Raw genomic sequence first — 134,916 nt, forward strand, 5'->3', positions numbered from 1 at the left:
TCTGGGTGAACAAATCCAAGAGACTTTTTTTTTTGGGGGGGGGGGCAGTCTTGGGCTTGAGCTCAGGGCCTGAGCACTGTCCTTGGATTTTTTTTCTCAAGGCTAGAGCTCTACCACTTGAGCCTCAGCACCACTTCTGGATTTTTCTAAGTATGTGGTACCAAGGAATAGAACTGGGGTCTTGGTGCATGCTAGGCAAGCACTCTACCACTAGGCCACACTCCCAGCCCGAGATACTTTTTTTTAAAACCTGCCACTCCTGGGGCTTGAACTCCAGGTCTGGCTGCTGTATCTGAGCTTTTTGTTGCTTAAGGCTATGGCTCTTTCACTTGAGCCACAGCTCTACCTTTGGCTTTTGGGTAAATGGAAGTATGAGTCTCAGGAACTTTCCTGCCCAGGATGGCTTTGAACTATAATCCTCAGAAATCAGCCTCCACAATAGATAGGATTACATGTGTGAGCTACCAGTACCTGGCCCCTGAGAGATTATTTCTTATTAGACAGCAAAAAGCTGGACCTGGAGGTGTGGCTCAAGTGGCAGGGCACCGTCTGTGAGTGAAAAATGCCAAGCAATAACATTAGGCCTGAGTTCAAGCCACAATACTAGCACCAAAAATAAATAAATAAAATTTAAATTAAATTAAAAAAGCTAAGGGTAGACAGGGAGTTTAGCCTAATGGTAGAGTGCTTGCCTAGCATGCACAAAGACCCAGGTTCGATTCCTCAGTACAACACACATAGAAAAAAGCCAGAAATGGTGCTGTGGCTCAAGTGGTAGAGCTGGAGCCTTGAGAAAGCCCAAGGACAGCGCCCAGGACCTGATTTCAAGGCCCAGGACTGGCAAAAATAAAAAACAAAAAAATAAAAAGCTAAGGGGCTAGGAGCATGGCCTAGCGGTAGAGTGCTCACTTACTATGCACAAAGCCGTGGGTTTGATTCCTCAGTACCACATATACAGAAAAAAACACGAGTGTTGCTGTGGCTCAAGTGGTAGAGCTCTGGCCTTGAGCAATGTCCAAGGACAGTGCCCAGGCTCTGAGTTCAAGGCCCAAGACTGGCAAAAAAAAAAAAAAGTCTAAAAAACAGGCACTGGGGGCTCACACCTGTAACCCTCATTCCTAAGAAGGCTGAGATCCAAGGACCATGGTTTGAAGCCAGCCTAGGGAAGGAAAAGGGTGTCTGTATTCAAACTCCATGACTGAAAGAAAAAAGTGCTAAAATTCAGCAGCAAACCTCTCCCTCCCCCCCCCACCCCTGCCCAGCAAAGATTCCCAATATGTAGCCGGTACTGGCACTAGAACTGAGGGGCATACCTGCTGTTTTATCCTTTCTGCACTAGAAAGAGGAAGCACAGGACAAAACCAAAGCCCACAGGGCGCCATGGGCCTGAGGGCTTGAGTGGGGCTGCCCCAGCCTACGAACAGGGAAGAGAAGCTCCTCCACGTTCTTCAGGAAGGCTTGGCTCCACGAGCAGAGGCGCTGAGGACCTGGACCGGCTGACGGCCCTATTCCTCCAGACCACAGACCCACACAAGTCCATCTCACTTTTAATTTAAAAAAATAGAGCATTTATTCCTTCAACGACCTGGATGTGATGCAGGGGCCGGGCCAGCTTGGATCTCCTGGCTGTGGTCCCCCTCCCTCGGCCTGTCTGCAGGCTCCAGCCACTTCTTCCCGTGGGTCGTGATGGGCTCCCAGGCAGGCGTGGGCTCTGGGCCCTGAGAGTCCTTGTCCTGAAACACAGGAGGGGCCCATTAGGGGCACCTGACCCCCAGGGCACACACAGATGGCCCCGCGAGCAGCGCTGACAGGCAGGAGCCACAGTGGCACCATACCATGTGGTGTGGTGTGGCAGCTCAAGGTGGGCTGCACAGAGGCTGGCTGCCCAAGTCCCAGCTACCCAGGCCAGACTGGCTTGTCTTCCAGCCTGCTGACCCAGAGCCCACTCTGCCTCCAGCAGGATACTCCAGGGCCACAAGGCATCTGCCACCCTGGCTGTGGGGACCAGCAGCCAAAGGAAGCAAATCCTGTTATAGCAGACGTGCGTGTGTGTGCGCGCGCGTGTGTGTGTGCGCGCGTGTGCGTGTGTGTGCGCGCGTGTGTGTGTGTGTGTGCGCGTGCGTCTGTGTGCGCGTGTGTGTGTGCGCGCGCGCGTGTGTGTGCGCGTGTCTGTGTGTGTGCGTGCGCGTGTGTGCGTGCGCGCGCGTGTGTGCGTGTGCGCGCGTGTGTGTGCGTGTGTCTGTGTCTGTCTGTGTGTCTGTGTGTGTGTGTGTGTGCGTGTGTGTGTGACGCTAACAGAGTGATCTCAGCATAGACAGAAGGCCAGGAGGCCCCCTTAGGAGGCAGGGTGTTTCTGTGCAGGAGAGACCCCAGTGAAGACAGGGAGTGAGTGCCCTGCTCGGGCCCAAGACCGAAGGCGCTGTGGAAGCCCCCTGACGCCCAGGATAGCATAAATGTCCCTGGAGGGTCCCCGTGGGTGTGGACTTGCCTGGGGCGTACTCACCTGCTGCTCAGGGGAGCCGCCTCCGCTTCCGGACATGCTGGGCGTGGCGGGTCCTGAGCACATTGACATCACCACAAGCATCCAACTGGGGAGAGGCAGAGGCCTTGCCAGGGCTTAGAGACCCCTGAAACAAAGACCCAGCCACAGTGGGTGGGAGAGAGCCATGAGGAGAGAGTCACAGTGACCCCCAACTCAAGCACTCCAAATGTGCCATTCTCTGTCCTTGTTGAGAACAGCCCTGTGGTATGGACTGAGACAGGGAGTAACTGTGCCAGGCCTTCCTGGGATTTCTGTGACATCTCTCCCGTGGGGCCCTCCAGGCCCCTTTTTTGGGCCAGTCCTGGGGCTTGAACTCAGGGCCTGAGCACTGTTCCTGGGCTTTGTCAAGGCTAGTGCTCTGCCATTTGAGCCACAGCACCACTTTCTGCCTTTTCTGTGTACGTGGTACCAAGCAATCAAACCCGGAGCTTCATGCATGCTAGGCGGGCACTCTACAGCTAGGCCACCCTCCTGGCCCTCTGTCTCGACCCCACAGCGCCCCCTCCAGGGCGGGAGGCTCCTGCCTCTGCAGCTCAAGGGCACCAGAGGTCAGATGCCTCAGGGGTGGAGGGAGGGAGGCACAGAACCTGAGCTCCCCATGTCTCATCTCACCCCTGTACAGGGCCTATACAGTCCCTATGGCTTGGCACAAAACCCAGGGAACAGCAGGGACACAGGCCCTGTACCTTTTCCGTTCTAAAGTTCACATTGCCATCCCAGCCCGGAGCACTCTTAGGGAGTACAAGAGATGCCTGGCCTCCACAGTGGTGCTGAGGCGGCAGCCTACCTCAGGGACGGCACTGGATGACACCTGAGCTCCTCTGACTCAGGTGTGCAGTGTGTGGGGCCCAGGCCCCTGCAGGAAGCTACCCTCTACCCACAACCCACCAGGGTGGCTTGGATGTAGAGGCCCCACTGCGGTGGGCTGGTGAGCTTCCTTCTCAAGAAACCCACAGGCAGCCCTGCTGCACAACTTCCCCACCCCAGCTCCCACTCCCAACCCACAGGCTGCGAGGCCCTGGGCAGCCCCCTGCAGCAGAAGTGGGCCTCCGTGCTCTCACCTGGGTGGGGCTCATGGCCACCGGGCCCACTGGAGCTTCACTGGCTGTGCAGTCTGACCACCCAGCCGTGTCCTCGTCACTCTCCAGGCCCATCCTTGTAGCTAGTGCTAGGGTGGTGGGGACACCACAGGGAGGCAGAGTGGCAAGGAATGCAGGGAGAGCGAATGCCGCCAGGAACCGTGTCTTCAACAAGAGGTAGGCTGGGCTGTCCTGGAGCTGCTTGCGCACCAGACCCAGTGAAGACTGCACAGCGCCAGGGTCCGGCTCTGCTCCGGGCCTGGCTGCCCCGCTGGCCAGCAGGGAGGCAGCCTTGAGCTCCAAGGCCTTCTTGTGGAGCAGGAGGCTGGATAGCACCCGCAAGTTGCACAGGGCGGGGGGCTGGTAGGGCAGCCTGCTCTCCAGCTGGGGCACATGGGCACCTCGCTGTCCCTTCAGCCACTTCTGCACGGCAGCCTCACTCTCCTGAGAGAGCAGGCCCAGGTCCACGGCCCCCTTCTCAGGCTCTCTGAGTTCCAGGGGCCCCGAGGAATTCCCTGGTGTCCCCCCTGGGTCACTCCTGGGGCCAGGGGCACTCTGGGTAGGCAGCTGGCTCAGCCCGGGGGGTTCTGCTTCCACGTGGCCAGCACTGGGCACTGATGATTCGCCGGCCCCCTGGGCCTCTCTAGGGGCACAGGGAGGATTCCTCTCTTCTGTTGAGCACTGTGATGGGAGGTGTGAGGGGGGCGGCGTCCTAGAGGAAGGGGCTGCCTCTACGTCTCTACTGGCTGGGGCCAGGCAAGGGGTCTCTGCAGGGGGCGGGGGCTGTGTTGCCAGTAGCCCTGCGGGGTCTGGGGTACCCACGGGCCTAGCCACGCCCACCACAGCTGGCACTGGCACAGGAAGCAGCCCTGGTGCTGTGAGCACCCAGGTGACTGGCAGGGGCAGGCTGGCTGCGACGGGAGACCCACTCTGGGGCGGCAGGCTGAGGGGCTGAGCAAGCAGCTGGGCAGGGCTAGGGGTAGTAGGGAAAAAAGGCAAGACTTTGGGCAGGCTCCGCTCCTGGGCCAAGGCAGGGGCCTGAGGTGGCGGCAGGCTGCTTGGAGGACAGCTCACATGGCCACGACTGGGGCCCAGGGCAGGGAGGCTGCAGGCAGCAGAGGCTACGGCCTGGAGTCCTGGGAACATAGGGGCAAGGGGCACAGCTTGCAGGCTAGCAGGCCTCGAATCCTTGGCCAAAGCCTGACAGGAGCCAGAAGGGCTTGCACTGGCCACCACAGGGGCGCCAGGTCCAGACAGTGCCGGGTTTGTAATGGTAAGGCACGTGGCTGGGGGGCCCTGGGTGGCTGGAGGCAGAGAAGGCTGCAGGACCACGGGTGAGGAAAGCAACAGCTGGGGCCGGAGAGCCACAGGGCCCCGGGCGGCCCTCTTGGCACGGGACTCCCGGAGACGCTTCTCCCGTAGCAGCTCAGACACGGTCTTGGGCTTGGGCCGGGGGCCACAGGGGGCTGGCACAGGCACTTGGGAGGAGGCAGATGCAGTATGGCAGGATCCCGGCCTTGTGTGCCCTATGCGGCTGGTGTCCTGTTCAGTGCTCTGAGGTGGCACATCTGGGAAGAGACAGACACCAACATCGTGGGTATGGGCAGCTGTTGAAGACAAGGCCCAGGTCCCTAGGTCTTACTTAAGGCCAAGAGGGCTCCAGCTACCTGTTTCCAGGTCTCCCACCACATGGACCTGAAATCCTGGGCTCTAATTCACAGAAAGGGTAGCCCATGTGCTGCAGCTTAAGACCAGCCCCTACCTCTCAAACATCTCAAACAAACCCTCACTGATCTCTGCTCACTGTGTGTCAAGGTACTGGGGCACGGGTCTACCAGGGGCTGCTAGCCAGACAGGCCTTCAGCTGGGCTGCCAACGTGGTGCTGGAGGCTGCACTCAAATGCACAGCAGGGCACCAGTGACCTTTCTCACCAAGTCAGAGAGACACATGGGGTGCTGGTACCTGGGGTGCTCCGGACACCGGAGGGTTCCTAAGGACAAAAAGGGAGTTAGTTGGTATAATGGTCCTGGTAGGCATCTCCTCAGTCTCCCCCACGTTTCTGGACAGAGCTCAGTGGTCGCTGCAGCTGTGGTCTCCCAGGACAGCCCACCCTCTAGATGCCTGCTCAGAGCTCACTGGTGAGCCGTATCGGGTCCATGGCTCCCAAGCACCAGAGTTGTACTTGATCCTAGATTAGTGACACCATTTCAATGTCCTCCAGCCAACAGGGCCCTGGGGTGAGGCTTCCTGTGGACTGAACACATGGTGCTCACAGCTGCCAGTCTGTGGAGGGCAGGTGTTACAGAGAACCCTGGGCTCCCAGCCCATGGCTGGCTCCATCCTGCCTGCACCTGCCTCAGATGCCTCCCTGGGGGGCCTGGGCAGGGCAGAGCTGGAGGCTGCTTTGAGGGATGGGCCCAAGTTTCCATGGGGCCTGAGAATGCCCCTTGCCAGTGGGGTGGACACTGTGAGGAGTGAGGGAGGCAGCACTCACCTGCCCGCCTCTTGCCTCCAGAAGACGTGGCAGTGGAGCCTGAGCACTGGGCTGGAGAGTCGTGAGTGGCCGGGCGTTCCTCTCTCCAACAACCTCCATACAGCCTGCAGTGTCAATCCGTAGCAGCTGAGGGACATGGGGTAAGGGTGTAAGAGCTGCCTTGCCCCTGCTCCAGCCCCACACAGCCACTCTACGATGGAGGTCATGATGATGTCACACCCCTGCAGCCCAGACCAGGAGCCGGCACCACCTCTGCCCATGACCCCAGGGCAACCTGGCCCTGGCTTCCACCGTGCTCCCACCCCCACCTGGGGCCGATACCGGCCCCTCCCCAGGGTCCACTGCACCCCACGGGGGTGGTGACTACCAGCGGGCCGCACGAAGCCTTCTACCGGAACGGGCTGGCAGCTCCAGTGGAGGGCTGGAGACGAGGCTCGGCTCACCTGGATGAACAGTGTGAACACCGGCGTGCTGGCCAGGCGTGCGCGCTCCACCTGCATCCTGATGCCATCGGCTGGGGACGGGACAGTGCGGACTGTAAAGCCCGCCCTGCAGCCTCAAGGCAGCTGCCAGGCAGGGGCAGGAGAAGTCCGCACAAGCCCTAGGCTGGCTCCTCGAGTGGGCAGCAGGGCCACTGCTTGGCACGGACACAGAGACTGTGTGTAGCCCATGTTCTCCTCCTCAAAACTTTGGGCACGGGCGCCTCCCCTCCCCGAGTCTCCCATGTGCTCCGCCCCGTCCCCCAAGATTCCTGGAAGTGGGCCCCACCACCATCCTGCCACAGGAGGCCCTCAAGCTCCCGGTCCTGCTCTCCCTGCCCCACCCCTAGATCCCCTGGGAGCCTGGGTAGTACCGTGAGTCTGCACCGCCCCGGACCTCCGGGAAGGCTGTGTGCAGGGCAGGGTGACGTCACCCACCCAGGGCGTCACGGCCAGCAGAAGCTTGCGGTCCAGAAGCCTCTGGTGTAAAGTGTGCCTTTGGCGCTGCTGCCACAGCCTCTTCAAGTGAGGCCCAGCCACGATGTGTCCAGGGCCAGGTCCTAGGGTTGAGTCAGGCAGGGCTGGCTGCTTCTGTCTTTCCTTCTGCAAGGAGAAAGGCTACCTAGACACTGGGACAGGCCAGGACCCCGAGGGTAATGCTTGTCCCATGCCCTGAAGGCCAGGAAGGGTCCTGAGGGCCCCTTAGTGCACGACGAGACACCCAGTGTGGCTCCAGGCAGCCTAAGCAACTCTCTGGCAGCATCTTCTGCACACATGGCCTGGAGGCAGGATAAGGGGAGGGCCTCCTGGGCCCTCTGTCTGAGCTGCCACCCCACCTACGCTCTAAAGAGGCTATGGGCACTGCTGGCTACCTGGGGACGTGTAGGGTCTTCGGGCAGGGCTTGCCCTTGAGGAAAGTGGCAGGCCACAAGGCCTGGCTTCTGGATGCTAACCGCTCCTTAGGCCCTTGGTAACTTTCTCTAGGCAAGACTACTGGTACACACAGAGGCAAGGGCCACACGAGCGTGCTGCTTGTCTACAGAGCTGCAGCTTTACTCTGCTGCCACCAAAAGACCACACTGCTGCTCCACATGGAGTTTTACCCACACCCAGTACCCCAACATTCTGAAGACAGGGAGGGGGACGGAGAGCGGGGAGGAGAGACACTGAGAACAAGGGAGTGATGGTGCTCAAAAAGAAATGTATGGGGCCGAGTGTGCAGCCTAGTGGTAGAGTGCTTGCCTAGCGTGCATGATGAAGCCCTGGGTTTGATTCCTCGGGACCACACACATAAAAAAAGCCGGAAGTGGTGCCATGGCTCAAGTGGTAGAGTGCCAGCTTTGAGAAAGCCCAAGGACAATGTGTAGGCCCTGAGTTCAAGCTCAGGACTAGCAAAAAAAAAAAGTTCTGGAACCGACTAGTTAAATAAAAATGAGACATCCATTAAATAAAATAAAACAACAACCTGAAGACTAGCCAGCCCAGACAAGAGGGTAGCACCCTGCAGAGGAGGACTCAGATACCCCTGCAGGCTGTGGACACATGGAGGACAGCTCCTTCCCTGCCCTCCTTCCTCCCGCCACCTGCAAAAAAAAATCTTAAAATGGTTGTGAATCTGAGCGCTGCTCAGCAATGTCCCAAAAAGAGCTCCTACTGACTTGACAGCAAAGGAGTTGGGGAACATGCCAGCTGCCAGCCTCAGGACAGCACACACAGCGACGTCCAGGCTGCCACACGGTACCCGGGCATGTGCACAGGAACCACCGCGTCTCCCGCTCCAGCATTCTGGAAGGCTCTGGGGACCCACCTTGCAGGCAGACTCCTCCTCGCTGGCTGGGTGAGTGCCTGGTGGGTGTGGGTACTGGGTGCCTCTTGGGATGGTGCCGTGTACCCTGGAAGACGCCCCCCCAGGAGCGGTGGCGGGAACTTTCTCAGGGCGTCCCGGGGCAGCCCCAGAGCTCTTGGGGAGGGAGGAGGAGGCATCTTCTCTTTGTGGCTGGCTGGCACTCGGCCGCCTCGCAGGAACCCATAGGTCAAGGTCTGGTACTGTGTACTGTCGAGGCAAAAGAACTCTGCCCCGCCCCTGGGGCTCTCCCAGCTCCACCTCCGAGTTCTCGCTGCTGTTGCCACTGCTGCTGCTGCTGGAGTAAGCCGTGTCCTCACTGCTGCTGCCACCACTGCTGCTGCTGCTGCTGGAGCTCCAGCGGACCCTGCGACGAGGCCGCCGCCGCCTCCGCTGCCGCCTGCGGAGACTCTGATTCCTCTGAGGGAAGGAAAAGGCCACGTGGAGGCCTCAGCTAAGCCAGGACAAAGGACAACAGGCTGACAGCCCAGCCTCAGAGAGAAGCCCAAACAGGACACTGGCAGGGGAGAAGGTGCTATATTCTGGAAGAAACCCCCACCTTTCCCTCCTGTTGCTGTCACTTCCCCCATCAGTCCCAATGGCTCCCACAGGATGGGCCGACTTCCAGAAAAGCTCCGAAAGGGAACAAACGTCTTACCCCAACCATGATTTTCCACTTGCTCAGACACTGGGAGCCGGACCGATGGGGAAGTTCAGAAGCAATTTTTGCCCAGTGACCTACAAAGGCGAAACCACAGGGAAACTGCCTCATGCTGCTACCTTAAACGACACAAGCTGATCAGCTGGGGAAGGGCCTGCAGCCTCCAGGAAGGCAGGGCCCGAGGCACAAGCTACCCCCCTTCATGCCCAACAAGAAACCAGGCCACAGGGGCTGGCGCACCTGCATCCTGGGATGACCAGCTCTCCAGGAAAGTGCTGGAAAGTACTACCAGGAAGGAAAACTTGCCCCCCAGTTCTTCATATGATCACCCAGACTTCAGAGGACACCTCCCATGGCCCATGCTTCTTGCAGCAGTGCCAGTGGGAGTAACGGCAACTCCTTGTACGATGCACAATCACACCACACTAGGTGTAGTCTAAGGAGGTGTTGCTAACATACACTATTTTATTTTTTGCCAGTCCTGGGCCTTGAACTCAGGCCCTGAGTGCTGTCCTTGGACTTTCTTAAGGTTAGAGCTCTTCCACTTGAGCCATAGCACCACTTCCATTTTTTTTTTTTAAAGTATGTGGTACCGAGGAATCGAACCTGGGTCTTTGTGTAAGCTAGGCAAGCACTCTACCACCAGGCTAAACTCCAGTCCACCCCCACTTTTTTTTTTTTTTTAAATAACTCAGGGACTAGCATGGCTCAAAGCTAGTGCTCCACCACTTCAGCCATAGCTCCACTTTTTTTTGGGGGGGGGGGGGGTTCGGGGGAGATCATGGAGCTTGAACTGGGCCTGGGCGCTGTCCCTGAGCTCTTCAGCTCTAGGCTACTACCCTACTCTGGAGCCAAGCCTCACTTCCCGTTTTCTAGAGGTTAATTGGAGATAAGCGCCTCAGGTCCTTTTGTGCACAGGCTGACTTTGAACTTTGATCCTCAGATCTCAGCCTCCTGAGTAGCTAGGATGACAGGCGTGAGCCATCAGCGCCCAGCACTTGTGGGCTTTTTGATGGTAAACTGGGAGACTTTCCTGTCTAGAGCAAGCTCTGAACTGCGATCCTCAGATCCCAGTATCCTGAACAGCTAGAATTATAAATGTGAGCCATCAGTGCCCAGCTTTACGCATCACTAATTTCGGCTCAGCAGCAAGGAGGAGGAAATGAGAAATGAAGCCTGTGAAGACAAGAGCTCCTCTCTGGAGCTGCAGTGTGGCTGCCCATGGTCACGAGCTGTGTGTGAGGAGAGGCCTTCCCTGCGCAGGCTCCTGCCAGAGAGGAGCACATCTGTATTTCCTACACAGGAGCGATATTAATTTGTGACGGGGCAGAGAGGTGAGGCTCAGTGGCACAGCACTTGTCTAGCATGCATGAGATCCCAGGTTCCATACAAAAAAACATAGTCAAAGGGCTCCTAATCTCGGAGGCCCACTGTCACCTGTCCCAGCCACCTCAGGACACAGCCTTGGGTGGGTACACACTCTGGGCCTCTAGAGTGGCTATAGGCCCTCAAAGGGACTAAAGCCAGGAGACACGGATGGGCAAACACTTCCATGACTCACCGACACCGTATTTTTCTATTAGTTCAATTAACTGTGCCTCTTCTTTTGCATTCCATCGTCCCTTCTTCAAGCTGAAGTGTAATCTTCTGAGATAGCTGAGAGCAACGTGGAAACAAAGGAGTGCTTTAGTCCCTTAGCTGCCCAATCATTTCTTAGGCATGACATCAAAGGCATAAGAAATGTAAATATAAAGATAAATGTCACCAAAACCGAATACTTTTGAGCTTCGAGGGCCCTTACCAAGAAAGACAATGGTTGAGCATGGCAGCTTCTAATGCAAGCCACACAAGAGGCAGAGACTGGAAGGGCTGTGGTTCAAGCCAGACTTGGCAAAATGTGAGCAAAATGCACATCTCAGCAAGTAAGCCAGGAGTAGTGGTACAAGCCCACAATCCCAGCAATGTACGAGACGGAAGGAAGAGTGCAGAGCCCAAGGCCAGCTTGAGGCAAAACCACAAGGTCCTACCTAAATATTAACCAAATAGGGCTGGAGACGTGGCTCAAGACCAAGTATGTATCTAGTTTCAGGCCTGGAATTCAAATCGTGGTACTAGAAAAAATTAAAAAAAAAAAAAAAAAAAAGAAGTCGGAAGATAAGATACAAACTGGGAGGCTGTTAGTAAGCTCTGAAAGGGGCCAGCAAAGAAACATATGAAAACTCTTTCACGTTAATATAAAGAGAACCCAGGTAAGGCAGCACACACAATAATCTTGGCACTCAGGGGCAGCCTGGCTTACAAAGGGAGACCCTGTCTCACCCTTCCCGCCAACAGAATAAACAAAAACAAAGATATGGACAAAGGATTTGAATGGACATCTTTCTGAAGGGGGGTGGATATATGTGTGTTTCTATGTATCCCTATCTATTTCCCAGCGGGCACAAGCACACACCCGAAGTTAGCTACCAGAGAAGCACAAATCAAAGATATGACCTGACACACACCAGGCAGGCCGTGACCACAAGCACAGAAGATAGTAAGTGTTGGAGTGGATGTGGAAAGTTCACAAATTGCCAGTGTGAGCTAAGCTACATAGAACGGGCAAGGCACTTTGCCAAAAGCCTGGCCGTTCCTCAAGGAGCAAAACAGAAGGGTTAGTGTTTGACCCAACAATCTCACTCCTAGGATACACCTGAGAAATCTAAAAGTTTATTCCATATAAAAAACTGTACAGTTGGGAGGGGTTGAGGGAAGAAAACATGAGAAGGGCTATCAACGTGCAGAGAAGGAATGTAAGTAACTGTAACCCCTCTACATTATTCTATTTAAAAAAAGTGCACATTTCCATTCACTTCATAGTATACACAAGTGCCATCTTTGTTACTCAGACTTTATTTCATATAATTTGAAGTTTAAGATTACATAAATTCACTCCAAATAAACTACTCCTTTAACTATTAAACACAAACAACTCCCCCCCCAAAATCTGTACAAGTAAGCTGGGGACCTGGCCCAAGTGTTAAAACACCCACTGAGCTAGTGTGAGGCCATGAGTTCAAAAACCAGTACCATCACCAAAATTAGAATTCCAAAACAAACACTTGACTCAAGTGTTCAGAATGTTCTCAAGGTTAACACAGAGTCACTCTGGCACTTCCTTTCTAGAGCTAAGTTAACATTCAAGTAAATACATTATTCTCTTCACTAGTGACACTGCTCTGAACATTCTTAGAAATCTTCTCCAGTTTTTTATCCCTTGACTGTTTGGGGTCATTCTATGCCTCCCCCGATTTGCTGTCCTAGTGCACACTGCACCGCACCAAAAGTCCTGAATGAATGATGGGGAGCATCTTTTCAGGGGGGCTGTGGCCATCTGGGACAAGTCTGCAGAAGGACTTTCTCAGACTTAACTGGGTGCTGTGCTGTGGATTGGGGTTTTTTCCTGAGGCGATCTAAAGGGTTTAAAATAATGAGCTGTCAAGAGACATGAGAAGCAGCCACTGCGATGTCACCTCTGGCCAAGTAATCCAAGCAGACACATCTTAACTGGGAAAAAAAGTTTCTCCTTCTCCCAATCTGCTCAGCCCTGATATAGGAAGCCCACGAACCACCCTCTCCTGGAACTGCACTTCCCTGAGTCACCCTCCTGGCCCTGGCTCCCGGACCCATTCCCGGAGGCCTCCCCACCTCCTGGGGCTGCAGGGCTCACCGGTCCCGACACTGGGCGTCGCTTCTGCCTGGCACCTCTTCTCGGATTTTAAACCAGTCTTGCTCCCCGTACTTGGCAACAGCTTGAAGCAGCTTCTGCAGGAAGGGACAAAACACTTGGGTACCTCTGAGGGTATGGATGTATCCCCTTACTCTGAAATTAGCCTGAGGGGACAGTTCCTTCTAGAATGAATGTCTTGTCATCATTGATGCATCATTAGTGTGTTGGTAATTAGGCCAATACTTAGGAGGGTAAAAGAAATGAAATGGAATCATACAACTAAACTGGATGTTAATAAGAGGGCGCAGGCAAGCAGCCACTTGGGACATGCCAGGCAAGCTTCGGGGGGTGCCCCCTGGGGCCCCACAGACTCACGGCATCTTCCTCGGGGGCCCAGAACCCTTTCTTCAGCTTTGGGTCCAGGCTCTTGGTCCAGCGGTATATCAGCTGCATGGAGTCCCTCCCTTCCATGTAGTAGACAACTGGGGGTGGAGGGGAAGGCGTGGGAGTCTGCACTGTAGTCTGTCCTGTGCAGAGGAAGGAGAGCCCCCTCCTTCTTCTCCGCCCACCCCCGGTTCCAGGTTCGTGGGGGCGGGGCGGGGAGCCCTGGCGGGGCCTCGTGCTCACTTCTGCGGTATGGGATGTGGCCCCCCACTCGCATCTCCTGGACCAGCTGGGTAAGCATGCGGTCCTCGTCCTCCGTCCACTCCTTGCGCTTCAGCGCTGGGTTGTGCTCCTGGAATTTCTGCAGGCACTGGAAGGCACTTCGGCTGGTCTTCCAAGGCCCGCGAAAGCACGTGAGTGTCATGGGCACGCGCCCAGCCCTGAGCCGCATGTGGAAAGGCTCTTTGGGCGCTCAGGGCAGGGGAGGGCTTGGGAGCTAAGGGCTCCGGCGGGGGAAGGCACATTGCCCCAAGATGGAAATACCAGACACGAGACACAGAGGTCTGAGAGGACCGACCACCAGGGAGAGGGCTCGACCATTTGTAGCTCACAACAGTTAACTAAGGTGTCATCCAGACCACATCTGTGCCCTCTTCAGCTCAACAAACGACAACAACAAAAAGGCCAAGGAAGAGACATTTTTTTTTCTTTGTCAGTCATGGGGCTTAAAGTCAGGGCATGGGTGCTGTCCCTGAGTTTTTTCGCTCAAAGCTAGGACTCTACCACTTTGAGCCATAGGTCCACTTTTGGTTTTCTGATGGTTAGAGGTAAGTCTGGGCTGGCTTTGAACCATGATCCTCAGATCTCAACTTCCTGAGTAGATAGGGTTATAGGCATGATCTCTACCAGCACCTAGCTAAATAATTCTTTTTTTTGGGGGGGGGGGTCATGGGGCTTGAACTCTGGGCCTGGGCACTGCCCCTGAGCTCTTCAGCTCAAGGCTACTCTACCGCCCTACCCCTGGGCCTGGGCACTATCCCTGAGCTTTTCAAGGCTATCATCCTACCCCTGGAGCCACAGCCCTACTACTCATTTTCTAGTGATTAACTGGAGATAAGAGTCTCACATTCTTTAGTGCCCTGGCTGGCTCTGAACCTCCATCCTCAGATCTCAGCCTCCTGAGTAGCTAGGATTACAGGCATGAGCTACTACACTTGGCTAGCTAAATAATTCTTTAGAAATATAACTTACCAAGTAAACAAAAATCATAAAGTTACATGTACCAAACTACACAGCAAATCTACCAAGAAGCCTGAGAACCCCAATATTCAGCATGGTGTGATAGGTCAAATCCAGAGATCAAAGGCCCAGAATAGAACAGAACCCACTTACTCTGCATTTACAGAGGTGTATAGGACTTTCCTCCAAAAGGAGAGGAGCTTCTATGAACACAGAGTGTTAGCAAGTTTAGTTTGCCATACCCATGTGCTCTGCCATAAGACAAATGAGAAGCTTTGTAAAAACAGAAATTTTAGAGAAAATGTTCAAAGTGCACAATTCAGTCAGTGCACGCTGAAGGAAGCAAAGACATCTAACTATAGGAAGATGAGAAAAACTTCCTGCCGGATGCAGCAGCTCACACCTAAAATCCCAGCTACTGAGGAGGCTGAGATCTGAGGATCAAGGTTCAAAGCCAGCCCAGGCACAAAAGGACCTGAGACTCTTTTATCTCCAATTAACCTCTAGAAAACGGGAAGTGGGACTTGGCTCCAGGGTACGGTGGTAGCCTTAAGCTGAAGAGCTCAGGGACATCGCCCAGGCCCAGTTCAAGCCCCATGACCTCGCCCAAAACAAACAAACAAACAAAAAACAAACAAAAAAACCTTAGAAGTTAGGTTCAAAGAAACAAAAACAGGACAAGCTAAGCGGTTCAAAGCCAGCCCGGGCACTAAAGAACATGAGACTCATCTCCAATTAAGCACTAGAAAATGGGAAGAGGGGCTGTGGCTCAAGGGGTAGGGTGGTAGCCTTGAGCTGAAGAGTTCAGGGACAGAAAAACTACCAATAAGCACAAAATCTAAGCAATGTCACTTACCCCTAGCTCCTCTGCAACCAGCTGCCATTCTAGGTGGCCGTGTTTGGCTGCAATGGCCCTCAGCTGCTGCACCTCCTCTGTGCTCCAGTCCTGCTTGTTGATGCTTGGGTGCTCAGAGCTCTGCCAGAACTTCCTGATCTCCTCTGCACTACGTCCTCCTTCAAACTGTAGCAGAGAGCCAAGAAATACAGCCTTCAGGTAACTTACCCCTGACCTTGGGGGTCACAGTGGGCTAGGCTGAAATACAGGGACAGTGTACTGCAGAAGGCAGGCCTGCCCTGACTCACGTTGATATTGGAAATCTTCTCCCAGTCGTGGCTGTCTAGCCTGTTCCCCAGCAAGACTTCTTCTGGAAGCTGGCTGGAGAAAGGGGCAGGAAGACAGTGTCACACCCAGCCGGCTTCCCCTTCCACCCTAGGGGAGGCCCCAGCTCACTTGATATCCTGGATCTCCTTCTCAGCTTCCCTGACTTGCTTCTCGAGGACCTGTGTCTCTGGCTCACTGGACACACGACTCTGCTTCTGGCGTAAGTACTCAAGCCTGTGAGGCAGAGCAGAAACAGAAGGGTTTTCTGAGCTCATGGCAGGCTTTGTCTATGGCACAGCCAGGAGTAGAGAGACTGCCGGAGTTTGCTTTCTCTTCAACTCTGGCTTTTCACCACAAAGGAAGCGATGGTACAGGCTCTGAGACAAGCTGTCTAGGACCAGAGAAGCTGCCATGCATTTGCAGGGCAGGGAGAGGCTCTCTAGTGCTCGTGTCTCAGAGCCTGGCCCACTCTGCTAAACCTAGGCACCCAATATGCAGATGCCTGCAAGATGCCTCTGCCCTTAGGCCTCTAGCTGCTGCTATAGCCACCAACTGCTTCCCAGACCCAAGGGCTGAGTCCTTGCTACATCCCCTGACCGTGCAGACACCCCTGCCACGTTATGGCCCAGCCCAGGCCTCTTGGTGCTCTAGGTGTGGTATGACAGATCCAGTCACGAGAACAGAGAAGCCACCACTTATTCGGCCCGAATCTGGAGTCTAATGGGCAGCAGCAGGGGACACCAGAGGAGGATTCCAGGACAAGCACCTTCTTCCTAGGGGAGCCAGAAGCCCAGAGAAGAGAAAGCGCCCGAGGTACAAAAGTAAATGCAGCGGTTCAACCACCTAGGGTCCCCTCTTATAGGGGAAGACAAAGTACGGACACAGGCAGAACAGCAGCAGAGCGAGGGGCTGGCCGGCTTCCTGCTTCTGAGAAGGCGGCTGACCTGTGTGCAGACTTACTTTAGCAACTTGGGCTGGAGCAGACGCTGCAGGCGGTCACTCACCACGGACTTCCTAAGCAGGGCTTTCTCCCAGTGCTTCCCTGGGGACAATGGTAAAGTCATGACACACTCACTGTCCACTGGACTGTCTCCATGCCCAGCACTAGTACAGCAGACAATGTGGGTGCGCCAAGGCCCCTCTGGAGGCAGGTGAGCAGCTAGCCGGGTCTCTCTCCAGCCAGTAACCCCACTAGAGGCCTGCCTATGCCTATGGCACGCCTTCTGAGCAGGCGGGAGACGGGAAGTGAGGGGTGGGCAGCCATCTTCACATCCTCAGCAGAGGCAGGGCCATGGGTCAGGCTTGCTGGGCGTGGAAGTTGGGAAGCCCACCCAGGCCTGCCAGGGCTCTTACACTTGGTCACCAGGAGTGCCTCGAAAGCCTTGATTCCTTGGGCAGCCTTCTCTCGAGTGTCTTCATTGGCAGGGGGGCCCTATTAAACAAGGTGACAGGATGTGGGACATGTGCTGTGCTCACCTCGAGGGAGCCCACCAGGACTCAGATCGCCCACCACATGCCAGGCCAGACCCCGATGGGTCCTGAACTGCCGCTACACAAACAGCCCTGGGCTGAGGGGACTCCACGCTCAGGGCACAGCGTGGCCTGAGCCACAGGCTTGCTGACAGTCTGCGCTGTCTCCAGCCCTGGTGTCCTACTCCCACATAAGGATCCGCTTGCCTGTCCAGAATAGGTCTTGGCTTTCCCTACGGAGGCTGGGAATGTATCCTGAAGAATTAAGAGACTGCAAGACCGCTCCCAAGCACGTGCAGAGCGCGGAGGCCTGCTGCTGAGAGCAAGCTGCGCACTCACCACTCCGGTGGCCTTGTCCTTGAAGTATGGCTTCATGAAGTGGCCTATGGACATGCTGGGCGGCAGGCTCTTGCCTTCCTTCACCCTGGAGCCTCTGGACCCGGCCAAGTCCCACACAATTTCCTCCTGGGGTCGAAGCAGTCTTGTGAGGGCGTGGGCAGGTTGCAGGGGAGTATCCCCACTCTGCGCCACCCCAGGAGCCTGGCTCAGGGTTCAATGCACACGGCCCTACCTGCTGCTCCCGGTTCTGGGCCAGCAACTGGCTGACTTCTGCCAGCTTCTCTCGAATGACCTCCTGGTAGACCATGTTGAGCTGCAGACAGGTCTCAGGGTCTTCCGGGAGCGTTTTATCCTTGGGGTCCTCCTCATCATTGCTGGCCTCACCCCACCTTTCCCCTTCCTGGTGAAGAACCAGAAATAGAGAAAATGGCCTATAAAGGCATTCCCCCTCCTCGAGGCCCAACCCATAGTCTGGTTCCTGGGCCACTGATACGGCACGGGCACATGAGTACCACATGTGGAAAGAAGTGACCCAGGGAGTGGAGAGAAAGCTCAGGCTTGGGAGTGAGTGGCAATTACCAAGACTGGTGCACCAGTGGTGTCCGAGTCTTCATTGGGCAGTGAATCTGTGAGAAATGCAAGCACATGATATTGAACAAAACCAGCACGAGGAATGGGAGTAGGGGCAGGAAGGGACTGTGGCAGGGAAAGGGGGAGCCTCCGTAATGGGTATCTCTGAAGGGCTGTCTAAGCACAAACAGATCCTGGGGGGTCTGGGCTCTAGTGACTGCTAGGAGAAGAGAGTTCACAAGCTCAAGGCCGATGACAGCAGAGGCAGGCTGCCTGTGCATAAACAATAGGTCCAGGGTCTAACTACCCGGAGTGGAGGACCAGTTCTCTAGGTGTGGGAAAATTAAAGGCCAGTCTGGGCCAAACTCAGGACCTGGCAACATGGGGTATGTCCCCAGAACAGAAGAAGGGAAACCCAAGGGCACACACAACTAATGGAGCCACGTCCTAAAGGCCACACACAGAAGCTTACCTGCTTCAGAGTCTGAGGAATCGAGACTTGATTCAGAGACTTCCAAGTGGATGCTGGATGAACTGGGATCCAAAATCCTCTCCAGCTCCTTGATCTCTTTTGTTATTTTCTCTCTTTCTGCATCTATATCCATGGTTTCTGCCTGTCTCACAATATGATGCCAACCTCCTTCAAATACAAATACACCAGCTATTTAGGACAACGGGAGCCTACTCCACAGCAGGCATGGAATTCCCTGGGAGACTACAACCCAGGCCCAGATGTGGAGAGCTTCAGTTTGTAATCTAATACTGTTTGGCATCTCAGTAACTCATGCTTGTTTTCTAGAAATGCTATTGACCAAGTCTGAGGAGGAAGGAAGCTGGGCAGAGCGAAAGAAAAGAGAATATTACAGAAAACAAGCATACAGGGCTAGTAATAAAGAAGAGAACCATCCTAAGCCCAATGTGGTGACACATCCCTGTAATCTCAGCATCTGATGAGAATCTGAGGCATCAGGATCCTAAGTCTCTGGCCAGCTTATGAGACTGTCTTTTAAGAAAAAAAGAAAGCTGGGTGCCTGGCTCACGCCTGTAATCTTCCCAACTTACGCTGAGATCAGAGGATCAAGGTTCAAAGCCAGTCCCAGCACTAAAGACTGTGAGACTCTTATCTCCAATTAACCACTAGAAAACCAGAAGTAGTGCTGTGGCTCAAAGGGGTAGGGTGGTATTCTTGAGCTGAAGAGCTCAGGGACAGTGCCCAAGCCAGGTTCAAGCCCAGCCCAGTGGCTCACACTGTAATCCTAGCTATGCAGGAGGCTGAGATCTAAGGATCAAGGTTCAAAGCCAGCCTGGGCACAAAAGGACCTGAGACTCTTATCTCCAATTAACCTCTAGAAAATGGAAATGGGACTTGGCTTAAGGGTAAGGTGGTAGCCTGGAGCTAAAGAGCTCAGGGACAATGCCCAGCCCAAGTTCAAGCCCGATGACCCACAAAAAAAAAAAAAAAAAAAAAAAAAAAAGAAAACAAGAGAAAAGAAAATCATCCGTGCCTATCTTGGTTTTGGGATCTCCCTGCAGTGACTGCCCCACACGGAAAGAAAACAAAGCAACCACCAGGGTGTACCCTTCTGCTGTAACAGGTGTGTACCACTCTTCATGCACACCGGGGATGCCTGCCAACCACTAAACAGAAAGCAGCTAACCAACCCCAGCTGGATCTGCACAACACCTGGGCCGCTCGTGGGCCCAGAGCTCAATTCAGCTACACGGAGAAGCCTTCTTTCGAAAGCCTGGCCTCTGCTCCCAGACTGCGCAAGTGAGCAAGGTCAGGGTCTCAAACGCAGACCCTGAAGCCGATCCACCAGCCCACCTTCCCCAGCACCCCAGGCTGCCTTTTTGCCGCGGCTCCCGGTGGAGTCTGGGAGGGGGTGGGCAGAGGCACTGGTGGTCCTGTGCCCGACACCCTGCCAACTAAGGAGGCTGGGCTGGAGGGCCACAGTTTGGAACCCGCCCTGGCGGGAAAGCCCACCACAAGGCCAAAGTGGAGCTGTGGTTCCAGGGGCAGAGCCTGGGCCCGGAGTTCAAACTCCAGGGCTGGCGCGAGCGAGGAGAGGGGGAGACCCGGAGGGGGGCGGAGGGGGGGCGGAGCGGACGGCGGGGGACCCCGGCGAGGCCCCGCCCCCGGCACTCGGCAGCGCTTCTCCAGGGCGACCACCCTTCCGGCCGCTCACCTGCGGGACGGTCTTCGCGCGAGGGGCGACCCTGCGGGCCGCCACGATCCGTCCCGTCGCCAGGCGACGCGGACACACTTCCGGCGGCCTCGGAAGCCGTCGCCGCCGCAGGAAGTCCCGCCTCCGAGCCGCGGGCGCGGGGCATGGTGGGAGGTCCCCGGGGCCGAGCGGGCGGGGCCCGGCCGCGTAGCTAGCGAGCGGGGCGGGCGTGCGTCGGGCGTGCGTCGTGCGTGCGGCGCGCCGGCCCCCCTGCAGACGCCCTGGAAGCCCCCGGCCGGGGAGCAGCCAGACCCTCCTCCTAGGACCCTTGCAGGCGCCCCCAGGCCCTTGGCTTAGGACCGGCGGGAACTGGAGAGATGAACGCAGGGTGCTCTCCCCGCTTCCTCCAGTTCCTATTTCATCCCAGCCAGGTGCCAAGGCCCGCATGGGACTCGAAACACGGGCACAGACTCGTAGGCTTTTACCCAGACCACTCAAACAGACCAGGCCCATTGCAGATGCCTGGCTGCGCAGCGCTCCACCAGCATCTGAGCCTCACTGCCCCTCTGGCGGCAGCTACCATGGTCGTAGGGAGATAGATCCCGGACAGGTGTGGCATCTGAGGACTGCTCTGGGGCTGCCTTTGTTCCAGGCCCAGCCAATGAGCGAGCGAGCACTAGACTAGCGACCTCACTTGCCTGTCTCTCTACTCCAGAAGAGTCTTTCCTGATACAGGCCTGGGGGCAGGTCTGCAGGAGATCCAGACTCTGTTCTGCTCTAAGGGGGGGTGGGGGGGGAGGCAGAGAATGGGATGCAGGATTCATTACAGTCCACACAGCAGCTACTGATAAAGCCCTGATTTACCTGTAGCCGGTCAGAATCTAGCAGTCTAAGCAATGTGTCTGAAAATGCAACCAACCCATTTCTAAGGACGTTCTCAAGTTAGAATCCCCTGTTCAACATTTCCAAAACACTCAGCTCTGTAGCTCACCCATTATGCTGACCATGTGTGGGTCCCCACAGTCAGCCTCTACTCACAAGGGCAAGGATCTGAAGGCCAAATAAGCCAGCAGGAGTTTATCAGTAATGTCAGAACATCCAAAAGACAGTCCTTGGTGTTAAAAGCAGCGAGGCACGCCAGGAGGGCCAATGCTGGCTGCAGCATTACAAAGGCCCACATGGCTCTCAAGCATGAAGAAACAGCCAAGCCAAAGTGAAAAGGCAATGTATGTGAACCTCAGGATTTATTTAACAGAAAGCTGTCAATCTGAACAGGAAGGGAAAGGAACTTTTAAAAACATAACATCGGTTAAGGAAATAGCCAAAAAGGCACAGATGGTTGTTGTGTCTTCCCCACTTGGGAAAGTGGTTACAGTATGGAGACCTGGTACCTCCTGGGAGGCCTGTATTTGCTCTAACTTCCTGAATTCTCATTGTACAAAATGGTCCACACCAAAACCTCTAGCCAAAATTAGCTTTCCCAAATTAAATATCTAATTTCATCCCTGAAAGCTCAGTGGTAAGACAGCTTCACGATGTGGAATGTCACGACCTTATAGTCCTCGTGGGACCTCTTGCTGGGGCTGCCCTGTGGAAGCTAATGGGAGCTGTCACTCAGGGGGCCCTGAGGAATCAATCACACCGACACAAGTCCCTATCCAGGCGGCTCATCTCTGCAATCACTTACAAAATCAAGGCTGGGCAGTGAGCTTCTCATACAGCTCATGTTCTGAGATGATAACACAAGCAGTTATTAGCTCAGTGCTGCTTTCATATTTAAAATTTAAAAACGGCAAAAATTTCAGTAGGTATTGCATCTATAAAACAGTGCAAATATCACCAAGAAGCACTGCACATAAACTGACAGGCGCTCCAGTTGCAGGTGACCAATGATACCTCTTTTAAGTCATGAAATCAACATCTCATGATAAACATTTTGGGTGAAGACTGCATAGTTAGGGGTGCAGATTCAGTTAGGGGTGCCGTGGTGATCTCAGCGCACACACCTGGGGGCTGGAAGCAGCTAATGGTTCTCAAGAGTTCTCCTCCCCATCTTTAATTTCAGAAATTCTGTCTATAGACTTAAGGATTTCAGCAACAAGATTCAATGTTTCTGCTCCAGAAACCAGCTGCCTAAAATGCAAAAACAGATATTAGGGGCAGTTACTGCAGTTGTTCAACAATAGAAGGAAGAAAGCAGAGAGATTCTGTACTTCCCTGGGCTCAACAGGAGAATGGCTCTATTACCTACCAGTGCTAGAGTCCTGGCCAGCACAGCCACTGTGCTGTGCTCAGCCCAGATGGAGGCATTTGACTCTCAAATTACAACAATGGGGATGTTCCTCACAAACAGAGGGCAAATGATCTTCCCCGAGGACATGTGTAGTACAGAACTCTTGATGTCTAGGGTAGCAGGGAGCTGTGGCCACCCATGACTAAAGCATGCTCAGCTTGATAAGTGAGATTTACTAACTATGTTTATGACATAGGATGCTTTCACCTTTCCATTGGTTTATCAGTATACACCATTACATCAAGCTTATATCATTATCGTCATCATCATCATCATCATCATTATCATCAATGACAGCAACTGATGGTGCCTCACTGCGCCCAGAAAGCTCACTGTGTAGAGTCTTCTATGAGTGCACCCAGTTCTCATAATAGGAGGGAAATTACACGATTATACCCTGTATTTAGAATTTTTGGTAGCTCATATCTAATCCTAGCTACTCTAGAAGCTGAGATTTAAGGATCACAGTTCAAAGCCAACCTGGGCAGGAAAGTCCCTGAGATACTTATCTCCAATGAACCACCAAAAAGCCCGAAGTGGAGCTATGGCTCTAACTATCAGAGTGTCAGCCTTGAATAAAAATGCTAAGGGACGTGCCTAGACCCTGAGTTCAAGCCGTACTATTGGCACAAGAAAAAGCTGCTTGGGGCCGTGAGTTTGGCCTAGTGGTAGAGTGCTTCCTTGGTACCACATACATAGAAAAAGCTACCTATGGCTTAGGTAGCAGAGTGCTAGCCTTGAGGAAAGCCCAAGGACAGTGCTCAGGCCCTGAGTTCAGGCCCCACAACTAGCCAAAAAAAAGAAAGAAAAAGCTGCCTGCTTGCCCACAGCATACCGTGGTGAGTGACAGGGCCAACCGCTGCACTCCCCCGATGGACTGCAGAGCCAGGTCCCAGCCAGACTAGCCCGCCAACGCTACCCATCCTATGACGCGGGCCCAGCCCGGCACTCACTTGATGGACGCGTGCGCACTGTTCATGACCACGCGGAGGTTCTGCAGGGCGACGTCCGTGTTCTGCTTCACCACTGTCAGGCTGGCACCCCGGCCTGACCGCAGGGCCTCGTTCTCCCGCTTGAAGTTGGCCATCTGTGCCTGCCACCGAGGAAGGAGGGGTCAGGAGTCGGCCCCGGGGGTAATCGGGGCTGGCACTGCCTCAGGCAGATGCTCTTGCCTAGCTGGGTATTCTCCTAAGGTAGGGCGTACATCTCACACACAAGCATGTACTTAACTCCAGATCAGACTTAGCACCAGCTCTAAGAAGTAGGGGGTTCTTGTAAGTGCATGCCCACCTGGACCCGAGGCAGGGATCCTTTTGTTTCAGGCCCACCCAGAAAGCTTGAGCCATCCTGATTTTAAACAGGCGCAGGGCAAACTCAATAGAAGGTCTTTAGCTTTTTTTTCTGGTGCTACTAGGGACTGAACCCAGGGCCTTGTGCATGCTAGGCAAGTGCTTTGCTCTAACACTGAACTATATCCCCAATTCTGTCCCATTTTAAAATTTTCTTTTGAGACAGATACCACATCGCCCAGACTAGTCCCAAACTTGGCCTCCCAAGATTACTGGCACGTGACTCCAGGCCAGGCTCCCATCCTTTTCTCTTTTTGTGGGTTGTTGGGTTTGAACTCAGGGTCTAGATACTCAACGCTCAACGCTAGCACTCAACTACTTTCAGCCACAGCACCACTGCTGGTGTTTTGGTGGTTAAATCTCATGGTCTTTCCTGCCAAGGCTGGTTTTGAAACGAGATCCTCAGATCTCAGCCTCCTGAGTAGCTAGGATTACAGGAATGAGCCACCAGTACCTTTCTGACATCTTTTTCTTGAATTCACATATACATGCCTTCATAGATGATAAAGAAACATTTGAGGTTTTGTTCTCTGATTACCTGGAGCAAGTTTATTTCTTGCTTTAGCTTCATGACATGATTTTCTGCCTTTACAGCTCGTTTCTGTTGCCCCCCCCCAAAAAAAGCACAAACAGTTATCACTGACAGCATAGTCTCAGTATAGGATTCTTATTATCCTGACATGAAGAGCAGACAGCTTCAGCTATCCTTCCCTGGCCCCCCACCCCAACCTCCAGTCAGAGCCTCCAGGTCACCCATCCCTAGCACCTAGACTGTGCCTCTGCTCACTGACAGCCTCAGAACCACCCACCCTAGCTAGGGTAGAGTACCCACAATACCAAGGGATGCAGTCTACCAGACAGCCACACACTGGACACACAAGTGCCCATGCTAGGTGTGCCCTGTCCGGCTGGCTAGCCCAGAGTACAGCCCCTCCTTACGGTCATCAGCTCCAGGTTCTGCTCTACTTGCTGGACCACCGACTCCAGGTCGTGGAAGTCACTCTCCTCCTTGATCATCTTTGCCTCCAACTTCCGCTCAAGTGTCCTCACCCTTGGTAGAGAAAAGGTCTGAGATGAGTTCGTGCAATCACTTTCAAGAACATTTTTTTTGTCATCGTGGGGCTTGAACTCTGGGCCTGGGTGCTGTCCCTGAGCTCTTCAGCTCAAGGCTAGCGCTCTACCCCTTGAACCACAGCCCCACTTCCAGTTTCCTGGTAGCTATTGGAGATAAGAGTCTCACAGACTTTCCTGCCCGGGCTGGCTTTGAACCGCCATTCTCAGATCTCAGCCTCCTGAGTAACTAGGTCTACAGGCGTGAGCCAATGCGTCTGGCTCAAGAACACTTCTAAAACTACTTGATTAGTGGATAAAAGACACTGAGAACCTATGGGGAGAGTTGAACCTCAAGCAGGGGTGAAGCAGCAGGGCCGCTGGGCCCTCAGCAGAAGGAATGGGGTTGTCTGGGGCTGCGGATCCCAGGAGTTGTGCTGAAACGTTTGGCACTAATGCTTAGAGACACTTTACACAGAGGATAAAAAGTATACTTGGTGTTAAAAGTTTACGGGGTAGCCTGGGTACTTTGAAACCAGGCTCCCTGAGTGACAGCAGAGTTAAGTTCACTCCTGACTAAAAGTTTACATACATTTCTGTTTGGCTTTCAGAGAAGCTCTGAACCTCATTCAGCTTTCTTCTTAGCTTAGAATTTTCATCCTTCAACTGCAGAGAAAGAAAATCCTGATTAAAAAGTCCAGTACGCCTCACTCAGGAGTACAGAACTGTGCCTCCCATTTTTCCAGTGGTGCGGGGGATGGGCCCCAGGGTCCTGTGCATGTGAGGAGAGCAATCTCCTTACTGAACCACACTCCAAGTAGAAATACCTTTCCCCAGGATTTGAACTGAGGGTCTCTCCTATTTTATTTTTTTGCCAGTCCTGGGCTTAGGCTCAGGGCCTGAGCACTGTTCTTGGGTGTTCTCGAGGCTAGAGCTCTACCACTTGAGCCACAGCACCACTTCTGGCTTTTTTCTTTTTTTTGCCAGTCCTAGAGACTGGACTCAGGGCCTGAACACTGTTCCTGGGCTTTCTCAAGGCTAGAGCTCTACTACTTGATCCAAAGCACCAGGTCCAGCTTTTTTCTAGGTATGTGGTACCGAGGAATCAAATCCAGGTCTCCGTGCATGCTAGGCAAGCACTGTACCACTAGGCCAAACTCCCGGCTCCCCACTTGGACCTTTTTATGCACTAGTTATATTTTTGGTAGCAGCTTGCTTTTTTGGGCGTGTGGGGCTGCCAGTCCTGGGCATTGTTCTTAGCTTTATCACTTCAAAGCTGGGGTGCTACCAGTTGAGCCACAGTTCCACTTCTAGCTTTTTGCTGGCTCACTGAAGATGAGAGCTTCAGAGGCTGTCAACTAGAATGCTCCTATCTCAGTGTTCTGAGGAGGATTACAGGTGTGAGTTATTGGTGCCCAGCAGGGCTTTTTTCTTTCTTTCTTTCTTGCCAGTACTGGAGCTTGAACTCAGGGCCTGAGCACTGTCCTTGGACTTGATCTCAAGGCTGGAGCTCTACCACTTGAGCCACATCACCACCTCCAGCTTTTTCTGTGTATGTGGTGCCGAGGAATCGAACCCAGGTCTTCGTGCATGCTAGCCAAGCACTCTACCAATAGGCCAAATTCTCGGCCTCGGCCTCACCCCCCCCCACTTCCCCTAATCCTGGGGCTTGAACTCGGGGCCTGGGCACTGTCTCTGAACTTGTTTTGTTCAAGGTTGTTAACACTGTACCATTTGAGCCACTTCTGGCCTTTTCTGTTTATGTTGTACTAAGGAATGGAACCCAGGGCTTCATGTATGCTAGGCAAGCACTCTACTACTAAACCACATTCCCAACCCCCAGGCTTGTATTTTTTTTTTGGGGGGGGGTAGGGGGTCCTAATGGGGCTTGAACTCTGCCTGGGCGCTATCCCTGAGCTCTTCAGCTCAAAGCTACCGCCCTATCTTTGAGCCAAGTCCCACTTCCCATTTTCTAGAGGTTAATTGGAGATAAGAGTCTCAGGTCCTTTTGTGCCCCTGGCTTTGAACCTTGATCCTCAGATCTCAGCCTGCAGAGTAGTCAGGATTACAGGAAGGCGTGAGCTACCGCACCAGCCAGGCTCGCATTTTTGAGTGGGGCCTACTACCAAGTGTCTCCTATATAACTACGGCAGGTACATACCGCCATGCCCGTGTAACTACGGCAGGTACATACCGCCATGCCCGTGTAACTACGGCAGGTACATACCTCCATGCCCGTGTAACTATGGCAGGTACATACCACCATGCTTGGTTTATTGACTGAGACAGAATATTGAAAACACTTTTTTCCTGACTGGCCATAAGCCCAGTTGCTACCTCCCAAGTAGCCAAGATTGTAAGTGTTAAGTCATCACACCTTACCAGAATGCATACACAGAAATACCCCAGGTCGATGAAATCAACACACTGCATTCTCAGGGAGGCTGACCTGTGGCCACAGACTCCAGTTCTTACAGCTTCATGTCTGGTGGGAGATCATCGCTGAAGAACTCTACTTCACTTAGAAGAACGAACCAAGTGTCTATGGCACTCCTCATACTCTTCCGATAACTGGAGCCACTGTGAGCCAGCCAGCCCCCAGCACGCTTCACTGAGCTTTACACCAAACCCAACCTGAGGAAGCCCTCCCCTTGGACGGACTGTTTTGGTTTTTTTCTGTCAGTTGTGGGGCTTGAGCCAGCCACAGCACCACTTCCAGTGGTTAACTGGAGATGAGTGTCAGGGACTTTCCTTCCCAGGCTTTTAGCTGCGATCCTCACATCTCAGCCTCCTGAAAACTAGGGTTAAAGGCCTGTGCCACCAGTGCCTAGCTTGTTTCACCTCCTTTTTCAGTGCTAGGGGTTGAACTCATGGCATCCTGAATGCTAAGAAAATGCTCGGGCACTGAGCCGCTCCTCCAGTGCACACCATCGGAAGACTCCTTGTCTGTGAAGCGGAGCCCAGCCCAGGACACCCAGGACACCCAGGAATCAGGACACGCCCCCAGTCTTCTCCAGGAGAGAGCTGCTCAGACCAGGGTTCCACACCACCGCCACACAGCCCTCACTTACTGCTTCATAACTTATCTGCAGTGTCCGTAGGTGTCTGTCTCCTAGGGACTCTCCATGGGCCGCAAAGTCTGTGTTAGGACTCCCTGCTGGAGATGCCGGAGAGACACGTGAGTCTGTGTCACTCAGGGTCCATGGGGGCATAGACTCAGGCCCAACCAATTCCGACGGGGTGGAAAAAAAGGACAGGTATGTGGCGCAAGGTGATGTGCTGGTGGTGGCCCTGGACGAGTGGGTCTGATCCACAGCAGATGGCATATAAGCCCCAGTCCACCCATCATCTTCATCTTCCTCTTCATCCAGGAGGTCCCCAGCCCCTGTTGGGTCTTCGAAAAATGGCTGCTGATATTCCAAGCCATACCCCATGGTCTGGGGGTTGGAGGAGCTGTGGTCCAGACCCAGTGTGTGCCTCGAGGTCTCCTAGAAACAATGGGGGGCAAATGCTGTGACCTGGAAGCCACCACCTACCCTTTTATCATGTTCGGCCTGGGACCAAAATAATTCCCATGTCATTTATCCAAAAGGGGCCAAAACAGCTGTACTGCTAAGCCTGCAGAGCTTCTCCACTGACAGGAAGAGCTGCCTGGCTTTGCTCCTCCCTCTCCCACTGAGTCCAAGCACTTCAAGTTAAAAGAGATGCCCTCTAAAAGCCATCAAATGCAGATCTTCAAAACATACCTTTGGGTAAGTTCTACTGTTGGCTGTGTCCTCTTTTGATAAGCCAAGGTTCTTGGTTTTCAGAAACTCCTTAAAGGAGAATGGGTTTGCCTCTTCAAGGTCTTCAAGTTTGTCATCTGAAATGGGCATCATGAAGACAGTTAAATGGAACGGCGCTTATCCCTTCCGGAACCCAGCATGTCCTTCCTTGGAAATGCCACCACCATTCATTTCACCATGATTCAAGAGACAAGGGAAAACAGCACTGCTTTGTAAGGGGGCAGAACATACATGGTCTGCACTCTTGCTGCTTCTCAGTCCCCAGTGGAACCCTTTGGGGATACCCCACCCTTTTCTTGGCAGTTCCTGGGTTTAAACATGAGGCTCATTAGACAAGTACTCCATGGCCTTAACCTTGTGGCGTGGTGATCTTTGAAATAAGGTCTCCTTTTTGGTCCAGGCTGGCCTAGACTGCCATCCTTGTGAAGTACTCCCTCTACAGCTAGGGTGACCCAGCTATGCCTCCTGTTTCCTGTGGTACAGGACCTCACTCGACTTGGTAACCACTCTACAACTGAGCTTCACTCCCAGACAATCCCTCAAGTTTGATCTTGTTACTAGGCTGAATGCACCATGAGCGGGAGCCTGGAATCCCCTCCGGTGCTGTGAAGATGGGGTTAACACAGGTTAACTCAGTGAACTCTCTCAACCTTTTTCTACACTAACTACATTTCTGTCCTCTGTCCTGCCTGCCAACCTGGGAAAAGTAGACTCTGATCCTGCTGGCTTGTCTGGCAGAGCGTCTTCCTTCCTGGAGCCAGCCCCATCTATGTGGGCTCCACCTGTGCTTAAGGTAGACCCCTCACAGGCTAGCGAACCAACCTCTGCAGGACACGACTGGCACCCAGGGGTGGAGGAAGGGAGAAAGAAAGGATCACTGAACTACTCTACCTCCAAAACGTGTGTCATGGGCTCCTGCTGGGCCTTGCTTAGTACATTTCCCCTTTGCATAGCCAAAATCTGTAAAGAGACATCATTACCCTCCTTGACCATAGAGGACATTAGACAACAGTAGTTTTCTGGGGGGAAACTGTGCAATCTCTGCAGTGATTCTCACTGAGGAACTTAAGAGACAAGCTCAGGGCTCCTGTCCAGGCAGTGACTGAGGCTGTGAAGAAGCCTCCAGTATGTGTGTGTGCACACTAGAGGGACACCCTGCTCTGTCTGGATGCCTGTGTGTGTGTGTGGTAGTGGGACACATCACGGGCCTGTCCGAGTGCTTGCTCCGGCACCAGCCCAGCCCCTGCTCTCTTCCCTACCCACCTGCGCCGGTGCTGGCGGAGTAGCTGCCTAGCTGGATGAGATGAGCTAGCTCTGTCTCGCCTGCTGCCAGACGCACGGGCAGCGCTCTCCAACTCCCGAGAGCTGGAGGTTCCCGGCCCTTCCCCGCACCCGGCGGCCCGGGGGCCTCCGAGCGCCCCGGGCAGCGACTTATCTGCGCTGGGGCCGGCTGTGGGGAGGGGCTCCCGGGCCTGACGAGAGCCGGGCGGCGCCGGGTCCTGCGCCCCGGCACGGCTCCGCGCGCGCCCCGGGCGGCCGGCGCCCCGACTCTCACCTGTGTCTCCCACGGAAGCCAGCACCGGGCTGGGCACATAGCACATAAACGTCGGCCGAATGCCGAAGAAGTGGGGGTGCAGGTCCCCGCCATGGGGGCGCTCACAGTCTAGCTGGGGGAGGCAAGACCGGCGCTCATAGAACGCAGGAGCTGAAAGCGACAACGAGAGCGGCTTCACCGCGGGCCGCCCGGGCCCGGCCGCCCGCCCCCCGCCGGCCCCGCGGGCCCTCACCGTCGGGAACCACGAGGCTCCGGGCCCGGGACAGCGGGGGCGCGCCCGGGCGGCGCGCGTAGCCCGACATCGCCACGCCCGCCTAGCCCGGCAGCGGCTCCATGGTCGGCCGCTGCGCCGTCGCCCGCCGCCGCTCCCAGCTGCTCGCCGCCGCTTCCGCCAGCGCACCGGAAGCGCGAGCGCAACGCCGCGGCCGGCGGGGGCGGGGCCCGCGGCGGAAGCGGAAGTGACGGCAGAAGAGCGGCGGCGCGGCCCGCGGCGGAAGCGGAAGTGACGGCAGAAGAGCGGCGGCGGCGGCGCGATGGCGACCGTGGTGTCGGCCGCTGCGCGGCTGCTGCGAGGCTCCGGAGCCCGGCGCCGGCGGCCGAGGTGAGCCGGGGCGCGCGCTCCGGGCGCCCTCCGGGCCTGTGCGGGTCTGGGGCCTCGGGCGGGGACGCGGCCGGGCTGGGCGGCCGCCCCCGGGGCGCTGGGCCACGCGCCGCCTCCGCTCCGGCGGGGTCCGCCCCGCGCCGGTCCCCCCCCCCCCCCCGGGCCTCGCCCCGCCCCGCCTGCGGCCTTCCCGCCTCCAGGGACGCCCGAGGCCCGGGGCTGTCGCGGCTGCCCCCCGCACAGCACGTGTTGGGGTGAAGTGAGGGGAAGGGCAGCTGCTCTCAGGACGGGGACAGGCGTCGTTTACTAGAGCGAGGTGCCGCTGGTGTGGAGAGTCACGGAGACCTCTGGGCGGAGTGACGGGGGCGGGAGGAGCCACTCAGAAAGGACAGACCAGGTAACCCGAGTGGGTGCCGAGCCAGGTGTCTCCCGGGACTGGCTGAAGACTCATTGTGACTGGGACAGTTGGAAGAAGGGCGGAGGCTGGATGTGGCCTCTGTTTCCACCACAGTGGCGGTGTGAAGCCTGGCATAGCGTTAGGAGGGCAGACTAGATTAGGTTCTTGCTAATAAGCGCCCCCACCCCCGGTTGCTGGTAGTTTTTGTTGTTTTTCTTTCTTTCTTTTTTTTTTTTTTGCCAGTCCTCGGGCATGAACTCGGGGCTTGAGCGCTGTCCTTGGATTTTTTTTCTATGTATGTAATACCTAGGAATTGAACCCAGGTCTTTATGCACATCGGGCAAGCACTTTACCACTAGGCCAAACTCCCGACCTCCATGGGACTTTTATTTCCCTTTAACCACCAAAGAGTTAAAATAGAGCCGTTGTTCAAGTGGTGCAATGATTTACAAAAAAAAAAACCCTCAAGTACAGCTGGACACTTTGGTCCACACCTGTAGTCCTAGCTACTCAGGAGGCTGAGATCTGAGGATCTCGGTTCAAAGCCAGCCTGGGCACTAAAGACCGTGAGACTCTTATCTCTGGTTAACCACTAGAAAATGGGAAGTATAGATGTGGCTTGAGGGGTAGGGTGTTATCCTTGAGCTGGAGAGCTCAGGGACAACACTCAGACCCAGAGTTCAGGCCACACTACTCCCCCCCCCCCCCAAAAAAAAGGGTGGGTGGCTCAAGGAGGGGCTAGAAGCATGGCCTAGTGGTAGACTGCTCACCTAGTATGCATAAAGCCCTGTTCAATTCCTTGGTACCACATATACATAAAAAGCTGGAAGTGGTGCTGTTGTGTCTCAAGTGGCAGAGCACTGTCTTTGAGCAAAAATTGTCCAAGGACAGGTCCTAGGCCCTGAGTGCTAGACCTAATACTGGCAAACAAACAACAACAACAACAACAAAGCTCAAGGACAGGGCCTAGGTCCTAAGCTTGTCCTAGTTATGTAACTGAGTCAGCATTTAGAGTGCTCAAAGCCTATAGAAGTAAGTCTTTCAGAAAGGGAGAAGTTGCTAGTACCAGGACTTGAACTCAGGGCCTGGGCGCAGTCCCCTTAGCTTTTTCAGTCAAAGTTGCCACTCTACCCCTTGAGTCACATTTCCACTTCAGATTTTTGATGGTTAATTGGAGCTAAGAATCTCACTTTTTTCTCCTGATTGCTTGTAACTATGACCCTCAGATCTCAGGCTTCTAAGTAACCAGGTTAGAGGCATGAACCACCAGGACCTAACTTGAGACATTGGCTTTTCATGCATCTCAGTAGTGGTCACAGGTATGGATGTTCTGTTTCACAGGTTTGGACTCCCTGCACACAGGCAGTTCAGTAGTGGAGGTGCCTACCCCAGCATCCCCCTCTCTTCTCCCTTACCTGGAATACCCAAGACGGTTTTTGCTACAGTTGATGGACAGGAAAAGTTTGAAACTAAAGTCACCACGCTGGATAATGGACTTCGGGTGGCTTCTCAGAATAAGTTTGGGCAATTTTGTACAGTTGGAAGTAAGTACACCAAGTGCATGGAGTGGTCTTCCTTGCTTTGATATGTTGTTCCTCAGGTCACTGTCGGTTGTAACGAGCATGTCAAGGATGAATTGTGCCCCGAGTGAAAGCTGGTTAAACAGTTAGGAAACAGCCCAGTTACGAAGCCGTGGTAATTTTTTTGGTGATTGGGCTGAGCAAACAGGCTCTCCTTCTTACCCTTCTTATCTTTTGTAATTCCAAAGGCTTTCACCATGTGTAGGATCCCTCGCTTGATTGGTACAGGCTGAGAGAGCAGAGCCCAGCCAGGGGGATGAACATATCCTCCCCTAATCATGTAGGCTGTAGCAGTCATGGTTTTGAGAGATTTTTCTAGATTAAATATGTTTTGATTGTCTTAACATAACCTATCAATTTTTTCCTTACCAGTTCTTATTAACTCAGGATCAAGATATGAAGCAAAATATCTTAATGGAATTGCTCATTTTCTGGAAAAATTGGCATTTTCGGTCAGTATCTAATTTGTAACTTCTGTGAGTATGCTCTTGGGTAGGTCCTTTTTGTTATTTGTTTGTTTGTTGGCCAGTCCTGAGATTTGAACTTGACCTGGGTGCTGTTTCAGAGCTTTTTGTGCTCATGGCTCGCTCTCTACCACTTGAGTCACAGCTTTTTTTTTTTTCTTTCTTTTTTTTCTTTTGTGGGCCATGGGGCTTGAACTCAGCCCAGCGCTGTCCCTGAGCTCTTTAGCTCAAGGCTACCACCCTACCCTTGAGCCAAGCCCCACTTCCTGCTTCCTACAGGTTAATTGGAGGAATTGGAGGTAAGAGTCTCAGGTCCTTTTGTGTTTGGGCTGGTTTTGAACCTTGATCCTCAGATCTCAGCCCCCTGAGTAGTTAGGATTACAGGCGTGAGCCACCTTGCCCAGCTCACTTGTTGCTTTTTCTTATACACAAGAGTCTTTTTTTTTTTTTGGTCAGTTGTAGGTCTTGAACCCTGCACCTGGGCACTGTCCTTGAGCTCTTCAGCTCAAGGCTGGTGCTCTATCCCTTGAGCCACAGCAGCACTTCCAGTTTTCTGGTGGTTAATTGGCGATAAGAATCTCACGGACTTTCTTTCGTGGTTGGGCCGGCTTTGAACTGCGAGTAGCTGGGATTATAGGTGTGAGCCACCACACCCAGCAAAGGTAACATTTGAAAACATATATATTTCAGTTACTCCAATTTGCTTATTTAAGCTTTCTTATTTTTTAGTCTACTGCTCGATATGGCAGCAAAGATGAGATTCTGCTTGCCCTGGAAAAGCATGGCGGTATCTGTGACTGTCAGACTTCCAGGTATGCCAGCTCCATGTACTCCACAATTCTGTGTCCCTGTGGAATTCTCCTCCCTTGAGGGCTGCAGAGATAGGTGGTGGCCTGAAAGGAGTGTTCGTGTGGAGAAGCACAGCCCCAGTGGACGCAGACTCTAATCGTTCTGCAAGTGTGTCCTCTCAAAGCAAGTAGAGATACGTGAGATCTGTGGGATCAGGTTTTAAAGCCAGCCCAGCACTAAATACTAAGAGACTTCTCTGCAGTTAACCACTAGAAAACTGGAAGTGGTGTTGTGGCTCTAGGGGTAGGGCAGTAGCCTTAAGCCCCACGATAGATAGAAAGAAAGAGAGAAGGAAGGAGAGAGGAAACGTGATACTGGGACAATTGGTGGAGGGATCTGGTGGACAAGGTGCAGTGGCAGTGCCCAGGCTGCGCCAGAAGCAGGGTAGACTGACTGACTGGGCTAGGGAGGGTGCCCTGTGTAGCCGGAGGACACGGAGGGTGGGGATGTCTGGTTTGTGCCTGTCAGATGCGGCCTTGGGAGATGGGAGGTCCCAGCATCTTGGAAACAGTGCCACAGCCAAGTGTGGTGATGATCCCCTGAGTCCCCAGACTTGCGAGGTTGAGGCAGGAGGGTCACAGTGCCAGGCCAGACTGGATCGCATAGGGAATCCCCTCTAGATAACCCTAAAGGAGCAGAAACGGTCATTTACTGCCATCTGAGTGCTAAAACACAATGGATACATCCCATGCCAAGAACTGAAGCTAAAGAATAGGGTGTGGAATGCTGGAGCTCAGCGAAGCACTTGCCCAGCGTGTGTCGGCTCCTAGATTCAAACCCCAGCCCTGGGAAAGGACGTGAGTCGTGGGGAAGGTCCTCAAGTGGCCCAGGTAAATTTTGATTGGCTGCAGCTCAGCCACGGGCTCTGCCTTGTCCTCACGTGGAACCATGCAGTGAGAGCTCCTCACAGAGCCGTGACGTGTGTCCTGCTGGGCTCACTCCCTTCTGTGACTTGGATTCGTTCAATCTGATGTCCTACCATTCCTGCTTCTTCCCTTCCTGCCTCGTTCAGCCTCGTGCTGTCCAGAGTGTTTATTAGACTGCAGGCTCCCTGGAAAGAGTGAGACTGGGAGGCCAGGAGCATTTCTCTAGCACCAGTTGTTTTTCCAGGGCCTAGGAAGCACAGTTGAAGGGCCTCTCCTGAAAGAGGGTGCTTGTGAAAATCTCGGAAGGGTTGGCTGGGTTTGTCTCCACAATGTTTTCCACACAGGAGCCTCATCTGTGGGTGGCCATAGCTCCTCCTGCTAGGGAGCTCATAGGAGGGAGACAGGAAGAAGATTGCTGGTTCTGACTCAAAATGGTGGAAAGTCCAAGCTAGGGCCTCAAAGCCTAGGCTGTCCTGTCCTGTGCGAGCTGGGGACCTGGCAGTGCTGACTTCTTTCTCATCTTTTGGGAGGTGGGGCAGGCTAAAATTCAGGGCCTGAGCAGTGTCCTTGGACCTTCTAAGGCTAGATCTCTACCACTTGAGCCACAGCCCTACGTCTGGCTTTATTCTGTGTATGTGGTACTGAGAAATGGAACCCAGGTCTTCATGAATGCTAGGCAAGTCCTCTACCACTAGGCCAAATTGCCGGCCCCTGACTTAATTCTCTTGCAGGGACACCACCATGTATGCAGTATCTGCTGACAGCAAAGGCTTAGACACTGTGGTTGGTTTGCTGGCCGACGTGGTTCTACACCCCCGCCTAACAGGTATGGCTCCAACCCCAGGATCACCCCGGCCAACGAAGAGCTGTAGTGCAAGGAAGAGCACCTGTCACAGGCGCTGTGCACTCGTGGGCCAGGGAGAGCAACTTCATTAAACGTAGTGCCGGGGCTCAGAAAGCTGCCTTGTGACATGCCCAGCGCTTGGATACCCTCTGTCCTGTGAGTGGGTTTACTTTGAGAGACAGACATTCCACGGCCTGCCTTTAAACACCTGACTGGCGTATTTCAGACGTTTCCACAGTGAACCACAATATCCTCCCTGCCTTGAGTGTGACTGGACTTTGGGTTTCCCGCTTGGAATGAGCTGTGGGGAAGGGCCACTGTGTGCCCAGCTGTCTGGCATGCGTTCTGTTTCACAGCAGCCTGGCCTCAGGCCCACGGCTGCAGTTCTCCCTTAAGGTCCTGGGGTACTCGAGGTAGCCAACCAGAAGAGGACACCCTGACCCAGCTTGTACCTATTTGCTGTCACCCTGTGGGGCGACCGGGATGGGGCGGAGTGAGTGGGAGGTGAAAGGCCAGGATTCCCCTCTTACACAGGAGCGTTTAGTAGTGGAAGTGACCCAGCTCCCACCGACAAAACCCAGCTTAGTGCCTGTGTTAGCGCCACCTTCTGTGTTGTGGCCAGCGTACCCCAAACCCCTGCCTGGCTTCTTGCAGATGAAGAAATTGAGATGACACGGATGGCTGTCCAGTTTGAGCTGGAGGACTTGAACATGCGGCCTGACCCTGAGCCACTTCTCACTGAGATGATCCACGAAGTAAGACAGTGTCCCCATGCAGGGTCTGCATCCTGGACAGGGAAGTCCCCGCTGCGCCAGCCAGTCCCCACACTGCCTTGTGGGGAGGGGGAGGTCCCTGTGCTGGCAGTGCACCCTGACTCGTGAACCTCTTACGTGTGTGGACTTTAGGGTTCCTCTTTTTTCCCCCCATTCCTGGAGCTTGAACTCAGGCCTGGACTTTGTCCCTGAGCTGCTTTTGCTCAAGGCTGGCACCTAAGTCAAAACATCACTTCTGGCTTTTTTTTATGTGGTACTGAAGAATAGAACCCAGGGCTTCATGCATTTCATGCATGCTAGGCAAGTGCCCTACCACTGAGCCACATTCCCAGCCCTAGGGTTTCTTTTTTTTTTTTTTTGAGGCAGGGAGGGGTCATTGGGCTTAAACTTGGCCTGAGCACTTTTCCTGAGCTCTTCAGCTCAAGGCTGCCTACCTACCCTTGAGCCAAGTCCCACTTCCCATTTTCTAAGGTTAATGGGAGGTAAGAGTCTCAGGTCCTTTTGTGCCCAGGCTGGCTTTGAACCTTTATCCTCAGATCTCAGCCTCCTGAGTAGCTAGGATTACAGACGTGAGCCACCGCTTCTGGCTCCATTTTTTTTTGTGTGTGTGTTTTTTTATAGAGTCATAGGTTTTTATGTGTATATAGTTATGTTTATATTTCCATTACCATGTCCATAGCATTGGGTATGCAGTTGTTGAGTCCTCGCTCTTGTACTGTTTGGATCTAATAGCTACATATTAAGGATACCATGCGCCTTTTGTTCCTTTAGTCTTGACTTGTCTCACTCAACATGATTCGCTCTAGATTCATCCACTTCCCTGCGAATGCCATTATTTTATCTTGTCTGTTGACTATGTAGAATTCCATTGTGTATATATACCATATTTTCTGTATACATTCATCTGCAGTAGAACATCTGGGTTGTTTCCATCGCCTGGCTATTGTGAATAGTACAGAGATGAACATGGCTGAGCAGGTGTCCTTATCATATCTTGGGTTATGATGTTCAAGGTAGATGCCTAGAAGTGGTATGGCGGGATCATAGGGAACTGGTTCCATTTTTTGTAAGTAACAAGATGCTTGCAGCCACAGGACTCTGTTTATATCTTTTTTTTTTTTTTTGGCCAGTCCTGGGCCTTGAACTCAGGGCCTAAGCACTGTCCTTGGATACATTTTTCTCAAGGCTAGCACTCTACCACTTAGCCACAGCACCACTTCTGTATTTTTCTGTGTATGTGGCACTGAGGAATTGAACCCAGGGCTTTGTGCATGCTAGGTGAGCCCTCTAACCACTAGGCCACGCTCCCTGGCCCCCTTTGTTTATATCCTTTGTGGATTTTTTTTTTTTTTTTTTTTTTTTTGCCAGTCCTGGGGTTTGAACTCTGGGCCTAGGCACTGTCCTTAATCTCCAGCTCAAGGATAGCTCTCTGCCACTTGAGCCACAGTACCACTTCTGATTTTCTGGTGGTTATTTGGAGATGAGTCTCATGGAGTTTCATACTTTTGTACTTAGGCTGGCTTTGAACCATAATCCTTACATCTCAGCTTCCTGAGTGGCTAGGATTGCAGGTGTGAGCCACTGGCTCTGTGCTGAATTTTTTTCTCTCTCTCTTTTTTTTTTCTTTCTTTTCTTTTTTATTTTTTTGTCGGTCATGGGGCTTGAACTCAGCCTGGGCGCTGTCTCTGAGCTCTTCAGTTCAAGGCTTCCCCTCACCCCATGAGCCTGAGTGCTGTCCCTGAGCTCTTCAGCTCAAGGCTACTGGCCTACCTTGAGCCAAGTCCCACTTCCCATTTTCTAGAGGTTAATTGGAGATAAGAGTCTCAGGTCCTTTTGTACCTGAGCACTGTCCTTGGACTTTCTCAAGGCTAGAGCTCTACCACTTGAGCCTCAGCACCACTTCCGGCTTTTTTCTATGTATGTGGTACCAAGGAATCGAACCCGGGTCTTCGTGCATGCTAGGCAAGCACTCTACCACTAGGCCAAACTCCCGGCCTTGAATTTTTATTCTTGAGAAATAGATTGCACTACTGTTATTCATTTTGTCAGTAGTGAGGTTTGAGCTCAAGAATTCCCAACGTTGGGCCTGGAGTGTGGCTTAGTGATAGAGTGCTTTCCTAGCATACACAAAGCCCTGGATTTGATTCCTCTGAACCCACAGAAAAAGCTAGAAGTGGTGTTGTGGCTCAAGTGGCAAAGCACTATACTTGAACAGAGAATGTCCGAGGACAGTGTCTGGGTCTTGAGTTCAATCCCAGGACTGGCAAAAAAAAAAAAAAAAAAAAAAATCCCAAAGTGCTATGGAGATGTTCTGTGACTTGAGTCATGTCTCCAGCCCTTTTCTATTTGTTTATTGATTTTTTTATTTAGTGGGGGTCCTGGGGCTTGAACTCTGGGCCTAGGTGCTGTTTCTGAGCTCTTCAGCTCCACTTCCCAGTTTTCTAGTGATTAATTGGAGATAAGAGTCTCCTGTTCTTTAGTGCCTGGGCTGGCTTTGAATCTTTATCCTAAGATCTCAGCTTCCTGAGTAGCTAGGACTATAGGTATGAGCCACCATGCCCATTTACTCTGTTTAATTTTGAGATAGGATTTCACAGGGGTTGGGGGCATGGCTCAGTTGAATACTAATACCCAGTGAGTGAAAACATTAGGTACTGAATTCAAATCCTGATCCCAGGACCTCCCCCCCCCCCAAAAAAAAATAGTATCTCACTTTTTATCTGGGCTGGCCTGGGCTGTGGGCCCCTATTTGTGCTTCCTGCCTGGGGTTCAGACATGCTCACTGTGCCATCTATTGGTTGAGATGGGTGTTGTGAACGTTGTGCTCAGGCTAACCTTAAACTGAAATCCTTTCATCTCTGCCTCCCATTTTTAGGCATACTCTTTTATTTTAGTGTGTGTGTGTGTGTGTGTCTGTGTCTGTGTCTGTGTCTCGGTGGTCATAGGGCTTGAACTCTGGGCCTGGGTGCTGTCCCTGAGCTCTTCAGCTCAAGGATCTCTCTACCACTTGAGCTGGGATTACAGGTGTGGGCCGACACCCAGCTTTTTGCATATTCTTAACAAGCACATCAAGCTGACATGAGAGATGGAGCTGGAGGCAGTGCCAGCTCTTTTAGGGAGACTCACAGTGTTCTTCATGTGGATGTGTCCCCTCTGCCCCTCTTCTCCTCCTCTCCCCCCTTCCCCTCCAGGCTGCCTATCGGGGGAACACAGTGGGCCTGCACCGTTTCTGCCCCACAGAAAACATAGCCAAGATTGGTCGAGAAGTGCTTCACTCCTATCTGAGGAACTACTATACCCCTGACCGCATGGTGCTGGCCGGAGTGGGTGTGGATCATGAGTACCTGGTGGGATGTGCCAGAAAGTACCTCCTGGAGGCCCAGCCTGCCTGGGGGACGGCCGAGGCTGTGGATGTGGACAGATCCGTGGCCCAGTATACTGGGGGGATTATCAAGGTAACCCTCGGGCCAGGCTATGCGCATACCCAGTGTGTGCTAGCATGTGCACACTCGTTCCCTTGACAGGCATCCCAGCTCTGTGCAGGTGCTATGTGACAGAACGGGTGGGGGGAGGCTGTTACCTTTTGTTTTTCCTTTGTCTGGTCCTGGGGCTTGAACTCAGGGCCTGGGTTCTTTCTTTAGCACAAGGCCTCTTGAGCCACAGTGCCTCTTTGGTTTTCTGGTAGTTAATTGGAGGTAAGAGTCTGAGCTGGGTTTGAACCACGATCCTAAGATCTCAGCTTCCTGAGTAGTTTGGGATTACAGGCGTGTAAACTGCCAGTGCCCAGCTCATCTTTACTTTTAAAAAGAAAGAAACTGGGCGGGGTGGCTCACGCCTGTAACCTCTAGAAAGTGGGAAGTGGGGCTTTGGCTCAAGGGTAGAGTAGTAGTCTTGAACTGAAGAGCTCAGGGACAGCGCCTGGCAGTTCAAGCCCCAAGGCCCCCCCCCCCCAAAAAAAAAAAAAAAAAAAACAAGAAACCAACAACAAAGAACTGAGTTTGGGCTGGGAATGTGGCCTAGTGGTAGAGTGCTCGCCTAGCACTCATGAAGCCCTGGGTTTGCTTCCTCAGTACCACGTACATAGAAAAAGCCAGAGTGGCCCTGTGCCTCAAGTGGTAGAGCGCTAGACTTGAACAAAAAGAAGCTCGGAACAGTGCCTTGGGGGTCCTGAGTTCAAGCCCTGGGTCTGGCAAGAAGAAAAACAAAACTGAGTTTGGCCGGAGTGCATGCGGGGCTGAGCCGTCCGCAGTGTCCATGATTTCGGCCGCCTCCCCCTCCTCCTCCTCCTCCTCCTCCTCCTCCTCCTCCTTCTTCTCCTCCTCGTGTGGCCTTGCAGGTGGAGCGGGACATGTCCAACGTCAGCCTGGGCCCCACTCCCATCCCTGAGCTCACACACGTCATGGTGGGCCTGGAGAGCTGCTCCTTCCTGGTGAGTGGGGGGGGCAGCAGGGCAGGGCAGTGGGCAAGGCCGCGGGTGACCTGCCCCCTGGTCCTCTCCTGCAGGAAGACGACTTCATCCCCTTTGCCGTGCTGAACATGCTCATGGGAGGGGGCGGCTCCTTCTCGGCTGGTGGACCTGGCAAGGGCATGTTCTCGCGTCTCTACCTCAACGTGCTCAACAGGTAGGTGCTGCCCTGGGCTGCTCCTGTCTTCAAAGTGCCCACGGCTCGTGCCCCGTCCTAGCTACTCAGGAAGCTGACATCCCAGGATCTCAGTTCAGAGCCAGCCTGGGTAGGAAAGGCCGTGAGACTCTTATCTCCAGTTAATCACAGAAAAAGCCCCAAGTGGTGCTGTGGCTCAAGTAGTAGAGCACTAGCCTTGAGCAAAAAGGCCCTCGGGGCCAGCACCTCAGCCCAGAGTTTGCACCCCAGGCCTGGTGGGGAGGGAGGGCGGAAGGGAGTGCATGTGAGCCGTGCCTTGTCCAGTGGCTCGTGGCCCACGCCCTCTCCACGCCCATCACAGGCACCACTGGATGTACAACGCAACCTCCTACCACCACAGCTATGAGGACACCGGCCTCCTGTGCATCCACGCCAGCGCCGACCCGAGACAGGTGAGGCCGTGCTGCCTCTCCTCCACCCGCCCGCAGGCCCACAGCCCCGCCAGGCTCTTCTCCATACTTGCTCTCCTCCACAGGTCCGAGAAATGGTGGAAATCATCACAAAGGAGTTTATTTTGATGGGTGGAGCTGTTGATGCAGTAAGTAAGACTTGGATCACAGCCCAGGGCCAAGGGGTGGTCCCGGGGTCATGGAGGGTGCTAGTCTGGTCCCCCAGTCCTAGCCTGAGGACACTGTGTCCTCACCACTGCCCACAGCAGTCAAGAATGATGGCATCATGGGTACCTTTTCCTGGCGGGAACATATATTTAGTATTTAGGTTTTATCTCGTGTGTGTGTGTGTGTGTGTGTGCGTGTGTGTGAGAGAGAGGGGGGGTGGTGGGGGGAGTTGGTTGAGGCTTGAACTCCGGGCCTGGGTGTTGTCCTCAGCTCTTCAGCTCAAGGCTACCACCCTACCCCTTGAGCCACATAAGCATGTGAGGGACTTTCATGTGTGGGCTGGCTTAGAACCAAGATCCTCAGATCTCAGCCTCCTGAGTAGGTAGGATGACAGGTGAGAGCCACCGTGCCCAGCTAGGTTTCATCTTTTTAAAAAAAACTTAATTGTTTGTGTTTGTTATCTTTATATAGTTGTACAAAGGGAGAATTCAAGGCAGTATGAATGCAGTTCATCTTGATGGGGTTTTGGTTTTTGTTTGGTCCTAGGGCTTGAACTCAGGACCTGGCTCAAGGATAGTGCTCTCCCACTTAGCTACAGCACCACCTCTGATTTTCTGGTGGTTAACTGGAGATAAGTGTCTCACAGACTTTCCTGCCTAGATTGGCTTTGAACTGCCATCCTCAGATCTGTCTTGTGAGTGGCTAGCATGACAGGTGTGGGCACCAGTACCCAGCTACTTTGCTTTTATTTTGATGCGTGGAAGGTCTGTCACATCAAGGGCCAGAACTGATTTTTTAAAAAAAAAAAGGAGGGGTGGGGCTGGGAGTTTGGCCTTGGCCTAGTACCACATACAGAGAAAAAGCCAGAAGTGGTGCTGAGGCTCACGTGGTAGAGCTCTAGTTTTGAGAAAGCCCAGGGACAGTGCTCAGGCCCTGAGCTCAAGCCCAGGACGTGTACCTGTGCTAGTGAGCACATACCTAGACACATGTGCAAGAGGCACGTTGTGGCCTCCACTGCCCTGTCACGCTCTGGGTGGATTTTCTTCTAAGTTTTCTGTAGGTATCACACACTCGCATTTTAGTCAGAAGAGAGATAAACCCACAGTGTGTGCATACTTGTCTGATTGCAAAGGTAGACGTGACCTGAGCAGAGGGAAGGCTGGTATCGTCAGGAAGGGCGGCGCATCTCCACTGGTGCCACTGTGCTTCAACTCCCGTGCCAAGGCTCTCAGGCCCGTGTTGTTCTCGGCCTTGAGGACCCACTGCTCCAGCCACAGCTGGCCAGAGGCCGGGTGTGTGCAGAGCGCTGCACGTGCTGGCTTCCCGGTGCTCTGGCGCTTTGCTGGCCGAGGATCTGCTCCTCTTCGTCTCCTGCCGGCTCTGCTGTGCCTTTCACTCTTGTACCACAGGTCAGGCGGGCAGCCGGGAGGCAGCGCTCCGTGCCCTCCCTCAGGGTGGCAAGTCCCTAAAGTACAGCCCCACCCACGGCAGCCGTGCCTGAGCCTTGGTCCCCGGAAGGCCTTGGTGCTGGACGTGTTTCTGCGAGTCCTCCAGCGAGTGCAGCTGTGGTGATGGCGGCGTGTGTCCTCAGGTGGAGCTGGAGCGGGCCAAGACGCAGCTGATGTCCATGCTCATGATGAACCTGGAGGCCAGGCCTGTGATCTTCGAGGACGTGGGCCGGCAGGTGCTGGCCACCCATGCCAGAAAGCTCCCCCACGAGCTGTGCGCTCTCATCCGTGAGTACGCGCTCACCAAGGCCGCGGGTGGGTTGGCCACCCGCCCCAGCCATCCTGGGTGCACACAGACGTTGGCCTTTGCCTGATGCGGTCTGGCTCTCCTGGCCAGGCAATGTGACAGCAGAGGACATCCAGAGAGTCACTGCCCAGATGCTGCGAGGGAAGCCCGCCGTGGCCGCGCTGGGAGACCTGACCGACCTGCCCACCTATGAGCACATCCAGTCTGCACTGTCCAGCAGAAATGGGCGTCTGCCCAGGACATACCGGCTCTTCCGGTAGCGGCCCCCCTCCCTCCTACCCCCGTTCCTGGCGACAGGAGAGTGCTGGAGAGCCGCTTCCCACGTCTTCAGTGTGCCCTCCGTGTAGGGAGGTCTGGCTCTATAAACGGCATGCACGGCAGGCTGGTTGAGCCTGAGAGAGCTGTGTGGTCTTCGTGTCCTTTCCCCCAGGGCAGGCGGGGAGGGGGGTAACAGCTTTGCTGCCACCCCACTGGGCCCTTGGAACTGGGCGTGGCATGACCCAAGGCATGGCTTGAGTGCCAGTGCTCAGGGCCCACTGCCAGCTTGTGCTGCACCGAGGAGCACATAGGCTCTGCCAGGAACATACCAGTGTCCCTGGCCCCAGCGGAGGGTGGGTTAGTGGCCACTCAGTCGCAGGCTGCATCCTGAGAGTCGCCCTGTGAAGTCCAGGCCCCACTCCTTCCTCCTCCATTATGAACGCATTGGGATTCAGGAAGTCATTGTGCTGCTTGCTCAGGGAGCGCATGGTGACACTGTAGCCTGCAGTCAGACACCCAGGTGGAGAGATGGCCCATGGGCCTCTGCCCGCCCCTGCAGGTCTTAAACACAGACTCCTGCAGAACTTAGCAGGAGCTTGGGCCGGGCTCGGGCTGGGGAAGCTAGAAGAGCCCCAGGGCAGTTCCCACCATGGGGGGGTGGGGTGGGGAGTGCAGTCTTCCTGCCTTCTGTTCTGAGTAGTGAGAAACCCAGATTTGCCAGGCACCATTGTTCACGTCTATAATCCCAGCTACTCCCGAAGCTGAGACGTGAGGATCGTGATTCAAAGCCAACCCAGGCGGGGAAGTCTGAGACTGATCTGTAGTTAACAATCAAAAAGCCAGTGCTATCCTTAAGCAATCTTATGGGAGTGTGTCTAGGCCCCGAATTCCAGGATTTGCACACAGCACACACACAAACTATCCAGAGTAGGGGGCAGACGGGTGCCTCCAGGAAGCCCAGCTCCAGCCATCCCCCCATTCCCCTGTCTGTCTTCACCTGCCACCTGTCTTGTTGCCCCCATGGGAAATGTCCAAGCAGACTACTGGGCCGAAATCAGTCTGGCCCCCTGTGGCTAGAGGAAAGGTCTAGCCTGAGACCTGCAGCAGGAACTGCTGGGCATCGTAGCAACCACTGGGAAGATCCTGGGGTTTCACTGCAGCTATGCAACACAACAGATGCCCTGGCAGATTAGTCAAGGCTGGAACCAGTTTCCCTGGGGTTCGTCTTCAACTGCTAGCCATCGCACTCTGGCCAGCTACACAGTCGTCTAGTATTGTGAAAACTGCTGTGAGGACGGGATTCCTGCAGTGATGGCTGTGCCGGCTAGCCCTGCTCGAGTGACTTGTTCTGCTTCTGTGTAGCCACGGCGCCGGCTGTGCTCTAGTCTGCACCTGTCTGCAACCCTGTCCAGGTTTCCAGGGTCCGCTCCTCTCGGCTTTCTCTTTGACACTGCAAAACGCCTGCCTGCCTGCCTGCCTCACGGGCTCTCCCTGTCCCCACCAGTATCCTGACAGCACTTCTGGGCCAAGCCACCAGCAGTCCAAAGGACTGAAGACCAGCTTTTATATTCAGACAGGAGCCAGGCTTATTAAAGTTTGTGTTCACATTACTAGACGGGCACTCTACCACGTGCCAGCAGTCCTTCTGTGTCGTGGGACTTGAGCTCTTGCTCAAGACTAGCACTCCACCACTATAAGCTGTAGCTTCACTTCTCGTAGTTTTCTGGTGGTTAATCGGAGATTTGAACCACGATCCTCAGGTCTCAGCCTCCCCGAGCAGCTGAGATCACAGGCTTGAGCCACCAGTTGGTTCCCAGCTTGGTTGTGACCCCCAAGTCTAGCCCAGGCTGGTGTCAGCGTGGTGAGTGCTGGGAGGCTTGGCCCCTGAACCATGCTGCCTAGCCAAGAGCCAAATTTAAAAAGACGCCTAGTTATATTTCATTTTTATTAACCTGGTACTTAACTGTTGCAGTTTGAAATGCTGTTGGTAATGTTGGTGTCAAGTTCAGTCACTTTTTTTCCCCCAGCCTTGGGCTTGAACTCGGGGCCTGATCCCTGTCCTTGGACTTTCTCAAGGCTGCCGCTCTGCCACTTGAGCCGCAGCACCACTTCTGGCTTTTTTCTATGTATGTGGTACTGAGGAATCAAACCCGGGTCTTTGTGCATGCGAGGCAAGCACTAGGCCAAACTCCAGGCCTTGCCACGTTTGACCTTGGTCTCATCAGATGTAATGACTCCCCAGAGATTCAGGCCAAATTAAGGTGTTCCAGCATCCCAAGGACGTGGCTCAGAAAAGCCTGTGTAATCCTGGCTACCCAGGAGGCTGAGATGTGAGGACTGAGGTTTGAGTCCAGCCTGAGCAGTGAAGTCCATGCCATTCCCATGCTTTTACCCACCTAAAATCCAAGTTGTGGTAAAGCCATTAGCCTTGTGCAAAAGCTCAGGAACCGCACCAGGGCCTAGAACCCAAGCCTTGTGATGGGAAAAGTCCTCCAAACACTACTCATTTCAAGCCCCTTCACCGTGAATCTGGAGCAGAGCGCCCCAGTAACCCCGTTGCTTTCAAGTTTACGTCTGCTTTAGAGGCTGATACTAATGAGCTACGTGGGGTTTGCTGCGTTGCGTGTCTTTCAGTAGGGGCCGCTCTAGCCTAAGGAAATAGCCTTTCCTGGCTGACGCTGCCCCTGGACTACTGGTTGGTGGTTGACAGCTTTGTGTCACAGGGGAAAAGGGCCTGCGTACAGACACTTCCAAGATTCAGTCTTTGGCCATGAAGAGTTTACAATTCAGTATATGCATTTATTTAAAAATATAAATATGGAAAAATAAATAATTTTAGAAGACTAGTGTGGCTGTCCCTAGATTTTAATACACTCAAGGCTACAAATTCAAAGGAGCAGTGGTGGCTTTTAGGCTCTGGGGGATAGGAAGCGTGGTGGAGCTGTCTGGCCTACAGCCTAAGCAACGAACAGCTGGTGCCCTTCTGTGGCAAGCCGTCTGCAATCCCTCCAGGTTTCTGAGAGCCGTGCTTGGCCCAGGGGAAGTTGGTGACGGTGACGCAGCCTAGAGCCCTGTGACGCAGCCTGGACGTGTCTGACTGGCCTCTGGTACCAGGTCCATGGCGGCTGGGGTCTGAGTCTCCAGAGAACCCCAGCCCCAACCGAGATGCCCGTGTGAAGATGCTCAGGGGAGACGGGCTAAGGCATGGGGCATGAGGCCAGGAAGCTGCTGTGCCCAGGGCTGGGTCCCCTCGGGCCAGAGGCCTGCCACACGCTCACAGGGAGACGCCACGGTATGGACAGCTCACCAGTTCCTTCCCCAGGCCTCCGTCCACTGCTGCCCGTCACTGCAGCTGCTTGGAGAGGAAGCAGGAAAGGAGGGCCCCAAAGGGGCGACTTTGGCCTCTGTAGCGACTTGTGGTCAAACGTTTGCCTGCGCTACTGTGACCCACCAGTCTCCAGTGGGCCATTTCAGGAAACGGTACAGATGGTGCTAGAGCTCTGGTTCTTCAGCGCTTGCTGTTTCTGCATCTCTTTAGAAATCCGTCTTTTAATTCCCATTAAGTACAGTTCTCGATCAAACTTGCCAGCAGCTAGTGGGATGCTGCGAAGGAGAAAGTGTCAGGAGAGTGCCCTTGACTGCCCTCCACCCCCCGGCAGGACGAGGGCCTTTCCTTGGAGAGGGCGCACAGCCCCGGGTCACAGGCGGCGTCTCTGCACGTGTCCTGTGGGCTGTGGGTCAGGAACTTCCCTGGGCTGCGGCTGCCCCAACCAGGAGGCCACCCACCTGAGCACAGACAAAAGCCACGGGGGCCCAAGCTCCAGTTGTAGGGAAGACACGGAAAGGGACTTACTTGTCTCGCCCTGGCCGCACTCTCACCCGGAACAGTGCATACACAGGGCGATGGTCAGACGTCTTGACCCCAGGGCAGGACGAATACTTTAAGGGACAAATGTCACCTTTGTGGCGGCTTCTGTACAAGACCCGGTCCTTAAGGAGACAGAGAAGCAGAAGCAGAGCTAGTGGTGCCTCCTGCCACCCAGCTCTCTGGCAGCCCTGGGGTTCCCTGCAGTCTCAGATGCCTTGGAGTAAGGCCAGGCCCAGGGCCCAGGCGAGCCCCGGTGAGCTGTGCCCAGCCCCGCAGCTCACAAGAGGCCTTGTCCCAAGCACACTTCTCCAGGCGGTCGTGGCCTTGAGGTGGCTCCCTGGCTGGATGTCACTGTCGCAGTGCGGGGCGTACCGTGTAGGAGGGGGTTCTCTGCTTGGACGTGCTGTCGTAAGTGTCCTTCCCAATGTCAAACTTGTAGGATGGGAGGAAGTGGATGTCGGGCTCCTGGAAGCCTTGGAAGATGGACCCTGCAAAGCACTGTGGGTCAGCGGAGCTCAGCTCAGCGAGCCCGCGCTCTCCAGCCTCACTCATGCCGCCCAGTCCCTCACCACCCACCTTTCTTCATCTCCTGGGTAAGCTGATCACGCTGCAGCAGTGCAGGCACGCCCACCTCCAGGTCCTGCTTCAGGACAGCCTCCACTGCCCCTCGTCCTCCACTCAGGCAGAAGTTGAAGTCCCCAAACCAGAACACCTCATCGAATCGGGTAGTGACATCCGCTGGGCACACAGGGAAGAGGCATTGGCGCTGCCCTCCCGAGCCCAGGCCATGCAGAGGGACTTCTGTGCTGCCCTCCCAGAGCCGCAGCCAGGCGGCAGGCGCCCAGCTCAGGCCTTGTGACTGAGCGGAGACCAATGCAGACCACCCAGCCTACCACCCAGGCACCAAACTGATCCTCCCCCTCACCCAACACCTGCCCGTCTCCTCCACCCAGCAGAGGAGCAGCGGGCCCAGGCAGCACGCGCAAGTCTCAGCGAGAAACTTCCTGCACGCCGCAGAGGTCGCAGCCTCACCTGCGCTGGAACGGTAGGGGTTGGTGTCTGGCACCGTCCTGGGCAGGGCCAGGGTCTGGATGGTCTTGGCATAGTCCATCAGCCTCTCAGCCACCTTCCCGTCTCCTGCTGCGGTGACAGAGGGTGGGGGTGAGGCCTGGCACCCGGCCTCCGACGAGTCCAGGGTGGAGCGGAGGCCGCCAGTCCCGGGGCAGCTGACTCACAGGTGAAGTGAGAGGTGATGAAGAGGAAGGAGGTGCCGAAGAAGGTGAAGCTGATGCCCAAGGCCCCCTTGGTTTTGATCTGAGACACAATCCTCGTGGTCACCGTGGAGCTCTCCACCTCTGCGGGGGACAGAGGGCGGCTGGGAGGCTGTGCGGCCACGGCCGGGAGGGAGAGTGCCCGGGCGTGCGCAAGGAACGCCCCCACACGTGGCTGATGGCGCCCTGGTGTCTTCCACTCACACCCATGCATGCGCGTGCACGCACACACACACACACACACATACACACACACGTGGTTGATGGAGCCCTGGTGTCTTCCACTCACACCCATGCATGCGCGTGCACGCACACACACACATGCACACACATACACACACACGTGGTTGATGGAGCCCTGGTGTCTTCCACTCACACACGCACACACACCCACACACACCCACACCCACACCCACACGTGGTTGATGGCGCCCATGCTTACCCGAGCAGAACCACATGAGGTCCCTTCGGATGAAGAGGGCCATGTACAGCACCCCGTGTGCCGCCGAGGACAGCAGCACATAGCGGGGGCCCAGCGTCTCCTGCAGCCGCGTCTCCCACTCTCGCCTGGGGGAGGAAGAAGGGCAGCTGGGGCACAAAGGGCCTCGGCCCCACGGCCCCACGGCCCCACGGCCCCACGGCCCCGGGAGCTACTGAAGGAAGCCCAGGGAGAGCACTGAGCGAGAGACACCGTCAGCTTGGGGGCAGCGCTGGGTCTGAATTCAGTCCCCGACCATCCTGGTTTTCGAAGGCCCAAACCACTGTCCAAGGAGGCTGGGGCTCACAGCCCGGTCCCTGCACCCCCAGCACCTCGTGAGAGCCCGACGGGGCTCAGCAGGGCCCACGCCTACCTGTCCGAGCACCCTTCCTGGACCCCAATGACGTAGAGGTCCTGGGTGTAGTCGGCCTCGCAGGGCAGCAGGAGCTCGTCCAGGCTTACCGGGAGCTCCTGCAGAGGAGACACGGGGGTCCCCAATGCCACCAGGCCCCTCCCCGGCCCGTGTGCGATGGAACAGCATCCACTCTGAAGCAGGGACTCGGCTGCCTCTCCTCCTCCCATGTGTCTCCTCCCCGCCCGTTCCCCGGCACAGATGCCATTGGGCTGCCCAGCTGCCCTTGCTCCCTCACGTGCGGGGCCCGCAGCAGCCTGGCTCCGGCAGCTCTCACCTTCTGGCCCTGCATGTTCCAGGTGGCCACGAAGAGGGCCATGTTCCGGTCCGGGAAGTACCTGGCCAGCTCGTCTGCCCCCAGCAGGGCCCCGCTGGCCAGGAGACTCCCCTCCAGATAGCTCCTGCAGAGGGAACACAGACCAAGGCCCGTGTGAGCGGTGGAGCGGGGCTGGCTCCAGGCTCTGGCCCTCAGAAATGCCCCCAGAAAGCCGGCGAGCCATCTCCCCTGGCGTTTCCTGAGCCAGACCAGACTCCTCCCCAGGCCAGGCCACCACTCCAGGGTCGGTTGGGACAGCACCAGCACGGCGGGTCACTCTTCTCAGCTGACTGGGGACCGAGGGCATCCCCGTGGCTCTGGAGATCGCACAGCGGCCCCATCCACCACAGGGCGTGGGTGCCACTCGGAAGCCATCCAGTTCTGTCATGTTGCTTGGCTCTGCAGCTATGGTTCAAGAGCCACAACAGACCCCATGGCAACGAGACATGCGCTGTGTGCCCAGAGAACTGCTTTACAGGCACTGAACTTGGAAGGGGATGGGATTTTAGCCATTTAAAATGGAACCTGCGCTGAGCTGGTTGCCTGTGGCCACACTTGCCGGGCCCCTATCAATCACTGCTGCCCTTTCCGAGCAGTGTCTCCTGCCCGCAGAGGGCTCAGGCAGCACAGCTCCGCTGCAGGTCCCTCTCCTCACGGTCCCTCCAGCAGGGCGGAGGCTCCACCATACAACCTGTCCAGCCTCTTCTCTCTAGAAGCCTTCCCTCCACAACTCTGTCCAAACCTCATCCTACTCTGCCTGGCCCGCGGGCGCTGCTGCACCAAGAGCCGTCACCGTGCACTGTGAGTAGCTGGTAACAGGATGAGGGGCCCGATCCAGGCTTTCCTAGGGCAAGCCTCGGGCAGCCCAGGCCAAGCCACCCTGCAGTGGCCTCGGCCAGACTGGTCTAGGCACTCTGGAGCTGACAGATGACAAAGGAGAACAGGCAAGGCGCAGTGGCTCACGTCTGCAGTGCCAGCTACTTGAGAGGCAGAGATGGGAGGGATGACTGAAGGCTGGAATTAATGAGAGCGTGTCTCAAGGAAGCAAGCTGGGGGTAATAGCACACACTATAAGCCATAGGAGGAAGGGGGCTGGTGAGGCAGATTTGTGTGTGGCTTAAGTGGAAGAGCAAAAAACTCTGACGTTCCAGTCTCAGTGCTGCTAAGGAAAGGATAAAAGCAGTATGTTGTGCCCCATGAGAATACCATAAAATCCAAATTTCCATTCTTAAGGCCTGGCAGACACCAGAGAGAGAAGTCTCTCTCTCTCTCTTTTTTAACCAGTCCTGGGGCTTGAACTCAGGGCCTGAGCACTGTTCTTGGACTTTCTCAAGGCTAGCACTCTACCACTTGAGCCTCAGCACCACTTCCAGCTTTTTTCTATGAATGTGGTACTGAGGAATCGAACCTGGGTCTTTGTGCATGCTAGGCAAGCACTCTACCACTAGGACAAACTCCCGACCCCTAGAAGATTCTTTTAAAGGGGACCCCTGTGTGACCTGTTTAACAGAGGTGGCAGATCCTGCCTAAATGGGCTCGTTCCAGTGTGGTGAGGGTTCACCTGCAAGGCTAACCACAGGCTATCTTCTCTGACCTCAGTGGGTAGACACTCAGAAGGTGGCTTTACTGGACAGAGTCTCCCCAGAGTGAGGGCTCCAGCACCTCTGGGTGAGGCCAGCCTGGAGTTTTGGGAGCCCTGGTTCAAAGTCTGGGGTGACACGGCCTCCAGCCAGGAGAGCTGCTCCAGGAATGCAGGGCAGTATGGCTGCCCTCTTCACTCTGGACTTCTGCCCAGAGCTGGACCTGCTGGGCCTGGCAGGATGGCTTTGGGAGGTGAGGGCAGTTGCACTGCACAGGCCCTCACCAAGACTGGACTTGGAGAGGAGGTTGGGTGTGTGGACAGGCTCTGGCCTCAGGAAAAAGGCTCCTGTCAGGTGAGCTCATCAGGCTGGGAACACGGGGGCCTGGGCATCCTCAGGGCGGGACCTGGCCCACAGCTGGTGAGACCAGAAGGAGCCGTGGAGCGGGGCGACAGCCAGCTGCACACTGGACGCGGGGCAGCTACATCTCCTCATGCTCAGAGGCTCCCTAGAATGTCCCGGACGGCAGAGGGCAGAGGGCACGCAATCCGTGCAGCTCTTCTCCGCCTGTGAGTGCACAGGGCCACACCTGCTGAGCATCCTGATAAAATGCCAGCTTGTAACCAGAGGTCATGGGAGAGGCATGCTCAGCCCTTCCAGTGGTACCCCAGGCTCCTAGAATACAGCTGTTAACGACAGGACAGGAGTAGAGGCGTGACTCAGAGAGCGGGCTGTGAGTGACAAGCAAGCTAGGGGAGACTGTCAGATCTGGAGTTCAACTCTTGGAACCAGGGGGAAAAAAATGGGATGGTGGGGGGAAGGGAAAGGAAGGAAGGAAGGAGGAAAGGAAGGAGGAAAGGAAAGAGGAAAGGAAAGAAGGAAGGAAGGAGGGAGGGAGGGAGGGAGAGAGGGAAGGAAGGAGGAAGGAAGGGGGAAACGAGCGCAGAGCTCCACACTGCTCTGAAAAGCACCACCACCGAGGCAGACGGCCGCTGGCAGAGCCGGAGGCCACATCTGTGACCGTTACCCCAGGTGCTGGGGTCTCCAGGGTGGCGGTTCACAGCCCGCCACACCCCAGCCTCTCGGCGGCGGCGGACTTGGGCGGGCGGACCGGCTGAGGCTCCACAGGGGGCAGGGGCCGGAGGCGAGGGGTGTGACGGGGAGACGCCCCCCCAGCTCCGCCCCTGCTCCTCCCCGCCCCCCCTCCGCCCCCCCCAGGCCCCCTACCTGCTCCGGAGGTCCTGGGCGCGGATGGGGGCCAGGAGGCTGGCGCAGGACCTGGCTGCGTGGGGCGCGCGGTCGTCCCCGGCCAGCGGGCTCCGCGGGCGGCCGGCGCCCAGGCTGCTGTGGGCCCGGAGCAGCCCGCTGGGCCCGGGCCGCGGCGCGTCGGCCTCGCCGGCCTCGCCGGCCTCGCCCGCCGTCCTCCCGGGGTCGCCGGCCGGCGCCGGGCGCGGGGAGCTCCGCGAGGGGCCGGCGTCCCCGGGCGGGCCGTCCCCGGGGCGCCTCGGCGCCCGGCCGCGGTCGTCCAGGGACAGGGCCCGCTCCCGCCCCCGGCGCGGCGGCTCGGCGGGGCGCAGGCAGGCCGCCTCGGACGGCATGGGGCGCCTCAGAGCCCGGCGGCCCGGCGCTCGCAGCTCGACGCGCCGGGCGGCTCCCTCGCTGGCCGCATGGCGGGAGCCGCCCCGGGCCCCCGGCCGCGCCGCTGCCCTGCGCCGGGCAGCTCAGGTCCGACTGCGCCGGCCTGGGCGCCGGGGCAGGCAGGGCCGGTACGGCCACCGTGGCCCTAGCAACAACCGCCGCCCCGCGCAGGGGTCGCCGGGCTCCGCTCAATGGCCCGCGACCGCGCCGCCGCCGCCACGGGCTGCACGCCCCCCGCAGCGGCCCCTGGCGGCCGGAGGACCGCGAGGCGCCGGCCCCGCCCCTCCCCGAGGCCCCGCCCCTCCCCGAGGCCCCGCCCCAGACGCCGTCAGGCATCCAGCCCGGGGCAGGCAGACCCCGCCCCCAGCGCCCCAACAGACCTGCAGGCCTGGTGCTCAGCACTCCCGAACCCCGCCCAACACAAGCCACGGGGAAAGTACTTGAGAGCCCAAAATATTTTATTTAACTTTGCATTTAGGAAAAAAATAGCAGCTCCCACCTCCTAGGAAGCTTCTTGAATCAAAGTGGTTGGCAGTGGACACAGCGGGGCGGGGCCGGACTAGAGGGGCGGGCCTTTCTCAGCGACTGGTGGGAGCGGATGGATCCAGGCATACCCGTCTATGGGACACTCTAAAACTACTCTGGGAGGAGGGGAGTCTCTCCTAGATGATGAAGTGAACCAGAAAACCGGAAAGGGCTGTGCTAATTCCACATTCTACAATGTCTACACTTAAATTTTAAACACCAAACAAACCGTTTATGTTGCCCCAGCAGAACCTACCCAAATTATTACCTACTGATTTTTATAAATATTTAAATATCTCATTTTTTTCCCAGCCTCTTTAGATCAACAGCAAGGATAGTTTTAAAAACAGTTAGTGAAGCCTTAAAGCTCTGAGTGCAGAGACAGCTCTCCTGCAAGGTGACATGGCTGAGTTGCCGCTGGAGGTCCCCACGTGGGAATTAATTCAGGTTTTGAGAAGCCAAGTTCCAGGGAATCTCGAGGGACTCTTTCACGCAGTCCTCGTAGGCACTCCCAACTCCTCCAAGGATGTGTGCAGAGGACAGCTGGCCAGATGGAGGGCACACGTGCCCCTCTTGGTGGGCAGTTTCTCCGTGCTGGGCCCAGCTACTTCCTCTGGGAGGAGAGTCTGGCCAGCTGAAACAGTGCCCAGAACCACAGACCAGGAGCTGGTAGCCATTTCCACACCGCTTCAGCATGCCTGCCGCTACAGAACCCGGCAGCCGGGCCACATGGCATCACCCACAGTCCTCACCAGGCCACAGAAAGTGACCAGAGACAGCCTCCTCAGAAGCCAGGGCTTCCCTCCTGCATGTGAGCCAAGGCCACTGGAGGCCCTTCCACCCCATCCTTCCTCCGCTGTGACCTCTCCCCAGCTCTCAAGACAGGTAGAGCTGCCAGGGTGGCATATGCTGGGGCCAGGGCTTCCTCTCGTGGGTCAGGCACTCATGCTTCTCTCAGTGTGCTGGAAGAACCTGGGAATGGGACTCATCTGCACTACTCAGCTGGGGCGCAGGGAGGCCCTGGCTCCTGAGGAAGAGGGAACGGACTTTCCTGTGGACCCGCCCCGCCCAGCCTCACTTCACACGGCTCCCTCAAGTGGCTCAAAGAATCAGCATCCTTAAGTCAGCTCAAGTGACTCGGAAAGGAACACTCTTCTTTTACGAGAACGATCTTTTGTCAGATTCACTCTATCCAGCATCCGAGAGAAACAGTGGAATTGATTTTGCAGCCATTCACACACATGGGCGGAAAGGAGGGAGACGCACAGTGTGGCCGGCTCTGGACTGCTGCCGCGTCCACTGGAAGCCTCCAGACCCTAGGCAGGCAGTCGGTTCTTGGCGAACAACAGCCACCTTGGAGTTCCACGTGAGAATCCAAAGTGAGTGACTCTAGTTCAACACCGGGTATTTCCTCTGGCCAATTCTCCCCAGTCTTGAGCTCGCTGAGGTGGCAGAGGTCTGCAACAAAAGAAACAGCACTGTCCAGTACATGTCCACTGGGCACTGCCCAGGGAACCCTAGAGTAACACAGACAAATGGACACACTCCGAGTCATGGCTACAGCTACGGGAACGGAAGAGCTAGCCCCCGATTTCCCTCGAAGGGACAGGGATTTCAGCACCCCGTGTTTCCTACTGTATCTAGTTTGCTGCTCTCAGGGCCACAAGGAATGAGGCTAATTCGGTAGTGTTGCCAGCTGGCTGGGAAGCCTGGGGTGGACAGTGGCCAGCTGGTCTGCCTAGGCCATGTGGCACAGGCACTCCTGGACACCAATGGAGACAACACCAGCATTTACTCTTCTCCCCTCTCAAGACTTTACTAGGATCAAGCCCAGGGATCTGGCTCACTAGACTACAGGTGAAGAAAAAGGTGGAAACAAAAATGAGCAAAACATAAAGCCACAAAAGGGACACTGGTGTAATTGGGACAGGACAGTCCTGGCTGGGAGTCTTGTCTTCTCTTCCAAGGAAATTGCAGGGAGCACCAGAACCCAAGAGGACTGATGTCAGGCATGAGCAAGGAGGCCTACGGGCACCTGCCCAGCTGCAGGGGCCCTGAGTTCAATCACCAGTAGTACTGTCAAAAGGGAGAAAAACTAGAATCAAGTCCAGGTCTAGCAAGTGGCTAAGAGCAGGGTCTTTGTGACAAAGGAGTCATGTAAACTTCACACTCAGAAAGTCCAGATGCCCACCAGAGCCGAGCCTTCCCTTCCCCCATCCCCCCAGAGTGCCCCACTGGCCACACCCAAGACGACATGCCCCAGGCAGGAGATTTGACAGCATGGGAAAGTACCCACAAGGCCTTGGAGCCAGAGATGTGTCTCCAGGCTTCAGAGAGGATGAAGGGCCTGGAACCCCATGACGGGCACAAAATATGGCAAAGTCATCTTTAGTCCTGAGGAAAATTCCTGCCCAAGAATTCTGCCCAGTTCAACCCTCAACCCGATGACCAGGCACCAGGGACTTTCAGACATGGCAGGTAGGTCCCTACGAAGTCACCACCATGTCATGAAGCTCCTGGAAGGTGTGCCGCCAAGACAAAGGGATTGTCTGGGAAAGACAACAGGGAGGGTGAGCAGTTCCAGCTTGGAGACAAGTCCCAGGCTCCATGACAGCAGGAGCCCTAGAGCCCAGCGTGGGGGAAACCATGCATCACACACTTGGCCCCCACCCAGTGTAGAGCAGGAGCCCCAGGGGTCCAGACCCTCCCCTCCTGTGGAGGGGCCACCAGAAAAGGCCTGAATCTGAAGATCCCAAAGCAGTGACAGGAGCAGGGCATGAATGGAGGCGGAAGTCGGCTGAGAACCCAGGGGAGGTGGGAGAGATGTGGAATGGAGGAGTGGCCAGGCCCGTCTCCTCACACTTCTGTGAGTAAGCAACTCTGGATGAGAAAAGGAAGAGTCTGGGGAAGAAAGGACACATCACTGAGCAGCACGGTGCCAAGTCAGCAGGGACTCAGGCAAAGGCAGATGTCACTCACCTGTACTAAGTGCGCAGGGTTGTAGAAGGGCACTGCTCCGCCGGGAGGGGGCCCCGCAGGGCCCTGGTCGCCTGGAGCCTGAAATACAGAGAAGCCACATCAGCCACCACTGCCTCAGCTGCAGACACAGAGGCCTTCCTCGAAAGCTGCTGATGCTCCAAAGAGTTCCCGTGCGGGGCAGAGACGGCTCTGACAACGCTGTGTCATTATGGACGGCAAGTATCAAAGCAACATGCAGAGTGAAATGCTTTCAACACCACCACGTGCAGGGACAGTGCAGGCCACAGAGATGCCCAAGCAGTCGGGAGACCTGGAGTAGGTATGTGTCACTACGCAGCTGACAGACCAGGTCTCCCCGCCACACACACACAGAAGGTGAAGCACTCCTTTTCTCCCCAGAGCAGGCACAGGACAACCTTCAGACAGTCCTGCCGCTACACAGCTGGCCTCACACAGACTTCTTCAAGCCTGCTCAGCATGAAGAAACCTTTCCTCCCAAAAGGGGCATCCCTGGACATGGCACTGTGGCTTAAAGTGATAGGGTGCTAACCTGGAGCAAAAAAGCTTACAAACAGCACCCAAACCTCAATTCAGTCCCACAACCAGCCCCTCCCCCCCAAAAAAAAAAATCCAAAGGGGGCGGCCTGACCTGGGAGACGCTGCCAGGCCAGGCCAGGCCAGGCCTGCCTTATATAAAAACCAACTTATCCAAGTGCTCTGAAGCCCATAGTCAGTGCACAGACGGGACAGACAGGTCAGCTGGACCGTTACCACACAGTCTCCTCCTTAGGGGAAGGAACACTATGTCTCAGAAGGCGTGGCTAAGACAAGGGCGTGGTTAGTAACAAAGTGTGCAGGATGATGGAGCAGCACTCTCACGGGGGCAGTTGTACACACACCAGCCCACAGACGAAGAGAGCAGCCAGCCACAGGTACCTGATGAAAATGCCGGCTCACTTCCTGTGAGAGCGAGCTCACTGAGCTGCAGCGTGAGAGCTACGGAACAGCAAGAACACACACAAGAAACACACGTGATGTCAGCATGCAGGGCTGCGCTCGGATGCCGCCCCCTGGTAAGCTGTCGAAAGCTTTATGATGACATTAGGGTCAACAGAATCCAAACAGTGAAGAGCCAGAGTTAGCTCTCTCCTACTTCAACACAGAGCTTGTGTTAAGAAACCTTTAAGTCTTAGCCAGGAGCCTGGCTTTCTAGTGGTAGAGTGCTCGCCTAGCATGCAAAAAGCCCTGGGCTCGATCCCTCACTACCACATACATAGAAAAAAGTCAGGAGTGGTGCTGTGGCTCAAGTGATAGAGTGCTAGCCTTGAGAAAGCCTAAGGACAGTGCTCAGATCCTGAGTTCAAGCCCCAGGACAGGCAAAAAGAGAGAGGGGGAGGGAGAAAGAGTGAGAGAAAGAAACCACAAGTGTTGCGGAGTGGGGAGCTCTGTCCAGTCCTTGGCCTATACCAGCTTCACCTCATTACGTCTCAAAATTCAGGAACCCTGACAAAGGAAGGTGTCACCCCACACAGCCTGGAGCTCCTAAACAGTGCTCAAACAAGCGTCGTGTTTTTCCGGGACGGGACGTAAGGCTTTTCAAGCACCTTGTTCTATATGCCCATCCTCTGTTTTGCGTCTGGACTGCTCTTTCCTGTTCATTCCCACTCTTCTTCCAAAGCTGGAAGCCAATGGCTTTTGATAGTCAAGCTGAGCTTGCCACACCTTGACTGGAGGGCTGGGGCACGAATGGGGACAGGGAACAGGCCAGTCCACTCCCTACCTCTCCTCCCAGGGAGCCATCCAGTGTGGAGAGCGGGAGTTCAGGCCCAGGGGCTGATGCTGAAGAGCTGAGCTCCTGGGAAAGAAACAGGAGAGGTGGCAAAACCCAGCCCAAAGAATTGAAGTCTTCTCACCAAGAGGAAAACTACTGGAAGCACCTCGCCAAAAATGTCATGTCGAAGGGGTCTCCCAGAGCCCCGCTGCTCTGCCTAGAGGCGACAGCACAAACACAGTGTGTCTGGCCTGGCCGTGAGGCTGCGTGAGGCCCGTGGGGCCTTCTGATTCACGCCCAGCAGCACTCCCTTTCACAGACACTCAACGAGGGGGAGCCAGGCTGACCCAGGCCCAAGCTTCCCCAGTAACTGCTCCTTTTAGGTAAGCTAGGCTGAGCTTGTGTTACTTATGGCTACACAATTTCCTATTTCTTTTATAGCTTGTTTTATGATTCTTTAAAAACAATGGTCAAATACCCATAAAATGTACTACCCTAATTCAAAGTGTACTACACACTCTCCCATTGATTTTTTTTTTTCCTTTTTGCCAGTCCTGGGCTTGAGCTCAGGGCCTGAGCACTGTCCTTGGACTCTCTCAAGACTAGGGCTCTACCACTTGAGCCACAGCACCACTTCTGGCTTTTTTTTTTTTTCTATGTATGTGGTGCCAAGGAATCGAACCCGGGTCTTTGTGCATGCTTAGGCAAGCATTCTACCACTAGGCCAAACTCCCGGCCCCTGTCTCCCACTGTTATGCAGCCATTACCACCACACATCTCCGGAACTGTCCATCTTCCCAACTGGAACTGTCCCCTAGAAACAGCAGCCCCCAATCCCCTCCCTGGCCGCTGGCCCCCCACTTCTACTTCTATTCAAGATGTGTGTTGAATAGTAAGAACAGAAGGCCATCTGTGCACACATGACACAGACAGGAGCAAGGGAAGCGGGTGCCTGGAAGGACAGGACGGCAGGCGGCAGGCAGGCGGCAGGCAGGCAGCAGGCAGGTGGTAGGCAGGCAGGCAGGCCCTCCTTAGGGTTCTCTTCTTCCTTCCCACTGTACTCCACTTACCTGGGCTTCTGAGCTGGATTCTGGCTTGGGCTGAGCCCCAGCTGGGACCTGTCCCTTGCTGCTGCCAGCCCGGTCTGCAGGCTGTGGCTCCTCTCCATCTGTGAACAGGGGGGAGGCCGTCACCCCACCGCAATCCCAAGGACACCTTTCACAAGCCTCCCGGTGGGAGGTCTAGGCCAAGGCTCCCAGAGAGACTGGACAGGCCAGTGTTTGGAGCGGGTAAGGACCTGCTCAGGCACATGCTGCCTACCTGGATTTGGTATTAACAGATTAGGAGGGATTGGGAGGGGGGCGAGTGGCGCGAAGAGGTCGGCGGGAGCGAGAGCTGGCTCGTTCCGCTGAGTCCCACTTGGGTTCAGAACATCCACATAGCGGGCTCTGGATCCACCTACAGAGGCGGGGAGAAGCAATTTCAGACGGGCACTCCAGGTGACTTCAGAGTCCCCCTGCACCAGCAGAGCCAGCAGGAGCCCGCAGGAGGAGGGGTCCCACTCGAATCTGTGCCTCTGCGAGAGGGCTCACTCCGTTCCACCGTGTCCCACACGTTTCACAGTGGCATTTCTAACCCAGGGGACACATCTGCACCCATGCAAAGAACATCACGAGGGGAGAAGTGGACTCTGCCCCACGGGTCTACCTCCACAAGCTCTTCAGTGCTACACAGCGGCTGCCCAGTGCCTGCTGAGCAGCTTCACGCGACACTACCCAGAAACCTCTCGGTGCTGCAGTGGCCATTACCTGCTTTCCTAGAAAACATGTTCACTGAGGCTGTGGGAGGTCCTGGGGGCCCAACGGGAGACATCTGTGGAACCCTGGGGAACGACGTGGGAGGTGGGGGTGGCGCCTTCTTCTGCAGAGGGAGAGATGGCTCAGCAATCCCCCGGGTATCCCAGAAACCCACCAGGCCCTTCTGGAGGAAGGGCTAGAGAGGAAGGAAGGCTTTCTTCCTCTGGCAGCCGAACGAGGAACTGCTTACCTCCTCTTCTGGCTCATTCAGATTCACCCACTGGTTTTTTTTTTCATCCCAAACAATCTGCCAAGGTTTTAAAAAGAAAAAAAAAAGTCAGTAGATTGAAGCTCAACAAAATAGAATCTGACCAGTTTGGAAACACTAAGCTCCAGAGAACAGGTGTGTGTCTACATTCAATTCTGAATCAGATGTGCCACACACCAGCAACAGGCAACCTTTAAAACAACCTGCAACCAGGCCAGGAGTCTGGCCTAGTGGAAGAGGGCTTGCCTAGCATGCACAAAGACCCAGGTTCGGTTCCTTGGTACCACATACATAGAAAAAAAGCAGGAAGTGGTGCTGAGGCTCAAATGGTAGAGCTCTAGCCTTGAGAAAGTCCAAGGACAGTGCTCAGGCCCTGAGCTCAAGCCCAGGACTGGCAAAAAAACAAACAAACAACAACAACAACAAAAAAAAACAAACCAAACAGCCTGCAATTTAGACTGTGCTCCATTTCATAGTACTCACAGATTTGTTCTTGTCATCTGGCAAATAAGCTTCTGTCCTTTTCTTCCCAGGGAGCCAACGGGAGAACCAAGACTCACTCTAAATACAAAACACCACAAGAGCCTTGAGGATGACAATGCGTGCAAAGAGCCCGGCATAGTTTACAAATGCTGTCTGAGTCTGACCCCAGGTGGACCCATGGAGACCGAGGGTAAAACAGGAAGAGGGCCAGCCTAGGGATCAGTGTTCAGGGAGGACAGTGTCAGCGTGGGAAGAGAAGCATTCTGTGAATGAACATCCCTGTGAACGTGCTTAATGCTACTCAACTCTGCCCTTGAGAGGCTCAGGCCTTTGATCGCAGAAACTTGGGAGGCAGAGGCAGGAGAACTGAGCCAGGAAGACACTCATGTGATCCTATCTCTACAAAGGACTAGAAGCATAGCTCCAGGACTAGAAGCATGCTTGCCAGGGGGCCTGGGTTTAATCCTCAGGAATACAAAAAAGGAAACGAGTGGAGAAGGATTGCATGAAGATGCTCAATCATGTGTACCTATGTCTGCAGTGCCTCCAAGACCTCTTGAATGTGAGGCAAGTGGGCCACCACTGAGTCGCACCCCCTATTCTTTTTTTTTTTTTTTTTTTTTTTTTTTTTTTGCCAGTCCTGGGCTTGAGCTCAGGGCCTGAGCACTGTCCTTGGACTTTCTCAAGGCTAGAGATCTACCAGTTGAGCCTCAGCACCATTTCCGGCTTTTTTTTTTTCTATATATGTGGTACCGAGGAATTGAACCCGGGTCTTTGTGCATGCTAGGCAAGCACTCTACCACTAGGCCAAACTCCCAGCCCCGCACCCCCTATTCTATATGTATCTTTAGGAGAGCTCACATTTGCTTTCTCAGGAGAAAGCAAGCGTCAGACTCCTCCTCACCGAGGAGTAATGGCAGGTAGACAGTCAGGAGGCTTCAACACAAAGCCCTGGGGTTTTCCATGTACAGAGAACCTGGGTGACATAGAATGCACTTTCTGCCTCACGAGTGGCTTCTATCCAACAGGAAAGCAAAGCCCCAAAATTCAACCCAGCAACAGATCCCCTAGTTCTATCTGGAAGTACGCAGCCTCAACACCTGACCTGGAGAATGCCAGTGCCTGCTCACTCCAGAACTGGAGGGCTGGGGAGCTGGGCACCAATGGCTCATGCCTGTAATCCTAGCTCCTCAGGAGGCTGAGATCTGATCAGGGTTCAAAGCCAGCCTGGGTGGAAAAGTCTGTGACTCTTATCTCTTAACCACCAAAAACTGGAAGTGGTAGTGGTTGATAGAGCACTAGCCTGAGCAAAAGAGCTCAGGGACAGCATCCAGGCCCTGAGTTCAAGCCGCACAACCAATAAAACACACACTGAAGGGCTGGGGTTATGGCTGGTAGTAAACAAGCACCACCAAAACCTTTTTAAAGCCAGGAGTGGTAGTTCACGACTGTAATCCTAGCTACTCAGGAGGCTGAGATCTGAGGATCACGGTTCAAAGCCAGCCTAGGCACTAACGAACCTGAAACTCTTTTACCGTCAATTAATCACTAGAAAATGAGAAGTGGGGCTGTGTGATTCAAGGGGCAGAGGGTAGCCTTGAGCTGAAGAGCTCAGGGACAGCGCCCAGGCCCAGAGTCCCACGACTCACAAAACAAGACAAAACAAAACAAAAAACACAAGAGCAGGGCCAGGAAGTTTGGCCTAGTTATAGAGTGCTTGCCTAGCAAGTATGAAAACATATGCTTGGATTAATGCTACTGCGAATTCAAGAAGTGTCAGTAAGACTAGGATAATAAAAGTTACTATATGTATGAAGGCCCAGGTTTGATTTCTCAGTACCACATACATAGAAAAAGCCTGAAGTGTTGCTGTGCTCAAGTGGTAGAGCTCTAGCCTTGAGAAAGCTCAAGAACAGTGCTCAGGCCCTGAGCTCAAGCCCAGGACTGGCAAAAAAAAAAAACCAACCCCCCCCCCCCAAACAGAAAAGAGAATGGGAGCATTTGCCTACTAGGTAATGTGTTTTGTGGGGGTTTTACCCAGTTCTGGCTTGCCAAAGCCAAGCAGGGAGCAACCAAGGGAAATGCCACAGAGAGAATACCTGCTGCATGACTTGTGGTGCCCTCAGAAGCACAGTCCAAACAGCAGAGCTGGGAGCAGAGTCTACTATGGCTCACACAGCAGCCACCATGGCACATCGAGGAATGAGACCATGGCCACGTTCTGGATGGAGCTGGTACCCTCCCTCCCTCACGTGGCTTGAAAACTCCACTAGCTGCCTGCCAGTGAACCTGCCGGCTGAGCATGTGCTCTACCTGTAGTCGGCGCCTTTTAAGGAAAGGGCACAAGGTCCACTGTCCTTCACCCTGACTACTAGGTATTGCCCCAGGATGCCGAGCCTCCCCATGGACACCTGTCCAGCCTCTGCCCAAGTGGGCAGGTGTGGTAGGTTTGTCGGGGCTGTACCTTCTTCGTCTCTTTGGCTTCTTTTCTGACTGCCTGTGCAGGTCTCTTCGTCTCAGGAGTAGGTGTCAGAGGTGGAGCAGGCTGCGTTGAAGATGAGCCATTATAATCCCAAGCCGGTGAGCTCTCCAAGCCCTGCGCCATCCTTGAGGTGCCCTGTCCCCAAGCAACACAGGGCGGGCTCTCAACTTGGGTCCTCATGAGGGACCAAGGAAGCCAAGGAAGTGCTTCTCACAACTGCCTTCCCAAGCCAGGTGGGGGCCTGAGGCAGGGATAGGAGGGGGTGGCAGGGACCGAGGAGAAAGATGCTCTCAAGTCCTCTGGTCTGCTACAGACATGGAAACCAACCCTAGCAAGAAGTGCCAGGAAGCTCACGTACACACTGAGGACGAGAGTGCGTAGATTGCCAGCATGCACTCCTCGGGGCCTAGGTGCTATCATTGGGCTTTTTTGCTCAAGGCTGGCGCTCCACCTCTCTAGCCACACCTCCAATTAGAGCTCTTTTTCCAGTGGTTGATTGAAGGTAAGAGTCTCGTAAACTTCCTGCCCAGGCTGGCTTTGAACTTCAATCCTCAGACCTCAGCCTCTTGAGGAGCTAGGATGTAAGTGTGAGCCACCTGCACCTGGCGCAGCATGCATTTTAAAAAGATAATAGGAGGAGGCTCAGCAGGAGTGGCACTGGTAGGGCCGGGAGTCTGGCCTAGTGGCAGAGTGCTCGCCTAGCATGCACGGAGACCGGGGTTCCATTCCTCGGTACCACATACACAGAAAAAAAAAAGCCGGGGGGCTAGGACTTTGGCCTAGTGGTAGAATGCTCACCTAGCATGCACAATGACCTAGGTTTGATTCCTGGGCACCACATACATAGAAAAAAGCCGGAAGTGGTGCTGAGGCTCAAGTGGTAGAGCTCTAGCTTTGAGAAAGCCCAAGGACAGTGCTCAGGCCCTGAGCTCAAGCCCAGGACTGGAAAAAAAAAAAAGAATGGCACTTGCCTGTAATCTTAGCTGCTCAGAAGGCTGAAATCTGAGGATTAAAATTCAAAGCCAGCCTAGGTAGACAAATTTACACGACTCTATCTCCAATTAACTAGCAAAACGTTAGACTGGAGGTGTGTTTCAAGTGGTAGACTATAAGGACAAACACCAGCCATGAGTAGAAAACGTTAAATGAGATTGTGAGGCCCTGAGTTCAAGCCCTGGTATTGCCACATACATCTACACATCATACCATAATCCTGACCACTTGGGAGGCAGAGAACAATAGGCACACAGAAGCCAGCCTGGGCAAAATGTTATCAAGAACACATCTCTAGAAGGGCATGGTGGCTAATGCCTACATCCCAGCTACGTGGGAAATGTAAACAGAAAGATTGCCATCAGATTGTCTAAGGAAAAACTATAAACCCTATCCCCAAAGTAACTAAAAAAGAAAAAAAAAAGACTGGGGGCATGGCTCAAGAAGAGCCACCCCAGTATTGCCAAAATAAAAGACTGAACAGGACTTCAAAATATTCATTCCTGGGCTAAGCCTGTATTCTCATGGCTAAGCTCTCACTTTTGTTTTTCTTTTCTTTCTCCAGTCCTAGGGCTTGAACTCAGGGCCTGGGCACTGTCTTTGAGCCTACTCAAGACTAGTGCTCTCCCACTTAAGTCACAACACCACTCCGGCTTTTTCTATGTACATGGTACCAAGTCTTCATGAATGCTAGGCAAGCAGTCTACCACTAGGCCATACTCCTGGCCCCTCATGTTTGTTTTTCCAAGGATAGGATGCTTAAAACAGTAAAGCTCATAATGCAACTCCAAACTGCAGGAAATTGCTCACTGACAGGACAACCACTGAGGGCTATGTATCTGTAAAGAAGCTTCCAGAGCAGCTTTGTATAAAAGCATCTGTCCTTTCCAGTTGGGAATGAACAGCAGAAGTTATTTGTACCAAGCACCTCTGCTGGTATGAGAGACAGCCTTAGGAAACCAGTGAACGTATCAGGTCCTGTTGTATAGTGATGTGGAAACCAGACAGTTCTCCACTTAAAAAATAGTAATAGCCCAGCACTGGTGACTCACACCTGTAATCCTAGCTACTCAGGAGGCTGAGATTTGAGGATCGTGGTTCAAAGCCAGCTCAGGCACAAAAGTCTATAAGACTCTTATCTCCAATTAACCACCAGAAAACCAGAAGTGGTGCTGTGGTACTGTGGCTCAAGTAGTAGAGCTCTAGCCTCGAGAAAGCCAAGGATAGTGCCCAGCCCCTGAGTTTAAGCCCCAGGATAGCACTGATCGCCACCCCCCCCCCCCAAAAAAAGGAAGAAGAGTAAGTCAGGCATCAGTGGCTCTTGCCTGTAATCCTGGGATTATGGTAAAAAGCCAGCCAGAGCAGGACACTCTGAGACTTACCTTTAATTAGTTATCAAAAAACTGAGGTGGAACCATAGTTCCAGTGGTAGAGCACTAGGTTTGAGCATAAAAGCTCAGGGACAAGGGCCAGGAGTGTGGCTTAGAGGCAGAGTGCTTGCCTAGCAGGAATGAAGCCCTGGGTTTGATTTCTTGGTACCACATATACAGAATAAGCAGAAGTGGTGCTGTGGCTCAAGTGGTAGAGCTCTAGCATCGAGAAGGCCAAGGATAGTGCCCAGGCCCTGAGTTCAAGCCCCAGGATTGGCCCATCAAAATTAAATAAAAATTTAAGAAGGGATTTTGTTATATTTGGGTATTTTTAACCTCTGAATTTTCTCTTTTCATCTTTCCCTACCAATGCCTTTGACTCTTCCTGTGTTTCTACAAAAATGTTGCAAGAGTGGGACAATACCAAATTAGCAAGTTTTCCACCAAAATCCTCTTCGCTTAGCTCTGGAAGGGAGTTTGTCGCAGGCAAGTCCTGTGGTGGCACTCCTGTTAAAGCAAAAGAGAGACAGGGTTGCAGATTGCTGCCTCCCAAACAGAAGGAAGCAGGGCACTGTGGCAGCACTGCCACTGCGGAACAGCCAGGTTCCTACCTGGCTGGACCACACTGGCGTTCAGCCGTAAGAGGAGATGGAAGATTTCTCCCAATGCATGGTTACATTGTTGCTCTTTAGAGCAGGCTTGTATCTTCTCGTGCTCATATGGGCTAAGCTGAGTCTGGGATAGGCAGGAGGGATAAGCACTAACTCTGACCTCCAGATAGAAATCTGTCACCTTCAGCTGTGTATCCCACAGAGACTCCAGATGTCTCCAGGCTCTTTTGTCATGTCTGAATGGCCATTTACCCTTCCTATCATCCTAAAACACAGCTGAGTCACAGAAGTAATTTATAGTGCAGTAGACTCTTATCCCCTTGGGTTGGGGGGCGATGATGTAACTGAAGAGATTTTTTGGTCTACAGCTTCTTCTACCAATTACCTCCTCAACACCAAAGCCAATGTAGTTTTGCCCTCAGGAGAGCACCACACAGACACACCTGGGTCCAGGCTCCTGGTCTCCTGGTGCAGGGGGCCACTCTCTGGGAGCGATGGTGCCCCAGGGGACAGAGGTGGTCCCAGGTATGGCACTGCAGCATCAGGCCTGGAGTGTTCCGGGAGGCCAAGTGCAGATCCTTGGGATCCATAGCCAGGACCCAGCTCCTGGGGGCCCCGGGACGGCCCAGGGAACATGGGCACCCTGGAAGGCTGGGCTGGCTGGTCAGCAGGGAACCTCTGTGGAGCTGCAGGGCACAATGAAGAAGAACAGGACTAGGGTCACAAAGGTTGAGTGCCACATGAAAGAGACACTACACACCCATGCTTCACTCACACAGGGGTGGCTGGCGAGGCCCGATCACCCCATCAGGGGCACTCATCCTGCGTGTGGGAGCATGTCCCCACACCGGACCTGGCTTGGGCGTTCCTGTGTTCATGTTTCCTGCACTACCAGAGCGCTCATGTCCACAGCAGGCTCCAGGCCTGCCAGAACCACCAGCAGAGAAATCCAGACACAGAGGCACATGCCTGTGGCTCCAGCTACCCAGGAAGCAGAGGCAGGAAGACTGCTTGAGCTGCTAACTTTTGGGTAACATAGCAAGACCCTATCTTTAGTTTTTGCCAGTCCTGGGGCTTTCTCAAGGCTAGAGCCTGACCACTTGAGCCTCAGCACCACTTGCGGCTTTTTCTATGTATGTGGTACCAAGGAATCAAACCAGGGTCTTCATGCGTGCTAGGCAAGCACTCTTCCACTAGATCAAACTCCGGGCCTCATTTTATTTTTTAAAGATGGGGGCTGGGAGTGTTGCCTAATGGTAGAATGCTCACCTATAGTATGCATGAAGCCCTGGGTTTGACTCCATGGTAACATACACACAGCAAAAGCAAGAAGTGGTACTGTGGCTCAAGAGGCAGAGCACTACACTAGCCTTGAGCAAAATGTATCCAAAGACAGTGTCTAGGCCCTGAGTTCAAGCCCCAGGACTGGGAAAAAAAAAAAGAAAAGAAATAGGGTCTTAGCCAAGAGTTTAGCCTAGTGTACAGTGCTTGCCTAGCATGCACGAAGACCTCCAGGTTCAATTCCTCAGTACGACATACATAGAAAAAAGCCAGAAGTGGTGTTGAGGCTCAAGTGGTAAAGCACTAGCTTTGGAAAAGCCCAAGGACTGTGCTCAGGCCCCAAGTTCAAGCCCCAGGATGGGGGGGGGGGCAGGGGGGAGGGCACTAGACACTGGTAGCTCTGGTAGCTCATGCCTATAATCCAAGTTACTCAAGAGGCTTACATCTGAAGGTCCCAGTTCAACGTCAGTTAGGGCACACAAATCTAAGAGTCTCCAATTAATTAACAGAAAGTCAAAAGTAGGTGAGGCTCAAGTGGTAGAGTGCCAACCTGGAGTGAAAAAGCCAAGTGAGAATGCTAGGCCCTAAGTTTAAGCCCCACTACTGGTACAAAAGATGAAAATAAAAAAGAATAAAATGAGGGCCGGGAGTTTGGCCTAGTGGTAGAAATGCTTGCCTAGCATGCACGAAGCCCTGGGTTCCATTCCTCAGTACCACATACATAGAAAAAGCTGGAAGGGGGGTGTGGGGGGAAGGGAAACGGGTACCAAGACATGTGAAAGGGTATCAATGTATGTGAATTAATGCACCTTCTATCTGGCAAATATCATGTAACCCTTTTACTAATTACAATAAAAAAAATAAAATTAAAAAAAAAAAAAGCTGGAAGTAGTGCTATGGCTCAAGTAGCAGAGCGCTAGCCTTGAGCAAAAAGTGTCCAAGGACAGTGTCCAGGCCCTGAGTTCAAACTCAGGCAAAAAGAAAAAGAAAAGAATAAAATGAAACTATCCTGGAGAAGTAAGGACAAAGAACATCAACTCTGAAGGAAAAAGCCAGCTGGGAGAGGAGTGGGATGGGTGGGCTGACAGCAGGGCGAGGGGCTGGTGGCAGCGAAGTCAAGAATGTGACCGGAATACCAAGAGAGCAGGGAGGGCGGCTCCAGAGGTCGGTGGACCCAGAGGTCAGCGGCCCTAGAGGTTAGTATCTGTGGGTTGCTACAGGCACACTCCATGCAAGCTGTTACTCCCCCATGCAGCCCCTCCTAGGAAGTGAGCAAGGAGAAGCAGATGCAGGGCAGTAGTGGCAGGGCCTTGTCCTGATGCACATTCACCACATTCCCACAGACAGCCCAGCCCAGAGGCAGACCCAGGGGCAGGGCCGAAGGACCGGGAGTCAGCGACATCAACAGCTGACCAGCTGAAGCTCTGGGACTTGAATGCTCAACAGAGTAAAAATTTACAGAGGGAAAAGTATAAGACCAAGGAGTCCCCAGGGTCCCCCTAACTACTATGGTAGCATGCAGTGTCTCAATTCTTACAGCAGCAAAACAAAAAAAAAATGTTCCCTGTTCCATAGCAGGTATCAGACCGGTGCACACCCCACCGATAGCCCACCTGAGGGCAGCAGCCGCACGTCCTGGCTCAAGAGCTCCGTGCCCGCCATCAGTAAGGGATTGTCAACTCCCAGCCCTGCTGGCTGGCCAACACTGGTGCCACCCAACTGCTCTACCTCAGAGCTTGGTGTGCTGGGACACTGCTGGGGGTCGGCTCCATCCTGGTTCCACAGCACGGCCCCCTCCTAAAGGAGAATGGAGTTAGAGGCTACACACATTCTACCAGTCCTGGCAGCCCTGCACATGACCTTCCGCCTGCTGATCTGATCGCTGCCTCCACAATACCCAATGTTCTTCCTGTGCAATTAAACTCCTGCACTATGCACACTCCCTAAGATGACTGCTGCAGTTGAATGTCTGCAGTGTGAAAATGGGTACAAAACATGCTATCACCCATGTACAGGCCAAGCGCTAAGACAGTGCTGTGCTGTCACAAGCCACACCTGGATCTGCCTCTCCACACACCGCAGCTGCACCAGCCAGGCAGGCTCCACAAAGGATTCCTCCTCTGGCTTCTCCTTCAGCTGAGGATCGAAGAGGCGTAACTGGGATGCCATCTAGAAGACCGGAGAACAGACAAACAGTTACTGCAGGTGACAGGATTAGACAGGAAGTTCATGGGCACATGTGCTGGGTTAGAAGGACCTAAACTGGAGTGCTCTGCAGACCTAGGGCCTCACAAGCTGGCTTGATCAGCAGAGCCTGACCATCAGTCACCACCTGACCATGTACCCTTGACCCCTTGTCCCAGCGCACAGGTGGGAGGCCATGCTGGGTAAGATGACACTAGCCTGGTCTGTGTTGGTGAGCGCTAAACTGGGGATGGGGACAGGGGAATCCTAAATCTCTACACTTCCACGATGACAAGCTGGCTCAGGCACCACAGGTGTATTTCCAGGAATGAAGCGACTGGACACCTCACACAATGGGGGTCACAGTGTGTGGACAGCAGTGCAGTGCTCTCCACACCAACCCTTGGCAGCTGGCCATATACTCCATCAGATGTGCAAGAAACAGGTGGTGAACATGTAGCCAGGACCACCTGTGAACCGCACGTGGCTAACCTGCCTCAAACATCACCTGGAGATGGAGCCTGTCGCAGAGAAGCTTACTGCTCAACCCCTGTCTGACACAGCACAGCTGAAGAACTCCTGTGCTAACACTGGAAATCCAAGCCCAAGGACATTTCGGTATTGTAACTCCAAGATAGGCCTGAGCAGCTTTCAGCACCCTGGCTTCCCACCTGCACCAGCTGGCTGACGAGCACTGGGGAGGAGGAGGCGGGCTGTGCCAGGATACTCTTGGCGATCACTTCGCAGTAGTGGAAGGCCTGGGTGGCAAGTCCCATCTCAGCCAGGCGACAAGAGTAGATGAATTTGAACACCTGCAACAACAAACACAGCTGCACCATCCTGGGGCTCCCCTGTGTTTCCTGAGAAGACTCTGTATGCTCGGCTCTCTCTGGGCGTCTCATCACCATGACCACCACCATCACCCCTGTTCTCTAACAGCACTACTAGGTCCTATCCTCTGAGGTCTCTTAAGATTCTAACCAACTCCTTCTTTTCCCCTGCTAACAGTGCAGCCAGACCCTTTGCGACAGTCACCTTTCCTGTGGAGCTAGCTACACTAAAAACACTTTCTGCTAACCACTTCATATACACAGGCACTGTGCTGGGCCTGCCACAGCCCTTGTTACACACAGCTGACAGCAAAGTACTTGAATCCAAGTTTTACATTCCAAGACCCAAAATGCTAACAAAAATCCTCAATTCACTATCATTTCATTTTTTAGCTTCATTAGCTGAACATCTCAACAAGGCGCTGGTGGCTCATGCCTGTAATCCTAGCTATTCTGGAGGCTGAGATCTGAGGCTCACAGTTCAAAGCCAACCCAGGCACTAAAGTCCATGAGACTCTTATCTCCAATTAACCACCGGAAACCGGAAGTGGCACTGTGGCTTAAGTGGTAGAGTGATAGCCTTGAGCTGAAGAGCTCAAGGATAGTGCCCAGGCCCTGAGTTCAAGCCCCACAACAACAACAACAAAAATCCTCTCCTGGGCTGGGAGTTTGGCCTAGTGGTAGAATGCTTACCTAGCATGCAAAGACCCAGGTTTGATTCCTTGGTACCACATACCTAGAAAAAAGCTGGAAGTGGTGCTGAGGTTCAAGTGGTAGAGCTCTAGCCTTGACAAAGTCTAAAGACAGTGCTCAGGCCCTGAGCTCAAGCCCAGGACTAGCAAAAAAAAAAAAAAAAAAAAAAAAAAAAAAAAATCCTCTCCTAAATCTCATCATTATTTGTATAAGAATTCAAAAAAAAAAACCTAAAAAACTAAAAGCTGTACTTACTGGACATTATGTGGGAATGGGTGGGGACAGGAGAGAAAAATTGGGAAGGGGTGACATTGTCCAGGAGGAAAAGTACTCTCCACCTGACTTATTTAACTGTAACCCTGCTTGTACATCACCTTTACAATATTTTTTAAAGGGAAAAGAAAAAAAACAAAAACAAAAACAAAAATCTCCCCGCACTGCCCCCTCTTCCCCCTCTAACACACACACACGCACGCACGCACGCACGCACGCACGCATGCACGCACACACACCTTCTTGCTTACCTGGAAATTAGGCAAGAGGCAGGTCTGGGCCCCAAGGGACTGAGCATACTCATAGGCCTCTGTCCTCTGAATGGCTTCGTTGGTGGCAAACTTTAAGAATGGCAAACTGTTGCAGAAGGGAATTGAAAAAGTGAGCAGCTTTGTAAAGCTGTCCATTCCTCAACGAACAGAGGAAATCATTTCCTTCAGGAAGGAGAGCAGACCCTGCTCAGCTGGACTCCTCACCTATGATTGGACCCGATCAGGACCAGTTTTGTGGTCTTCTTTGTGTAGACCCCAAATCCAACCTGGGCCATCAGGTAGCAGAAGTGCGCAGCATCTAAAAGGCCTCTGGAGGCTGCGGAGAGACAGAACACATGCTTCATCCCGAGACAGGCCCAAAGTCACTGACAACCAAGCCAGGAGCCCTGGCAGGGCTGTGGAGGGAGGAGAGCCAGCGCCCACCCAGCGCCCGACCCACCTAGAGTGTCGCCCATGGTGGTCATGGCCCGGGACTCTACTTCCATGTTGTTGTTCAGGTTGGATAACACCATAGCAAGATGTGGCCTCCAGTCTCCCCACTTCTCATCTCCACAACACTATCATCAGAACACAACACATGTCCTCATCCTCACAAGAGGCGCACTGTAATCCCCTAACGGTCAAGCCCAATAAGAAAGCAAGAACAACAGACGTAGGTCAAGCCGGACACTGGTGGCTCATGCCTGCAACCCAAGCTCTCAGGGAGATCTGCAATGTGGTTCAAAGCCAGAATGGGCAGAAAAGCCAGTGAGATTCTTATCTCCAATTAACTACCAAAAAGCCAGAAGTGGAGCTGTGGCTCAAGTGGTACAGCAACAGCCTTGAGCTTTTTGAAAAAGCTCAGGGTTAGCACCCAGACCCCGAGTTCAAACCCTAGTACCAATACACATCATATACACAGAAACTCAAAGACAGAGGTCTCAGATCCTTTGGTGAAGTCTTCAGTGAAAACAAAACCAACACTGTGGGACCCACGGTGGCCACTCACCGTGGAGAGAGCGGGGTCCAATGTGGCACTCACCGTTGACGCAGCAGGCATCCGCCCAGACATGAGCTGGTAGACTGTCTGTAGAGGATCGTTGATTGGAAGGCTATTGGCAAACCTAGGTGGGCATAAGTAAAGAAAGATCTAACTTGGGGGCCTAGTAGGAAAAGTGCTTGCCTAGCATGCCGGGTTCAATTCCTTGGTACCACATACACAGAAAAAGATGGAAGTGGTGCTGTGGCTCAAGTGGTAGAGCACTGGCCTTGAGAAAGCCCCAAGACAGTGGCTCAGGTTCTGAGTTCAAGCTCTGGGACTGAAAAGAAAGGAAGAAAGGAAGAAGTAACTTTGGCTCAGTTATAAAAAAGCCCTCAAGTCCAACCACAGTCCTTTTAATAGTCAGTTTAGCCTCGGCAGATAACAACTATTTCAGCTTCAAAAAGCATAAAAAGGGTGAAGAACAGAAAACTGGAGGTTTTATAGAAAATACTGAAAACCAGCTGGGTTGGCAATGGCTCACCTATGCAATACTAGCTACTCAGGTAGCTGAGAACAGGAAGCTCATGATTCAAGGTCAGTGTGGGGAGAAAAAAAATAAAAAACAGAACACTTTTCAACCTAGAGCTGGCGGTGGTTACACAGAAGGCAAAGATGAGGAGACTCACAGTTCTGAAACTTTGTCCCCATGGAAGAAGCTGTACAGGGTAGTGCATGTCTATCCCAGCAACCCTGGGATCACGACTTTGTCTCAAGAGTGATTAATCAATGTAAGGAAGGACTGGAGGAATGGCTCAGTGGTACAGCATCTGCCTAACAAGTCATGAGTTCAAACCTCAAAACTCCTGAAAATATCAGTATTCATCACTTGACCAAAAAAACTGTTAAATTCCTCAATAGCATGACCCAAGAAAGAAGACCCAGTAGGCTTAGAGGCCCAAGTGTGGCCATCTCAAAGCACAGCAGGGCACCTAGAAAGGACTGTGTGCCAGCTGTCTTACCTGGTCATGACACGAGCATGTGTCCGGCTGTCCATCTTACTTGCAAGCAGCAGAGCATGACCCCACAAGCCATTTTTCATCGCAGACTCCAAAGCATCCTGAAATGCATTTGGGATGTGTAACATACGGGCGGGCACCTCGCTGGACTGAGACAGACGACTGTGCTGCAACAAAGCTGTGACCCTCCAGGAGGGGACGGCCTCCTCCCCACCCAGTACCTGGTGCAAAGACCCGCCGCGGTGGGACGTGCAGAGGGGCCAGGCACCAGGACTGCAACCTCAAGAACGAAGCAAGCAAGGCTCCTGGGAGTCTCAAGACCACATACCTTCTTGCGGCCATAAAGCAGAAGCTCCCGGAACCGCTCCGTTTCCTTCTCCAGCACGCCACTGCTGGCAGCTGTCTGACTGTCGGTGAGGAAGGAGAGCTGCGCCTCACCAGACTCCTCCTCCTCCACTTGCCCCACAGCCTCGTTGGTGAAGTCTATGAGGTTTGCCTCATGGGGTGACTTCCCAGGAAGCCACACTGTCCTGTGGTCTCGTAACAACAGCTCTGCGATGTCCGTCCCCACCACGGTCTGTAAGGCCACAGGGGAGGGGGAGCAATGCAAGGCTTTAGTATGAACAGGAGCTCCAGCCAGGGGACAGGACAGGCTAGAGTCCTCATCAGCGGCTGCCTGCAAGGGCCTAGGATTAGAACACCAAAGACACAGCATCTGTCCCTGATGTGGCCAAAGGGTTGAGAATCTCAGCATACCCCACACAGCACCCTCCCTTCCCCCCTCCAAGCCAAGATGCCTTCCTGGTATGGCAGGCCGGACACGATGACACACACAGGAATGGTCCTGACACAAAGAACATTGTGCGTGGAAAGGAACGTACCCCATTCTGTCTGCATAACAGAATAATAAAATTCCATAGAAGACTTGCAGACTCTTTGTCAATCAAGTTTTCATTCTGCAAACATTTTGTAGCTTTGTTCTGTGCAAAATTAATAACATCCACTTTATGGGTGTCGTCCCTGGAAGAAGAATGAGTGTTCTGAGAATGCAGGCCAGGGCTGTAAGGCCAAACTCAGCAACCACCTCTATGCAGCCTCAAGACACCAGCGAGGAACTTACTTGCCGAGAGGTCCAGGGAACGAGCGCATCTCCTCCTGCTCAGGAGTGTGCTGCAGTAAAGTCTGCAAGCAGAGGGGACAGGAAGTAGCTCACATGTGCTGCCCAAACCCCAGATGCTGCCCTCACCAAGAGCCCAGGATGCAGACGCCCTCCTGAGGCCAGGCCTATCTCTGTATGGGAAACACTGTTTTCAGTGGGCCCACATGGGCTATGACAGATCCACTTAGGGCCTCTGCTCTTTAGCCTGCCCTTCCCACTCCAGACTCCCTCAGGGAACCTTCTTCACCAGTCCATATGAACACCCCCCAAGTGAGAAGATGGGAATAAAAATACATAATGCACCTAGAAGTGCTAAATCTCACCAACCACAATGTGAAAAACCCTCCACAAAACAAAAGCTCTCCAGATCTAGCTTCATAGGCATAAACACTTCCCAGAAGGCTGGGCAAAGCAAATCATGCCACCAATCTTAGCTATTAGGAAGGCAGAGATAAGGAGGGTCAGAGTTTGAGGCCAGCCTAGCAGAAAAAGTTATCAAGACCTCATCTCAACAAGCCGGTTCATTCCTGTAACCTAACTAATGTGAAAGGCCATAGAGAGGGTGACTGCCATCGGGCCAGCCTGAGCAAAAAAGCAAAACCCTATTCAAAACATAACTAAAGCAGAAAAGAGCTGGGGCATGACTGAAGTGGAAGAGTACCTGCCCAGCAAGTGTGAGGCCCGCAGTTCAAACCCCAGGGCTGCCAAAATAGAAGAAAAACAACCAATTCCCAGGCCTTTGTTTCCAAAGACAAGAGTTGAGATGGTTGTAGAACAGTCACAAAGCAGCCGGGCACTGGTGGCACACACCTATAATCCTAGCTGAGATGTCAGAACTGGGTGTAAGCCAGCAGCCTGGGCAGGAAGGTCTGTGAGACTCTCATCTCCAATTAATCACCAGAAAACCGGAAGTGGTGCTATGGCTCAAAGTGGTAGGGCAAAAAGAGCTCAGGGGCAGCGCCCAGGCCCAGAGTTCAAGCCCCATGATGGGAAAAAAAAAAAAAAATCACCAAGTATGTGGCACAGAGGGCCACAGAGGGTCTCTAATCTTACCTCCAAGCTATGGACCTCAACCAGGGCAGGCTGCCCTTCCGAAGGCAGGTTAGGAACCACCTTAATGAGGTGACCACCAGGCCCAAATCGGGCACAGATATGAGGCACTGAAAACTTCTCAGGAGATGTTGGTCTTGATGGAACTGCAATCAATTACACAGAGAAAGAAGTCACTGGCTTATAGCTCCCTATATTCCTGAGCAACTCCACCAGCCAGCTGGGCCTGATTTTCACAGAGCACCCAACATCAAAGACACAGTCAAGGAGAGAAGAAAGGAGAAAGGCTGGGAGAAAGACCATGGCTGGCCCAAGGCATTTCTGCAATCTGGAAGTGAGACTAGCTCAGTCAGATCGACACACAAAACAAGTTTATCAAGGGGAAATGAAGTTTCCTCTAAGACTGCTCACATCTACGGCCAGTGCTGGGGGTGTGGACAGGACCCCTTCTCAGAGTCACACATTGCAGCAATGCATGTGTGGACGTGGCCTCGGTGGCATCCAAGGGCCAGCACTGACCTGCATCCACAAGGTCTGCCACTGTGACCTTAGGGTATACAGAGGAGGTAGGCCAGTCTCTCAGAACTGACTCCTGCCTGCAGGGTGGTGCACACCTGTAACCTTGTCAGTCAGATGTCAAGGCAGGAGGATCCTGCACTGCATAACAACACTGAGATTCCATACACCATAAGGACTGCAGCCTCCTGTGGACCACTGGCAGCCCCACCCTGGGCTGCTGAGACACACCTTGCTCCACAGTTGGCCAGGCACCGTCGACAGGATAGCCGTATTCCGGAAAGCCGTGGGCAGTGCCCATATTGCTGCCGTAGGCGCCATAGGTGCCATCGCCATGAAAGGAGCCAGGAGGGGGCGGGGCCTCAAAGGAACCAGTAGTCACATGTTGGCTTCTGTAAATCTGGCTCTTGGGAAAGCAAGCAAGCAGAGAAGGTGAGCTCCACAAGTGCCAGGATGACTGACAGCGGATGCACTGCGCCCATCCCGCTGTGCACACCTGGCGTGAGTGTGAGCTGAGACTGCTGCGGCGGCTGGGCAGACTGTGCCCACTGCGCAGGCTCCGAGCGGAGTGCTCACTGTGGATACTGCGCCGGTCCACCTCTTCCCCATAAGGGTCCCTAGGGGGCGCAGTGTCATCATCAAAGCTTCCTGTGAAGCGCGGGTCGTATCGCCAGTGGTCATCACACTTGTCCAGCCTAGAGGAAGCAGGAGCCCGAGGAAAAGGAAATGTCTGGGGATGACATGCCTCTACCAGGTAACCCCAAAGGCCAGGGTGGCCCTCTCTCCTCACTGCCCTCCCTCCATCCATCCCAAGGCAGTGGGCATTATGAACCCCTGCGTTCAACTTGGGTGGCCTCAGAGAGCACACCCCAGAGCTGGAAGCCCAGAGGTATGGCAACAAGGCTCACCCCAGCTTCCTTCAGCCAAGGTCATTACCTACCTGTCACCATAAGCATAGGCCTCCTTCCTGTATGGATCATGCTCAGCATCGTACCAGGACCTGCGGTCCCAGACGCGAGTATCCCTGAATCTAGAGCCATAGTAACGATCCCAGCGACCCGAGTCTGCACAAGCAATGACAAGGAATCAGCTCCCCAGGAGCAGCTACCTCCCCCACTCCCCTCCCCCTGGAGCAGCTATCTCCCCACCCCTCACCCCAAGCTGAGGCACACACCAGGGACACCACAACAGGGAACTATTCAGTATATTTTTCTTCCTTTTTTTTTTTTTTTAAGGTTTTTTGCTTGTTTCTTTTTCTGTTTTGGGTTGTTTTTTTGTTTTTGTTTTTGTTTTTTTGCCAGTCCTCGGGCTTGAACACAGGGTCTGAGCACTGCCCTTGGGGTTTCTCAAGGTTAGCTCTCTACCACTTGAGCCACAGCACCATTTCCAGCTTTTTCTATGCACGCGTTACTGAGGAATCGAACCCCAGGTCTTTGTACATGCTAGGCAAGCACTCCACCACTAGGCCAAACTCCCAGCCCTCCTTTCTTTTTCTGTGCCAGCTCCAGACTAGAACTCAGGGCCTGCCGCTGTCCTCAAGTTGTGTTTGTTTGTTTTTGTGCTCAAGGCTACTGCTCAAGCCCTTGAGACACACATCTGGCTTTTTGGTAGTGAACTGGAGGTATGAATCTCATAATTTCCCTACCCAGGCTGGCTTCAAACCTTCATCCTCTGATCCCAGCCTCACACTGAGCATAACCATATAGGATTACAGGTGTGAGCCACCAGATCTAACCAAAACTAGTGTTTATTATTTAACAGAAAGAGAATAGGCTTCTATATTAAGTTTTTTTTCATGTTTACTCGCTAGGAAAGCATTCTGCCACTGAGGTATATTCTCAGCCCCAAATGCTTTACAGTTCTGAATTCCTAATCCCTTTATCATAATTTTGGTAGTATTTCTTCTCCCTAAAGTGATCTACAGACCGCAGGACTAGGAATCTGGTGACCTAGTGGTAGAGTGCCTGCCTAGCAAGCGGGAAGCCCTGGGTTCCATTCCTCAGTACCACAGACAAAGCCAGAAGTGGTGCTGTGGCTCAAGTGATAAGAGGTTCGGAAAGAGCCCTTCTGGGAAACTGGGGAAAGGCATGGACCTATCAGCCACCGTGGAGCCCAAGGTATAAGAATGCACAGCCAGAGACAACAAGGGAGCTCCCAGCTCTTTTAGGCCACTGAGGTGCCTGTGCTGCACACAAGCGGCTGTGGAGGCTGGAGGCTGGCTAGAGGCAGCAGCCTAACACCAGACAGTCAATGTCCCACGTTCACTGCTGATAAGCAGGGACCGACCCCTGGTGGCTTCTGGAACAAAGGGACCCAGCAGCCAGTTTTTCATTTTATTTCCATCTCTTCACCTCACAGTTGAGTAGTCAAGAATGGACAATACACTTTGTTAGAATGCAAGCTCTCAATGTTACCCTTAGAAATAAGAATTTTCAACTACTCTGCTCCTTGAATAAGAACAGGAAGAGATTACTTAAAGGAAAAGGTTGCTCAAAACAGAGTGTGACAAGCACCCAGCTGCTTGTTCACAGTGTCCTATGGACATTCCACTCACTAATCTCTATACATTCTTGAACCTACCTCCATAATCACACTGGCCCGAGTAATAATTTGCATAGTAGTCACTCTGACTGCTCCACCCGCTCCTGGAATTACCGTACCCTTCGGGGTACCCTTGCCTAAAAACACAGAACAAGTGAACATGTTACCCATTGAAGTGTGGCACAATAAGTAGTACACATTATACCATGGCAGTGAGCATTTACCAAAATAGTCTGGATGTGAAAGCACTCTAATTAGAAGACCAAAATGGTGCCAGGTGCGGTGGCACACACCTGTCATCCTAGCTACTCAGGAGGCTGAGACCTGAGGGTCAAGGCTAAGAGCCAGCCTGGCACAAAAAGGACCTGAGACTCCTATGTCCAATGAACCTCTAGAAAACAGGAAGTGGGGCTTGGCTCAAGGGTAGGGTAGTAACCTTGAGCTGAAGAGCTCAGGGACAGCGTCCAGACCAAGTTCAAACCCCATGACCAGCCCCCCCCCAAAAATTGAGCAAAATGATGAGAGGGTTATAAATTTCCCACTTTGTAGCTAACAACTCTTTTTATCCTTAGTGCTACATCCTAGGAGGTTTTGATATGTTTAGCATAACAAAACAGCATAGATGGATTTTAATCAATTAAAAATGCCAACTTTAGCCATGCGCCTGTGGCTCAGGCCTGTAATCTTAGCTACTCAGGAGGCTGGGATCTGAGGATCGTGGTTCAAAGCCAGCACAGACAGAAGTCTGTGAGACTCTTATCTCCTACTACCAGAAAACCGGATGGGGTGCTATGGTTCAAAGTTAGCCATGAGGGAAAAAGGCAGCACTCAGGCCTTGAATTCAAGTCCCATGACTGACAACAACAAAAGTCAACTTCAGCAGCCTTTAGGACTCTATGTAACCTGGGGAGACAGAACATAACTATGAGCAGAGCTGGAACCTGCTAAGCATGATGTAGGCCCACAAGACCTACCCCTGGCTCTAACCTGAGCCAAAGAAAAGCTAAGATGGAAGCCATGTGCAAGTGGCTCATGCCAGTAATCCTCTCTCTCAGGAGGCTAAGATCCCAGGACTGCAATTTATAACCAGCCCAGGCAGTAAAATCCATGAGAATCTTATCTCCAATTCATCACCAAAAAGAAAGCTGGAAGTGGAGTAGTGGCTCAAGTAGTAGAGTATTAGCCTTGAGTGAAAAAGTAAGGGACAGTGCCTAAGCCCTAAGTTCAAGTACTGTCCAAAAATAAACAAATAAATAAATAACAGGTGAGATTTTGAGCTCCTTCTAGGACTTTTTTTTTTTAAATTGTTCTTGCCTGTCCTGGTCTTGAGCTCAGGGCCTGAGCACTGTCCTTAGACCCCAGTTTGACTCTTTGGTACTACATACATAGAAAAAGCCGGAGGTGGTACTGTGGCACAAATGGTAAAGCCCCAAGGGCAGGGCTCAGTCCCTTAGTCCAAGCCCTAGGACTAGCCCCCCCCTCAAAAAAAAAAATTTCACAGGCAAAGCCTGTGATAAACCACCAAAACCTTGAAGCAGCAGCAAGTGGAACCTTTCTGAAATAAGCACTGACATTTTGTACATAGCAACTGGGTTGTTCACACTGCCAGGCTGAAGAATGGTGTGTCCTCATGGCCAAAGCTTACTTCTATGAGAACACTCCAAACTCTGGCAGAGGGACCACAGGAGCAAAGGGGGCAAAGTCTGAAATGACCGGACCCACACCCATCGCTTATGCAAAGTCACCAGTGGTCCTGCATAGACATAGCTCAAAAGCAACCTCTGGAGTTCTGAGACAACTGCAATAGACTTTGACCTAGCTTACAGGCTTACTCCGAGGGCACACACTATGGTTCTTTCCAAATCGCTATTGCATGACTACAAAGCAGAGGCAAGGACAACAGGAGTGCAGGAAATGAAAGCCAGACACACATGCACATCTTCTGGCAAAGGTAGCAAAGCCAGGTACAGAACACAGGTCCTGTATATGGAGTCAGCAGGCTTCATCCTCAAATGAATACATCTTTGTCACTAGTCCTTCCAGGTGTCTGGAGACTTCAAAAGAGTCTGCACACTGTTGGGTGCAGGGGCTCACACCTGTCATCCTAGCTACCCAGGAGGCTGAGATCTGAGGATCAAGGTTCAAAGCCAGCCCGGGCACAAAAGGACCTGAGACTCCCATCTCCAATTAACCTCTAGAAAACAGGAAGTGGGGCTTAGCTGAAGGGTAAGGTTGTAGCTTTGAGCTAAAGAGCTCAGGGACAGCGCCCAGGCCGAGTTCAAGCTCCACAACCCACAAGGAAAAAAAGAAAAAAAAAAAGTGGCCACAGTCTAAGAGCCCAACACAACCACCAGCAGACTGCCAGAAAAACAGAGGCACCTGGTGACAGGAACCACCACTTGTCCCTAAATGGCACAGAGGCTGCCTCTTTGTGGCTCTGTATGAAGTCTGGCCTGCTAACTGACCAATTCTGCCACATGCAGTCCCAGCACATGCTGAAAATATACAAACATACATTAAATGAGTTTGTATAATCCTTTAAAGAATTTTTCCAATCACTAAGCTACAATCTTGACAACACAAACATCTGTCTGGGCATGAGAGTAAAACAGCAGCATAGACCAGTTCCCACCTGGCTGTGGGCCGGTCAGAGCAGTGACTTGCTCGGGAGCTGGGCCGCTCAGGTTCCGGGTAGCGGTAGTTCTCCGTGTACGTGGAGGCTGAGCTGTCATAGGGTCTGTATCGAGGGTCGTACAGGCCATAGACATCCTGTGGAGAGGAGGTTTGGGCATAAGCAGTCAGTTACCAAACACCCAGCTCCAACTCTCTATAGTGTCAGATGACCATTCTCCAAAGGAGCAGGGCTAGAAGTGGGGCTTCCTTCATGTAAGCAGAGATGGCAGGGTTTACCTAAGACTGTCAGCCCAGGTCTGTTAACACAACCCAGATGGACCCACAGGCCTGTCAGCAGGCAGACTTTTTGAGGGCAGGAGGTATTTACCTCCTCAAGCCTCGATGGACAAGGTCTATGATCACGTGTCCTGCCTGAGCCACCACCCCAGTGAAGCAAGAGGACAGTGACCCATTTGAATAGTCCTAAAGTCAGCCGTATAAACCATGGCCTCAGCCGGTGCCTGAACATGAGAAAATCTGAATATATCTGAGCTAGAACTCATCCTTCTGTGCATAAATACTTCAGCTTTGCCATTACCTGCAGATAATGGAAAAACAGACACGTTTTTGACCACTACTGGAAATGACAGCAATGAAAAAAAAAGAGGTATTTCCAGGCTTCAGTCCTAAAAAGGGTCGACCACAGCCTGTGGCGCCTCTCACTCTGCTGTCCTCAAGTCGAGCTCACCTGGGCTCCCTGGTATGGATCTCGAGTCGAGTCTCCTTTCCAGTAAAAAAGTTCCCATGAGAGGCTTCCAAGATGTCTAGCATTCCTCCTGTTGTTTCTTGTGTTTCTTATTCTTGGTTGGGGGTTAAAACTATGTAAAACCCAGGAAGGGGGGATACTAAGCATTTAAGAACCCAGGAGCCATTTAGGCTAAACAATAAAACACATAAGAAGTCCAGCACTGGTGGTTCACATCTATGATGCTACCTACTCAGGAGGCTGGGATCTGAGGGTCATGGTTCAAAGCTGTCCCAAGCAGGCAAGTCTGTGAGACTCTTATCTCCAATGAACCACCGGAAAACCAGATGTGGTACTTTGGCTCAAAGTGGTAGAGCACTAGCCTTGAGCAAAAGAGATCAGGGACAGCACCCAGGCCTGGAGTTCAAGCCCCAGCCCAACAAAAACGAATATATATGAGCTTCCAGAGATTAAGCAGAGCTCTAATTCTGCACCAAGTCGACAGATGTTATAAGAAAGGGCGCTGGATGCCAGTGGCTCATGCCTGTAATCCTAGCACTAACCTTGAGCTGAAGAGCTTAGGGACAGCACCCAGCCTGACAAAGGGGGGAGGGGGGAGGCTGTTCTGTCATATAAACCGGATGCTGTGTCATTTAAAAAAGTGAGCAAGCTGGGCACTATGGCTCACGCCTACAATCCTAGCTACGTAGCAGGCTGAGATCTAAGGATCACAGTTCAAAGCCAGCCACGGCAGGGCACTAAAGTCCGGCAGGGCACTAAAGTCCAGGAGGCTCTTATCTCCAATTAACCACGAGAAAACCAGAAGTGGTGCTATGGCTCCAGGGGTAGGGTGGTAGCCTTGAGCTGAAGAGCTCAGGGACAGCACCCAGGCCCAAAGTTCAAGCCCCAAGACTAGCAACAACAACGAAGTTAGCAATAATAATTCATTACAACTCAAGAGGGGCTGGCAGAAACCTGAGGATGGAGCTGGGTGGTGGCCAGGGAGAACTTTCCTCAGGTCTGGAGGAATGCGCTATAAGAGAAGAAATGCAATGGGCCAAAGCGAGGACAGGATGACGACTGCTCTTACCTGGTAATACAGGGAGGCTGTCCCAGGATCGGGTAGATAGAGCGAGGGGTACTGGGACTGATAGGCATCGTACAGCGGTCTGTAGTAACAGTGGGATGCTAAGTCCTGAGGTGATAGGCCGTATGCATTTGGAAGGGGTGGGTACAGCCAGGGCTGCTCGGAGCGTGGGGCTGCCTGGCTTGAGCTGGTGGACACAAGTGATGCGCTGGAGGACTGAGGTGGCTGAGACAGCAGCGGCTGGCCTGTGTCAGTTGGAGCTGGACTTGATGATTGCTGGGCCTGTCCTTGTGTGGGTGGACTTTCTGGATTGGAAGGTTCTGAACATGGTGCTTGGTGTGGTTGAGGAGGGACAAGCTCTGGCTGGGCTTTTTCCAGGCCACACTGGTCCTGGGCATCTTTAGTCACCTGCTGATAGAAATGGTCTGCATTATGGGCTTCAGGCCCAGATGGTCTAGGGTGACTGGCAATGGTTTGCTGAGAAGCTGGGCAGTGTGAATAGGATGAGCTATACATTCTTCCAGGACCCTCCCAAGTTCTATTGGGTGGGAAGTCTAGGGCTCCAGCAGTTTCTTCGGGGTTAGTGCACTGATCTGCCTTCTCATTGTTACTAGGTACCAATGGACTGCAGGCAGGGGGGGCCAGGATGGCACCTGTGCTTCCAGCAAGGCCACTGAAGTCCGCAGCAACTCCGGCTACACTGTGAGTCTTCTGACCTTCTACAAGAGGAGTCTTTGGAACGGGATGGGACAGTGCCTGACCCAACAAACTGGTGGGCTGGCTAGAAGCCATTTCAGAAGACCCAGAACCTTGAGGCACACTGCTGGGGGCAGCACTATTAGACAGAGACAAGCCAGTGACAGTACTCGTTGAGACACCAGACAATGCAGCATGGTCTCCAGCATCGCCACCAGGACATTGGCGGTTGTTACCTTTGGCCTTATCCCCCACTACCGCATCTCCCCAGGACTGATTCTTCTCCTTAGGACTCGCTAAAGACACAGGAAAATGAACAGGCTGAGCCAAATTGTAGCTGTGGTCGGGCTGGGCAATCAGGACGGGTTGATTCTGCAAAGACTCAGTGGGTGGTGAGGACAGCAAACTTGCATAGCCAGCAGCGGCCTGCGAGGGAAGGGCCCCCTCTTCGCCCACCTCCGGGGGGTTCTCGAGGTTTTCCGAAGCACCAGGGCCATCCTGGTTCTGCAGGGGCGGGACAGCACCTGGCTTCCGTGGCTGCTGCCCAGATACTCCCTTCGCCAGAGGCTGAACCACTTCTGGCGGTTGAGGTTTCGCAGGCACATAGAGCGCAGGGGCAGCTGGGGCCAAAAGGACATTGCCACCAAAATCTGGCAGTTCATTCTGTGCCCACAGAGTCGTTGCTGGGCTCTCACACTTCACGGCTCCCTGCGTCCTGACTGAGGGCCTCTTCTCAGGCGTGGGGCGCGTAGTGTCCAATGGTGACCCTGCCGTGTGTGGAAGCGGGTGTCCAGCTTCTGTGGTGGTGGTGGTAAGTGGCAGAGGGCAGGCCTGAGGTGTCTCCATGTTGTCCGGTGGCTGCTCCAAGTTACCAGGAGAGGCATGGGGCATCCTGGCAGCTGATCTGTGCTGTTTCTGGTGGTCACAGGTTCCCTTCACTTCAACTACCATGTTGGCACGATCTGCCTCAACTGGTTTTACCCCAACTAAGTGGGATTTTACTGGTTCAAATGAACTATTTGCACTTGTCTGAAATATCCCTGTAGGTTTGGGGGGACTTGGAGTTGATGGCTGAGACAGGCTGCTGCGGTAATTCTGGCTCTCAAGGGTCTCATCTATCTCCCCTCCCACTGGAGAAGAGTCAATTTGCTTAAAAAAACTGCCTGCAGCATCATCTTCGGGTTTTCCAATCTCCTGCTGAATAAATGTGCCCAGCAACTCTTGGGGTCTGGTGGACCCTGGAGGACTCCTGTGGCTGTGGCCGCTATAGCTGGATGACACACTGTCAGACCGTGGAGGGTGCAGTGGCACATCAGGGGCCTCAAGATGCAGTCCACCTCTGGTGGAACCCATTGCACTAGGCCTGGGGGCAGCGGGCCGGGGAAGGGCTCCATATCGGAAATGATCATTTGAAGAGGAGAGGTCCAAACGTGGGGGCTCACTTGGCAGAACTTCCTGATTTTGAACAAATTCCAAGTTTTCCACGTTCTCATACTGTGAGCCATGAGCACTGAGAGTCCCAGTGCTTGCCACACCCCCCGACATATCACCTGCAGTGTTTCTAGCAGTTGGTTTATCATGCTGAATGTCTGCAGAGGGAGAAAAATAAGGCTGTGCATCAACTTCCTGCTGTGCAGTCTCACTGTTGGAGCCCTTAGGAAAGGCCTGATAGACACCACCGGCTCCATGTGCAGGTGGGAGTGGATGGCCCAGTCCAGGTGTAGCAGGGAAACCATCCAAGTCCATTCTGCCAGCAAAGCTTGCTTTTTCAGATGAGAGATTCTCCTCATTTTCTGCCTCCTCCCCTTGGAAAAACATGGAGAGAGATCCTGAGGATGCAGCTAGTGGGGCCCGGGGAGCCCCAGTCCCCCAGGAACAGTGCACCTGGTTTTCTGGGCTATTTCCCTGAGCGAGCAGATTCACAGGGGCCGGGTCTGGCACATGCTTATTTACTTCTGGATTGTGCATGAACTCCTGGCTTGCCCACAGACTCCCAGTCCTGGGATGCTGCCCAGATGTATGTTGAGGGAGAAAGTGTTTTCCACTTCGCAGGTGAGCCACCTCACTCCCTTCACCCCCAGCCAAGGGTGCTGGGGGAGACACCAGCAGGCTATGAGGCTCATGGCCAGGACCAGGGTGCAGGTTGGACAGAGAGGAGAAATGGGAAGCGCTGGTGGCCTGGGGTCCCACACTCTGAACAGGTCCCTCTGGGCAGGGCAAACAGTGATGCTGGGAAGTCTGTGAGCCTCCCTGCACTGGCACCCACTGACCTGGCATCTGTGGACTTGGCTGGGAGAAGAAGGTAGATGCTGCTGGGGCCACTGCCCCATCCTGTGGGGTGGGTCTACTCAGAGGGTGGTCGGGCCCAGGCCCGCTCTCAGGCAGCTGTCTCCCATGAGACGGGTCAGGACCCACTCCCGGAATGTAGTGAAGAGGATATGGTGAATTTTGAGTTTCAGGCCCCGAGACAGAACCAATCTCAGTGCTCCTACTCATCCCAGGTCCATGCAGCAATGAAGGGATGGATGCAGTAGGAAATGAACTGGCATCTGTTCTGGGATGTGACACAGGTCCTGGCAGAGGCTGCTGAGGTCCTTGGGAGCTATCCCCAGCATTTGTGTGAGGTGCAGGCAAACCAGACCACTGAGAACACACTGGGAAGGCTGAGCCATGCAAAGCAGGCAGGCTGCTCTTGGATGAACTGCCCAGAGGTGTGTGTGGGGGCATCTGTCTATTAAGAGCAAATGGATCTGTTACTGGCGGCAATGGGCAAGTTATTGGAGCTACTGGTGCATTATTACTGGCCGGCCTCCTGTAAGGACTGGTGCCACCCCAAAACATGCCGCGAGGACTCCCAGCCGGAGGGGGACCCGCCAGGCCAGACGGGATTGCCTGGGGTGGCGGCTGCATGTCAAGTCTTTGTCACAGGAGATGCTGCTTACAAAGGCAAGGTAGAGCTTTTCCTTAACTTGAGCTGGAAAAGAAAAGAAAAATGATCATAAAATCCATATGTACATTCTACAATAAAGAAAACTATATGTGCAAATACATAATATATACTCAAATGACATGTTTCATACACTTATATGTCTGTATATACATATATATATGTGTGTGTGTGTGTGTATATACGTATACACACACTCAACTCTCAAAATGGCATCAAGCCAAATTCTTCAGGCTACTTCTCTCCCCTGCTTCTGCCCCAGCAAAGAACTCAGTCCTTGGAGCTACATCAGGAAGCTCTGGAATGGGCTGGATGAGGGCTTGGCCCCAAGCTGGCTGAGCACAGACAGCCCATGTACCCTGCAGGACTTGCTATGTGATCTGCTTCTGGATCTTCCCCCACACCAGCTGAGATAAGGAGCAATCTGACAGCCATTCTGACACTACCAGAAAATCCTGCTAATCCTGACACTGTTCTATACCACCAAGTTTAAGAAGGGCCAACTTCATGGCTGAGAAAAAAAAAAAAAAAACCAGAAGCTAGTCTCATGACACAAGTGGCAGAGCACTTGCTTAGTGAGGGGGGAGGTCCTGAGTTCAAACTCTCCTGCTACTAGGTGGGTGGGTAGATGGATGGGTGAATGGATGGAAAGTTGGTATATGCCTATAATCTCCGCACTCCAGAGGCAGAGGTGCTTGAGTTCAAGGCCAGCTGGGCCACATTACTGAGTTCCAGATCATTAAAAGCTTCCTAGTGAGATCCTGTCTCAAAAAAATTTTTTTTTCATTTCATCCTTTTTGTGCATGTTAACCTTCAATCTAGGGGGGGAAAAAAAAACACAAAAGTTTAAACTCTGTTCTTCCCCTTTCTTTAGTGAAAAGACATTAAAAAACAGTAATGCTTGGCAGCATTGGCTCAAGCCTGTAATTCTACACTCATGAGGCTGAGATACAAGGATTGCAGTCTGAGGCCAAGCTGGGCAGGAAAGCCCACGAGAGTTTTATCTCCAATTAATCACAGAAAAAGCTGAAGTGGAGCTGCAGTGCAAGTGGTAGAGTAATAGCCTTGAGCACAAAAGCTCAGGGACAGTGCCCAGGCCCAGGGGAAAAAAAAAAAAAAAAGGATTAAAAGGGGGGAGTCGGTGGCAGGAGTGTGGCCTAGTGGTAGAGTGCTTGCCTGGCATGCAGGAAGCCCTGGGTTCCATTCATCCATAGCACATGTGTAGAAAAAGCAGCAAGTGGTGCTATGACTCAAATAGTAGAGCGCTAGTCTTGAGAAAGCCCAAAGACAGTGCCCAGGCCCTGAGTTCAAGCCCCAGGAGGCTCACACATGCAATTCTATTCAGAAGGCTGAGATCTGAGGATTTCGGTTTGAAGCCTGTCTGGGCAGGAAAAGTTTTATCTCTACTGAGAAAAAGCTGGAAGTAGCACTGTGATGCCTGTGACAGAGCACCACCGTGGAGAGAAAAAGAATCTCCCAGCACCCAGACTCTGAGTTCAAGTCCCAGGAATGGCACAAAAAGGAAAGAAAAGTTCTTAAATGCCTACTTTCGCGCTTACGCACGCTCCCCCCACTTCTCCCTCCCCCTCCCCCGCTCCCTCTCCCCCTCGCTCTCTCTCTCTCTCTCTCCCTCTTCCTTTCTCTCTCTCGCCAGTCATGATGGTTGGATTCAGGGCCTGGGCTGTCCCTGAGCTCTTCAGCTAAAGGCTACTAGCCCTAGCCCTGGGCCTGGGTTGTTGCTCCTGAACTCTTCAGCTCAAGGCTAGCACTATGAGTACTTGAGCCACAGTGTCACTTCCAGTTTTCTAGTGGCCAGGTTGCCTCTGAACCTCAATCCTTAGCTCTCAGCCTCCTGAGTAGCCAGGATTACAGGCGTGAGCCACCAGTGCCCACCCACTGGTACCCAGATGTCTCTATCTCTCATATTTTTTCTATGATGACCAGTTTTCATCTGAAAGCAGTGAAACAAAGTTGCCTCTGACCACTGGAATTGTAACTAGGCAGAGAATAAAAACCCTAAAAATAAGCTGCACCAGGTTTACAACTATGGATGATTGCCTTCACAAACTGCCAACAGGGAGAAAGCTAACCTTTCCTAGAAAAAAAAGAGAGAGAGAAAGAGAGAAAGCCCTCACTCTGTGTGTGTGTTTGTGTGTGTGTTTGCTGTTCGACTTTGAATAAGGCAAAATGAATACAATTCTGACAAACTAACCCTTTTTTTTTTTTTTTTTGCCAGGCCCCGGGGCTTGAACTTAGGGTTGGGCTTTCTCAAGACTAGAGCTCTACCACTTGAGCCATAGCACCACTTGGGGCTTTCTTTTTTCTGTGTGTGCGGTACCCAGGAATCGAACCTAGGGCTTTGTGCATGTTAGGCAAGCACTCAACCACTAGGCCGATCTATTACTTGAAACACAGCTCCATTTCTGGCTTTTCTGGGTTTTTATTGTTGTTGTTGTTGTTTTGTCTGTCACGGAACATGAACTCTGAGCCTGGGCGCTGTCCCTGAGCTCTTTAGCTTAAGGTTAGTGCTCTACTCCTTGAGCCACAACGCTACTTCTGCTTTTCTGGTGGTTAATTGGAGATAAAAGTCTCTTGGACTTTTGTACCAAGGATGGCTGTGAACTGTGATCCTCAGATCTCAGTGTCCTGAGTACCTAGGATTACAGGCATGAGCCACTGGTGCCTAGCCCTTTTTTTCAATAATTAATTGGACAGAAGAGTTTCATGAACTTTCCTGCCTGAGCTGATTTCGAACCACGATCCTCAGATCTCCGCCTCGTGGGATGCAGGGATTACAGGCGTAAGTCATCAATACCCAGCTTCACTATCATTTTAAAAGCAAGAATGGTTTATACCTTCAGCTCACATGGACCAAAGTAGAGGCAGAGCCTCCTCCTTCCCCATTTCTACTGTGAGCTTGGATTCTCTCCATTTGTCCAACTAAGACAAAGTAACAGTATGGACACAGCTACAGCAACTCTTTACAACCTCCAATCCACACTGAAACCTGGCTGCCAAGAAAAACAGGCTTCTGTGGTATTCCAACACAAGACCCTTACCACTTTATGCAGTTAAAAACAAAAACAATGCTTTAATGTTAAAAATCCATTACCCTTCCGGGTATGGTGGCTCACCCGGAGGCTGAGATCTGAGGATCACAGGTTACATCCAGCCCGGGCTCAGAAGTCAGGGAGACTCCTATCTCCTATGACCACCAGAAAATCTGAAGTGGCACTGAGGTCAAGTGGTAGGGCACTAGCCTTGAGCTGAAGAGCTCAGGGACAGAGCCCAGGCCCAGAGTTCAAGCCCCACAATCAAGCAAAAAACAAACAAACAAAAAATCCAAAATCCTACTTCACTGCTGGCAGGAATTAATCTACTACAACAACCCTGGAAAGCAGTCTGCAGGTTCCTCAGAAAGCTAAACATAGACCTTCCCTACAACCCAGCCATAGTATTCCTAGCATCACGAACCAGGACAGGATGAGGACATCCACGTTTACATTATTCACAATAGCCGAGATGCCCCATACTAGATGAGGGGATCCCAAAACCATGGTACCTATACACAACGGAATTTTATACAGCCATTAGAAAGACTAAAATAATGTCATCTGCAGGAAAATGGAAGGAATTAGAACAAATCAAGTAAGGTAAGCCAAGGTCAGAGAGACAAAGGGTACGTGTCCTCTCTGATATGCAGAAGTCAGATCTAATACACACTGGTATATGACAAATGACACACTCACATAAAGTGAGACCAAGAGGATAGCCTCAGAAGAGAATCACAAAGGTGTAATACCCATATGTATACAGATTGAACAAATTCCAAAGATATGGAAACAAAGGACTTCTTAATTTGCTTTTCCTTTGCTGGTGATTATGTGTTCTCTACTTTATATATGGTGTATTCACATGCATTTCTGTGAGAAGGTGGAAAATGCAGCAGTGGATCTCACTGCACGCAGATGAAAGTGGGTGGAGATGGTAGGTAATGCGAGGGGAGGGAACAGATGACACTTATTACCTGATGCATAAAACATAACCCCTCTGTATCTCACCTCCACAGTAACAATAAATACAATCCACAGCAGAGGCCAAGAGGGCAGTGTCACAGTCAGAGGTGACACCGTGCCTCTGGTGAGCAGCTCAAGGCAGCCACTACTCTTTGTGCAACTTGGTCTCCATTTCTAAAATGAGAGTCTGGATTTGTTTTTTCCTCCTAAGGTTCCTTCAAGGTGTAATCTTACAAGTTTCTACTTATGGTAGATTCTCAGAAGGCCTAATCCCTACTGCTATTGAATATGAAACCTTTATCAGAATTTGAATTACACAAGTTTATACTTTTTTTTTTTTGCAGACTTAAACATTATTTTCTCAACTCTAGTGGACTAAAAACTTATTTGTTTGTTTTGCCATGCCTGGGGCTTGAACTCAGGGCCTGGGCACTATCCCTGAGCTTCTTTTGCTCAAGGCTAATGCTCTACCACTTGAACCACAGCATCACTTTTGGCCTTTTCCGTTTATGTAGTACTAAGGAATTGAACTCAGGGCTTCATGAATGCTAGGCAAGAACTCTACCATTAAGCCACATTCCCAGCCCCTAAGACCTGTTTTATAAGCAAACACTATCACCTACAAAAGGAGCACTGCCAGCCCCTGTCTTCCTCAATTGAGAGCCTTTTAGCAATGTGTTAATTCCATTCGGAACAATCTTATGACCTGAACACTGCTCTTTTAATTTTCTCTACTCACCAACAGAAAACAATGAACTGCCATTTAGCCCAGGATTGTGGGAACTTTTATTCTGTTCAGCAAGCTTGCTAACTTTCTAAAAAGCACCTGCTTCAGAGAGACCTGCTGATCCTTCTGGAATATACATTATTCACAAACACTGCTCTCCAGCCAAACTGACTATACTTGTGTAAGACTTTTCCAAGTGTAAGTTAAGTTGGCTGTGCTACAGGATCAGGGTTTATTAACTCTAGTAGGGAGGAAGGAGTTGTATTAATGAGCACACCCCAGCCAGCACACTGCTCTCAGTGCCCTCCAGCTGTGTGCAAGGAATGCACCTGGGAGAAGGGGTGAGTTTCCCTCTGCACACACCCGTTCCTTTAGACTGCCAGTGACACTCCAGTCACACAAGGGTATCTGACACCAACATGATACACCCCACCTCTCCGAAGCTAAAATCTGATCCAAAGATGCTGACGAAAGCAGAAGGAGGTGGAGGAGCCTACACACTGCTCAAAATGAGTAAGTTTCACAAGGAGTCTCTGAAGTCTATGGATAGTAACAGAGACGAGAAGAAATCATTTTACTATCTGCACGGGCCGGGCACAAGTGGCTCACACCGGTAATCCGAGCTACACGGGAGGCTGAGATCTAAGGATCAAGACTTAAAGCCCGCCCAGGCAGAAAAGTCGTTAAGACTCATCTCCAATTAACCAGCCACAAAGCTGAAACTGGTAGAATGACAGATCTGAGGGAGGGGGGGAAACACAGGCTAAGGCCACAGAACCAGCACGCACACACGCACACACTCAGAAAATTTCTCCGGCCGCTGGGAGATGGCGAGGCAAGTCCCAGGAGGGTTAACCACGGCACAAGAACCAGGGTGCAGGCCACTCCGCCTCCGGTCTCCTCTGTGCCGGGGGAGAGGACGGGCTCGGCGCCGGCGGCCCACGCGGCCCCGTCCTGGGCCCTGTCCGGGGATGGAAACGGCCGCAGCTCGCAGGCTGGGTGAGAGGCCAGGCCGCGCCGCCCCGGCCAGGCGCCGCTCCGGCCTCCCTCGCGCCATTCTCCACACCACGCCAGCAAACCAAACAAACCAAGCCGCCGCTCGAGACTGGGCTCCGCCGCCGCCGCCGCCGCCGCCCGCCGCGCCACAAAGTTGCCGGTTTCCTCGGAGCGGGGCGGCGCCGTCCTGCGCCGGCGCCTCCCGAGCGGCCGCCCGCCCGCCGCGTCGGCCCCGCGGCTCGGCCCGCGCGCGGCTCCCCCGGACCGCGCCCCCCGCCCGCAGCCGGCCCGGCGTCCCCGCTCTCACCGGCCCCGGCGGCGGCTTCGAGACGCGCCGCCCGCCCCGGGCTGGGCCCGCTGGCCGCCGCACCCGTGCTGGCCCTCCCGCGGCCTCGCCCCCCCGGCCGGCCGCCGCCTTCCTCCGCACGCTCGCCCCTCACTCGCGCGGGCTGCAGCCGGCCCCTCAGGCGCCGCGGGCCAAAGCCCACCCGGCGGCGGCAGTGACGAGCGCAGAGATGGCAGCCGCCGCAGCCATCTTGGCATATCCGGCTCCGGTCGTCGCCGCCGACGTGTCCGGGGCGACGTCAGCACGCGCTCCTCCCTGGCCCCGCCCCCTGGCCTCGTCCAATCGTTCCCCGCCTCCTTCCCCTCGTCCCGCCCTTTGCTCCCGCCCCCTCCCGCACTGGTCCTCCGCCGCCCCAGCCCTCGGCCACGCCCTCGGCCCCTCCCCATCCAATCGTTCGTGGCCTCGTCTCCAGGCCACGCCCCTCTCCGGAGGCTGTCCTTCACAGCCCAACCCCGGCGCCCCGCCCCTCGCGGACCCGGTGCGCTTTCGCAGCCGGGGGAGACGTTGCCTTGGTTACGCTGGCTCCGCCTACCACTCCTCCCGTTTCAGGATGAGAGGGGAGGCCGGGCTTTCTGAATCCAGACCCCAAGTGAGACTCAGTCCTGAAGCAGCAGCTCCGCCCCCCGAGAACGTCCACTCCGCGGAGCCGAGAGCCCGTGGGGCCTTGCCTCTAGCGAGGTCCTCCTTTCCGTTGAACCGGGTTGCACGCCAACGGGCCGAACGCGCTCGCGCCGCACGGCCCGCCGGCCAGGCCCGCTGGGCGTCGACGTCAGACTGCGCACGCGCGCGCCGGGCGCCGGTCGTCCGGTGGTGGCGGTGGCGGTGGCGGCGGCGGCGGGCGGGTGGGCTCGGGCCGGCCGGGGCGCCGCCTGGGGGTGCGGGCCGGCCCCGCTGCCCTGCCCCGCGGAGCTGCCCAGCTCCCCGGCGCCCGGGCCGCAGTCTGGGGTCCCCGGCAGGGGCCGCCCGGGCCGGGCCCACTCGCCTGGGCCCTGCGCTGCCCCGGTGACGCCGGCCGGGGCGGCCACGTCGCCGGGTGCGGGCCGCCCAGCCCGGCTGACGTGGCGCGGGGCCGCTCGGCTAAGCTAACATTTGCACTTACCCTTCTGGGGCCAGGTCCACCGGCCACGTGGTGGACTCCGCCCCGTCCTCCAGCCTCCGCAGGTGAAGCTGGACGGGAGCCGAGTGCCACGGCAGGCAGGGATGTTGGAGAGGCGGCCCAGCAGTCCAGGTCTAGGCCCTGGGGACACTGCTGTCCCCGTCCTGCCGAGAGGGTCTCGAGGATCCAGCCTGCTTCCAGGTGCCTTGCGCCTTAACCTCTCCGAGAATCAGGTCGCCCTCCGAGATGAAACCGGGTGCTGTGGGTGCTGAGCCCGGGCCAATGGGCGTCCGGAGACTGGCAGGCAGCAGAGCCCACAGAGGAGGCGCAGGAGGAGCCAGGGGCCTTGGTACCGCTGCTTCTGTCCTCTTCCCTGCCTGCAGTGGGCCTGGAGGTGCCTTCCCTGCCACTTGCCCACCAGTCCTCCAAGGCTGGACATGAAGTTCTCCCCAGAACCACTAGATAGGCATCGAGTATGAAGCCGAGACTGGGCTGTACCAACCCAGAGCACACAGCACAAGGGGCTGGTATGTGAGGAGGCCGTCCCAGAAGTCACTGCCGGCTGTCACCCAGCGCCTCACTACATTGTGTCCTCTCCTGTAACTGTGCCGTCCAGGGTGGTAAGCCTCGCACTTGCCACGTAGCTGGTCTGCACTGTGCCAGGCGCTGAATGTAAAATACACACAGGATTATGAAAATCCCATGCTGTCTTGTGCTGAGGTTTTACTTATTACAGGTTGAAACAATAGCATTCTGGGTAACTTGGAACTAAATAAAACGCTTTATTAAGTTAACCCACCTGTTTGTTTTTTCTTTATTGTGGTTAGGAAACACGAAGTTCCCTCTGTGTCTGGCGTTACAATCCTGCTGCGTGCCACTGGTGTAGGTGGCATACACATGGCTGCAGGACGTGGGTTTGGAGTGGCTTGCAGGGTAGAGACAGCCACGTGGAGCTGGCTGGAGACACACATGGTCACATGAAGACTGGGGGTCCTGGCCACAAGCCTTTGTCACTTCCTCTTCCTGGCACAAAGTCGCTGCAAAAGTATGCTTTGTGTGTGCTCCACTCCACCCCTGAGGGAGGGAGGGGCATGAGAGGGCACCGACTGGGCATTGCAGACCAGAAGTGTGCCCACTCCAGGGATGGACACCAGATTATAATCACACCTCTCTTGAGTCTCCTCTGTAGACCTTCTGGAACAGTCCTGATTGGATGAGAAGGGCGCCGTCCGTCAGCCCTGGCGTTGGCCAGCAATTGCACATCTCTGTCTCTAGCATCTTGAAGCAGGTTTGACCAGTGGCAGGTCTTAATTTTTTTGAGTCATAGGGCCATGTGGCCACCATATAAGTCTATAAGGAAGCCAGAGTAGCAGGCCCAAGGCAGGCTGTGGTCGGTCTCTTCATTTCAGTGAGGTATTGGAAAAGTGGGGTGACCGCCTTCCCAACACGGGGCCCTGCCATGCACCAGGCACTGATCAGGCTGGACAGAGGCTGGAGGACCCTGCCAATGGGCAGTGAACTGGGCAGATGTGGCTGTGGGTCCAGGGGCACAGGCAGAGGAAGGGCAGGGGCGGCCAGGCTGAGCGGCTGGGAGAGGCCGGGTTCTACAGATGCTGAAGGGGTCGGGCAGAATGTGTGGAAACAAGAGGGGGATTGCAGCAGGAAGCAGTTCCACTCCAGAAGGCTGTGGGGTGTGAGAGCAACGCGATCCCAGAGGCGGCTCAGGTGCCCAGGTGAGGAGGGTAGAGTGCCAGGGAAAATGGTGGGTACACCCACCCTGGGTGAGCCCTCTGACCTGGGACTCCCAACTGTTTGTACAGTCCCTGAGAAGACCTACCTGAGAGCACGCACAGCTCACGGCACACGTGTGGCTTTGTTGTAATTGTGGTTGTTTTGCCCAGGTCTGGGGTTTGAACTCAGAGCTTGCTAGGCTGCTGCTCTATCACTTGAGCCAAGTCTCCAGCCCTGGTTTTTGCTGGTTATTTTGGAGATGGAGTCTTATGAACTTTTCTAGTGGGTTGGTGTTGAAATGCTATCCTCCAGATCTCAGCCTACTGAGTAGCTAGGATTACAGGAACCAGGGGCTTGTGTGCAGCACAGGTGTGATTTAACCTGTCGACATGGGCTTGGTCTCGCGGGGTTATCATCTCCTCAGAGGTCAGAGAGGCTCATATCTGAAGGTGGTCACTGGCCAGGCTGATTGTGGCCTGAAGTCCTGGTAAAGTGGCCTGTTAAGCCCCGTTCTCGTGATCGTGTTTCCCTATTCACGGTGGCTGCTGGGTGATCAGACCCCACGGGCCTCCTGGTCCTACAGGCAGAGGTGATCCCTTGGGTGGAATGGGGAAGACTCCCCCACTTGCCATTGCACCTCGCTTTCCTTATCTGCAACATGGATGTGACCGTTTCCAGAATGCTTGGGAATCCTGGAAGGCCGCCACTGGCCGGAGGAGCCCTGGCAGAGCCCTGGCAGCAGGGGGAGGCAGAGAGCCACTTGCAAGTAGGTCTGACCTAGCGACTGGGAGCTCCATGATTGGTACCCCCGAGGCCTGGGGCTCCTTCCAGATGGGCAGCCGCAAGAGGAGAGCGCTCACTTCAGGACTCAGGAGCCTGGGACTTGAGCTGCATGGAAAACAGGAAATGCGTTTCAAGCTCTGAGCTCAGCAATGTGGCCCTCACCCCTCTGAGGGCCAATCATCTACCCCCAGGCACAGCCCCATCATGAGCATCCAGGCCAGCCTGTAGCCAGCTGGCCTCCAGGTCAGGGTCCTGTTCCTTCCTCTCCTTTTCCAGAGAAGGAGCTGGGAGAGAATGACCCCACTAGCCTCTACTGTTCTCCTGAGTGGCCACGGCTTCCTAGGCCTTGAGCGTGTGCCGGACTGCAATGCTTCCTCGTGTCTCATCTCAGGGATGACCGCCCCTGGGCGACCCGCCCCGGGTTTGGCATGTGGGTCCTGATAGTGTGGGAACCCTCTGTGTCCCAGGCAGGCGAGGGGTGCCGAGCCGAGCTGCACCTGAGGGGCATCTGGCAACAGCAGCGATCAAACCCCGAGCCCAGCAGCCTGTCTTGCAGGGCTCACAGAGGTGCCGGGGACAGTCAGGAGGTCAGTTTTGATTTCTGAAGGTCCAAACCTGCATGGAATAGGATGGTAGCCAGGAGCCGTATAGGAAGCCTGAGTGTCTGGAATGTGGCCAGTCCATCCTGACGAGGGAAGCTGTGTAAACGCAGGGCAGATTTCAGACACCGCCTGAAACGAGGTTGCGGACGTTCAATCTCTCCTGGGGTATTTACATTGACTGCTTGTTGAAAGGTAGCATTTTGGATCAACTGGATGAGCTAAGGCACTAAATGTTGCCCGTTCTCCCACTGTCTCCTCTCTTGCTAGTTGGAATTCATGGCCCTGAGTTTGCCAGGCAAGTACTCTACCACTTGAGCCACTACCCCAACCATTTTTGCTTTAGTTCTTCTTTTAGATTGGGCCTCTTGTTTTCTCTGGGGCTGGCCATGACCTGTGATCCTCCTATTTATTGCCTCCTGTGTCGCAGGGATCACAGACATTTAGCCACCATGCTTAGCTTCTGCTGGTTTCTCGTTACCTCTTTAAAGTGGCGATTAAAGGAAGACAGCCTATGTGGCTCAACCGCACAGCGTTAGCCAGGGCTCATCTGAGCCACCCTAAGGCTCTAGGAAGTCTTTCTCCTTGGAGGGGACGGGACTCTAGCCCAGCCATACAGGAAGTAATGGGCTGGCAGGGAAAGGGGCAGCCCTGGGGTTGACTTGTATTCCTTGAGTGTTGAAAGTGCAAGCTACCAGAGCCTTGGGAGGGAAATCCCCAGCGGGCCAGCGTGCTGGGCTGCCACAGGCGTGTCTCTGGAGGTGCACTTGGCATTTGTCATCTTGGTGCTGCTGTAACAGCAGGGCACACAGTGGGCGATAACAGAATATATACTGCAGTCCTGGGAGCTAGTGGTTCCTAGTACCAAGGCAGTAAGGCTAGCTCCTCCCAAGAGCTCTTATTCCACCCACGGGTGCTTTTACCTGTGGCCCTCCCTCTCTGTGCCAGCCTGTGTCCTGATCTCTCCTTATAAGGGCAGCTCTCAGTAGATCCTGTCATAGTGACCTCTGTACACCTCCTGCACCATTTTGTGCCAAACTGCAGCACACAAGCCCTCTTTCCGGGGTGACAGTGTCAGCAAGATCCCACCACATGGAGTAATGGAGCTCCCAAAATGCGGGACTTCGTCAGGGCCATTTGATTGTAGTCACTCCTGTTCTGACACAAGGTGTCGCTATGGTCTAGACACTGTTATACACATGGAAGTGTGTGTGTGTGTGTGTGTGTGTGTGTGTGTGTGTGTGTGTGTGTGTAGGAGTCTAGGAGAATCCAGGGAGCAGGTGTACAGGAGGAATGGGCCAGGCCCAGCTAGGTAAATATAGTCCCCTCTAGCTGTCCACAGCTCCATCGGTAAACCCCGCTATAACTCATTTTCTCATCCAGGCCAGACATGTTTTGAGTCATTTTTTGAGCTGTGGGTGTCACCCCAGTTTGAAGAGCACAGCATTTCAGCCTTCCTAGGGAAGTTCACACAAACCCTGTCTACAAACACAGTCCCATTCTAAGGGGCCTGGAGCTTGAGGACTTCAGTGTAAGTACTCTGGATGCAGGTGTCTGGTCTGAGCTCAGCGTGAGAGCAGGGCTGTGTCCCTCAGGGGTGTCCACGTGGTGCCAGGCAGGGCTGTTCCTTGGTGGAGCCTGGCACAACAGATAGCTGTTTGTGTCATGGTAGACCCGTGTAAGTACAAGCTGAAGGGCTCAGGCTGGCCTGAGCGGGCCTCCTGATCTCAGGTCCCTTCCTGTGACACTGCTGGGGACCCAGGCATCACAAGCAGTGCTCAGGGCTCAGGCAGGTCTGGGTGGCAGGTGGGGCAGGGGCTGTGGGCAGTCCCCACAGGCAGGGGACCTTGCCGGTGGCCCTGGTGAGTGCAGGCCAGAGGCTGGAGCACATCCCTGTGTGCCTGCATCCACTATTAGTTGTAGTTTTGGTGGGAGATGAACAGGACTGTTTCAAACATGACAAAGCTCACAGCCTAGCCCCCTCCTCCCTGGGCACCTCCAAGATACCAGGGGGCTCTCAAAGGCTTCCTGGGAAGAGAAGTTCTCCAGAGGGTAGAGGTCATGCTGGAATCGTCTCTGCACTGGGGAGGCTGAGGCGGGAGGATCCGAGTTTGAGTCCAGCCTAGGCTACACACTGAGACCCAAAGTGGCTCTGCCCAGGCCTGTCCTTGCAGCATGGAGACAGAATCTGACACCCTGCTAAGAGTCCTTTCCCTCTTCCGAAAATATATGATGGTGTGATTCAAAGTTGGTAAAATTACCCATTTTTAGCAGGCATAGTTGAGAGGTATCCACAGAACCAGGCAGGTACTGCTGCCCCTCTTGCCGAGGGCTGGACCCTCCCTAGAATGACCCATCTGCTTGTGGCCCCCCCACTGAGATTACTGAGGTTATCTCCTAGGAGAGGAGTCCTCTGGGGACCGGCCTGCAGCCCTCCATTGCAGCACGTATCAGAGTAAACTTACTTTTATGGCTGGATAATATTCCACTGTATGTGTGTCCCCTGACATTCTGTAGAAACCAAGCCAGTGGAGTGTGCACAGAGGGAAACCTCGGGCTCACCCGTGCTCAGACCTCAGACATTGTGGCATGGGTGACCCGAGAGACCCCATGGGCTAAAGTAAGTTCTGGTTCAAAAGTCCTCAGGCTGGAGATCAAAGAAAGGCCCAGCGGATGTTTCTGCAGCCAGGAGCACAGGCGGGACCGTTCCCTCCTTGGGCTTTTGTTCTGCCTGATTGGATGAAGCTCACAGAAGAGCAAAGACCCTTCTGCTTTGCTCTTCTGTGGATTCAAATGTTCCTCACGTCCAGCCATGCTCCAGTGTACGCCAGGTGGTCGAGGGGACACCCACGAGTGCCCATCACAGCAAGGGCAGAGACAAAGGGTCACGACTGGCGGCCCTGGCTGCTGCCCTCACAGCACTGTGGACAGTGACTGCAGACTGCCCCGACCTGCAGGCCTGTCTCAGCCGCCGTTTTCCATACACCGTTTCCACTGCGGGATGAAGTCTTACGTACTAGAGTCCTTGGGCGGAATTCAGGTCCATGTCTCTGAAGATGCAATCGGACCACGTACCCCACACCTGACGGGAGCTGGGCCAGAAAAATCCTGGGCTGACACATCCTCAGGTGAACAAATCTAGGCCTCCTCTGTCACTGTGATTTGAGGCCAGTGTGGCAAGAAAGGGTAAGGAGAGGACCAGATGAGGGCCCAGGAGGGGAGAGAAGGACCCCCGGGCCTGCCCCCCCTGACTGCTGCGGGCTCTCTGGGCTGTGGCTGAGATGGCAAGATGACCCCTCAGAGACTCAGAAGAAGGCGGATGAGCTGGCAGAGATGGGAGCCTCCTGAGGGGTTCCTGCCAACAGAAGCTCCCTCCTCAGGCTGCAGCCCCCCCACACTTGGTAAGGGTGGGCTGCAGGCCCCTGTGGGGCTTTGGAAATGGCTTGGTCCCCAGGCCACGGACTGGCCACCACGTCATCACTCTCCTGCTGTGTCAGAGCAGGACAATCCCCGAGGAGTGAGCCAGGCGACACCGTGGGTTTAGCAAAATCTGGATCATCAGCATCATTTTTTTATTGCAAATTAGTTAACAAAAAAAGATGAAAAAAATACATCATTTCCATTACCTACAGTTTTACACGTAGATAACGTTTTGTTGTTTCCTTTTTTTTCTGTAGACTACTCTCTACTTTATAACCATAGTAAGAATCAGTATCTTAGGATGTGTCTGGTCAGGCCACCAGGGATGGCACCACACTTCTCCCTGCTGGGCAGGGCTGCCCTGAGGAGGTGGACACCCGCCCCAGGGGGCCTGGATGGCCACCCTGGGCTGTGCTCTTAGGAGCTATCGGCAGCTGCAGGTCCCGAGGCCTGGGTTAGACTGAGCCGAGCCACATTCTGACAAACCTCATCAGCCTGACACAGGAAAGACTCGTTCGTTCAGATTTTTTAAACAAAATCCACCTTTAAAAATGTATTTACAGACATTTCCTCTGCCACAGGCTTATACTTAATGCTCGGGGCCAGCAGCCCCGAGCCGGGAGGGCAGCCCGGCAGGCTCCCCCCCTCCCGTCAGCCCCCGCGCACAGCGACAGGACCAGAGGACACAGCCCTTCTTCCCCCAAAATCTCAACACGTTTCTCTGCCAGGTCAGCTTCACACAGGCGCCCTTCAGCTGCCAGGGCCCGGGGCCTGGACCAGGCCGCCAGGTTGCCAGCTCATCCTGGACTGGATTTGAATAAAAGCCGTTCAAACTGTGATGCTGGACCCTACAGGGGCCGCCCAGGCAGTGTCCTTTCCCAGCAGACGGCAGGGTTTCTCCACAGGGCCCGAGGAAGATGGGCATCCACACCTCTCCTTCTAGAAGCTTCCACGTCAGGAACCCGGCAGTGGGGCCGGGAGGAGGCTGCAGGGAAGATGTCTCAATGCCTACGGCCACTGAGCAACACTGAACCTGAAACAAGGACTCACGGTTGGTGCCACAGAACGTGCTACATGCCACGAATCCTTAAAGCATTGTTTAGAAACACCAAGTACAGACCACAGCTTTTCACTCGCAGTCCCTGTTTCAGATACAAACGAATCCACAAGCCCCATGTGAAGGCTGGGTCTCTAGCAAGCCCTGGTCCAAGACAGGAGGTGCTGGAGGACGGAGGCTGCTCTGGTCTGCACCCGCACAAGCTTTCCTCCTCCATCACCATTTTATTTTGGGTTTTGAAAAGAAGGCAGCAATAAATAAATGGCATTCATAAATCATGAATCTTTGCTCATGTTTTTACACACATGGAAGGATCTTCTTCACTCTAACTAGAAAAACCATGACTCTGAGAACTAGTTTATTTTCCTGGAACAGATAAAAGGTTTTACCTGGTGCCATAGAAAAACAGTACATATAAATAAACAGGCAATGTTTCCATGTAAAATAAAAAGTACATAAATAAATACTAAAAAAAAATGGAACTCCTTGTTCTCTTTTGTATAAAAACATAGTTTTTTTTTGTTTGTTTTTTTCTTTTTTAAAAAAGGCTCCTTTGGTCGCCGGGGCCTCCTGGAGTGCTGGAAACGCAGCCCCGCAGGGCTTGGGCACGGAGGCTGGGGTCCCGCAGGGTTACTTGAACGCCTCTGGAATGTGGGTGATCTGAGACTGCATGCTGGTGGGCGGGCTGGAGATGCCCTCGGACCAGTCGGAGATGTTGGAGTGCGGGGAGGAGCTGGACCACTGGTCTGGAGATTCGGGGGAGGGCGTGAGGAAGGGGTGCTCGGGCACCTGCAGCTGGTGGCTGGGGGTGTTGTCCGCAGGGGAGGAGGAGTAACTGTGCTGGGAGGGCGGGGTGAGGAACTGGGCAGTGGTCATGGGCGGCGCCAGGGAGGAGGGCAGCAAGGTGGGCAGGGCCTGGGGCTCCTGAGGCGGGGCGGTGTGCACCGGCAGGCTGCTGGGGCCCAGTGGCTGCACGTCCACCTGGCCTGGCTCCCCGCTCAGGAAGCTCCGGCCCGCGTGCACGCCGGCAGGGCTCACGCCCAGGTGTGGCTGCGCTGGGGGCTGCGGGATGCTTGGCGGGGGCAGGTTTGGCGGTGGCACCGGCTGGGTCTGCACCAGGTGGGGCTGGGCGGCCAGCCTCGTGCTGGGCAGGCCCTGATAGCCCATGATCTGGGACAGCGTGTTGGCAGTGAGGCCGCCGTGCAGGGAACCCAGCACACCATGCTGGGGAGCGGGGGCCTGCGTGCCCAGCGTGCCGGGCACCACGCCCCCCCGCAGCGGGTTGTACTGGGTGGGCACCGTGCCATTCTGCAGCCGGCTCAGCCACTCACACTGGCCATTCAAGCCCGTGGTGGTGCCCACGGTGAAATTCACAGCACCGCTGGCACCCAGGACGGCGCCCGTGGTGGAGGCCACGGGAAGGTGGGAGAGGCGTGGGGGGCCCGGCTCAAAGGCCAGCCGGCCGGCCCCACTCAGCGCTGCCATCTCTGGCTTGGCCGCCACGTTCAGGTGGCCGAGCCCCAGGTGGGCATCTGGCATGCCGGGCAGGTGGTTGAGAGGCATGGATGGGGACTGCTGGAACGGAGAGGGCAGCAGCGGCGGTGAGGCCACGTCCGACAAGTAGCCGTGGGGCGACTCGAGAGAGTCCACGGGCGACAGCAGGCTGGAGCTGTCCAGCAGGCAGCCCTTGCCATCCTGAGACTTCTTCCTCCGCGCCTTGAGGTCCTTGGCCTCGTGGCCACCACAGGCCAGGCCCTTGGTGCTGGGCTTGCGGGCCTTCTTGCCCTGCGCGGCAGGCTTGAGGTTGCCCAGGTAGCCGTTGGGCGAGCAGAGCGTGGGGGAGAGCGTGGGGCCGTGCAGCGGGGGGCTGCGCACGAGGCTGCACTCGTCCAGCAGCCGCACGATGTCGTGGTGCATGCGCTCCTGGGCGATGTCCCGCGGCAGGCGGTCCATGTGGTCCGTGATGTCCCGGTTGGCAAAGTGGTCCAGCAGCACCTTGGCAGTCTCGTAACTGCCCTCCCGGGCGGCCAGGAACAGCGGGGTCTCCTCCTGGGGACAAGGCGAGGGGCTGGTGAGGGGCGGCGTCACACCCGCCCCCCACGGCTGGAAGGAGCCCGCGCGGACGCCACCCGGCACGCGGGGCTCCCGAGTCCGTCCTTTTTGAGACGCAGTTGGAACCTGGAGCCCAGGCTCGTGCCTGACTTCTCGGGAGAGCGGGGTGTGAGCATCACAACCCCAGCCCTCTCCTGTGAACCACCAGCACGCCGAAGACCACCTGTGGCTCAAGTGCTGCGTGCCGGCCTTGAGAGAAAGCGCTGCAGGACAGCGTCTTGGCCCCAGACAAAATGCGTTGGACACATTCCCTGATAATCTCCCAGGGCGTCTGTGGGACTCTACTCTGTGAGTCACACACCGGTGAAACTGAACCCTCCTCCCCAAACCACGCAGACAGAAATACAGCACGGTGGACTTGGGGAAGGTGTTAGGTCCAACTGGAAGCAATGACTTCTTCCCTTGGCTCTCTCCCCCTGGACCCTGGAAATCCCCGCCCAGCACCTGTAACCCTGGCAACTGGCATGCCCAGGGGCAGTGGAAGGTCCCCACTGAGGTGTCTCCCCATCCTCTGAGGTCACATGCACTTCCGCTGTGTCTACACCCCTCCCCCTATAGCATCTCTCACTTCCCGCCCTGAGCTCTCTTGCTCCATCTTGGAGGCTGGAGTCTGCTCTTTCCTCACGCATTAACCCTCTTCTCCTGCACTGCGTGGACTTCCCTTTCTCCAGTCCAGAGAGGGGTCGCCGGTGGACCCTTTCCGGACCTGCCCAGTGCCATACATGGCTACATGAGGCCACCGGGCAGGACAAAAGGAAACTCCACGCCGTTCAGGAGAAGAGTGTTAATGCGTGAGGAAAGAGCGGCCGCCCGCCGCCCCTCCCCATCCACCCCAGGACAACAACTGACAGACAGGAGGCAGGCTCGTGGCGGCAGAGGACAGTGTGGTTCCCGTCACTGGAGCAGGGTGAGGACAGGCCCCTGCCCTGCCTGCCTCTGGGGAAGGCCCGGAGGCCAGCAGTGGCCAGGGTGCCCTGCCCACAGGGAGGCATGCCCCGCCCGCGCCTTCTCACCTTGTTGTTCTGCATGTCCTTGTTGGCCCCGTTCTTCAGCAGCACCACTGCAGCCTCCACGTTGTTCACGGCGGCCGCCCAGTGCAGGGCCGACTTGCCTGGAGGGAGGCAGACGACAGTGAGTCCAGTGCAGACTGGAGCGTGGCTCCACCCCCAGCAGCGGGCCTGGGTTCCGGCCTACCCAGGTCGTCCACGGCATTGACATCCGCGTGCGAGTTGATCAGGTCCTCCAGCATCCCCTCCACAGCCAGGCGGGCGGCCAGGATGAGCGGCGTCGTGCCGTCATGCATGCGCGCATCCAGGTCTGTGGCTCGGTTCCGGATCAGGATCTGGGAGGCCGGGAAAGGAAGGACTCAGGCGAGCGGCTGCAAACACGAGCCCCGTGCCTCCAGCCAGACCTGAACTGGGGCCCAGCCACCCATCTCGCCTCTCCCTGTGGCGGCATGGGTACATCTGACCATGCATGGCCACATCTGATGGTCCTGGCAAGCTATGACCACCTCCACAATGGCTATCCAGTTGCTGCCAGCCGTGAGTGCTATGTCCAGGTCGTAGACCTCCACTCACAACGGTCACTCTATCATACTCAGAATAGAAAGTGGCCACTTTGCCAGTGGATGAGAAACAGGGGCTGAGGGACCCAAAGCCTTCTGCCTGGCTCCTGCCCCTCCCACAAATCCTTGTCTGTGCATCAAGCACAGCACCCATCCAGGGAGACCGAGACCAAGCACAGAGAGCGCCTGCCCCTGGGATCACGTGGATTTTCAATTTCTTCTTCAGAATAACGACACATCCCTCCAGTTAAACTACAAGTGCAACTCTGTGACGACACCTGGTTTGTGCCCCATCGGAGCCTGCTCCAGGGTGGCTGGGGACCAGAGGCCATGGTCCAGGAGGAGCCACTGCTAGCAATGGTCCCTGGAGACCCAGCATCCGATCCCCAAATCCGCCCTGGCTGGTCCCAGGCTCCCGGCAAGGCCAGAGCTCTAGGTGGGAGTCGGGCTTCTAACGCCCTCTGCCACGCCTGCAGCCACGGCTGAACGGGAGGGAGGCTGCTCAGGCTTCAGCACTGCTTCTGTGGCCTGGGGAGGCCCAGGAGGCTGTGCCTGCAGCCTGTGTTGTGTGGGGCACGGAGGCTCTAACCCTGTGGGCCCCTTAGATTTCCTGCTGGACCTCAGAGGCCAACCAGAGGGGCCGGATGCCCTCCTGGCAAAGGTCCAAAGCGGGAAGACCCGTGGTCCCTGCCACAGTCCACTAGAGACCAAGCACCCAAGGCCGTCGTATTAGCAGGGTCACAGCCTCTAACCACACGGGGGGTCTCGAGGACGACGCGGGCAGAGCTGCCTACCTGGAAGACGCCCTGCGCGTCCGCAGACACGGCCGCGTGCAGCGGGGTGCGCCCCATGTTGTCCTGGATGTTGGCATCTGCACTGGCCTCCAGCAGGCGCTTGGCAGCATCGGACCGGGAATAGCGGGCGGCCAGGTGCAGGGCAGTCTCCCCAGTGCGGTCTGTCTGGTTGTGCAGGCTGGCACCCTGGTAGATGAAGTCTGAGATGACGGGCGCATCCTCCTCCTCCTCCTCGCTGTTGCCTGTCTCCAAGCCCCCTCCACTGCAGGAGGCGATCATGAGCGGAGTGAAGCCGTCTGGGGAGAGGGAAGAGAGAGGGGTTCAGTCTGGGAGGTCAGCACCATCCACAGCTCTGGGAACCGGGAAGGAGGATGGGTCTCGAGGGGGCAGCCGTGTGGACGCGCCGCTGGTGCACAGTGGCTCTGGACACAGCTACGCACCAGGGCTGCTGATGCAACCCCGAGCCTCTAGAGGATGGTGCCAGTGTCCAGCTGCCCATGTGCCAGTGGCTGGCGGTGACTCCTCCAGCTTTTCTCCCTGACCTTCCCGAGACCCTGCATCAATGCTCCCTCCCCCCAAAAAAGACAGGAGATGGGCACGCAGGAATCAGCATTTCACAAAGCAGATTTCAGGGAAAGGGGAGTGGGCTTACAAGGCAGAGGGCACCCAGAGGGTCAGCCCAAGTCTGGAGCCCACTTGTAGGCGGGGGGACTCGGGGGTCCCGCCCTCCTCCCCCACAGACCTCTGGGGAGGCGTCCAGCAGCCTTACCTGGCCCTCGGACGTTGACGTCCATGCAGTCGGCCTCCGCCTCGCCCTGGGGCGGCGTGGGGGCCATGGTGGACGTGCGCAGGTCAGCGGCATCCAAGTGCTGCTGTGTCCATTGCCGGTGGTCTGTCTGGTCATCCAGGTCACGAAGAACCACCGGCCCTTCAAACTAAGTTTGCAGGGGGTGAGCGGCAAGCCCCTTCATGGGGAAACCGGCCCGGAATGCCTACCCGGGACGCCCCAGGGCCTGCGGGACTCACCCGGAACTTCTTGGTCTCCAGCTCCTCATCCCCCCACTCGTTCTGGTTGTCATCCATCAGGGCGCCGTCAGAGGCGTGCTTCAGAGGCCTGGGGGGAGGGAGTGGGTCAGAGGCAAGAATGAGCCAGAGGTTTCCCAGGAGATGCCCTGCAGCCATGGCTGAGGCGGCTGTCTGCTGCCCTTGGCCCCGGCTCGGCGTGGGGATGGGGCCGGCAGGCCGCCCGGGTGGATGGCCTGCTCCCCGGGGCTGAAGGTCGCTTACTTGAGGCCCACGGAGTCCTCGCCCAAGGGCTCACGCCGCTTCTTCTTGCTGGCCTCGGACACCTTGAATCCCTCGGGGAACCAGAGCTGGCCATGCTGCCGCCGCCGCTTACGCGACAGCAACACCCCGCAGCCCACGAAGAACAGAAGCACAAAGGCGGCGGCGGCCACGTACATGAGGTGCAGCTGCGAGGGCGGCGGGGGCTCCACGGTCTCACCTGCGGACAGGGGCCGTGCCGGCGCCCCAAGTCAGGCGCAGCTCTACCGCGGGCCGGCAGCCGGGGGTGGTGGACTGGCTGTGCGGCCGGCGCCTCCTCACCCACTCTCCTCCAGCCCGCCCCCCAAAATAAGGTCATTTTCTACGCGATTAATCAGAATTGCAAACTATCGCTAAATTCTCTCCTGCACCAGCCGACTCCGTCTGGAGACGGCTTTCACTTCTCCCCTTTCGGGGGGAAGGATTAGCCAACTTCGAATCGCTGCTCGAGCATCGAGCTGTTAAGACAAAGGATTTAAGGGGATTTTCAAGATACAAACTTCAACACTTCACATGACACCGATCAATTCCTCTCTCTCTCTCTCTCTTTCTCTCCCTCTCCCTCTCTCTCTCTTCCGAAAAAAGCTGCCATGATTTTGAAATAATACCCCATAAAAAAAAATCTGGGGGAAGGGCTAAGGAGAGAAAAGCGTCTCCCACTTTCTGGTGGGTGTGATCTTCCCTAGGGTAGCTCCACCAACAGCTGCCACTGGTTGGCAGGGAGGGCAGCCATCTAGAAAATTCCAGAAGCACTTCCTGAACTCTGGAGGGCAAGGCCTACACCTGGGGTGGCAGCAGGCACCCTTGGCAGTCTTGGGGTGGGGGTGGGAGATTCCAGCCAGCTGAACCCCTTCCTCCGCACAGCCGGCTGCCGCCACTCACTCTGCACGGCCTCGATCTTGTAGGGGATGTTGAGGCTGCCGAGGGAGGCCAGCGCCCCAAGGAAGGCGGCCACGTCGGTGGTGCTCTGGAAGCACTGTGAGGATGACTGCACGCACTGCCGGTTGTCGATCTCCAGGTAGACGATGGATCTGGGACAGACGTGGGGGCTCGGACCAGACGCTCCCCGCCCAGCGCCCACCCGGGTGCTGGGTCTATTATCCTAAGCCACCCAGCTACGCCCTCCCCACGCCCAACACGGCAGACTCCCCCAGCGTGCTCTCTCAGCCCCTGCCCTGCGGCCCTGCTGGCTTCCTGAGAATATGGCTGGCCCCAGAAGTGCCAGGAGGCAGAGCACAGCCCCCTCCCCACACCTCCAAGGGGAGAGGGCACAGGTGGCAGAGCCCCAGGGCAGCCAGAGCTGCCCACTCTTGGGGCCTGGCTTCCCTGCATAGGATTTTGCTTTTTTGTGCCAGTACTGGAGTTGGTTTGAACTTGTGACTTGACATCTGAAACACATTTCCAGCCCTAGGTTTTAGGTGGTTAATTGGAGATAAGGGTCTCACGGGTTTCAGGTGGTCTTAGAACTGTGATCCTCGGATCTCGGCCCCCTGAGCAGCTAGGGTTACAGGCGAGGCACCAGCACCCGGCCCGTGCACAGAATTTGAACGTGGCCCCCGCAGGACAGCATGCTTCCGCCCTTTGTGGCCAGCAAAACCACAACCGGGTCCTTGGGAGTCAGGACACCGAGCTGCCTCCAACCCTGGCTCAGAGAGGACTGGGGGGGGGGGCCTATTGGGAACCTCAAATGCAGGGTGGGGTAGGGCAGGGCTGGCTGGAGCTCCGGGGAGGCCGGGCCCACTCACCCTCGGATGTCCATGGGGTCCAGCTCTCGGCGCTGGCGCCCGCCGCTGGCACTGGCGCTGGGGAGCGGCAGGCTGCCGGGCGGGGCCCACGGGGCAGCCCGTGGGAGGGGGTGCCTGCGCAGCTCCTCCTCGTGGCCGTAGTAGGGGAAGATCATCTGCTGGCCCCGGGCGTCGCGCTTGAAGACCACGTTGGTGTGCAGCACGCGGCTGAGCTCCCGCAGGAAGTGGAAGGAGTTGTTGCGCAGCTGCTCGGGGGGCAGCAACACCACCAGCACCAGCGTGCCCGCCGCCAGCCGCTGGGGCACGTGCTCCGCGCAGTCCAGCCCGTCCCACTCGCACTCCGCGCTGTTGCAGCCCTGGTCGCAGTGCCCGTCGCTGAAGTGGTCCTTGCAGTACTGGTCGTACAGGGGGCTGCGGGGCACCGGATGCGCTTGAGCTGCTGCCCGGGGCAGCACACCCCCGCCCCCGGGCCCAGCTCGCTCCCCACCCAGACACGGCCCCCGGGCCCTCAAGAGGCCTCCACCCCGGGCCTTACTTGCACTGGCCCTCCGTGTGCTGGCAGTCGAAGCCATCAAAGAGGCAGCCGGCCGTGTTGCACTGGGGGTCGCAGCGTCCGTTGCTGAAGTACTTCCAGCACTGCAGGGCCTGCGTGCAGTTCTTCCAGGGGTCGTTGAAGTTCAGGGAGCAGTCACCGCCGTCCCAGCCGCACGCGTGGTTGTTGCACTGCAGGTTGCAGACCTTGTTGCCAGCCTCCTCCTGGCAGCGGGGCAGGGCACATGCCTCCTCCACCTGCGGGGGCGGGATGTCCCGCCCGACGCCGCCTGAGAAGCTGTAGTCCAGGATGTGGCACAGGAGCCCGTTGAACTTGGCGGGGCACAGGCAGCGGTAGAAGGGGCTCTCGGCCGTGGGCTCGCAGCTGCCCTGGTTGTAGCAGGGGTTGCCACCCACGCAGGGGCTGCTGGCTGGGAACTGGCACTCGGGGCCCGTGAAGGGGCCCAGGCACAGGCAGGTGGGGCTGCGAGGTCCAGAGATGCACGTGCCGCCGTTGAGGCATCTCAGGCTCCCGCAGGCACGGGCGTCGTTCTCACACGTGGCACCCTCGAAGCCCTGCGGGGAGGAGGGCAGCGCAGGATCAGACACAGGCCCCACACGGGGAGTGGCCTCGGTGGCCTGTGCCGGGCAGCAAGGCCTCTGGAAACACATTCTGTACATGGGGAGGTCAGGGGGCCTCCAGTGGTGGCAGACGCACACGCGTGTCTCCACGCCTACAGCCAAGCCCAGAGGCTGCAGCAAGCGCCAGCCAGCCACACCGTGGCAGTGCTGCCTCTCACCACGACCTCCAGGCCTTCAAGGTGCACGAGACAGAAAACTCCCAGCGGGGAGGAGGGAAAGAGAGAAGGCCCTGGGAGGGGGCAGCAGCGATGGGGGTCCAGGGACCTCTTCCTACACCTGCCACCCAACGTGTCAGCCTAAACCTGTTCCAAAGTGAGTATTGTGAAAACGAGCCAGGCACCAGTGGCTCACACCTGCCATCCTAGCAACTCAGAAAGCTGAGACCTGAGGACTGCGGCTTAAAGCCAGCCCAAGCAGGAAAACCATGAAAGCCTCCCACCTCTAAAGGATCATCCAGAACCAGTGGAAACAGGGCTCAAAGTGACAGAGCGCCAGCCTTGAACAACAACAAAAATGCTCAGAACCCTGCAAATGACCCCCCAAAAAAGAAAAAAAAATGTGGAAAATGAACCATACAATTGGTGGGTGATGGTGGGAGGGGAAAACTGGGGAAGGGTGACACTGTCCAAAAAGAAAACACCCTTCACCTCATGTCTGCAAGCGACACCTCTCTGGACATCACCTGACTTAAAATGATTTAAACAAAAACTAAAAGGGGCAAAGACTTTTTTGTTCTGTTTTTAGGGAGGGGCAGAGGTGGCCCAGAGCTTGTGCAGCAGGTGAACGAGCCCCTGGGATCCACCAGCACAACAGGGGGCAAATTTGAAATTGAGACATGGGGCCCAAACGCTCGGTTCCTCCTGGGTGGCGCTGCCAGGCACCCCGGGAAAGCCCACCCGAGGCAGGCCCCTGCCCTCAGGGGGCCCCGGGGACTCCGGGTTACTCCACCCGCCCCAGGACACCTACCGCTGGACACCTGCAGATGAATCCGCGGGCAGTGTTGGCGGCCACCGCACAGGCGCCCCCGTTCTTGCACGGCTGGCCCTTGCAGCCATTGATGACCGACTCGCATCTGCGCCCTGGGAGAAAGTGGGCAGTAAGGCGCTGCCCAGTCCCCTGCCCCGCCTGCATCCCCCCCGGCAGCCTCCCCCAGCCTCACACCCACCGGTGTGGCCGGCTCGGCACTCGCAGTGGAAGTCGTTGACACGCTGCACGCAGTTCTGGGTGCCCCGTGCGTCACAGGGGTTGGACAGGCACTCGTTGACATCCCCCTCGCATCGCTCACCCACAAAGCCTGGCGGGCACCTGCAGGCATAGCCGCCCACCTGGTCCACGCAGGTGCCGTTGTTGAAGCACTTTGGGCTCCGGGAAGTGGGGTCAAGCAAGGGGTTGCAGTCATCCACGTTGATCTCGCAGTGCACGCCTACGGGGAGACGAGCGTTAGGAGGCTGGCACCAGCCACACCCGCACCCACCCAGACCGTGTGCCCCGGGCCCAGGTCTGGGCCACAGGGATACTCCAGACATGAAAAGGGAGGCCATTCATGGCCCCAACGAGCTTCCAGCAGGGCCCCTCCCGCCCCTCCCGGTCCTGTGCTCAGGGCCTGACCCGCCCGCTTCCCCAGCCCGCCCTGGGGACCTCTTCCTCACCCTGTGTGCCTCGAGGGCAGGAGCACTTGTAGGTGTTGGTGAGGTCGATACAGGTGCCCCCATTCTGGCAGGGGTGGGACAGGCACTCGTTGATCTCCTCTGAGCAGTTTGCCCCGTGGTAGCCGGCCACGCACTGAGGAGGGGCAGGAAACAGCTCAGGCGGACAGCAGCTGTGCCCACCTCCCAACCCAGGATATGCAGCCAGGGTCACCCGGCAGCCTTGTCAGAAGACCCCAGCTACGCTGCCCTGTGGCCGCTGGAGACAAGAAGCCAGCCCAGGGAAGGGACATTGCATCCTGCTTGCTCAGCTTTTTCTTCCCTTACAGGAAGTCTGTGGACTACCCAACCCTCCCTTCGTGGAGCCAGGGGGATGTGAGCTGTGGGTTGGGGTGCCCCTCCCCCCATGCCCGCGCGTCCCAGGAGGGCACGCACCCTGCAGGAGTAGCCGCCCAGGTAGTCGGTGCAGGTGGCCCCGTTCTGGCAGGGGTTGGGCGAGCACTCGTCCACCTCCTCTTCACAGTAGCTGCCTGTGTAGCCAGCCTGGCAGCGGCAGTGGTGCGTGTTGTTTGCGTCCACGCACAGCCCTCCATGCTGGCACAAGTGGGCAACATCGATGCCTGTGGGCATGGGGACGGAGAGGTGAGGCCGGGTTTCCATCTGGCAGAGCCGCTGCGGGCCTGGCCCTGCCCCTGGCCCCGGGGCCCGGCCGTTTACCTCGCTCCCTCGCAGCCACCTCGCAGGACACACTGGGCACGTCGCAGTAGAAGCCGGTCCAGCCGCTGTGGCACTGGCAGCGGTACAGGGCATTGGTCTGCCAGCATTGGCCACCGTTCTTGCAGGGCGAGGAGTCACACCAGCGCACCAGGTTCTGAGGACAGGCCGTGGTCAGCGTCATCCCCAGCCAATTCACCGGGCCTCCCTCCCCTGCTCCTTCTCTGGCTCCCACCCAGGAGCCGGGGGGGGGTCCTCCTGCCTTCCCCACCCCACCAGCACCTCACCAACTCTGGCCATTCTACGGGAGGCAGAGACAGGCAGGAAAGATGGGACCCCACGGGCAGCTGGCCGGGTCCCTCCTGCCTGTCTTAGGCACTTAGCAAACCCAGTCCCCCACCCCTCGCCATTTCCTGAAAATGTCCTTCTTCTGAATGTTTCCAAGCCACAGGAGCCCTGAGGTTTCCATGACACATACATGGCCACATGCTCTCTGCCCACCTCCAGATGGGCCTTTCCCCAGAGAGCCTGCCCACCCCAGAACTGGGAAGACTTCCCCAGGCATCCCTGAGTCCCTGGCCAGGACACTCCCAGAGGCCAGCCCTGAGCCCAGGGCGGCCTGGCAGTGGGCCCTGCACCCGCCGGACAGGCTCACCTGGCAGTTGAGGCCCGTGTAGCCCTGGGGGCAGGCACACTTGTAGGTGCCATAACTGTCCTGGCAGGTGCCCCCATGCAGGCAGGGCCGAGAGTCGCACTCATTGACATCATGCTGACAGTAGCTGCCCGTGAAGCCAGGAGGACACAGGCAGGTGAAGGAGTTGATGCCATCCACACAGGTGCCACCATTGAAGCAGGAGCTGGAGGTGGGCAGGAGGCAGGGGAGGGTGAGCAGGTGCAGAGAGGGAGGTCCCCATGTAAGGAGGCGCTTCTGACCCAGCACCTCCAGGGAGACGCCTGCCACACACACCTCCTTCCTTTGCCTTCTTATACTATGCTGAGCAGGGTTCCAGCACACCCAGAGGTGTAGACTGGTTAGAGGAAAAGCAAGAAAAAACTGGAATAGTACAGGAAATAACTATGTTTCAAACTAGAGATGAGTCTGGCATATAACACCTGGCTTCCTGGGAGCCATGGAAAAAGGGGAAACGAGATGTGTTACAAAGCTCTTATGGTGTGACAAGCGGCTCGGGGATTCTTCCACACGGACTCTGTAAGGTCTCCTGCTGAGTCACAGAAGGCACCTACAAGGCCCGGGTAGGGGAACACGACCAGACCGCAAACACCTCAGCGCTGAGCTCCCACCCGCCTGCTGGACACCTGCCTGAGTGCCAGGCTGCCGGACACTGCATGGCCTCTCAGGCCTGTTTCCCTCCCACCTGAATCCAAAGCCAGGTCCATTCCCAGCCCTGGAAATGGGAGGGTCCCAGTGGCCCTGCCCCCTCCGTGCCGCCCCGCCCCCCCACCTCTCTGTGCAGTCTGGCGTGTTGTTCTCGCAGTGGATCCCATTGAAGCCCACGGGGCAGGTGCATGTGTAGCTGTCCACGCAGTCGGTGCAGTTGGCACCGTTGCGGCAGGGGTTGCTGGCACACTCGTTGATGTCCTCCTCGCAGAAGGCACCCTGGAAGCCGGGCAGGCAGTCACAGAAGGCTGCGTTGATGCCGTCCGTGCAGGAGCCCCCGTTGTGGCACGGGTCTGCAGGGGACAGGGAGGCCAGCTGAGCGTGAGCCCCCACTCCACGATGCCCCGGCAGGAGCCACAGGCAGAAAAGCGATGCAGCACTGCCAGGGCAGGAGGCCAGCTGCTGGTGACGGAAGAGCCGTCCACCCTCACCTAGGCTCTGCTCACCCCCACCTGCCCTCCACCACGTCTCGGGCACCAAGACAGGTAGGACAGTAATTCCCCCAGCTCCAGTGACCAAGCCAGAATGAATGCCCGCACCTGCTTTCCCTGGCTCGGGATGGGCGGCCAGGGGCCCTGCCTTACCGCGGGCCTGATGGACCTGTCCCCTGGGAACCACTCCTGCCCCAGCACCCCAGAGGCTGGCGGCAGAGGCTTGTGAAGCCATGTGGGTCAGCAGCCCTCGAGGCCGGCCGTGGAGCGCAGCAGGCGGCGCCCTCCCTCTCCCGGCAAGCCCCCGCAGCCCTCCCCAGGGCTGGGGCTTCCGCCGTCCAGCGATGCCGCCAGGTCTGACTATGAGGGGACCGCAGGGGAATCCCTTACTGGGCCGGCAGTCGTCGACGTCGCTCTCACAGTGGCGGCCTGTGAAGCCAGCCTGGCACAGGCAGCGGTAGCCGCCGTTGGTGTTCTGGCAGGACGCGCCGCTCCCGCACGGGCTTCTCACACACTCGTTGATGTCAACTTCGCAGGTCTGCCCTGCGGGGAGGAGGGACTGCAGGTCACCACAGCCCCTCTCCAGCCCTTGCCCCAGACTCATGTGCCCAGCTGCAATGCCTCTCCCCGCCCCTGGGGGACCTCCCAGCTCCAGTCCCATCGCCTGTCTCCAGTCTGGAACGAGAAGACTACAGAAAGCCAAATCCCAGTTAATCGTCAAAAACCTGCAGGCTGAGCTGCGGCTCATGTGGGAGAATGCCAGCCCTGAGTGAGACAACACTCACATCCTGAGATCAAGCCCACACACACACACACACACACACACTCACACAGAAGCAAGAAAGAAACAAGGGAAAGTCCTTCAAGGTGAGCTGCGAGGTCAGCTCCTAGTTCCAGAGCCTCTAGACAGATGGCTTCTGGTCCTCATACATCCAGCTCACAACACCACGCCCCCTCCCTCTTGTCCAGGAGCTGGCCAGGTCCCTACACTATCCAGTCTCCCCTCTCCAGCCCAGCTGGGACCAAACCCCTCCCCACCCTCCCATCCTGGGGGACCAGGCCAGCCTCACCCTGCCATCCCGGGGGACAGATGCAGGAAAAGCTCTCGTAGTCCTCGGATTCCTTGCACACCCCACTGTTTTTGCAAGGGCTGGGGGCACACGGCGCCAGCACCCCTTCACATGTGGCCCCTAGGGGAGAGAGTCACTCAGTGAAACCCAGGGCCCCTTGCCTGGCCCTCACTGGCTGGCGCCCAACATTAGCAAGCTCAGCTGGTGCTGCAGCAAGGCAAAGGTAGACAGAGACCCTCGTGTTCTCTTCCAGCTAAGACTGGGCCCCAAACTCTGGGAGGAGAAGCTTGGTGGAGTGCAGACGTGGGGTGCTCTAGGCAAAGCACAGAACAACCTCACAATGAGGCCTCACTTCCCACCCTGGAAACAAGGAAGTACACCAAGGCAGACCCAGTTGGTGACAACCGGGGACTGGCTCCCCACGCAAGCCTCCTCATCTCCCAGGGACAAGCAAAGGCCCTGGAGCTGAGCATGAGAGCTAGGGCACAGGAGGCTCTCAGTGCAGGGGTGATGGAGGCCCGCCCCACGCCCACATGAGAGGAGGAAGATGGGGCCTGTGGAGGGACTTGGGTGCACAGCCTTGGGGGGCCCGGGCTGGCTTCCTGTTTATGGCCAGGCCGGTCTCAGAGGAGGAGGAAGTGCTAGCGCCCTGATCTCCCACCGCGTCCCCAGCCTGCCGCTGTGACTTTCCAGGCCTCCCTCTCTATCGGTTTCCACGGTGACCTGGGCAGGCAGGAACTTGGCCAGAGTTTCCGACAATTGTGCGAAGGGAAGCAGGAAGCAGGCAGACAGGAAGCAGGTCAGCTCAGGCCGGCTCCTCCCGCCAGGCCCTGATAGCAATGTGTCCGAGGGGACATGGGGTAAGCCCAGCTGCTGACAGCTTCCTCACTGGCCGACAAGGGAGACAAAACCCAGGCCTCTAACTCTGGTGAAAGCAAACACCATCCTGGCCCTGGCGGCCTGGGAACAGAGGAACAGAGGAACAGACTGCACCCTCTCCAGACCCTCTCCAGGCCCTCTCGGGATGTCCAGGGCCCCACACGGGGTGGGCAGTGGGGGGCTGTTGGGCCCTACGTCTTCAAGTTCAAGGCTCTGCACATCTCCCCGACAGGGGGGCCCATCTCCCAGGACCTCCCTGGCCAGCCCTGCAGCAGGGCTGGACACTGGGGAAATGTCTCTCGCCTCTGCAAATCTGAACAGAGGGCTCCTTGTCCCCTCACACAAAGAGGCCGCGTCAAAGGGATCCTTAGCAGTGGAGGAAGTCAGCCCAACCCCCGAGGACCATACAATGCAGAGTAGACGTGGAGCCCTGGAGGCGCCCGACCCAGCCCCCACCCCCACCCACGGGGGTCCTACAACCCAGACTAACCACCGGGACAGGCTCCCGCTCACCAGGTAACCCCACCCCCAGGGCCCCCCAGGGCTGCAGAGCCTAAGTCCCTCAGTGAAGATTAGAACCTTCCAGCCCCTCCCGAGAAAGCCGCCCCCCCACGGCGTGGCTCCGTGGCTCCAGTGGGCCGTACCTGTGTAGGGCAGTGGGCAGTTACACTTGTAGCCGGCCACATCGTCAATGCAGGTGCCCTGATTCAGGCAGGGGTTGGAGGCACACTCGTTGATGTTGGTCTGGCAGTTAGGCCCTGGAGAAAGGGGACGACGGCATGAGTGCTCTGTGCCTGGGCACGGCCTGCGCCCAGCCAGCCCCCGGGAGAGGGAGCTGTGGGCTGGGATGGCCAGGCACAGGCCGCTGAACTCGAGCCACATGGAGGCCACGGCCAGCGGCGATGCCCCCGGCAGTCGGCGACATGGTGCTCACCGCTGAAGCCGCCCCGGCAGGTGCACACGTAGCCGCTGGTCATGTCCTTGCACGTGCCGCCATTGACGCAGGGGTTGGACTCGCACTCGTTGTTGTTGACGTCACAGTTTGTCCCGCTCCATCCGGGGTCACAGTCACACTTGTACCTGGAAAGGACCACACTCTGTCCGAGTGCTGTGGCCCTGACAAGGTACTGGCCACCCTCTCTGTGCACCATGACCTGCACCGTCCACCCCGCCCAGTGATGCCACCCACCTCGCACACACCAGAGAAACCTGCTGCACAAAGGTGTGGCCCGGGAGCTTCCCAGCCCTGCCCAGGCTGCTCTGAGCGGGCCTCCAAGCCCAGGCTGCACGGTGCCTTACCCATTGAGGCTGTCCCGGCAGGTCCCGTGGATGCAGGGGTTGCTGTTGCACTCGTTGACCTCGGACAGGCACGTGGGGTCCTGGTAGCCCTCGGGGCAGCGGCAGGTGAAGCCGCCAATGCCATCCACACAGGTGCCCCCGTTGTGGCACGGGTTGCCTGCACACTCATCGATGTTGATGTTGCACATGCTTCCTGGGGGGCGGGAGGGAGCTCTGATTCCAAGCCCGACACCCTTTAGGGGCCAGGGGTCTGTCTCCCCACCTGGGCCTCAGTTTCCCACCTGCTGACCCCAGGTCCCTCAGAAGTGTTGCACGCTAACTTATGAGCCACATGGCTGCCACGCCAACCCAGCAGACCACCACTCCCTTCCCAGGGGCCTTGCCTGAAAGCAGGGGTCACATAGCAGAGGAAGAACCGATGCCGGAAGCCTGGCCTCCGAGTGCCCACCCAGCCCTCACAGCCCGCTGGGCTGGCGTGTCCAACACAGCCACAGCCGGCACTGAGCAGACCAGGAGGCACGTGGGGGTGCACCGGGCTTTCCGTGGTCTCCTCTGCCCTTAGCCCGGGCGAGCAGCTCCATATCTGGGCATAGCGTGGCTAGCCCAGCCTGGGGTCGTGACCGGCAAATCCCCCAGACCTGGCTCACTGAGAAGGTCTGGGGTGGACCCTGACTCTGACTTAGACAACCCTGGGTCCCTGGCCCCCGGGCGGGACACACCTGCGTAGCCTGGCTCACAGACACAGGCGTAGCCGTCGATCTTGTCCAGGCACGTGCCCGCCTCACAGGGGTTGCTCGCACAGTCGTCCAGGTTAATCTCACAGTTGGGTCCTGGAGGGCAGGTGGTGACCAGGGGTCATTCCCCCTCCCACCTTTCCTTGCCCGGCCCCCACACTGCCGGCCCCCACCGGGTACCTGTGGTCCCCTTGAGGCAGAAGCAGAGGTAGGCATTGTCCCGGTCCTGGCAGGTGCCCCCGTGGCGGCAGGGCTGGCTGTGGCACTCGTTGATGTTCGTCTCACAGTGGTGGCCCGTGTAACCGGGCTGGCAGAGGCAGGTGAAGGTGGACACGCCGTCCTTGCAGGAGCCATAGTGACAGGGGTCAGGGTCGCACTCGTCAATGTCCACTTCACAGTGGGTGCCAGTGTATCCTGGCGCACAGGAAGACAGGCACAGAGGGCTTAGCGGGCCACCCACTCCCTGGATGCTTGGCTCTGCCCATCCCGGGGACATGTGGGCCTGGTCAGAGATGGGTGTGGGTGTATCATGTTGTGGGCGGGGTCTCAGCAGCCCACCCCTGGCCAGAGGTGAGCAGGGGGCTTGGCCCCAGACCCAGGCCACCCTGCTCCTCCCTCCAGCTGCCACTGGCCAGCCCAGGAAAGACCCTGCACCACCTCTCCTCCACACCTTCTGTGCACACGCAGGTGTAGGTGTTGGGCCCATCCAGGCACTTGGCGCCATTCTTGCAAGGCGTGCTGGCACACTCATCCACATCGTGCTGGCACAAGTGGCCACTGAAGCCTGTGGCCAGGAAGGTGACAGTCACCGGACAGTGCCATGGCCTCTCAGGCACTCCCTGGCAACATGCCGGAAGTGACTGCCCAGCTGGATTTCCCAGAGTGGGCTCAGGTCCCGGGCTCAGCAGACCCCAGGCTTTCTCCTGCCCCTTTGGGCCCAGCCCTCAGAGCATGGCTCTTGCTTGCTTCCCAGGGCGGGCTGGCTGCTTCTCCTTACCCAACAGAGGGCCCTTTTTCCCACACCAACGCTGGTTGCTATGGCTACAGCCGCCCTGGGTTGTGAATGGGGCTGGTTCCCCATTGCTCTCCAGTGTCTGGGAGGCCTGGCCCGCCCCGGGTAGGCGTGACCCCTCTCCAAGAGGCCCTCCCTGCTCATCACAGACATGTAGGCCAGCTCCCCCACTGCATTCTTGCCTCCCAGGCCACGGGGTGGAGGGGTGCAGAAGCAGGGATGGCAGGGCAGGCAGGCAAGCCCTCCCAGCCGGGACGTCCTCGTCTGCAGGCAGGTGGGACAGCGCCTGGTCATCAAGGCAGGCCCACCACTGGACCCCCACGGCCAGCATACCCAGCAAGCTCGCCTGACATGGGTTGACCGGGCCCGGGCTTGCCCTCTGGGGGAGGCCTGGCTCTGGCAGCCCCACTGCCCCTCAGGAGCAGGGACAGCCCCTCAGAAGAATCTCATGGTTCTTCCTAGAGCCGGCTGGGGTAGGGACAATGGCCAGGGGTGCTGGGACACGGGCCCTGGGCCTCACCTGTGGGGCACTCGCACAGGAACTCGTTGATCTTATCCAGGCAGTGGCCGTCGTGCAGGCAGGGGCTGCTGGCACACTCATCTGTGTTCACCTCACAGTACACACCCTCATAACCTGCGCACAGGGGCAGTCAGTCACCAGTGGTGAGGCCCTGCGGAGCCACCCCATCTCCAACCCTGTTCTCTGTGCCCTGTGGGCCTAGTCTCAGTTTCCCCAGGTGCTCCGCGGTGGGGAGGGGGTCCATGGCCTAGTTAGGTACAAAGGCCCAGAAAGGTAAACCTCCCAGGCCTGCCTCCCTGAGCTGTGCAGGCTGGCGGCAGGGGCGCTGGCAGCAGGGGTGAGGGCCCTGGGGACGCACCAGGCATGCAGATACACTGGAACTCCCCGATCTGATCCAGGCAGGTGGCATCATTCTGACACGGGTTCGAGATGCACTCGTTCACGTCGATCTCGCAGCGGGGGCCCGTGTAGCCTTGCAGACACTGGCACTCAAAGGACCCCAGCGTGTTCAGGCACTTGCCTGCGTGCTCACAGGGGTTGGCGCCTGGTGGGGGGGAGCGGGAGTAAGGGATTCTCCTAGCCTCAGGCCACACTGGGCACCCTGGCCTCCATCTCACTGCTGGGCCCGGCCAGGCCGCCAGCCCGGCTGCCGGCTCCCCGCCGCCCCCTGCCCCCGTGCCTGCACCTACCCAGGGCGCACTCGTCCACATCCTGGCTACAGGCTGGTCCTGTGTACCCCGGGGGACAGGTGCAGATGGCCTTGCCGTTCACAGGGTTGGTGTCACAGTTGGAGCCCTTGTTGCAGGGGTTGCTGATGCAGGCATCATTGAGGTGGCACAGCAGACCTGGGCAGGGCAATAGCCATCAGTGGGCACTGCCCCTCCACGGGAACCACGGCTCACCCACAGCTGGGGCCATCCCTGCCCACCACGGCCTGGAGGAACTTCTGACCACCACCCTCCTGAGTGCCCGTGATGCTCCGGTCGTCCTGGGGACAGCTGGCCCTCCTTGGGGGCCTCTGTGAGTCACAGCTGTGCCTAGCTCACGTAGGTCCCTGGGCCAGCGAACCCACCACGCCTGTTAGGGGACCACGCGGCCCTGGCCGCCTCCACTCACCCGTGCGCCCGTGGGGGCACTCGCAGTAGAAGGAGGCCACGCGGTCGTGGCAGGTGGCTCCGTGGAAGCAGGCGGCGCTGGCACAGTCGTCGATGTTCTCGCTGCAGTCCTCCCCAGTCCAGCCATTCACACACACACAGTTGTAGCCGCCGTGGGTGTTGTGGCAGGTTCCCCCGTTCTGGCAGGCATTGGGCATGAGCTGGCACTCGTCCACGTCCTCTGTGCAGTACTGACCTGAGCAGGCAAGGGACCGTCACCCCAGCACTCCACTCCCAGGGCTCCGCAGGCCCCTCCAGGAAGCCCTCCTGCCTTCACTCCTCCACCCCAGCCAGCGCCAACCACTCATTCCCGGGGGCTTTGAGGCCAGGAAGGCTCTGCTGAGACCCTGATGCAGGACGCGGCTGCCGACCTCGGAGGAGGCCCCGCTGAGGATGCACTTATGCTAACGTGGGCCGGGGGAGGGGGAGCTGCCCACGGGGGCCACGTCCCGCACGCACCCGTCCACTCAGGGGGGCAGCGGCAGTTGTAGGTGTTCACGCCATCCACACAGGCGCCCCCGTTCTTGCAGTTGTGTCCTGGGCAGTCATCTACGTTCTCCTCACAGTTCTGGCCGGCGAAGCCTGTGGGGCAGGGGTGTGACAGGCAGGGTGAGCCTCTACCCCGGCTCTGGGCCTGCCAAGACAGCTCCAGGCCAGGCCGTGGCGCTGCTCCGGTTGGCGGAGCTGCTTCTCCATGGCCTGGCTTTGGGTGGCCCTGGGTCTTCCCGGCTCCCACACCAGACCCTGTCCAGCGCCCTCAGGGGACGTGCTCTTCTGCAGAGAGACACGGAGTAAAGGGCAAAGGAACAGGGTACAGGGTTCTAGAAGGTTCTGCCACAAAAGCCCTCCTAGCTGGACACAAGAGTGACTCATGATTGTAATCCCGGCTACTCAGGAGGCTGAGAGCTGAGGAGTTAGGCTCAAAGCCTGCTCAAAGTCTACGAAACTCTATCCCCAAATAACCACGAACAGACTGAAGGCGAGACAGGCTCCAATGGCAGAGTGCCAACCTTGAGCGAGAGCCGAGCGAGAGCCGAGCAAGAGCCCAAGATCCCGTGTTTAAAGCCTCGCACCAACATTCACACCCAAAATGCATCTGAACACCTCCTGATGGCACCTCCAGTGGCGGCACGCGTGCACTGAGCCTCTCCACGCTGCTATGGCGTGGCTGACCATGGCTTGGGGCTCTCCAGGCTGGGAACTAGGGCAGGGGACCCCGGGAGGCTTGCTCAGGCACCAGAGCATGGCCCTTTCCCCTGGGGGTACAGAGCAGAGCAGGGCTGTCCACTCCCCCCAGGCTAAGGAAGGACAGTCCCGCCTGCCTGGCTGCTCCCGCAGGCTGCTCCCGAGGCAAGGCGTGGTCCTGCAGCGTGGCCCCCACGAGGACCGCCTTAGCAGCCAGTTAGCCATTAATCTGCTCAACTCTCACTGGTTCAATGATCAACTCAGAAAGGCGAGTCTGGCAACAGCCAAACCTGCAGCCAGTTACTAATTAACACCCCTCTGGGGGTGCCTTTGAACCCTCTGGCCCCCAGCCCTTGCAGCCCCCACCTCTTTGGCTCCTCCCCAGGGACTCCTTTACCCCACCACCTCACTGGAGCAAAGACAGAGGCTGGAGAAGCTCGATCACATTAGATACTGGCTTAGGGCCAGCCCCACCTGAAGCCCAGAGCCTGGGCTTCAGGGCCCACGTGGGAGGGGAGTGCTGCTCTGACTGTGCCCCTGCTCTGGCAGAGCCTCACTCTCAAGTGGGGTGGGATCCCGAGCCGGGCCTGAGCCTGGGGGGGGCTGCCCCAGGAAATGCCCAAGACTGTGGGGAGAAGGGCGCCAAGCGGGAGCCCCACAGGCCCGTGGTCCAGAGGCCTCCCGTGAAAGCCCCCAGGCTGCAGGAGTCCAGGAAGAGCCAGGGTAGGTGGAGGCCTGCTGCAGAGGCATGGCCGGAGTGACGCGCAGCCGGCAAGCCTGTGGGGGTGGCAGTGTCAGGAGGGTCACTGGCTCCTGAGGGCCTGCCACCGGTGAGTGCAGGCTGAGTGAGTCAACGGCCCCTGGGCCGGGGGGTCTCATCTTCCCTGCCTCGGAGCACCCTGTCCTCTCCAGGAAGCAGGGATCCCCTCATTACAAGAGGTGGCCCAGCCCCAACCCACACTGAGCCCTCTAGGCTGCCCTGGGCCCAGACAGTGCCCTGAGCGGGCTGTAGGACGCAGGACTTGTCCTGGCCCTGCCTGAGGCCCTCCCCCCACCTGCCCAGGACAGGCTGGCGCCAGCTCCAAAGCAGGGGTCCTCAGCCAAGGGTGCCTGCTCCTGCTGCCCCAGGCCCTCAGCACAGGCAGCTGCCCAGCCAGCAGCTGCACACAGAGCCTACACAGGGGGAGCTGCGCCTTTGAGGGTCCCGGGGCAGCCCGGGGGCAGGGCAACTCTGGGGTCATTCAGGACCAGCTGGGCTTCACGTACCCCCAGCGTCCAATCCGACTCCCATTTCCTGACCCCCTCCACCTCTGAACCTGCATGCGTGCAGCCAGCACACAAGGCTCTCAAACTTCCCCCTTATTTTTAGAGTCGCCACAGAGTTTGCTCAAACCAGAACTGTTAAGGCAAAAGATGGGGGCTGTGCCTACCGTTTCGTCCTCAAGTGACACAGCAGAGCCACTGTTGGGGAGCCCCTCCCGCTCCCCCCACCCAGGAGCCCAGGGGAAGCCCCTGGGGCTGCACACACCAGACGCCCCAGTCCCACGGTGACTCACACATGGAACTTAGGGCTCAGAAGCTGAGGGGGCGGCTAGGGAGCCCTGGAGACTCACACCCCACCCAGGAAGCCCAGGGCAGGGTGCCACGGGCTCCGAGTGGGCACACCTATCAAAGGGAGTCATGCTCCCTGCTGTCCAGACCAGTGGGCTGCTAGGGCCTGGAGGGCCAGTGCCCCTGGGGATGATGAGGTGGACTTGGCACCTAGACCCTGAGTGGGTGGGGACCCTACTCACAGCTGCTCCCCGCAGCTGGCTCTGTGAGGATGGTCTGTGGGCTTCTTCCCTGGGGAAGCACCCTCCACACTGGATGCCCCTTCTGGAGCCCCTTGGGACCGACGGTGGAGAACGGCCAGTGTGGTGGGGGGCGTGGCATCTGGGACAAGGCCTACCTGGCAAGCAGGCACACTCGTGGGTGGCGTCCCCCGTGGGGCGGCAGGTGCCCCCGTTCTGGCATGGCGAAGGGCTGCAGGGCACAAAGGGCAGCTCGCAGTGGGGCCCAGTGTAGGTGGCGCGGCAGGTGCAGTGGTAGGAGCCCACGTCGTTGTGGCAAGTGCCCCCGTGGCGACACGGCCCGGGGTTCTGGCTGCACTCGTTGACATCCTGCCTGCAGGTGGCGCCGTGGAAGCCCGGGGGGCATCTGCAGATGTAGGAGGCCTCAAAGGGCAGGCACTGGCCGCCGTTGGCACAGGGGTTGGAGGCACATGGGTCAGCCTGCTGGCACGACTTCCCTGAGGGGGGTGTGGAGAGAGGGTCAAGGGTCAGGCTGGCACCTGTTCCCTGGCCAGAGTTTCCTGCAGGGGCCCGGGCAGCTCAGCCAGGTGGAAGCGGCAGTCTCAACTGCCCTGCAATGAGGTCTCCCCGGTTCTCAGGACCTGCTGCAAGATGACCACCTTCCTACAGACCCGGGACAGCCAGAATCTGGGGCGCGGGGGCAGCCTTGTGTTCTAAGCCCCGTGGGTCTCCTCTCAGCCCACACAATGGCTGGGAGCCCAGGGCGCCTGGCCGGGAGGGCGGGACCAGGGCTCCCTCTGGAGCAGGGGCAGTCAAGAGGGTGGCGCCCTGGAACACAGCAGCCCCTAACCGACAAGTGTGGGGCTGGGCGGGGCAGGGGCTCTGGGGAGACTCCAAGCTGTTGCAAACCCCAGCTCCTAAAGCACCCGTTAGGCTGGCAGCTGGCACAGCTTCCTCGGGGCGCCTCGTCACGTTGTCAGGCAGGAGGCTGGGGCAGATCTGGGCATGGGGACACAGCCACAGAGCCAGCAGCCTCCCCCATGCTCACCTGACCAGCCCGGGGGGCAGCGGCACTTGTACTCGGTGAGCCTGAGCAGGTCACAGGTGCCCCCGTTTCGGCAGGGGTTGGTCAGACAGGCATTGTCCAGGGGCGTCAGGCAGAGCGGTCCAGAGAAGCCCAGGGGGCAGCTACAGGCATAGTCCACGGTGCCACCTCGATCCAGCAGGTGGCATGTCCCGGCGTTCTTGCAGGGGGTACTGAGGCACGGGTTGGGGTCCTGGCATCGCTGGCCCACGAAGGCACCACTACAGCTGTTGGCAGACACAGTGGTTAGCTCCCTTGGGCCTCCCGCCCTGGGCAGTGCATGCAGTGTGCTGGGGTCCAAGGCTCAGGCAAGAAGCTGCTTGGGGGGCCAGGTTCCTTCAAGATAATGGAAGGTTCTGGAAGGAGACCTGCACAGTGAGCTGGCCTGTTCACTTTCAAGTGGTTAGTTTCACTAGGCGAACTCCGCCTCAATAAAAAGAAATGATAACAACTGTTAATTGAAAGGCCGGCTATAGCCTAAAACATTCAAAAAAAAAAAAGACTAGCTTGGATTGCAAACACAAGCAGGTGTGTGGGTGGGGGGAGTGGGGGAGTGGGGGAGGGCAGAGCAGGCCCAGCCCTGGGGGAGGGGAGGGTGCTTTGTGAAAGTCCTCCGAGAACTCCAGCTTTTCCCTTCCAGCTTCTCCATAATGAATATGCATCACTCAGTCAGAAAAGAGTTCATGGTTTCTTTGCCTCAAACATCAATAGCACAGCAAAGGCGGGAAGCGGTGCAGACTCTGATGGGTGGACTGGCTGCCCCTTTTCTTTCTACTTGGGGTCCCTTCCGCCAGGAATCTTACACAAGGGGCTATGCCAGGGAGGCAGGCTGGCAGACCCAGCCCCCTCTGCCACTGAGGTCTCCATGGCACACACCCAGGCAGCCGGGCCTGCCAGTTCACACCTGGTGAAACCCAGGTGCTGGGAGGGGTGAGTTGGGGGGGTGGACTGGTCCTCCCTGCTCCCTGGGCAACAGAGAGGGACGTGTTACCCCAGGCCTGGTCTCCCCTTTGCTGCACTGACAGTCGGCCACACCCCAACTATGTCCCCCTCCCCCACAGCCTGCTTAGCCACCTTGCAGGCCAAGCTCCTGGGCCATAAATGTGCACCCTTCCTCCAGCCCTCCGAGTCCTGGCAAGGCTCTTCCCAGCCGCCAGGTGCTAGCCCCCTACGTAGGCCACACAGGGGTGCAGAGGACAGGGCCCTGAGACTACCTGTATGCGTCATGTAACATACTCCGGGCCCACCTGGAATGGGGGGGCCCTGACCAGCAGGCCCAGCACCTAAGGCTGGGCTGCAACGCCCACAAAACGGCCCTCTTGTCCTGCCAGGCTGCGAAGAATCACACCTACACGTGAGGCGGGGGCGGGGCGCCCTCCCGGGCGGGACCAGGAAAGCTCCAGGCCTGGAGGCATCTGTCCACCCTGGCCTTTCATCTGTGACCACAGCTTGGGTAGGGAGGGCACAAAATGGCCACTGTGGCCGACCATCTGTTGCTAGAAGCCTAAAGTTCCAAACCAACTGGCCTAACGAAAACATCCCTCTAACCCCTGCTGCTGCCCTGCCCCCCCGCCCCCCACCCCGGAGTTATGGGGGGCCTCCTCTTCAGTGGCTCATGCCAGTGTGGGAAGCAGCAGGGTGGACAGGAGGGGGGCAGCTGCTCCTCCCGCCCTCCTCCTCTCCCCCCAGAGTTAATGTAGGTCTTTAAAGTGGCTCATGCCAGTGTGGGAAACTGAGGGGTAGTGGGCAGCTGCTCCTCCCCGCCCCATCCCCATGCGGCCCTGACTTTTGGGGGGCCTGGGCGTCCACACCTGCCTCTCGGGCACCCCAGCTCTGGGCACGGACTCCACTGCACACGGATCCAGTTACCAGCTGGCCTGAACGACCACTGGAGCCTGGGATCCGGCAGGCGAGGCTGGCCAGACAGAAGCAGCACTCCTTCCCATCAATGCCCCTTTGTCAGGCGGGAGCTGGCCTTGTCCCACTTGGAGAAAAGGCTTTTTTCTTTCCCAGCCGCTGACGAAGACACCATGCGGGGGTGGGGCCGAGGGAGCTTGAGGATCAAAGCCTGGGCCATCTATGCCTCCCTGCACACTCTGGGGCCCTTCGCCAGGCAGACCGAGGCTCCAAGAGGCGGGAAGCGGGCCGGGTGCACACAGGCAGACTCGCCCCTCGCTTGGCCAGAGCCGGCACGGGCGGGCTGGGGCTCCAGGACTCCCAACAGGGCAGTCCTCCACTGACCATCTTCAGGTGACATCACCTGTTGTGGACCTGCCCAGAGACCATGTCACGTCCATGTCCCCCAACACCCTGAACGTGGACCCCCAAGGAGAGGTCTGGGACAGAACCGGCTTGATCTGGATTTAGCCTTGCATTAGGACGGAACAGCGAGAGTAAAATACGCCCAATAAATCAGGCGTCGGCAGCATGGGCAAAGGGCGGCCGGGAGCAGGTGCAGCGGTGGAAGGCACAGCTGCTCCTGCGGGTGTGGCAGGCCGCCAGCGGGGCAGGAGCCTGGCAGGCGGTGGCATCCACGGGGTATGTGGTGGCTGAGAGGCCTCATTGTCCTCCCCAAGGCCAGCCGGGCTCGGGGACACCTCTGTGAAGGCGGCTTTCCCGCCAGGCCACCACTCGCCACCCACGCCTGCAGAACAGGCAGGGACCACCCCAAAGGTGCGGGGAGCCAGGCAGAAGGCTGAGAGGGACAGCTGGGGGCCAGTCCCAAAGGTCTTCTTCCACCCCTGCCCCAGCTTGAGCTCAGGGAGGCATCCAGCCTGGCCTGAGTTCAGGGGGGCCTGCAGCCGAAAGACACCACCACTTCCTCCCCTATGGACTCAGACGTCCAGCGGGGGGGGGGGGGGGAGCTTCAGGCTCCAGCTCAGCCCCAGCCAGGGGCACCAAGACCTACCAGCTACCCAGTGTCTCCACACCTGGCCTGGCAGGTATGAGCAACAGGAATGGGGACCTGGGGATGTCGTACCCAAAGCCTCACCCAGCCAGGCTCTTGCTCAGTGACCCACTGTCAGGGCTGAGAGACTGGACAGGAGCCCCATCCTACCTCTGAGGGGCAAGAGCTGCCTGCCAGCCACCACTTCCCAGGGGCACACAGCCTTTACCAGGTGTGCCCTGCAGGAGCCCCTCCCCGCCCCCTCCCGCACTCCCCTGCCTTTTCTCCTTATATCCCACTTGGTGGCCTAACCGTGCTGGTGCCTTGGCCTGTGTGTCCTGGCTGACAGCAGGGGAGTGGCAGGCAGGCAGGCTGGGCCCAGGAGACCCTGCAAGGGCAGCGTCTGCAGAGGTCCAGCCCAGCACAAATGGCCCCTGTTGTCCCACAACAGCCGCCTCTTGCTTTGTTCACGGCTTCGCTATTTCCACTCCAGAGAAATGTGACTCCCGAAGCATCCGGGGGCAGATGTTACTGTGACCTTTCACCCGGGACTAATTCTAAATTGTGCTGTTTTCCTTTCCAAACTAAGCAGCCATCTGCCACCCCCAGGGGACAGATGACAGCTCCCTCTGCTCCAGAACAAGGAGGAGGGAGCTGAGGGGACACGTGGGGTGACTTAGTGGCTCTTGTCCTAGATGGGTTTATGGAGAAGGGGGACAGCCACGCCACAGGTGGGCGTGGGGCATCTGCTGGAGCTGAGCTGGAGGGGGGGTCAGAGGAAGCTGGGGTGAGGAAGGAGCGCCCCAGGAGTGGAGAGCAGCTTGCAGGGCCCTCCACAGCGTGCAGCTGCCATACAGCTTGGGTGGGAATACTGGCGCTGGTGTCAACTGAGGCCATGAGTGTAAATGAGGGGTCAAGGGTGGTTTGGGGGAAGGGGCTCAAAGGGCCTGGCACGGCAGGTGGTTGGAGAGGGGGCAGGGTTGGGTTTGAGTCCCAGATGAGACATTTACAGGATGTCATGCAGACCTTCCCCAAAGCCTGCTCCCGAAAAGCTGCCCCTCACCACTCCCTGGTGCCAGCAGCCTGGACCCAGGGGTGTGGTCCAAAGGGTGGAGAGGAAGGCCGCACGAGCCAGCCCAGAAGGGACGGCCTGCACCCCTCAAGTCCACACCTCGATGACAGTCCCCAGGCATGGTGGCAGAGGGGCTACCTGCCTTCAGGAGGCCCTGGCTCCCAGCCTATCTCTCCCAGAAGCCCAGAGCTCCCCAGTAGCTCGCAGTGACTCGGGGCTAACGGGGTTAACAGGTCATTGTCCTGGTCCCGGAGACTAGGCTATATCCGCCCCCCCCCAAGCCTGTCAACCCCTCCAGCCTGGCACGCCCTGCCTTAGCCCCAGAGGGCAAGTCTAGGATATGAGCTGCCTGCCCAGGAAGCTCCAGCTCACGGGTGCCAGCCGTGTCCCCAGCAATGGCTCGGGCAGCCTCCTCTCCAGCCTGCCCTGCCCACATCCTTGCTCCCAGTCTGATTCTGTCCTGCACCCAAATCCCCAACCCTAGGCCCAAAGCCAGGGCCCTCCTGCCCCAGGCAGCCTGTCTCCCCGGGGCCACCGCTGCCCAGGCCATTGCACAGCCTGTGAGTGGGCAAGGGACACGTGGTGGCCCTTTGAAGCGGTAGAGGCGTCAGTACTGAGCCGGACAGTAGTGGACAGACCTGAGGCTAGGGGGTCCCCAGCTGTAGCACCTCCACAAGGTCAACAACCTCAGCTCCACCCCTGGCTGCGGCTCGGGGGACGGGGACCTTATCCCTTCCCCTCCCTTGAGCTGAGGCATGTGCAAGTGCCCTACCTGGGGCCACTTCCTGTAGAAAGAACAGATCTACTAACAAAGCCCAGGAAACTGGAAACTCTCAAGGCCCACAATCCACCCCCTCCAGCCCCCAGTACAAAGAGCTATGACACACAAGGTCCCAGCTTCTGCTGAGGCCTTTGTCCAAACACCTGTCTGAAGGCCAGTTAGAGGTGGGGTGGGACAGGATGCCCCCCCCCCCAGCCTCCTGGGGTCTAGCCTTCTGCTTCCAGCTTCTTTTCCCAGCTTTTTTCTCCCTGATGGGAGAAAGGCGCGCAGACCCCATCCCACCTGCTTCAGCAGTGCCAGCCAGGCAGGGGGGGCTGAGGTGTGGTCTCCCCTCCCCCAGCCCAAATGGGGCTGGGGTCACTCAAAGCCTCAGGGGCCCCCCAGGAAAGTGGAAGGGCATCAAGGACTGCAGAGTGTCTGGGGCCCAGACACGGAGCCAGGCCAGCCTAACAAACACAATCCCAGCCTCTGCTCAGACCAGGCCAGAAGGGGGCAGAGGGGGAAACGGGCAGGTACAGCATGCCCAGAAGCTGGGTCTGAGTGTGGTCCAGGTTTTCTGGCCCAAAGAGCTGTTCCCAGCATGCTGGGCTCTTTTGTCTTCCAATCTTTGCCCCCAGTTGCATCCTCGGGTGTTTAAAATACTCGGAAAGAGGAAGCACCGGAAAGGCAGTGCTTCCTTGCTTGCTTGGGGAAGCCCTTTGTGTGGGGGAGAAGTGGGACCAAGCCACCCACCCTCCCTCCCTCCCGGGAAGCCCCCTGCCCCAGGGAAGGAAAACAATGCCCCGGGGCCTGCTATGCACTGCGGCCACCGTGGGAACCACTGTGCCCCTTGGAGGGGACATAAAGGCCCTCGCAGGGGTCAAGCAGCTTCCTGGATGTGGCAGCGCTGGAACAGGCGGTGATGACCCCCGTGGGGCCACCCCTCCCGGCATGCTGAGGCACCGGCGCTCACTGGTGCCTGGGGAGCAGCCTGTTTGAGTCCTGGGTTCCAGTCCAAAGTCTTTTCCCACTTAATCTCCCCACAAAAACAGAGCCCTGACCTGCAAGCAAGGCTAGAGCCGCCCTCCCCACGGAGGACCCCCACGGGCCGGCCTCCTCGGTGGCCTGCAGGTGCACCCAGGAGGCGAGGAATGGTCACTGGCTGCTGGGGGCCTCCGAGCCCAGCCCCGCACCCCACGGCTGCTCAGACCCAGCCAAGGCCATCGATCCACACCAGGGCTAGTCCTGCCTGGAGGGCTTAATCCAAAACTCGATTCATTAAGCCAGCAATCGCAGACTGAGCTCCACGCCAGGGCCAAAAATGATCTTCCTGCAACTTCCACGTCTGCTTCCCCAAGGAGAGGCCGTCAGGGGAGAGGGAGCAGGAGGCGGCGGCCGGGGCCTGCTCTGCCACGTGGGCCACTTGAGGTGGACACTGAGCTCAGCTGAGGGGTTGGGGGCAGGGGCGGTAGCCACCAGGACCCCCTCCCCTGCACACTCCTGCCCAGGAAGAAGCAGAGGCCCCACCCCTCCCTGCTCTGGACTACCGCGAGAGACGAGCCTGGCCTCACTGGGCCTCCATGGGAAACCTGCAGCTTTGGGCAGCGCTGACCCAGGCCCACCCCGTCCTAGCGGCCTCGGCTTAGCAGTCCTTAGCCTCTCCTGCCCGCCACAACCTCCTCGGCAGCTACTGCTGCGGGTCCTGGGAGGCAGACCCACGATCTTCCCAGGAAGGAGGGAGAGGAGCTGGCACCCTCCCCGCCCAGGGGCCTGGGTTCCAGTCTGACCACCAGAGCTCCCCAGCCAGGAAGGGCGGACAGGCAGACAAGCCTTCCTTCCAGGAGACAAGCCTTCTTCCTTCTAGGAGGTGCTCACTGAAACACAAAACCCCAGGGGGGCGGGTGGGGCACTGAGTGAGAGGCCGGGGAAGAGGGGACCCCGGCTCCACCACCCCTCCTCCACACCAGGAAGGGTTTCCTGGGCCTGCCAGTGGGAGGGCCACCCCACAGTGGCAGCATCGTGTCAGTACCACAGACGTGTGTCCCCCGCCCCGCTCCAGAGCCGACTGGGCAGATGAAAGGAGAATGTCTTGGTTCCATTCTCCCCAGAGCCCCAGGGTCAGCTCTGCCCCACTGCTCAGCAGCTCCCCTCTCTGGTCAATGTGTGGAGAGGCTTCCCAGACAGGGACCCCCCCCCACTGGCTGGGCCCTCCCCATCACCCTCCCCCATCCCTGGACACTGAGCTGCTTCCAGACACAGCGAGCACACAAGCCGAGAGCCAGCCAAGGGTCCTCTGCCCCACAGGTACCCTTCAGGGGCTGGCCAGCCTCTGGCCGCCCCGTCACACCTGTGGGGACACTAGAGGCCAGCTGGTGACGGCTGGCCGAGGGCTTGTTTTCTGTGGAAGCACGGGGGGCTGCCATGCTGATACACAGGTACCAGGCCCTTACAGGCACCAAGCCAACACAAAAACACCTCCCAACCCCCACACCAGCCCACAGCCAGCTCCCGGGCGTGTGCCATGCCCGCCCCGCGGCACGCCTCCGTGGGTAGCACCCACGGATCCCGTGGTCACCTCTTACAGACCCACAGTGCTGCCAAAATGACAGCTTCCAGCCCCAAGAGAAATGCCAGGCTGACCATGGCCTGTGCTGCCACCAGCTGCCCTGTGAACTACGAGGTCCCCCTGCTGTGGAGACGCTGGAGAGGGAGCCCAGGATGAGCCCACAGAGCCCTCCCAGTGGCCCTTGACTGACCGGGGGACAGCACATATGCCTCAGAGTTCAAGTCCAGGATGGGGGGCTCCAGCCCCAACTTGGGTATCTGCAGAATGGAAGTCTATCCTATCTTCAGCCTACAGCAGCTGCCCAGCCCAGGGGTTGGCCATAGTGGAAGGGTATCCCTGACCCAGCCCGGGCTCTGGGACACAGCCTGGCCAAGGGACACAGCCTCACCTGGCTTTGGCATTGGGATCTCTGATAGGGCTGGAGCCACTCTTGTCTGACCCTTGGAAGTGGGGGGGTCCCATCTATGGAGCCAACCCGCAGAACCCAGGACTCCACAGCAGTCCCCCCCCCCCCACTCAGTATCTGCCTCACTGTCTTACCGAAAGCTGTCAGGGAAAAACACATACATTGGAAGCCCTGGCTTGTCCCCCAGGCCTCACTTCCAGTAACTGTTGTTTCCGCTCCCCAACAACTGAAACTGAGAGGAAATGGTGGGAGGCAGGTCCCCAGGCCCACGACGGGCCCCTGCTGTTAACCCTGGACCATCTTTCCAGCCCTGGACACCCACACTCTTTCCCACACAGCTCAGCAAGGGCCGCCGGGAGAGGTCGGGCTCAGGAGGGTGTGTGTCGCTTGCCTGGCAGGGCCTGGCCTGCACGCAAAGGGTCTGGGGCAGGGGAGCCACCCTCACGAGGACCGACAGGGCATGTAGGGCACGCAGGCCCCGCCCCGGCCTGGGCTGCACTGGGGGAGGCTGGCCTCCTCGCTACCTGCTGGATTGAGTTTATTCAGCAAATCAGCAGTGTCACCAGATAACAAGGGGCTCATTTACCCAGCTCAAAAGGACAACCACTTCACACAAGTGACACTCAGGGTAGGTGACAAGCAAGTAAGGACTAGGCTGCCAGCAAGTTCTCCTGCCTTCCTGTGGCCATCCTTCCCCACAGGGCCAGACCTCTGGGGAAGCACAGAGGGGTTGGGGAGGACTCGGCAGCCTGTGGGCTGGACCCTGACCGTGCCAGCTCTCTGTGGTATGGGAGAGGGAGAGGGTCCAGGTAGTGGGCTGGCCTCGCGGCCTCCCTGGGTGCCGAGGTCACATCCTGGGTAGCTGTGCCTGCAGGGTTAGGGAAAGCTGGGGAGAGGGTCTGGGGCTCCCCTCAGATCACCTCCATCTGGAGCCGTACAAGCCCCTTCTGCGGAGAAGTCAGCCTTTCTTCATCTTACGTCATTTTATTCTTGTTAACAAGGTGGTGCCAGTCAGGTAATGAGTACAATTCTTTGGGGACATTGTCACCCCTGCCTCTCCCCCGCCCAAGCCCACGAGTCATATGCTTCATTTTGCATGCCAGCACTTGTTCCCCTTCTCCCCCGTTCTGTACCCCCTTTGCCCTCCTAAAAGACAAAAGCCCACCTTTCCATTTCCTGGGATTCATTTCTATAAACGGCATTTTAGGTGTGCAGAGCAGGTACGCCTCTGGGTTCCTCCCGAGTACCAGAGGCGTCTTTGCTAGTCCCTGTCTGGCCAGGGGGAGATGGGAACCCTGTAGCAGACTCGGCCACTTGGGGGTCACCAGCCATGCCTAAGAGCAA

General features: G+C 56.2%; 6 protein-coding genes across 18 annotated transcripts in view; 1 reads left to right on the forward strand and 5 right to left on the reverse strand.

Moving 5' to 3' along the window:
- Window positions 1-1,551: 1,551 nt before the first annotated feature.
- Snapc4 (small nuclear RNA activating complex polypeptide 4) lies at window positions 1,552-20,241 on the reverse strand. Of its 2 annotated transcripts, XM_090330929.1 has the most exons (23): window positions 20,159-20,241; window positions 18,445-18,612; window positions 17,982-18,028; window positions 17,635-17,802; window positions 17,403-17,528; window positions 16,947-17,025; window positions 16,554-16,635; window positions 15,723-15,827; window positions 15,575-15,647; window positions 15,288-15,452; window positions 13,436-13,583; window positions 13,184-13,290; window positions 12,809-12,903; window positions 10,661-10,755; window positions 9,097-9,176; window positions 8,403-8,858; window positions 6,970-7,198; window positions 6,560-6,630; window positions 6,117-6,242; window positions 5,585-5,612; window positions 3,604-5,189; window positions 2,504-2,627; window positions 1,552-1,733 (listed from the first exon to the last, which is right to left on the reverse strand). In XM_090330929.1, the coding sequence occupies exons 2-22, from the start codon at window positions 18,575-18,577 to the stop codon at window positions 2,511-2,513; spliced, it is 4,116 nt and encodes a 1,371-aa protein (XP_090187055.1). In that variant the 5' UTR covers window positions 18,578-18,612; window positions 20,159-20,241; the 3' UTR covers window positions 1,552-1,733; window positions 2,504-2,510. The 2 variants fall into 2 exon arrangements, with proteins under 2 accessions (XP_090187055.1, XP_090187054.1); XM_090330928.1 differs by lacking the exons at window positions 18,445-18,612; window positions 20,159-20,241 and having other exon boundaries at window positions 17,982-18,025.
- Window positions 20,242-21,364: 1,123 nt separating this feature from the next.
- On the reverse strand, window positions 21,365-30,557 carry Entr1 (endosome associated trafficking regulator 1). 4 transcript variants are annotated; one of them, XM_090330930.1, is made up of 10 exons: window positions 30,402-30,556; window positions 30,170-30,319; window positions 29,506-29,574; window positions 28,576-28,691; window positions 27,901-28,317; window positions 25,422-25,495; window positions 24,719-24,830; window positions 24,318-24,380; window positions 23,384-23,523; window positions 21,365-22,270 (listed from the first exon to the last, which is right to left on the reverse strand). In XM_090330930.1, exons 1-10 carry the CDS (start codon window positions 30,469-30,471, stop codon window positions 22,171-22,173), a joined length of 1,311 nt encoding a protein of 436 aa, XP_090187056.1. In that variant the 5' UTR covers window positions 30,472-30,556; the 3' UTR covers window positions 21,365-22,170. The 4 variants fall into 4 exon arrangements, with proteins under 4 accessions (XP_090187056.1, XP_090187057.1, XP_090187059.1 ...); XM_090330931.1 differs by lacking the exon at window positions 29,506-29,574 and having other exon boundaries at window positions 30,402-30,557; XM_090330933.1 differs by lacking the exon at window positions 30,170-30,319 and having other exon boundaries at window positions 30,402-30,554.
- A 115-nt stretch (window positions 30,558-30,672) lies between these two features.
- Pmpca (peptidase, mitochondrial processing subunit alpha) lies at window positions 30,673-43,912 on the forward strand. 2 transcript variants are annotated; one of them, XM_090330935.1, is made up of 13 exons: window positions 30,673-30,770; window positions 32,509-32,711; window positions 33,120-33,199; window positions 33,941-34,023; window positions 35,658-35,752; window positions 36,425-36,525; window positions 39,735-39,998; window positions 40,880-40,972; window positions 41,047-41,165; window positions 41,506-41,596; window positions 41,680-41,742; window positions 43,353-43,497; window positions 43,607-43,912. In XM_090330935.1, exons 1-13 carry the CDS (start codon window positions 30,703-30,705, stop codon window positions 43,774-43,776), a joined length of 1,575 nt encoding a protein of 524 aa, XP_090187061.1. In that variant the 5' UTR covers window positions 30,673-30,702; the 3' UTR covers window positions 43,777-43,912. The 2 variants fall into 2 exon arrangements, with proteins under 2 accessions (XP_090187061.1, XP_090187062.1); XM_090330936.1 differs by lacking the exons at window positions 30,673-30,770; window positions 32,509-32,711; window positions 35,658-35,752 and having other exon boundaries at window positions 33,144-33,199.
- Window positions 43,913-46,621: 2,709 nt separating this feature from the next.
- Window positions 46,622-53,383, reverse strand: Inpp5e (inositol polyphosphate-5-phosphatase E). Its single transcript, XM_090330947.1, has 10 exons — window positions 52,927-53,383; window positions 50,081-50,204; window positions 49,765-49,862; window positions 49,356-49,480; window positions 48,878-48,997; window positions 48,675-48,782; window positions 48,219-48,380; window positions 48,015-48,130; window positions 47,628-47,764; window positions 46,622-47,377 (listed from the first exon to the last, which is right to left on the reverse strand). Exons 1-10 carry the CDS (start codon window positions 53,295-53,297, stop codon window positions 47,245-47,247), a joined length of 1,494 nt encoding a protein of 497 aa, XP_090187073.1. The 5' UTR covers window positions 53,298-53,383; the 3' UTR covers window positions 46,622-47,244.
- A 1,255-nt stretch (window positions 53,384-54,638) lies between these two features.
- Window positions 54,639-93,759, reverse strand: Sec16a (SEC16 homolog A, endoplasmic reticulum export factor). Of its 8 annotated transcripts, none has more exons than XM_090330944.1 (32): window positions 93,526-93,759; window positions 87,475-87,506; window positions 83,840-86,337; window positions 82,024-82,160; window positions 79,431-79,528; window positions 77,791-77,914; window positions 77,347-77,545; window positions 77,082-77,256; window positions 76,338-76,480; window positions 75,246-75,307; window positions 75,007-75,145; window positions 74,454-74,702; window positions 74,129-74,226; window positions 73,170-73,251; window positions 72,588-72,705; window positions 72,353-72,464; window positions 72,128-72,233; window positions 70,752-70,892; window positions 69,952-70,065; window positions 69,510-69,693; window positions 67,059-67,301; window positions 66,429-66,511; window positions 63,624-63,776; window positions 61,160-61,237; window positions 60,659-60,715; window positions 60,421-60,532; window positions 59,933-60,070; window positions 59,683-59,780; window positions 58,622-58,696; window positions 57,778-57,837; window positions 56,842-56,919; window positions 54,639-55,320 (listed from the first exon to the last, which is right to left on the reverse strand). In XM_090330944.1, the coding sequence occupies exons 3-32, from the start codon at window positions 86,276-86,278 to the stop codon at window positions 55,252-55,254; spliced, it is 5,964 nt and encodes a 1,987-aa protein (XP_090187070.1). In that variant the 5' UTR covers window positions 86,279-86,337; window positions 87,475-87,506; window positions 93,526-93,759; the 3' UTR covers window positions 54,639-55,251. The 8 variants fall into 8 exon arrangements, with proteins under 8 accessions (XP_090187070.1, XP_090187069.1, XP_090187066.1 ...); XM_090330943.1 differs by having other exon boundaries at window positions 86,803-87,506; XM_090330940.1 differs by having other exon boundaries at window positions 63,624-63,704; window positions 83,840-87,506.
- An 8,666-nt stretch (window positions 93,760-102,425) lies between these two features.
- Notch1 (notch receptor 1) overlaps window positions 102,426-134,916 on the reverse strand; it is a 40,359-nt gene continuing 7,868 nt past the window's right edge. The window contains exons 3-34 of the mRNA XM_090330945.1: window positions 125,846-126,108; window positions 124,956-125,294; window positions 122,282-122,404; window positions 121,785-122,018; window positions 121,358-121,513; window positions 121,027-121,212; window positions 120,669-120,782; window positions 119,807-119,920; window positions 119,317-119,550; window positions 119,122-119,232; window positions 118,403-118,595; window positions 118,038-118,183; window positions 117,748-117,861; window positions 116,225-116,344; window positions 115,545-115,697; window positions 114,788-115,016; window positions 113,980-114,181; window positions 113,328-113,481; window positions 113,046-113,230; window positions 112,614-112,746; window positions 112,130-112,387; window positions 111,931-112,043; window positions 110,327-110,898; window positions 109,792-110,202; window positions 108,929-109,077; window positions 108,011-108,227; window positions 107,750-107,837; window positions 107,493-107,658; window positions 106,724-107,019; window positions 105,557-105,704; window positions 105,376-105,473; window positions 102,426-104,299 (exon numbers count right to left, since the gene is read on the reverse strand). Coding sequence (XP_090187071.1) covers window positions 102,881-104,299; window positions 105,376-105,473; window positions 105,557-105,704; window positions 106,724-107,019; window positions 107,493-107,658; window positions 107,750-107,837; window positions 108,011-108,227; window positions 108,929-109,077; window positions 109,792-110,202; window positions 110,327-110,898; window positions 111,931-112,043; window positions 112,130-112,387; window positions 112,614-112,746; window positions 113,046-113,230; window positions 113,328-113,481; window positions 113,980-114,181; window positions 114,788-115,016; window positions 115,545-115,697; window positions 116,225-116,344; window positions 117,748-117,861; window positions 118,038-118,183; window positions 118,403-118,595; window positions 119,122-119,232; window positions 119,317-119,550; window positions 119,807-119,920; window positions 120,669-120,782; window positions 121,027-121,212; window positions 121,358-121,513; window positions 121,785-122,018; window positions 122,282-122,404; window positions 124,956-125,294; window positions 125,846-126,108 — 7,438 coding nt within the window. The 3' untranslated portion in view covers window positions 102,426-102,880. The remainder of the gene's footprint in view (window positions 104,300-105,375; window positions 105,474-105,556; window positions 105,705-106,723; window positions 107,020-107,492; window positions 107,659-107,749; window positions 107,838-108,010; window positions 108,228-108,928; window positions 109,078-109,791; window positions 110,203-110,326; window positions 110,899-111,930; window positions 112,044-112,129; window positions 112,388-112,613; window positions 112,747-113,045; window positions 113,231-113,327; window positions 113,482-113,979; window positions 114,182-114,787; window positions 115,017-115,544; window positions 115,698-116,224; window positions 116,345-117,747; window positions 117,862-118,037; window positions 118,184-118,402; window positions 118,596-119,121; window positions 119,233-119,316; window positions 119,551-119,806; window positions 119,921-120,668; window positions 120,783-121,026; window positions 121,213-121,357; window positions 121,514-121,784; window positions 122,019-122,281; window positions 122,405-124,955; window positions 125,295-125,845; window positions 126,109-134,916) is intronic.

This window comes from Megascapheus bottae, chromosome 3 (genome assembly GCF_031878675.1).
Source record: "Megascapheus bottae isolate mThoBot1 chromosome 3, mThoBot2.hap1, whole genome shotgun sequence".
In the NCBI taxonomy this organism is placed as follows: Eukaryota; Metazoa; Chordata; class Mammalia; order Rodentia; family Geomyidae; genus Megascapheus; species Megascapheus bottae.

Bases quoted from the DNA above. Each gene is read 5' to 3' on its own strand.
- Snapc4 (XM_090330929.1), bottom strand. From the start codon at position 18,577: ATGGATATAGATGCAGAAAGAGAGAAAATAACAAAAGAGATCAAGGAG. The intron at 17,026-17,402 runs GTGAGTGCGCAG...CTTGTTTAATAG, and splicing joins AGGACAAGGCCACCGGAGTG to GGCCCCCCTGCCAATGAAGA. The intron at 15,648-15,722 runs GTGAGCTGGGGC...CCCTTTCTCCAG, and splicing joins AAGGAGATCCAGGATATCAA to CCAGCTTCCAGAAGAAGTCT.
- Entr1 (XM_090330930.1), bottom strand. From the start codon at position 30,471: ATGTCGGGCTACGCGCGCCGCCCGGGCGCGCCCCCGCTGTCCCGGGCC. The intron at 30,320-30,401 runs GTGAGGGCCCGC...TGTCGCTTTCAG, and splicing joins GAGCCTCGTGGTTCCCGACG to CTCCTGCGTTCTATGAGCGC. The intron at 24,831-25,421 runs GTATGTAAACTT...TTCTCTACCAAG, and splicing joins TCTGAAAGCCAAACAGAAAT to GGTGAGGACACTTGAGCGGA.
- Pmpca (XM_090330935.1), top strand. From the start codon at position 30,703: ATGGCGACCGTGGTGTCGGCCGCTGCGCGGCTGCTGCGAGGCTCCGGA. The intron at 35,753-36,424 runs GTATGGCTCCAA...GGCTTCTTGCAG, and splicing joins TCTACACCCCCGCCTAACAG to ATGAAGAAATTGAGATGACA. The intron at 41,743-43,352 runs GTAAGTAAGACT...GTGTGTCCTCAG, and splicing joins TGGGTGGAGCTGTTGATGCA to GTGGAGCTGGAGCGGGCCAA.
- Inpp5e (XM_090330947.1), bottom strand. From the start codon at position 53,297: ATGCCGTCCGAGGCGGCCTGCCTGCGCCCCGCCGAGCCGCCGCGCCGG. The intron at 48,998-49,355 runs GTAAGCATGGGC...TGTCCCCCGCAG, and splicing joins CCTCATGTGGTTCTGCTCGG to AGGTGGAGAGCTCCACGGTG. The intron at 48,131-48,218 runs GTGGGTGGTGAG...AGTGCTTTGCAG, and splicing joins TACCCAGGAGATGAAGAAAG to GGTCCATCTTCCAAGGCTTC.
- Sec16a (XM_090330937.1), bottom strand. From the start codon at position 87,442: ATGCAGCCGCCACCCCAGGCAATCCCGTCTGGCCTGGCGGGTCCCCCT. The intron at 77,546-77,790 runs GTAGGTAATGAC...TGCTTCCTCTAG, and splicing joins GCCTATGCTTATGGTGACAG to GCTGGACAAGTGTGATGACC. The intron at 75,308-76,337 runs GTAAGATTAGAG...CTCTGCTTGCAG, and splicing joins TTGAGGTCCATAGCTTGGAG to ACTTTACTGCAGCACACTCC.